Genomic DNA, 144,179 nt, shown 5'->3' with positions numbered 1-144,179 from the left:
TCAGGCACATCCAAAGTGACTTCTAGGGAAGCACAGTTTGGTGCTTTGTTTTATTATGATAATAGGAATGACAGTAAAAATTTCATCTTTTCTCTGCCCAGAACAAGGCCTAGCATATTATAAACTTTTAATATTTCTTGAATAATTGAAAAAATCTTTGGCTAGCCTGGGAAAGTAGGGTTTAAACCTAATATTAATTTCCTGGTGATTTCCACTGGTCTTTCAGGGATGTGTTTTGAAACCCTAATAACCTAATTCCTTGCTATTCAAAGTGTGGCCCATAGACAAGCATCATAATATCACCTGGGAGCTTGTGAGAACTACACAATCTCAGACTAACGAATCAGTCTTCGCATTAAAGTTTGAAAACCTAATTTAAAACAGGCGAAATCATTTTAAAATTAACATCAAAGCCTGCCTTGACAGGAAACACAGGGAAGCAGCTCACAAAGGCTGACAGAACCAGAGGTGAGGTTTGGACGGTCCAAAATGTGACTTGCATGCGTGGTGTGGTGGCTACAGGAAGTCAAATGGCTGTGCCCAAGTGAGCTGGGTAAGTTCCTGAACCTGTCTTAGAATTATTTGTAAAAATGAAAAGTCCAAAACTGAAGTCTTCTAGCCCTACTGTGACCTTCTCTGGTCCTCAAGTGCCTTGGGTTTTCCCCACAAATTAACAGAAGCACATCTTTCCCCTGAGCATTCCAATTTGGCCACCAGTGTGCCTCCTGTCCCCACGCCCCACCCAGGTGCCTGAGACAAATGCCATGTGCTCTCTGAATATATGTCCAGCCCATGAAGTGTAAAAGCAGCATTTATTCCGAAAAGCCCTTGTCATTTAAGATAAATCAGGAAAGAGTTTACTCACGTGTGTTACATGTACCCTCAGTTGATTAATGGGGCACAATAAAGTCTGCCTGATCTGGTAAGATCTCCTCTGCATCACACATTCACTCCTCTTACACTTCATACCGTAAGCCTCGAGGTTATTTTTCTCCCCTGCACAAATTTTTAAGGAAACCTTCCATAAAGATCTGTTTTACATTTTTCAGTTTTATATTTTTACTGTTCTATTAACTTAATAAGACTTTTTCAGTACATTTAAAGAGGATCCCATGGAAAATAATTGCTAACAGAGCTTTAAGGAAAGTTAAAGTTCTTACTTATATCCCTAGACTAGAGGGAGATTGTATATATGACACAGTTTAACCAAAACTTTACTAACAAGCGTAGTGATTATCACGAGTTATGACTTAAGTGCCATTGAACAGCAAGCAGCTGTCACCACCACGTCAAGTCTACCGTCTGTTGGGACCTTCCATTTGCACAGTACAAAGACTCGGAACTGGAAAGCCATGTGTCTCTAAGACAACCTTGCTACGGTAACTCGAAGGTGTCATCAAACTGTCACCACCCCTCCCGTGAAGAGGTGAGGTCTGCTTACTCCCGGCAGATCGGGACGAGCACAGTCTGACAGAGAGAACGCGGCAGAGTGACGGTGTCGCCTTCGGGGCTGGGTCTCCAGAGATCTGCAGACTCTGCTTTTGCCCTCCTGGAATGCTCTCTCTAAGAAGCCAGCCACTGTGTCAAAAGTACAGCTACCCAGCGACCACCGTGCTACAGGAAGCCTGAGCAAACCCCAAGGTGGAGAGTCGGTGTGGAGCAGACCGAAGTGCCATGTGTGAGCAAAGGTCGCTTGGACCTTCCAGTCCAGCCCAACCACCAGGTGAGTGCAAATGAGTGAACAAGACAGCCCATGCCACGAGGGGTAGAAAAACTACCCAACCAAACTCTGCCTCAATTCCTGACCCACAGAATCATGAGCAAATAAAGTTGTTGTTGAAAGCATGAAGTCTGGGGGTCATTTGTCGTAGAACAATCGATAACCAAAGCACTGGGGGACCATTATTTTCTCTTCTATTATGTTGGTCGTTCTCCTCTGGCATCTGTGTTCCTGCTCGCCTGCTCGTTCTGCTCTTGCACCCTTCCTGGGAAATTCCCGAAATCCCCAGACAAAACTCTGGAAGGAGATAGGCTAATCAGCTTAGCAAATTATCTCACCCTTCCTGGGCAGAACCTTTTCTACCAATCAATCTTATAGTTTATTGACATTCTTATGGCTGGGCCTTCGCTGGCCAGGTGCCCACTCTGGTCAAATCAGTGTCCGACTCTGCACAAAGGACGCACAAAGGGTCTGGCGCTGGTTCCCTGATCAGAGCAGCTCACAGGAACACTGGGCACAGCCAGCACCCAACCTGATTGTTCTGAGCAGTTCATGATTAAGTCCTCAGTCCTTTGAATTAACCAATGACCCCATGTAAGAATGCAGACACTCCCAACACAGAGGAAACTACTCAGCAATTGTTTAAACTTCAATACATATGAGAGGTTTCCACTATGATCTCACTGAATCTGAGCTTTAATGCTGGAGAAGGAAGAGAAGGCCTGAGACCTGTGGATGCTTGATAGAGCAGATGTACTAAAAAGAGGTCAGCAAGGACTGAAAGCAACAAATTAGGGACCGTGAAGGATACTTTTCCCTAATTTTGCCTAGAGCTGGCCTCTGGCTTAATGGTAGAGTGTTGATAAAAAATAAAATTTTTCTAGATATGTGGGATTACTTGAAAGATCATGCAGAGACCTAACATGGTGATGAAGTCTAGGCGACAGAAAAGGAAGAGGAAGATGGAACTAGAAGATACATGAGGAATGTAAACCAAAGGTTGGAGCCTAAAAAAAGAGGAAGAGAGTAGAAATTTGGGGAAGTATAGAAAGCATAGCCCCCTAAAGAGGTTGTTCACTGTTGATCCTTCTCTAGTAAAGGCTAATACTTAAAATCAATTTGCACGATAGACGTATGTACATAGCAATTGTTGACTTCTACAATTTGATGGTCTGTAGGCTTCCAGAGGCTCTGAGAGTTTTTGAAATGGTATTCTTCTTACAATTTTTTGAGGATTTCCCAGTTTGAGATGCACATCATCTCAAATATCAGAGCTGTTGGTATACCCCGCAGATGATCCAGCACGTTGCATGCAGAAAATTGCCCAATGGCAGAAGTCAAGTGAAGTAGCCTCTTGCATCAATGAATTTCAAAATCTAGATAAAGCAGATGCATTTCTCATGCAAGAGAAAATCCCATTTTTTCCCTCAAGCTTATATAAGGTAAGAGATTTTAAAGAATAATCTTTCCAATATTAATTGGACTGAACTTCATTTTAATCAAAGACTATACAATTGGGAAATTAAAGACTAATTTTTAATGTTCTCTTTACAATATTTATTTTTATCCACTTTGCAGAACTATAATCAGTAGTGTATCATAGCACTGAAAACTATAAAAACAAATTTAAGGGAATGTCTTTCAAATATGTCTCGCACTCATTAAGACAAGGACACAATAATCTCATTTCTGTGTGAGAAACCACCAGGAAAAAGTCTGGGCATACCAGGAAAGAATCCGCACACCAGAATTTGGCCAAACATGCATTTTATTGAGAGCACTACAGAAAAGATCTTAAATCACTTGAAAATGTCCCCCAGTTACTTAAACTCTTTAATAGCTTTCCATTGCAATTAGGACAAATTCTACGTGCCTTCCCTAGGCCTCAACTCAGCTTGCTTTCTGACCTCATCTCTTGATACTTCCCTAACCACAGGCCAGGCCTACCGGCTCTTTCTGTTCTTGAATCTGTAAACCTCTGCTCTGCCTCGGGGTCTCGGCTTTTCTCTGTCTAGAAAGTTTTCTCCCCAGATCTTTGTATGACTGTTTCTTTCTCCTCATTCAGGTCTTATCTTAGTTCAAATGGAAACTCCTCAGAGAGGCATTTTCTTTCCCAACCATCTGTGGTAGGCAGACTTCTAAGACTGGACCTGGGGCACACGCATGTCTTCTCTCAGTTACTCAGTCAAACACTAATCTGGCTCTCTCTGTGAAGGGATTTTGGAGGTGGAATCAAGGTCTTTACAACAGGGAGATGAACGGAGTGGGCCTTACCTAATCATATGAGCTTCTTAAAAATAGATAATTTTCTCTGGCTGCTGACATGAGTCACAGATTCAAGTCAAGAAGGCTTTCTCGTGCCATTGCTGACTTGAAGATGGAGGAAGTCAAAGACTGCGGGCAAACTGAGGGAGGTGGGTGTAGCCGCCTGCAGATAGGCTGCTGGGAAGCAGGGACGTCAGTCCTACGGCTTCGAGGAACTGAGTTCTGCCGACGACGGCCATGAGTGTGGACACGTATTTTTCCACAGAGCCTCCAGTCGAGAGAGAGCCCAGCCAACACCTAGGTTTCGTCCTGTGAGACCCCGAGCAGAGCCCTAGTCACACAGTGCCAGACTCCTCCCCACAGAGCCCCAGACCATTAACGGTGATGCTGAAACTGATAAGTCAGGGTGACTCATTGCACAGCAATGGAAAACTAATTCACTATCCTCGTCTGAAAAAAGTCACCGTCCAGTCATCGTTATATGCTAGCCCATTCTTCCTCCTTCATAATGTTTAAAACTCTATGAAATTAATACTATTTATTTTCTTGCTTACCTGCTAAACCTCTCTCTCCTAATATTAGACGGTAAGCCCAATGGGGGATATAAAAGGTGCTCAAACTTATTATTTGTTGAATAAATAGATAAATACCTAAAATTAAACGAAAGTTTTCATCAAAACTTTTTTTGTCAGATCTTCTTTAATCAAAAAGTTTTATCAAAATTGTTTAATCAAATTTTTTATCAAATGTTTTTACGAAAACAACATCCTGCAAAACCACATTAAATTACGTCTGCCACTTGTCGGGACCACTGTGGCTGTCCCTTAAAGACCAAAGGATACTTCCACTTCAGGGATTTCTGTATGCTGGTCTTGACTGATGTGGAATGTCCCAACAAGTTGGCTAACAGATTATTCCACAAGCCAACAATACAAATCACCAAGAAAAATACCCTCTTACTTAGGGTCAATCTTTTTATGTTAATTTTTTTTATTATAACAGCCTAAGCCAGACATCTCTGTTGGCCCATCCAGATCCACTCTCCCTCCTTCTCCATCCCACTTTCTGTCCTAGGAGGCAGGTCTGTGACTGACTGCATCACAGGCTCCTTGTCCTCGAAGCTCTGGGGGGTTATCCCAGTGCTTTCCAGGAGAAATGATTTGATGTATGATACAACATGATAATGTATAAATGTATTTGTAAATTTTAATAATTTTCTAAACATTTTAGGTTTTCTGGTAGCACATTTTAAAAATTAAAAAGAAACAAGTGAAATTAGTATTAAGAATACATCTTTATTATTTATACATAACACTATATATAAATTTATATTTAATAATATATGTTAGTATTTAACAATATATTCATTGAATATGTATGTCCAAAATATCATCTTTCTTATTTTTGTCAGTGTAAAATTATTAACGTGCTATTTTACATTCTTTTCTATAGTAAGTTTTAAAAACTTGGTGTGTGTTTTCCAGGTACAAATACATTTACAGTGCTCAGTAGCCATCTGTGACCAGGCGACCATAGTAAGCAGTACAGTCGAGCCCATGAGAAGCCCTTGCAATGGATCACAGAGAGGGCAAACAGGAAGTTTGGGATATTTTTTCCTGACTCCTTCCCTGTGGGGTCCCCTTGCACTGGCTTTGCCCTTCATCCCAAAGTCACAGCTCCTCTCAAGGAGTCTTCCTCTGCGCACGGCTCCCTGGGAGCCATTCCTTCACCTGGTTTTTCAAGCTGAAAGAAGACAACAGTGCTCTCCTTTGTGATGTCCATAAACCTTCTCCAAATGTCTGTAACTTCTCTTTGTTAAACACTTCTCAAATCCTCCTTCTGTTTCCTGCTGGGACCCTTTCTGACTCACAGCTCTTTCATTAGGATTTTTCTAAAAAGTTAAGGACTATGTTCCTGGAAGCATTATTTCAGGAATGATAATTCTGAGCATGTACCTATCAAATGATAGGGTGGTATACCTAAGAAGTAGACTAATAAGCATAAGAATTCATTGGAATTTCATAAACTAAAAATCCCTTCATGTAATTACAAAGGGGCCTAACAGGGGCATGCCTTCTGTATCCAATAACTATTGTTCAATAAAAAATTAGCATCATAGAAAAGTTGCTAGGTGTTTAAAAGTTGAAACAATCTAAAAACTTTAAATGTCAATATTTTCCCATGTTCTAGGACTTATGCGAAAGAATTCTAGCAAGAATAAAAATTCTGAAAGTCCTGACAGGTCTTACGTTTTATGGATCAAAATATCCTCTTTCAAAAAAGAATGTGACAAACAAATAAAATAAAAAGATCCACTTACGTAACATAGATATTGACTTTGTTAGCTTTATATTATTGATTTCTAAGGTTTATCTTGGCTGAGAAGGACTGTTAAGCAGTTCCAAGAAGGAAATTATACACACATATCTTTCCAAGAGGTAACAATATACAGAGATGGAGAAAAAATCCTTAGCACATGTTTTTAATAAGAAAACTTACTCTGTACCCCTTTACGGAACAAGTCTGTTCAATCGTGCAGCGCAGTCTCTCACTTAAGGTGTTTGGGGACGGTTTCTGGACAATCCTTGGAAACGGATGTCTCTTTTATCACAAACCATGATCACAACTTCAGAAAATTCAATTATTTATTCTTTCTAAAGAAATCCATACATTTTAATAAAATATTTGCTTTTGTAGATGTTCTTCTTGGCCAAACAAGTTGTTCATGAGACGGACAGAAAAATCTAAGTTGAAATGAAAAGTACTTGGAGTTCATAAATTGACCTTAACCTAATGCAGTGAGAACATTTCCTTCTCTAAAAAGTAAAGTGTTTGTCTTTTTTTCAGAGATCAATAGGTAGTAACCACACTATTGTAAAATGCATTTGAATCAGATTCCAGGAAGCATAGTAGAAATGAAAGCACTTAAAAATGAGTTTTGGAAGCTAAACCCCACTTGCTCACTGCTGCCAGCCCACACCCTGCGTGTTCTGGAATAGTTGGCAGGGGTCCCTGGAGCCATAACATCATGGGAGCAGCGGATGTTCTTGTGGCTACACTTACACTTAGCTATTGGTTAGAACAGAATGAGGGATGGGGAGGTTACTCTTAAGCTGTGGTCTTCACTGATGCATATGTGGATTCATCTGAAGAATCTGAGATTTTCAGGACAATCACTTGTAAAACCACAAGAGGGTTACCCCAAACCTCGGCCACTTAGACGTGGCCACAGAAGCCTGGTTTTGAATAACAAACTTTGTCAAACAGCAAATTAGGCTTCATGCTCACCATCTTCTGCTCAAAGGGAAACTTTAGAAGGCTAAGAGGTGAACTTGTTGAATACATAGTCTCAAGAAGATATTTTCTTTTCTGGGAATGGGTCCAATGAATAACCCAAAATATTCTCAAACTTGTTAACGCAAATATCTTTTAGTCAATGATTAAGCAAAATTTCACCTACAAAATTCAGTGATCTAGGATTTTAGGTCACTCTTCCTCAGTCAAATATGAGAAGTAGAAAGGAAAAAGAACATCTTGTGGCTCAAAAGCATTGTGAGATGGAAGGTAATAAACCAAAATATATGCACAGGTTAGTATCTTAACACAGGGAGACAACAATGGGAAGCCAAGGCAGGCATTATACCATTAGAACTTTCTAAATTTTTCTAATGACAATGAGGTTATGAGATTTCACAACTAGAAGATAGTAATGTGGTGGTAACATTGAATGAGGGAAAAGATGCTACTTAATTTTAAAGTAAAAAATTATATCAATAGCATTTATTTTAAAATAATACAGAAAGCCATTCCAATACAGAAAACCAATACAATACAGAAAAAAGCTGTCTCCTTTTCTCAAAATTATCTTTCCCAAAGGTCTTCAATAAGAAACATAGTACATTGTTGGCATTGTGTTACACAATTATTCCTCATAGTGGTGTGGTGTGGCACTATGAGGATCTTTCTGTAAACACTTAATTTTCAATTTTTGCTTTGCAATAAAAAGTAGATAATAGTATTTTACCCAAATCCCGATACATAGCAGGTTGTCCAGAAATTTGATATTGTCAATTGGTTGTTACGTTTTAAATTTATATTTATACCAAATAAGACTTCAGGCTCTAGAAATCTGTTTATACACAGTAATTCTTGAGTCTCTTGGGGAGAAGGTTTTATACTCAGTAATAATGTTAATATAACAGTGTAAAGTTCATTCTTTCCCCTGGAATGAAAACACCTAAGGAGAATGTTTTAAAATGTTCATTACAGGCAAACTGCTTAACCATTTGAACAACCCACCGAAAAAACTAATGTGTGAAAAGTTTCACCTCTTTATTTCCAAGTTGCATAAATGTGAAGTGTAACTTGTTTCCTCCTTTGAGCGAGAGAGGCATTTAAAGCCATTTGTCTGGGAGAGAAATATGCTTCTCTGCCGCAGCCCAGGCCTGGCTGTGTCCACCACTTCCCGCCGTGAAATGAGCACAGCTACCTTGAGGGGAAATTTGCGTTAAGCCATAACTTTCCTCTTTTTGTATTTTTCTTGCATCTGAGAAAGTAGAATAAATCCTTAGCTGAAAAATAGGCCCTTTTTTCTTCACAGCAAATATTTACTAGAGGTAGAAGACATAATTCAACAAAAATGAAGGAAGGAGTTTAAAAGTCTAGAGTTTGAGGGGTGTTTATACTGAATGAATATGACCTGTGACATTGCGTAAGTTTAAGGCATGCAGTGTGTTACTCTGATGCATTTACATATTGTAATATGATTACAATATTGTAATATGTGACATGCCATTGAGGCGATGTTTATCACATTGCATCATTATAGCACAATATTGTTGTCTATATTCATTATACCGTGCACAGATCTCTATGGCTTATTTACTACTCATTGTACCCTTCAACACCATCACCCTTACCACCTCCCCCATCCATCTGGTAGGCACCATTTTACCCTCTGTTTTTTATCAGTTTGACTTTTTTTAGATTCCACACGTAAGTGATATCATGCAGTACTTGTCTTTCTCTGTCTGACATCCTACTTAGCACAATGTGCTTAAGCTCCATCCATGTTGTTGCAAATGGAAGGATATCCTCCTTTCTCACGGCTGAAAAATATTCCATTGTGTATATATACCACATCATTTTTATCCACTCATCTGGTAATGGGCCTTTGGGTTGTTTCCATATCTTGGGTATCGTGAATAATGCTGCAATAAATATGAGAGTGCATATATCACATCAAAATTCTGTTTTCCTTTCCTTTGGGTATACAACCAGAAGTGGAATTGCTGGATCGTATGGTTGATCTACTTTCATTTTTTGAGGAGCCTCCATATTGTTTTCCATAGTGCTTGGACCAATTTACATTCCCACCAACAGTGTATAAGGGTTCCCGTTTCACCATAGCCTCGACAGCACCTGTTGTCTCTTGTCTTCCTGAGGATAGCCATTCTAACAGATGTGAGGTGATATCTGATTGTGGGTTTGATTTGCATTTCCCTGATGACTAGAGTCTTTCCTTTCCTTTTTCTTATCTGTTTTCTTACCTCTTACTGCTTCAGAAAGTTATGAAAATATCCAAGAAACAAGTACTACGCTTGTCATTCTATCCTTAAATGTATATTTGCTTAAATTTAAAGTTTAGAACTTCTATTTCTTCCATCCAGAACTGAATATTGCAGCAAAAAAATCTATATCTTGCTTTATGTCTTTCTAATACAAATTTCAGATTCTCAGACACTATATAATTCAATCATTATTTATAATCTTAGCATATTTCAAGACCATTTTTAGAACATGCAGATTAAATGTTTCAAGTTCTGTGTATATCTTAGATAGAATTAAACTCAAAATAATTTTAAAAGTAACTGTTTATAAGATCATTACTTATAAACTAACCAAGCAAATTCAAATTTTTCTGTCAAAAATTGTGAATTTAGAAACAATTCTCGTTATTCTGTTACTATTTCTACTTTTAATAGAGCATACACAATTTTTCATGGACAGTGTCGACAGACTTTCTAGACATGAAGCTTCTCAGACCGTTGACATCAAGGCTGTTTGGGACGTTGTTTAAAAACGCAAACTCCTGGACCAAAATCCAGCCCTAGTCCATGAGATGCTCTCAGAGTAGAATCAGAAATTGTCATTTTAAATAAGCTTCCTGGGAAACTCTTATGCATTCTGAAGTTTGACAACCATCGCCAGAGAGGATCCTCTGTACGTATCATGAGAATGAAGGAAAAGTTGGATTTTGCTCAGTTTTTGGTCACCTAATCTTCTACACACACACGCACACAACTGATCATTTGGAAACCCTAATCCATTGTGTTTGATGGATGGGTAGTCAGCGTACAAGCTAAACTGACATGACAGCATGCTTCAGATAAAACAGAGTTTTACTTATTTCTCACCTATGGTCCAAGGTAGGGAGGCAGCCCCAACCCAGGAGGGCATCTAGGGACCCAAGTTACTTCCACCCTATTGCTCTGCCTTCTCTAAAGTGTCGGCCTCATCTGCACAGCCCACAGTCAACACCGACTCATTCCATCATGTCCACAATCCGGCAGTGGGGAAGCAGATAAAGCAATTAAATTCCTTTAAAATGGGATCCACAAGTGGTGTACTTCAGTTTTACCCACGGGCTAAAATTAAAAGAAGATTTAAAAAAGAAAAAGAGTAGTTTATATGATATACCAGAAGACAGCCAGAACACTTCTAACTTCGTTATAAAATTCTCAACATTTCTTCTTAGTCTCAATTAATATATGTATGCATATGTGACATAACCAATGCTAGTAAATAATTCCTAGTCTTGCTATAGATAATTATAGCAACTGTGGGCCTATTCTCTTCCATCTTTTTGTGAAAAATGCTTAAGGTATTCCTATCTTGAAAAAGAAAAAGGAGTTCTACTGCTGTCTTCTCAAGTTTTAATTTGCAACCAGAGAATGAGCCAGAAATTTAGGCATTTCATCTGTGAAATGCTCACTGGCTCTGTAAATGTGTAAAGCATGCATGGATAGAACTCTGTGCAAAGTGAAGGGGATCAAACAGTAGACAGTAAACAGCAGAGAAAGTGAGGGCACACAATATTCTTCTACCTTGTCCGCCGTGATGACCCCTAGCCACAACGACACCTGGTCTTGCTATAAGCACTGGGTACAAACATAAGTACAACCAGTCAGCCAGCTCATTCTTCTTCTTTATTACTTTTTGGGGGTAAAATGGGAAAGGTTTTAGTGGTGTTCCTTCAAGAAGAGTTACTCAGTCAAAACTCGCTCTTCAAAAATCTCAAATCTGGTCACATCCCTCCGCTGATTAAATTCATGCCATGACGTCCTATTGCTCTTGGGTTAAAGACCCTTTCACTTGGGAGGAAACAAACCCAACATTAACTAGATTGCCCCCAAAAAAGTGGGAAGTGGGGGGATTGACTCACTTAATGAAAAATTTCAAGGACAGATTATCTCTAAGTTGAGCTAGATGAAGCAGTGCAAACGACGTCACCAGGACTAGGTCGCGCACTCAGTGTCTCTGTTCTCACTTTGTCTGTTTCAGCTCCATGGTCAGGCAGCCTCCTTGTTTATGACAGGTGCTAGAAACCCCAGGCTTCTATTCTGCGTTTGCAGCAATCCCGGCAGAAAGGACACACCCCTTCCCCAGCCCCAGAACTCTCTCCTTGCTTTTGACCAAACTGGCCTAGAAGTGACAATGTGGTTCAGATGTCCAGAATCAATCAGTAAGGTCAGGTTCACAGTGTTCTGACAGGTGGGTCTGGTCGACTTCGGCCTTCTGAAGCTGAAAGTGAAGTCAGATGCACCCAGTTACATGTAGTGAAAGAGGAGGGGAGTGTGGTCCCCCTGGGAAAATCAGGGAGTGGACCTGGGAGAAATGGACTCTGGATCAGCCAAAGCACAGATGTTCATCACAGCTCAACTCTTGGCTGCACAACATCCACATATCTTTTTCGTATATCTAAAAATTCAAAATTCCCCATGTCTACGTTAAGCAATAATATCATATTGAATCAAAAATATATGTACCAGCTGAGGCTGGCCTGTTGGTGTAGCGGTTAAGTTTGCACGCTCCGCTTTGGTGGCCCAGGGGTTCACGGGTTTTGATCCTGGGTGTAGACCTACGCACCACTCATCAAGCCATGCTGTGGTGGCATCCCACATACAAAATAGAGGAAGATGGGCACAGATGTTAGTTCAGGGCTAATCTTCCTCAAAAAAGAAAAAAAATATATATATATATATACATGTACCAGCACCACGCAAGTTCTGTCCAGTTACTGCACCCAGCCTGAGTCCAGATTCTCTTGTTAATGTGTATTCCTCATGATTCAGAAACCAGTGCAAAATGATACATTTAACTATTTTCAACAAATGTAATATACATTTATGAAGAGGAAACAAAGTAACTACCATAAAAACTTCTACTTGAAAAAGGGGAAATGGGAGTCAGGGAGGCACGTGATACGCTGTCAGCGTTTACATTATTATCCTGCTGGACAGGAGGACAGGGACCCCTTGTCTTGGCTTTGGAGTGGAATTCTGGGGGAGCCCTCCGTCTGCCCTTGGACTGTCGTAGGGATGGTTTCTCTTGTAACTTGTCCTCTGTGGCTACGGCTGAGAAAGGCACTGGGGAGTCTTACTTTCCGGTTTTCGTACCCGACTAATAGTGCTGTTTCTGTTAGTGTGGGTTCAGGATCCTGAGTATTGGCTTGGTGTTGAGCAATCATAGCCCTGAGTTTATGGGTGTTTGACTTTCTCTGGAAACCCAAGTTCCTTAAAAGGTTAGTAAGCTTACAATCTATTTGTTTCCAGTGAATTAGCAACAAAAGCCTGAGTTAGTATTGAGGCCTAATCCTTGATTCTAGATTCTAATGCGTTGTTTCTGTTTTCGAGAAATTGGCATTGATGGTCTGTCAACAGGGAGGGGTCCGGCTCTTGGTTTCAATCTTATTTTCCAATTTCATTGTACCCTCCACACCTTTGCTAGCATTAAATTTACATGGGAGCAGAGGATGACTTTTGGAACTCCAGCTAAAATGCTTCTGACTCTTGGCTGTTTCAGATTTCGGGATCAGATCTAAAGAGCTTTTCTGAGTGTTTTCACTGCTTCCAGACAAAGCAGCTTTAACTGCAGTTTGTCCTTTTCATAAAGGACCTCACCAAACCTCGCAAGAAGGGACCGATACCTTCCTGGTCTTTTCAAACACATCCTGTAATCTCCAGTCTCAGACGGCTCATGCTCTGAGTCCCAGGACACCGCAGATGGCTAGTCAACCAACGATCGCGTGAATTTCTCAGATAAAGAAAGAGAGGTTCTCGTCACTCCGTCCTGCCTGGATTCGGCTAATTCCACATTTCAGAGTCTGTTACTTTCCACATTTCAATTCTTTACTACTTTTTAAAAAATAAATCAGGACTCTTCCAGGTCTAAGTGACTAGAATGTGTCTCATACAGGCTTGCTTGGTGAGAGGAGCTGACCTGTTCACGGTGGACCTGCCCCAGAATCAGCCGGCCGATTCCTCCCCTCGCAGCTCCACTGCCCTCCAGCCGACTTCCTGTGAGAGAATCGAGCTTTCCTTTCTGGTTGCCGTGGCTTTGGGTCCACATCCCACAGCCTGTCAGTCCGAGCACGAGCAAAGGCCCGGAGTCTGGTTCTGACTGGCCCGGCTGGGCTGTTTCCCTCTCGACAGTCGCTGTGGGGAGAAGAGGTTATTCTCTGGTTGTCAAGGCTGGTTTAACACGTGCCCACCTTGAAGCTGGAGGCGGTCTAGCTCTCCCTGAGCCTCAGGGTTTGAAGGCTGGATCTCCAAGGATAAATCAGAGTGTCATTACCTGACAAAGGAGGATGGGACCCGAGCGGTGCAATCAATGGATAATGACAGAAAAAGACTCACTCCTTACTGTGACCTACAGGCCTGCCCGCCTCACCAGCCCACCTGACCGCATTCTCCCAGTTGCTCCTTGGGCCTCAGCCTCACTGGCCTTCAGCCATGTCCCTTTTTGCTTTCAGATCTTCCCATGTGCAACTCCCTCTGCCTGAAGAGCCTCCTCTCCTCATGCGTCATTTGACTGATGCACTTCCACCTGTTTTCCAAAGGTCAGCTCCATTCCCACTGCCTCCAGGAAAGCTGAAGTCGACTTCTGAACTGGGTTCATCCTTCTTTTATCTCACCCCACAGCCCCCAAACCCCTCCTGTGACGTGCTTGTCATAATCGCAGTTCAGTATTTAATTGTATGATTACTTATAGTAATTTTAGTCTGTAAATTTTAAAATATTATTCGTTGACTGGGTAAATGAAGTGCAGGAACAAACAGGTGAGCTGAGGGAATATGTGATGCTGGAGAGAATGAGGTTTTTCCCCCAGGAAGCTCTCTATTTCTGGATCTGGTTCTCGTCCAACCCCCTCTCCTTTGTACTCCAATGCCACTCTTCCCCTCTGCTGGTCGTACTACAGTCTAACAGAGGAGATATTTAGATGTCTAACAACACACGATGATGGGGGACATTTGGAGCCGAAGTGATTTTCAGTTAGATGTATCTGAAGGATCCGCCATGGTACTCAGTGTGAGTAGCCCTGAAACAGACAAACCTGGGTTCTAGTGTTAGTTCAGCATTTACCAGCTCTTTGATGGTAGAAATTTACTTATTCACTGAGTCTTTACTTATCTGTAAACTAAAAATAGGAATACCTACCTTGCAGGATTCTGGTAAGATAATAAAAATAATACACTTTGTGCCTAGCACTCAGCAGGCAATCAACATTTGGTGTGTATTCTTTTTTTTTTAAAGATTGGCCCTGAGCTAACATCTATCACCAATCTTCTTTTTTTCTTCTTCTTCTCCCCAACGCCCCCCAGTATGTAGTTGTAGGTCTTTCTAGTTGTGGCCTGTGGAACCCTGCCTCAGTGTGGCCTAATGAGCGGTGCCGTGTCCACACCCAGGATCTGAACCAGCAAAGCCCTGGGCCACTGAAGCAGAGTGTGTGAACTTAACCACTCAGCCACGGGGCCGGCCTCTGGTATGTATGCTTATGCTTACCCTTGGATCACAGAACCATCACTATAGTAAAAAGCAGGGATTAGAAACCACGGCCGTCACGGCACAACACCCAGAAGGAGACTCTCCTGCGTGCAGGATACCTGCATCTGTTCGCTACCTCGAGCATTTTATAACACACCCTTGGGCTTTCAAGGAAGCTCTGACTTTTGGAATTTTCTGTTACAGTCACCACCTCAGCCTTGTCCAAAACATCAGCATTTAATTCATAATATGTTTCACAGACCCATTCCTCTCTCTCTAAGGCAATGGTAACCCTTGTGAGAAAAGTCTACAGGGCCCATTCGAGGAGAGAGATGGAGGGAGGGCACAATGAGATGAACTCCCAGCCTGTGTCAGTGACCGTGGGCTTCCCCCACGTGAGCCACAGGGACTGTGAAGAAAACTCGACTCGAACAAGTTGGCCCGCTCCTCCGCAAGGCCCACCCTCTGCCTCAGCTGGTCAGCAGAATCATCCTTAAAGCACCCACCATTCAGGGCCCTTCTTCTATAGGTTTTCTTTTCTTTCCTGTATCTTTACCCACCACCTCAGTTGGCTCTCTCCTGTTGGAAAACATGCTCACGTCTGCCTCAGTCCCGCATCCCGCTGTGCTACTTGGCTATCTCCTTCCTCCTCTCTTTGGCAAACCTTCCTCACGTCGCCCTCTGCACTCCCATCTCCACAGCCTCACTTCCTGGTGATCCTTCAGCCTCAGGCAGTCTGGCCTCTGTCACCACTGCGCCTTGGCTGGAGTTCACTGTGCCAAAGGCTGGAGCGAATGCGCCTGCGTTGCAGCCGAGGGGCCCCCTCATGACCCGTCTCAGGGGACAGCCAGGTAGCATGCGGCACTGCTAACAGGTCAGCCCTCCTTCGTGAAGCTCGTCCTCACCGGGGCTCCCACGACACCACACACCCCTGCGTTCCTCCTTCTGGGGCTGCTCTCCGTCCTCTCAAACCTTGAGGTGGGGCTCCTGTTTCTGTCCTGGAGCTCCACTTTTCTTCTCGCTCGGAGCGTAAGGCCATCGTCCTCAACCGCCATCTTTATGCAGATGATTCACCATTTGTAACTCCAGTCTGAGTCTTTTTCCAGGTTTCAGGCTCAGATACTCAACTGCCTGTTGCACATCTCCTCACGGATGTCCCTCAGAGGCCTCAAACTTAACTTTTTCATCCCTGACATCTTTTCTCCCACAGCTCCCACCACTCCTGTTCCAGGTCCTCTTCTCTTCCTGTTATTTGTGTCCCCAGTGAAGGTCGCGGCCAGTCCCCTTGTTGGCCAGGTCAGAAACCCGGGGACACCCTGGAGCCTTGCCTCTGCCCCACCCTTGCTTCAGAGCAGTTGCTGCTCCCCGCTCCTTCTTGCTTGAGGACATCTGGGAGTCTCTCCATTTCCCTGCTCCCCGGTACCTAATCTCTCATCCGGACCACTGGGGTCCCAGCCTCCGCTGCTGAGCTCTCTCAATGCGTGCTCCCCGCTGCCCTACAGAGATCTCTCCGCTGTCCGCATCTGATCATTACCTTCTCTTCCAAGACCATTCTTCAGTTCCCATTGCACTGAGGCCATACTCCAAACCCCCACCACGACTTACACTCCCCCTCGGGATGTGGTCCCCACACCCCACTGCAGCCTGAGAGGCCCACTCTCCCTCTTCACTTCCATGCACATCATCTGGAATGTGCTTTGTTCCTTCAAACACGTCACGCTCCCTCAAGCCCCGTCCTTCATATCCTCGTTTATCTGCACCAAGCACCCCTCTCTGACTTCCTACTTGGGTTGAAGGATTCTCTTTCATCCTGAAGATCTCAGCTTAAATGTGACTCTCACGGGAGTTTCCTCTGAGCCTGCGCCCTTCCTGCTGCACAGGCACACTGTCTCCACACGACTTGCAGCGTTCCATCATCGCCCACCCACATGCCTGTTTTCCCACTTGACCGTAGGCTCTGTGAGGTCAGGGGCCACCTCTTGTCCACTGCTACATCACCGAATGAGAGAAGAAATGAGGAGAATATTGAAGTGAGAATACTGCAGTGAGCCATGACCACGGACGTTTCGTTTTAAGCTCAGAACAGGGCTGGAAAAGCAGAGCTGTGAGATGCCACCACTAACGTGAGACACGAGTGACCAGATCCATCATGGTTATCATGCCTCTGCAGGGATGTTCCATGGTGGTATTTCTTTCCACTTCTGACCCTTCTGAGTTTTGAGGATTTCCCGAGCAGACCCCCACAACGACACAGTCCGACTTGCTTTGGTTATGGTCACGCACTGATTAAACTGCCTCTCAAGAATGTGAAAATGGAAACACAAATGACACATCGGTCTCTCGAGCACCACCATAAACTATGATAGATTAGAAACTTCAGACAAACCGTTTTGCGATGGAAAATGAGACTAACAGTCCTTCATTTCTAAAGTTTTTTTGAAAACATTTCTGAGAAGGTGAACTGACTAGGTTAGTTTTCAATCATCTCAAATCCTTTGGTAAGTTTCTCCCCAACCTCTGAATTCATAGCACAACCCTTTGATAAGCAAAGCAATTCAAAAGGTCCCAACCAAAAAGTGAGACCTCTAATTATTTCTTTTGCCACTCAAAGCTATTCTTTTGAATTTTATGCATTACTCCCAAAATCAACACCCTCCAGAAAGACTGCCATGCATGAAATCTAAAAATTTAAAAGTAAAAATGAGTGGTTAAGTTTGGCATGCTGCACTTTGGTGGCCCAGGTTCACAGGTTCGGATCCAGGCATGGACCTACACCATGCATTACCCATGATGAGGCAGCAACCCACATACAAAACAGAGGAAGACTGGCACAGATGTTAGCTCAGGGACAATCTTCCTCAAGCCAAATAAAAAGGAGGATTGACAACAGGTGTTAGCTCAGGGTGACTCTTTCTCAGCATAAAAAAAAAAAAGTAAAAATTTATGCTACCAAGTAAAATAATTATTGTCACCAAGAATTAACAATTCAATAATAAATGTATTCTACATTAGCTCTTTTCCTAAAAATATAGGACACGTGATAAAGCGTTATTACTTGGTAGGCAGCCTTGCTGGATAGCATTGTCATTTACTAGAATTGTATGAAACTTCTCTTTTCATGAAAAAGTTTAGAGCAAAACATTTCACTCATTTCAGATTGTCTGTAAGGAGTTTCATTCTGAGTTTTGGTTTCATTCGAAAATCTGTGAGTTTGAAACTCTGACTTAATCTAAATCCACCAAACCCCACCCTCTCCAGCCCTACTCAGTAAAAGGGGCATTGCACCAATTAATATCAGATAGTTTTAAAAATTATCTGCTTTTCATGGAAATGTAAGTGTATGTCTTCTTATCCAACAATTTTGCTTCATTAAATGCACAAACGCACGCTCACTCATACCCAGACATCTTTCTCTGTGGCTTGAGAAGAGAGAGGGCGAGGAAGGGTGCCAATATTTTACCTTTCATACCTTTGAGTAACTTGTTGTTTTGTTCCCTTAGAAATGTTTTTAGGGAATAGGCTCACTTTAACCTCACATTTGGAATAAACAGAATTCCTACCACAGTGGATGGCCCATATTTAAAAAAAAAAAAAAATACGCTAAGCACACTTTTCCTAAATGCTTGTGTTACTGTAGCATTCTCCACTGTCTGTGCGAGCACAGGCAAGGAAGGAAAATGGATCAGCCCAAGATACAATGTCACAAGTTGATCAGAGCGTGTTTTCTGCCCCCAAGAAGGAATTGAAGTCAGTTTATTTGTTTCCTTTTGGTGTGTGGAAATAATATTAAAGAAGACTTAGGTCTGAGAATTTATCACCTGCTGTGTGACCCTGGACAAGTTACTTAATCTCTCTGACATGTCCCGTCATATGTTAAACACATGTTCCTCAGTGTTAAAAAAATAAAATGGTATTCATAAGTCTTACCTATTTTCAAGATTATTGTAAATACTAAATGACATCTGGAATATTAAAATTTTTGGTAGGTTTTCAGTAGCAGAGTCTAGACTACAATCCTGGACCAGCTCATTTACTTATATGAGACTGAGGTTAACACTTCCAGTAAGTATGCTTTTACTAGTTTCTCTTTCTAAATTTTTCTGGACATCTATTTTGTGAGTTCATACTACTCTAGCTTTACCAGCAGGCCTCACCCCTCAAATTTATGACTTTATTCTTTCTTGGGTTTTAAAGTTAGAGAGAGAGAGACTTTTCTAGTTTTTGTCCACGAGTAGACAGTGGCTATTGACATTTTACCATTTAAGGAGATTCAGGAAAGTTTCCTTCATCAAAATATACCCCTATCACCACCAGGATTATACCCACCTCACACACACACCTGCTAAACACACCCTCTTCCAACAGTCTCACTTCCTCACCTGTCCTACCAGTCTAACTAGGAGCAGTGATCATAAGACTTCAGAGAAATAAAAATTAGGACTCCCAAAGAAATGCTCCTTTAGGATTTGTTTTTGATATTCTGAGTTGTGCGTGTGTGTGGGTTGGTTTCTTTTCACCTTCTACTCCAACCTTTTTTTCAGGAACCCCTATTTTGTGGTCACTGCTTGGATGTAATTTATTCTCTTGGGGATAAAAGTCATTGTGAAATGCAGAACAATTGCTTGGCAATCAACCCATGTCCGACTTAGAGGCATGCCTAATTACTGACAGGTCGAGGAGGTTTTCTGCCAAATAGTGAGAATCGTGTACTCTAAGATATAAAATGGGAAAACAATTACACACGGGTTGGTAGTGCAAAGCCTGCAGGAAACGACTGTGCCCCTGACGCTCCCACAGGCGCTGAGTCGGCTCTGAGTCAGATCTCATTAGGTTTCCTCGCGCATCTCTAGAAAGCATGAAAACACACTTTAGAATATTTGAAGAAATTGGATGTTAGATAATGGCTACCCTACTTCTTTTTTATTTTTTCTTTCTTTTCCATATGGAATATCTATCAGAAAGGGAATAATTTAACTCACAGGGGGCTAAAATTAGGTTAATCTCTACAGCTCTTTCTTCCAGGAAGAGTTGCACTAATCATTCGCAGGATGCTATAAAATACACTCATAAACTATTGCATGGCCATTATTTTGGGAAAAGAAACAAATCAGAATCAGTTTGTCTAATTGCCTGGATTAAAGAATGGTTTAAATATTTTTGGAAAAATGTGACAAAACTCAACCAATAGAATTTTCCCATGAGAACAAAAATCCCAAAATATTCTTCACAAATTGAACTCAGGCAACTTCCATCACGTCTTTCTCCCCACTGCATGGTATCAGCACTACTGCTCACATTTTCTCCAGCTCCTTCCTTTTCTCTACTGATAATCTGGGTTGTTCTTGGCTGTAATTATTTATCTCTTCCTCAGTGGAGATTTATTGTTTACCTCTCACAAGAGAACTCAGAAGGATGTAACCAACCTGAAATACAGAAAGCAAGTCACAGGCCGCTTTGCTGGATCTTTGCAAAGGTGTGACGGCTCCACCAGACTCTAGGGAGATGCACGCCATTCACTCTTGCTCACAGGGCGCCCCATGAATGAAAACATTGTGTGCCTATTAACTATCAATACTAGATGTAAACATTAATTTTTATTGTATTTTTACACATAAGCTATACCAATAATTTTTAAGCAGAGTTGTACATCTGATTGTCCATGAATGTTTTGAACAATATTGCTACTCCAGCCCCAGCCCATACTTCACTAATCAGAATCTCCAAGAGGCTGGTGGGGGTAGAGCAGTGGAACCCAGTGGAAAAATAACCTAGTTATTTTTCAAAAGTTCCATAGGGGATTCGCATTCGTTTTCCCAATGGAAAGATTTGGTGCTGTCCATTCTGATCCCTTTTTATCCTCAAAGACCCACGTCCTATTTACGGTTTCAGTAGGTGGCGCTCTTTCTGCCTGCCAGCTTCCTTGTTTGGAGGGAATAAACTCTAAGTCATTCAAGGAAGTCAGAAGTGGGTCAAGGCTGCAATTCCCTCTCACCACACAAATACCGAAAACAGAGACCAGAATTTATCCTTCTAAACAATTTGTTAGTGGGGTAAGACATATGTTAAAGCGGTGGAGGTGGGCAGGGATGTGGTATCAATTTGTTTACTACACAAATGTATCATTGTCCCAAAGAGTTCAAGTATGCCAAAGTCTGAGCATAAAGTTTGAAACTAAAGAAACAGAGTAGAAAGCAAATGATAAGAAAAATCAAGTAGAAATTTAGACAGAAGAGTTTTATATATATATATGTATGTATACATATATATATGAGGAAGAGATGGGGAACACTGATGTTATTGCTAAAACAAACAAACAACAAATAAAAACCCTACTAACTGTATGAAAAACTTAACCCGGCATAAAGATAGATCTCTACATGCATTAACTGGGGAGACGGCACAGTATTGCTTGCACAGCCATGAGCTTTAGAATCAGATAAACATAGATTTAGACCTTGGTTCCAGCTCTTTCATCCCAACCAAGTTACTCAACCCTTAATCCTCAGTCAGATATGACCTACCTTGTTTGGTTGTAATGGGCATTAAATTAAAAGATAATACATGCAAAATAACTATCCCAACACTTGGTCCACAGCCAGCATTTAACACATAGTATTACCTTTGGAGTATTAAGAATAAGTAAATGTAGTTGCTGATATTTTTTTCAAATTAACAGAGAATAATGGAAAATCATTGTAAGTTTTGAAGGGAAAATTCCTATATCAATCAGTATTAATACATTTAGAGGAGGATGAGCAGGAAAAGCTATGAGGGTCGTTTTGGTGTAATGACAAGGCCTGATCTTGGGTTCACAAGACTCAGGTCTGAGAGGGGCCCCTCTACTCACAGGCTGCATGGGCTTGGGAGAACCATCTCGCCTCACTTTTCATATTGATAAGACAGGAATTAAATTAATGCCATTTTGGGTATGGCATATGACTTTGAATATTAAACAGAATATGTACACTTCACCATATAAAACATAATAGTGTACAAAAATGCATTAAAAACTATAAAATCCTATATGAATGTAAAGTGGTGCTGAGGTAATTACTTCTAGTTAAAATTTATTCATGATTGAAGTTCATCATTAAAGTTGAAAAAATATTCTCTCAAAAGAAAGTGGGATATTAAGTGAGTTACCAAATTTGGATGAGAATAAGAAGAGTCTTACTGGATTTATGAGAAGAAAAGAGATGGATACTAGCAACATATTTGCAATACTTCTGGAGGCATTTCCATGACGTTTGTCCCACTAATGATCCTAATGTTTTTTTTTTTTTTATAATGCTTTTGGCAATATTTTAACAGGATTAGACTCTTGAGTTTCATCTGACATTTCATTTTGCCCCCATGAAATTAGTACACACATTGGATAGCTCATGATTTGAGTAAATTAGGATTGTATCATTTGTATCTATGTCTTTAAAATTTCCAAATTATAGAAAGAGAAATCAACCATATGAAATAAGGTCAGAAAAAAAGTACATAGAAATCATACTAATAAAAGAGAATCTATCAAGACCCAGATGCTATTGTGACCCCTGGCTTTAGATAATAATTTTTTTATTAGTCATAATAATTTATATCAATAAGTTAAAGTGTTAGAGCTGAACGGTTCATCTATTGGAGATTTTTAAAGTTAGCATTCTACCTATGTTAAATATGTGCCTTCGTGTGGTGTGCAGTAATGTCACCAGACAAAAGGAAACAGTCCAGCCCCCTCACAGCCATGACGGCTGTGCTGTTTGAAGGTCAACTGTCTTCTGAGTATGCAGAGAATCTTCATCATGTCATACTTCAGAAATATGTTTGCAGAGATGGGAAACAACAGGCTATGATTTAATGTTTTTGTTAAACCACTATAATTCTTTCAAAGCAAAATGCGTCACAACTGTTTCTCTCTGTTAAAGAGAAAATCAAGTCCTTAAAGAAAATTTCCTATGCTGCAGGTGGGGAGGAAGTTAAGAATCACCTATTATTTTTTTTGTTAGTACAATACAAGAAATTTGCATTGTAAAGCAAGCTGCTGTTGCCAGCTCTTCAATGGGCAGAGCAGACAGGAAGCTGCCTCCACCCTAAGAGGCTTAGAGACCCAGCAACTGAGTTAGACAGCAGGTGCCCGGGCTGATCAAGCCAGTTTTCTAACCCAGAACAGCGTGTTGTGGAACTCATTCTCTTCATCTCTTTTCTCTGTTAAGGAAGCAAGAATTTCTCTGTGTGGAAGCTGTGCAGCTATTTCTAGTTTGAGAGAAAACATCAAGGAATTTGATAACAATTGACTGTTAAAACAGCAAATTATTTTTAAAAAATAGATTATCCACACCTATAGGAGGAGGAATCTCAAGAATGCACACAATTAATAAAAGCTGGCTCTGCACTCACACAAACGTGCACTAATGTCCAGTAAACAACTCATGATGTGCACTGTTTCTTTTCTTTCCCAGAAATAGCAACCAAGAAAGATGTCTTTTAAATCAAGAATACTCACTAAAATATCTCTAAATATCTTACTAAAAAATTTACACTAAAATATTTTACACTTGGAGACCCTCAGAATTTTATTTCCTTTTGCTGTTGAAAAGTCACAATAGCCAAGAGGAGTAATGTATTTTCTTTTAAATTAACAAATGTCTTGGTGGTTAAGGCTGGGGTGGGGGTGCAGAGAAAGAAGTTGGCAAGAAAAGGTTCAGGCCCTGTTGCAAAACCAACTGTGAGCCAAGTATGACTCCAGACAGACAAGAACCACCTGCTACAACAGAGAGAGGGGTGTAAAAGATGAAATGAGGAGGAGGTGACCTTAAAGATCCTTTTCCCAACTATCGCATAAATAACTAAGGGACATGCAGATGTTTATATCAAACGCATGTGAACACAATATTTGCCACATGTTACTCAATGTAAGAAGACATATAATTACTTCTATATTTCTAGTCAATCAAGAAAAACTCCTGGAAGCAGATGGCTTATGGTTGGTAATAGTAATGACCACCTGGGCATTTACCTGTGTCGTCTTTAATCCTCACAGCAACCTTGTTGTTTTAGGGGGTGTTTAACAGATAAGGCAACTGGTGCACAGAGTTGGGAGGGTGCACCAGGTCACACGGGATGGAGTCAAGATGCTCTCGGGCCTGTTGGGCTCCAAAGCCGCTGCTTTCCGCAGTTCCGCGGCACCGGGCGCGACATAGATGTATGTCACAGCCTCAGATTCCTTTCAGACTTGAAAAACAAATTACAAAGAACCTCCCAAACAGATTCAAGCCCGTTCGCAATTGCCAAGACTTCGATGACACATTAGTGTACAGAATAAATGTACACTGCACATTAGAAAAGACAGAAATTCATTCTCACATGAAATTCTTAGGGAAAAACGAACGATTTTCCTTAGCCTACGCACAGTCGGACATCTGAGTCAACTTTGTTTCAGCATGGAATAAACAATGTTTCATTAAAAGATACTGTAAGCGTTCTTAGTAACAACGTGACACATAGAAGGAGTTCCCTTTTTTAACCTTTTTCAAAGAGGAAATATTCCGATTTCATAAAACTAGGGAAGACTTCACTTCTAAAGAAAATACAGACACAAAAAAAGTGGGCTACACGAAATAACTCGCGATGGCTTCAGTGTATTGTGGTCGCCCTGAGTGCTGCGTAAGAGCTGTGCTCAAGGTATCTATTGAAAGCGTGAGCGTCAGCAAGGGAGAACTTCTGACACAGAAAAGGTGAATCCCAAAACTACTATTTGATATAGTGATTCATACGGGCTTTGTTCTTCTCATCTTCAAATAAAAAATGTGTGATTAGAAAAAGGGGCATTAAAAAGAGCAGTAAAACTCCTGGGCGGTGGAAAAACTGTCAATGAAAGGGCGCAGTGACAGACCCCGAGCGTCCGGGAAAATCGAGTGTCCGTCACTCCGAATTTAGTTGTTTGTGGGTCGATTTCTTCATTACTTAATTATAAGAATGGATTTTTTTTTCAAAATAGAGGTTATTACGGAAGAAAACCCAAGCATTTGAAAGCGCAGGTTCATTTCCTACAAGCAAACCCAGGAGAAGCAGCGTCCTGTCGTGGAGGATCGTGAGAATCCTCTCCTGCCCGCCCACGTGGCCAAAGTAAACAGGAGGGGGGCGGGGCGGGGAGAGGCAGGATCCGTCAGCTTCCTAATTTGCGGAGTCTTTAAACTACAGGTCTCTAAGCACTAAGGGCATGCCCTCAGCGAAAGTGGGGACTGCTTCTGCTGACCGAGATTAGAGCGACGTGTGGAGGGGACACCAAGGGTTAGGCGGGGACGGTGGACCTACCAGGAGGTGGGGATGTGGGCCTCTGCGGGCGGGGATGGGAGTGCAGGGGTTCCTGCAGGGGGTGGAAGTAGGGGCTGGTGCAGGGGTGCGCGGGGGTGGGGTGCGGGGGAGGGGCAGTAAGGGCTAGTGGGGTAGGGGGCAGGGGCGGGGAGGGTGAGCGCAGGTGGGGTGGTGCGCAGATATCTCTAAGGAAGCGGTGGAGTGCGGTACCAACGAAATGTTTAAAAGGTTAACTAGGTTATAAAGGTTAAAAAAATCTGGGGTCTCGCATCCTTGTGCCAGGCACCCAGACCACCTCCCCATTCAAGCCTGCCCCACCTCCATCACGGAGCTAGAGACCCGTCCGGGGGTCCCCAGGGTGCCCAAGGGCTGGCCCTTCCCCACGTTCGTACCAGCACACAGCTCCTGCTCCACTCCACAGGAGAGGGCAGCTGGGCCTCAATTTGGAGCCCCCAGGTGCCGCTGGCCTCTGTGCAGGAACCCCGGGCGGGGTGGGGGGGGGGGGCGGCTGATACCCTGGGAGCCAGGGGTGAGGGGCCCAGGAGGGCAGGGTAGGTTGGGCGGAGGAGGAGGCGGGGGGTAGGGGAGGCTGGAGAGGAGGAGGTTAGGTAGAGGAGGAGGAGGCCAGGTGGAGAGGAGGCCAAAGAGGAGCAAGAGGAGGAGGCTTAGGAGGAGCAGGAGGAGAGGGAGGAGGAGGAGCGGGAGGAGGAGCGGGAGGAGGAGCAGGAGCGGGAGGAGGAGGAGCAGGAGGAGCAGGAGGAGGAGGAACAGGAGGAGGAGGAAGAGGAGGAGTGGGAGGAGAAGCAGGAGGAGGAGCGGGAGCAGAGGAGGAGCGGGAGCAGGCAGAGGAGAAGCGGGAGGAGGAGGGGGAGCGGGAGCAGAGGAGGAGGAGAAGCGGGAGGAGGCAGAGGAGGAGCGGGAGGAGCAGCGGGAGCCGGAGGAGGCCGACCCCCGCGCCGCGCCGCGCGCCCGGCCCGCCCGCATGCGAGTCACGTCCGCCCCCTCGCGCGCCGCCCTGGGACGCCGGCCCCGCCAGCGATGAGGACAGACGTCAAAGTGCCTTATGAATATTGATGCGGAGGCTAGGCTGCTGTCGTAGAGGAGCAGAAGGAAGCAAGATGGCTGCCCTTTAGGATTTGTTAGAAGGACCGACCGCGAGCGCCGGATCGCTGCGAGGCTGCGGGACAGACGAGGTCAGAGCGCTCCTCCCGCGCCGCGGGCCCCCTTCCCTGTCCCCCCCGCGGCCCCGGCCCAGGCGCCCCGCGTGTCACCCACGGATGCCCGGGAGAGGGAAGCTCGCGAATTACTGGAGCCTCTTCAACATGGCTGACAAATAGTTTAATTCCCCTTTAAACCTGGAGTTCTGTGTCTCCGCTAATGCTCGTCCCCTCCTTGCCCGGAAAACTTACCTTTGTGACTCCGACCGGCCGGTTTCGCGGCCTTTCACCCTCAGGAAAGTGAATTTTCTTGCCTTTCCTTTCTCCAGTAATGCCGCTTTGGGGGGCACTGCTTTTCCCTTTATTCCCCCCACCCCCTTCCTTGGTGCGGGCGAGAGCCTCTCGTCTCCCCCGACCCCCCGGAAAGAGTGCGGCCCAGGATCTTCCCCCCTTTTAGCTGCTGTGGGGTCTGGGTTTGGGTCTGCGTTGGCGTCCGCCGCTTCCCAGCCCCCTGTCCCCTTTGGGGGTGTCCAAAGCGGGTGTCACGGGGAGTGGGACTGGGGTCCACCGGTGGGGCTATGTTTTCCCTGAAGTCCGCACGTTTTGTTAGGGGTGCGCAGCGCGAGAGGAAAGAGTAGTTACTCCGGTCGCCGAGACAGGACCAGAACCCACTTTTCTCAAGGTACATCAGCCCTACGATGGGCTATGCCCTCCAGCCCGGGGAGTATGTGTAAGAGAATTTGTGGGCAAATCTGTGTCCGGGCTTTGTGCTCGCGACCAGCTTCGTTTGTCCCCGGTAAGTGACAGGCAGACACAAAGGCAGGCACAGGCCGGGGAGGGGGCGGGCGGCGGAGGGGCCTGCGAGCGCAGACTGCAAGGTCAGGGGCGCCCAAGAAGTGAAACCCAATCCCAGCCCAGGACCGAGACGGAGAGAGCGGGTTTCTAACAGTCCCATCCAAATCTCTCTCTCTCGGCTGCTCTCTTTTCTTTGGTCTTTTATCTCTCTGCCTTTCTCTTCACACACACACACTCTCGAATCTTGCCGAAGCTTTTCCCTTGGGCTACTTGTCTACTGTATTTGGCTAACAGAGTTTGTATGGCGAGTTCCCTACGTCGCTACGGTGAAATCAAGTGTGGCCTGGGTAGACTCCGGGGCAGGTCGAGAATGGAGTATGTGTTCTTGGCTGGCTGTCGCGCTCATGACACACTTTTAATTACACTGAGCGATTTCCCGGCCTCTTCATCTAGTGTTTAGGAATTGAAAAAAAGGGTTATTTTCCGGTTGCTTGCTTAAAATTTAGTTAAATATTTTTATATTTGCCTGTCCAGGGAGAAAGATACATCCATAAATTTAAAATTTCAAATCGCGCATTGTGCTTTTCCCTCTCCAAACAGGGGTAAATGGCAAATCCAAATCCAAAAATATTCATCAACAAATGATCCAACTAAGTGTACCTTAGGGGAAGTTGGGATCTACAGAGGAAAGATATTGACTCGGCTTGCTTTGGTTTGGTTAAGACTGTGGGTATTGTTGCTTGGCTAATGAAATCATTATATTTGCATTTTAATGGAAAGTTGAAACACTAGAGGGGAGTTACATTCTTTTACATGTTTGCATGTGTGCTTCATAATAGGTTTGAAGTAGAATATAAATTTCAACACCACAAATATTGATTTTTTTATGTTATTAAGCAGAGAAGTGTTAATGAAGGATTAGAAAGTCAAAGCTAAGTTTAGAAGGCATGTATGTGATTAAAAGATGGTCAGAAGGAATATCATCATAATGGGCACTACTCCATGAATCAGATTTCCAAAACTGTCTGTCCTCAGTAGTTCACTTTGTAACTCTTTCTATTTTGATCTCTGGAAAAGCAGTTAAGTTTACTTTACTCATTGATGCTAGAGGTTATTTCACATGATTACGAGGGAGAAGTATTACTCATCTCTGTGAAATAGAAACAGCTCATTTGGTTACTTTTTATTTGTCCTAAAATAATAAAGAAAATACTTGAGTATAGCGTAAATGCTTGCTATTTGTTATGAAAACTATGCTTAATTATTCCAGCAACTCAGAATTAAAAATAAGCAGTTCCTTTTGCTAACAGACTAGTATCTAACTACTTTGGGGAGACTTTTCAAATGTTGTATTATATACTGTCTTCAAGCTGTTCAACTAACAGTAGATATGTTATTTTCCACTCACATTGATAAATAAGAATACCTACATTGGTTAATGATTTTGAATGTGACCATGAAGTCTTGTTCTTTCCTATCATCATAGGAAAGATTCTTTTATTATTTTATGATTCTTTTGTTATTTTATGCATCCTATTTGTGTGCCAAAAATAGCTGCTAATTAATCTCATATGAGGGGCTTCAATAATTATAAGGAGATATGCATATTATCCACCAATATGAGTAAAAATACCACTTTCTCCTTTATTAGAACAGAGGAATTACTTGAATCAGTAGACAATGAGTAGTTAAAAAAGACATAACCTCAGTTCTTCATTTACCATATTGGTGATAGTCGGTACCTCCTGCGTGCTCCAAAAATTTCCAAGATAGAACTCTCTTGGGTAATTGAATTTTATGGGAGTGATAGTGGACCATAACAAGATAGATAGTTTTTCTTAGACTCCAGTATTGCTTGCTTATTTTCTTATTGAACTAATGGCTAGTAAGAAATTCACTTAGAATGAGAGAAGTCCTTGTTTTGTTTAAATTCACACATTTACCACACTCTTCTTAAGGCTTTAATTACGTCTGGCATTGTGCTGGTCCATGCCAGGAGCCAGGGTGGTTGATATGATTTTGATGCAGTGACATGTGGACCTAGACGTTGGCAAGTCGACATGCCTTCCAGAACAAGTGAAATGCACCTGCTGAGGAGTTGTTATGACAGACTTCCAAAGTCCTGTTTGGGCACTGGACTGGTATTAGGTAACAAAAACTGGAGTTAATGTTTTGGTTTCACTTGCTGAAATTAGAGTCTCTCTATCAATGCCCCCAAGGCTCCACCCATACGCAATGTTGTAAGCCAAATGTCACTATTGAAATGTATTTCCTTGTTTGCTGACCTCATTAAGAAACCCTTCTTATGATTCACAGACACACCTAACAAAAACTCTATTTTCCATCCTGCCCCAAATCCAAGTTAGTAAATTCTTATTACTTCTTATGACATTATCTTGAAATAAAATGTCTTCAAAACCCATGGATGTTTGACATTTTACAATGTCTTATACTTAGAAAATATTAGATCTGCTTTTTTATGGTCTGATTGCTTCTGTTACAAGTTCAGTTGTTGTTGTTTAATAGAATTTAATAGTCTTACCAGGCCATCTCTAATTGCTAGAGGGGGTCTTCTTTGTTTTGTAAACATCCATGTAGACAGTCTAGCTATAATTGTTTCCTGTTATGGGGATGGGTTAAAACTTTGGACCAACTGCCAGTGTTGGTTCATCAAAATAACATTTTTCTCAATGATTATGCCACCATTGCACAGAAATTCTTAAGAGTTGTAATGGCACCAAAGCCAGTAGCAGGAAAATCCCTCACCAGCCAGCTTTACAATTGGAGCCTTAACTGTGGGAGAGTAGGATTGCCAAGTTGAGCTGGTGGTTATCTTGGAAACTGTGCAAAAGAACACAACCACACATGATTTTGCCAAATATACAGTATTTACTTGGTCTAGATCTCCAATTTCTATTTGACTCACTGCCCAAACTCAGTGAACACTGTGACATTATTTAAGGAGGTTATATAGTACATCTGTTGGTTTGATATCTAGTAGGAGAGAAGAGTTCCAGAAGAAGAGAGGGTGACGTGAGAGCATGTGCCTCATTGTGGCTGCAAGCCAAAAAGAACTGTATGGATCTGCTTATTTCCTGGTTGTTCTGATCCTAGATTGCACATTGCAGAAAATCCCTCACTTAAGATAGGTATACGATCTTCTCTCAATAAAACAGATTTTGCTTGCCCATTCCAAAATAGTAGATTCTATCAGCTTTGATTTATGCTTTCTCCACTTGTCATACACAGTTAAATGTGGCAGGCTTCAGGAAGTAGAAATAGATAGTAGGTAGATTTTCAATATTTTGTGTAAAAATAAATTCACTGATAATGTCAAGCTACCTGCAGTTTTAAGAATTTGGAAATCAATATTTTATACATACAAAGGGTGGTTACTCAAACTGACTTAAAATCAAGCTTCACATAGTCTGAGAATTAAATTAAGAGATGAATAAATAGGGATTAACTGGTTTTGAAGGACAATTTAGAATATAAAATGAACTGGTTGCTTCACTAAAAACACTATAAATGTTTCTTTTAAGTTAGATTTATGTCTGCTGGAAAAGAGGCACTGATTTCTATGTCTTTTTATCCCCTGATAGAACCTAGTGGCGTCGTACGCAGTCAGGATCTAATGAGTAGGGGTGTTGGGGGTGAAGGTGGTCAAAGTGTACAAACTTCCAGTTATGAAACGAGTCAGCTCTGGATGGAACGGACAGCATGGCAACTGTACTCACAATGCTGTATTGTATATTTCAAAGTTGCCAAGAGGGCAGATCTTAAAAAAAAATCATAACTATGTGAGGTGATGGATGTGTTAACTAATCTTGTGGTAATAATTTCCCAATATATACATATATCAAATCATTACTTTGTACACCTTAAACTTACACAATGTTATATGTCAGTTACATCTCAATGAATGCAGGGGGAGAAAAAGATCTAATGAATGACATAGAACTAGCAAAACACAATGTTATTTAATTAGAAAATGTGTAATCTATTCTCAATGCATAAGAGAAAAATAATGTAAAAGATCTTGGTGATGGTGATGATTGTAGTAATGACGGCACTTCTTCCTTGAATGTAACTTCTACAGGCTGTGGCAATCACCCCATAAAAGCCATCCATTGGAAGCATACAGTTTCATGGCTTTTAGTAAATTTATACTGGGATCACACACTTTTTGGCTGAAATTTTTATTGACATAATTGTAAATTCATATGCAGTTGTATGAAAATAATAATTTGGCAAGCATTCTGCCAAATTTCCCCCAGTGGTACCATTTTGCAAAACTATAGTATAACATCACAACCAGGGTACTGACATTGCGATAGTCCGCTAATCTTATTCAGGTTTCTCCAGTTTGACTTGCACATTGGGTGTGTGTATATTTAGCTCTATACCATATTATGACATGATCAGGTATTTTAAAACCTTTTTTTCCTGAAAACAGGAAAGTTTAACACAATTCCTATCACAATATTCTCAGAATATTTTTTTTTACTTAAAAGTTTTCTGCATCAAATGGCCTTGTGTTCAAAATATTTTAAGTTGTTTTAATGTTTTATGACCCTGTAAGTTATGCCCTTCTTTCTCATCACTACTCCAGAAAAGGAGGTATTACTATCATCCCGTCTTTGGTGAGGATGCTGAAGCTCAGTGAGGCTAAGTGACTTGTCCATGGTCACACAGCCAGTCCGTGGCTGAGCAAGGGCCTGAATTTAGGCAGTCTGTCTCAAGAGCCTAATCTTGTAGCCACTATGCTCCACTGCCTCATACCATTAATAATAAGTTAATGTAGGCTGTGTAAGGCAAGTCATAAAAGGAGACCTAACTGCATACAATTGTCTGCACAGAAACATGCACCTGAATATTCATAGAAGTATTACTGATAATTGTCAATAATTGTAACAACCCAAATGTCCAGTAACTCATAAATACGTAAATGGTAGTATATTCATAAGTGGAATATTAGCAGAAAAAAGGAATTAAGTTCTGATACATGCTATAACAGAGGTGAACCTTGAAAGAAGTAAATAACAAAAGGTCACATATCCAAATAGTATGATTCCACATATATAAAATGTCCAGAATAGGCAAATCTAAAGAGACAGAAAGTAGAGTAGTCATTGCTAGGGGCTGGGGGACTGACTGCTAATAGATATGGGATTTCTTTGGGGGGTGATGAAAATGTTCTATAATTAGATAGTAATGGTTGCACAACTCTTTTTAAAAAAACACTGAATTGTACACTTTAAAAGGGTGAATTTTGGGGCCAGCCCCATGGCCGAGTGGTGAAGTTCTCACGCTCTGCTTCGGTGGCCCAGGGTTTCACCGGTTCGGATCCTGGAAGCAGACATGGCACTGCTCATCAAGCCATGCTGAGGCGGCGTCCCACATAGCACAGCCAGAGGCAGTCACAACTAGAATATACAACTATGTACTGGGGGGCTTTGGGGAGAAGAAGAAGGAGAAGAAAAGATTGGCAACAGTTGTCAGCTCAAGTGCCAGCTTTAAAAAAAAAGGGTTTAAAAGGGTGAATTTTAATGTATGTGAATTATATCTCAATAAAGTTATAAAATTACATACAATTGACAAGATATTTGGCTTTCCGAAAATATCTCATGTCTCATGCAAAGAAATGTAGGTGTTGTTTGAATTGAATTGTATGGGGCTGAGCATATCTTTCTGGAAATATGACGCCGGTGCATTCTGTGTGGTTGCCTTTCTCTCATAGATGAGGACACTTAATTAGACAAAAGTTCACTTTGGTGTTTAGTGGTGAAAAGAGCCTTCAGGACTTCTACAAGATGATTCATTTGACAGGTGATAGGTCAAGGGACTTGGCGAACAGGGCTCAATGTATAATTGCAAGACGCTTTCTCAAATATATTCAGTTACTCAGCCATTTTCCAATTAATTCAGAAGATATAACCCAAGCGTTAAAAGGAATGTTTATAAAAATTTCCATTCTTGATTAAACTGCTGTCAAATATATAGTTTAATCTAGAAATGAGGACAAATCTCTAGATTCCAATTCAATGACATAAATTGCTAAATTATCCTTTTTATTTATTTTTTTTTTCATTAAAATTTCTTGTCTGTGTGGAAGCAGAAGGACATTGGAGGATATATAGAGTAAGCTTCCAAACTTTGATTTTGTTAATTTTATATCTCCATTGTTGTTATCATGTCTCAGTTTTTAAAATTGAAATGACAAAGCATCTCATTGGGATAAAGCAAAGAATTGTGTCTCTGTGTGCTGATATTGTAGTACATTATAGATGTAAAATAAGGTTGAGAAAGAAATTGGTCTTCAGCAGTCTTTATGATGCCCAGAAAAGTGGGAAAGTTAGGGTCACAATGTTGGTGGCTCTCCTTGTACTACAAGTGGCTGCAGTCTTTACAAACACCAGCAGAATTTTTACAGACTTATTAATGGTAAAATGAGGGCAGATTTTTAGCATTAGTCCCTATGAATTTAGGATTTGTAATTTTGGACACACAGGGTGAATTATTTGGGGTTGGTTTTATTTGAATTTTATTTGAATTTCTAACTTTACATAGTTCTAGACATCAGACATTCTTGTTGAGCAATGGTTCTCTTCCTTTTTATTCTGATGAGAATGTTGGTTGCTGCCAACCAGACCCCATAGCTCGGGACCATGGCTGATCACCAGGTGGAGGAGATTCGGTGATCTGGAAGCATTCAGCTTTAATAATGTACACATGCTATTGGACTCAAGCAATAACTGTAGAAATGACCCAGAATTCTACTTTGTAGGAGTCTGATTACAGCACTTGCTATATGGTATTTGCAAGAGACACAAGTTAGACACTCGTGGTAGAACCTTCACCCCATCCAGCCGTGGACATGTGGTTGTCATAGAAAGCAATAAGATAGAATAAAGGTCTGGTTGTCCTCACAGGAGAATCGAGTAGCTGGCTTGTTTTTACCCTTTCCTGTTTCTCTTAACACTTTGTGAATCACTTCAGCTGATAATAGATTTTTATAGTAGTATCGCCATAATATTTGAAAAGTTGCTCACTAAGTTTGAGTGTAGTACTCCATCTTTGCTTTTTAAATGTATTTCCAAAAATTGTAAATCTTTTCGAACAAATTAGAAATATAGAGAATGGGATATTTTGATTTGTTTGTATTTTCAGCTTTGCTTTTTATAAATAATTACTGTTGAGGATATACTATATTCAAAAGACAAACACTGGGTTGTGAATTTTTGCTGGTGGTCTGTTCTCCAGGGGCAGAATTGCGTGTGGTCAGGCAGACACAGCAGATCTCCTGTTAGGGTACGCCAAACAGAGTGTCAATGTTTTACATTTGCTACTTTTACTATTTTGAAATTTGTCACAGTTTGTTCTGTGGATGCTAATGGTCTAATTGAATGATAGTTTTAATTACTATTGTCATGTCCCATTAGCCATTACAGAAAACCTGCCTTATTGACTCGCTTATGTTCTTGATAGAGAATTAAATCTATGTCTGGATTATACTTTAATGGAAACTATTCACACAACTCTCAAGATGGGTTTTTATTATAGTATTTCTCCTCAAATTGCGGTATTTTTCATCTTGCAATATAGAAGAAAAAAGGCTTAAAGACTGATAGTGAAACCCAGAGGATATGACACGACCTGTTTCTGAGTTATTCCTCCTGTTTTCTTCCCTGTCTGCACTCAGAAACAAGGGCACTCATTAAAAAATATCTTAATTATTAGTTGTGCTGCTTCCAAAATAAGGCACTAGAATCTGAAAATAGTACAATTGGTGCCACACCCAGATTCCACCCCTAACATACTGTCTTCTTCCTATTAATTTATTTTTTAATCTGTTTGTTCTTTCAGCACTTTTCTCATTTTTGTTTGAAGTTTCTTACTTTGAAGTTATAGAATTTTCATATTTGCCATTAGCTATAAAGTCTCTCAGCTCTTTTATAACCTTTCATGATTTTTGCATTAAAAGGATTACTTATAGACACCCTCTAATTACTTTGGGTGATTATTAGCTTTTTGTTTGTTTTACTGCATATATCATAACAGAACAAGAAATCATTTCTGCAAATAAAGTGTCTGATCGATCATAAAATTAGAGTGAACTTCTTAAAAAGTAAATTCAGTTATAAAACATTAATTCATTTACATTCACATTTTAATGTACCAAACATAATTGGTGAAAGAAAAAAATCATATATGGATACTTTCCAAACATGAGGGAAGAGCAAATCTTCCAATCTAAAAATATCATATAAATTACTTGTTTTGGTAAAAAGAGAAGCAGGTACATTTTAGAAGGAAAGCACATATTTTAAACATTGTACTCTAGATTTAATCTACCTTTATTCCAATCCAGCCACTTTAAATGGTTACTTTTTCTCCTACAAAGTTATATATATACATATGTATATATGTGTATATATATATATATATATATAATTGAAATTAAGACAAAGTTGTATTTAATTTTGGAATGTCTACCACATTATAGCTTGGAGAAAAACATATTGGCAGAAAACAAAGCTAGTAGACATTTTGCTAATGGCTTACCTTTTTAGTGGCTATGATTCAATTATATGTGTCTACTGAAAATCAAAATTCAAAAGGTTATTAATAACTTTGGACACTAAATTTTCAATATTTTGAAACTTAACCTGTTTACTCAAATGTGATTCTTATTTCAAGTAGGAAATTTTATAGACTTCAACTAATTTTTAATATATAATTTAAAAACATTTTTATCAAGTGTATAAAAGATATGGCATGTGGCATTTTCAATGACTAAAAAACCATGCATGAGATTTTGTTAGTCAGAGTATTTTTAAAAACACCAGTATAATTTACTACTGACAGTTCTCCTTCAGGTTGGTTTTTTTTTTTTTTTTTTGCTTTGTTATAATTTTTCATACTTTAAATAATCTTAAAAGTTATGGTGTGTCATATTTAGGGGTAAAAAACTTAGTTATTGACATTGTCATTTTTCTCTAATGGTAAGAAGTCAGCCTCCTTAAGGAATGGAGTTTGCTTGATTTCTGTTCACAACCCCATTGTAAAAGATACAGTGAATGTAGGTGAGGATGAGATGTATAATAAGACAGGTAAAATACTAAATTGTTTCTCCTCACCCAAACAAAGCCACGGGATACTTTTTACTAAAAGCTTCATGCTGTAATTCTGTGTGCATGTAAATTGTTACTTTGCAAACCCTTTGCTGCTTGGTGTATCTAGTGATTGCATAATCGCACCTCTCGTAATATTTCAGTTCACACTGAAGTAAATGAGGAAAGAAAAGCAAGAAGTGTCAGGGTGGGAGGAGGTTGAGTGCATTCAGAATGCATGGACGAGATTGCAGGCGTTGCCCTCAATTTAATTAGCGCGGCCGTTCCTTCTGATCCTGTCCTCGGGTCAGGAGCTCTTAGAGGAGGAGAGGAGCGCAGTGGAGCTTGGTCATTTCCTCCAGTCCTACCTTCCACTAATTTTTCTCTTTGTTGTAGGGGTGGGGGGAGGAAAGAAAAAGAAAAGAAGAGAAAAGTAAATCAGCCTTAGAAATAATTCCTTCTCGCCCACATGCTCCATTTTTAGGGCCAAAGAAGTAGTTTTCTGTCCGGAGCTGGTTGCCCTTGTGGCCTCGGTGGTCAGTCAGCAGTGGACACGTGGCGCGGTGCGCATGGCCGCGCTGTTTACAAACACGTGCCGGCTGAGACGTGTAGCCCTGAGAGTGGGCGGAGAGCAGTGCTGTTCCCGAGCCCGAGCCCCAGATCAAGGTGTCTCCGTCAGGATCCGCCCAGTGTGCGCTTTTCCTACCCAAGCCTCAAAGGCTGTGCCTTCCTCAGGAGTAATCCTTGTTCCTCTCCTGCAGCAAACGGCACCAGTTGCACCAAACTTTGCTGTGACTCTGGGCGGTGCAGGCAGGTCGTGCCTCGGGTCTGCTGTGATTGACAGGGCCACTGTGGCTGAAGCGCAGCCTGCCGCCCAGCCTCGCAGCGCCTCTTCTAAAAGAATGCATTTTCATGTTTGTAAGCATCTTCAGATGCAAGGGAATTCATAATCTGACTTGCCGGACTAGACACTCCGGCCGCAGAACACGGAAGAAGATTATTTGATCATCTTCCTCATTCCATCCTGTTCCCACCTCCCTTCCGTCCGTCCCCCAGCCACACTCCCCCCTCACCCCTCCACTATGTCTAATTCCGCGTCAAGACCTGGGGTCAAAGGGAAAATTGGTTTCTATACTTAGGGAATTGTTCTTCCTTTCCAAGATTAGATATTAAGTTTTTCATTTATATTTATCAATAAAAAGAAAACCTTGAGTTTTAAAAAATTAAAGTGCCAAGAATTCAAGTGTCTAATCCTGTGTATCTGGTATCTATTTCCTGGTGCTTTTCATTGTAACTTGTAAGCTGACCAGTTGGAATGTTTAAAATATGAGTAAATTTTGAGTTCTTTTTGTATCACACCTAAGGATCGTTTTAGATGGATGTCATCACCTATTACCCAAAAATAGAAACCTTCTCGCCCAACAGAGAATTGAAATTAGATCATCAAAAAATGAACTTGCAGCTAATTAAAAAGTTGGCCTGTTTGAACTCTTCCTTCATAGAATATATATACTTTTGTAATTACACTACCTTTCTAAAAGAGAGGAAAGATCAGAACCTTTGAAATCTGGTACTATAAATGAAAGGAATTTGTTTAACTTTTAAAAATAAAGGAACTTTTTCCAAGAGATGAACCAAGCACCAAATCTATTTTGGTTTAAGTAATGTTTGGTGTAAGACAAGTTTAGATCTTGAATAATTTTGAGATTATCTGTCCAAACCCATTATTTACTTATGAGACTTAGAAATTAAGTTTAGCTGTTTAACATCTGAATCTACTGGCATTTGGAAGAAATTGTCAGAAGAGTGACTCATTTAACCAACACAATGAAATCTAAGGATGGACGTTTTTCCTCTCTGTTGCTGAGTAAAAGTTCCTTCTGGATTTGAAAAGATATAACTTGTTCAGGGTTTATCAGTTATAAGGTATTGTACATTTCTAATACATTGAATTAAGATGTGGTGAAAGTAGATTATAGGCTTGAAAAGATTCTTTTCGTTTGCTTGCTTTTCATTGTTTTGGCCTGAAGATGATGTGTTTGTCTTAATCACCCTAGACCCGAATAGTGAAATTCTGTGTGAAATTTCTTATGAGTATAGTTTCCTATTAAGAGCAGTGTGATGTCTGAACACTCTTGGGTTTTCACAAGAATCATCTTATCCCATACTAGAAAATTAATATTTTACCCTCTTCTTTTACCTTTATTGGACAGTAAATCATATATGGTTATAAGCTGAAAGTGCTGAGAATTTGATAAAGGCTACAAGTTAATGCATTTCAGCTAAGAGAGGGATTTAAATATAACTTTCATTTGACTGCACTTTAGTTTCACTTGAAGTGGTAAGCATGCAATAAAGATTGATTTCTTCGATGGCTGGGCTGCCTTCTTAGAGATGAGACTGAGTGGCAATTGTGTCTGCATTATAAAATATCAAGATGGTAGATTGAATATGGGAGATATATACCAAGAAGCAATGTGGAAATTTAGGTTGTTTATCCCTTTTCAGTTACTACTGAGTGTGTGTGTGTGTGTGTTTGTGTGCACGTGGGCGTGCTTGCTCACATGTGTTTTGGACTCTTGATATATGAGTTAAGTCCTCATTGGTAGAAATGGTTAATTAAACAAACCATAGCAAAAATCTCTGTCTATGAATATAAAATGAAAAAATACTGATGTCCTGCATCTTTCCAAACATCATGAAGTTGCACAAAATCATCGGGGTCCTTTGTATAAACTGCTTTTAGATGGTCCTTTTAGAAGACAGCTGCCATATCAGATAGGAGTGACACACAAAAACACACAGCCGCTCAGTGATGTGAAGTTTGGCGCCAGCGTGTTCCCTCCTGCGTAGGATCCAGGTCACCCAGATGCCTTCCCATGTGGTCAAGCACACGTGGTTGGAGTGTTTACACACACTGCTCCAGAATCCTGAACACCCATGATGTAACCGTGGGGGGAGAAGGAGCCGTCTGTATCTCATTTTGATGCCCTGGGTCACGGGTCTTGATACGGAATAAGAAAGCACTGATTGTAGTGAAACGTAGCTGGGGGGAACATGGCCGTGCAGGAACGAGGCGGCCCCCAACCCCCGCACTGTTTATTTTAAACTGTCGTTACCACCCAAAAGGAGCTTTCTACTTTGAACTTAAAATAGTAGCTTTTAACCAGGACAAGTGAGTAAGCGCTTTAGTAACCAAGGACTGGCTGACGAAGCTCTTGAGAGTGTCACTGCCTGTCGTAACCAAGCTGACTCAGCTGTTGGGGAAGCTATTATGGCCTTGTAACCATCACAGCAATGTTACTATGTACCTGTGTGGGAACTCTCAGTTGAGGTAGAGCTGCCATTTTCTCTTGTTTTAGAATTGTTTCTCACTCATCATTTCTGTTTCATTTTTTAAAATATGCCATGCCTACTATATATAGAAATGCTTTCCAAAATCTCTAAATATGTTTGTATAGAACTACTTTGCTTAACATTATAATCTGTTTAAGAGCCTATGTTTGCAACAATATGGGAAAAAAAACCCGTCTGCTCTGGTAGACTCATGAGAAAGGAAAAGAAAAGGTAAGAGATAATTTTGGAAAATATGTAATATTGAAGTGGTGGTATTCACTCAAGTAAATACCAGCAACTGTGTTTAACATGGAAAAGAGCCTAAAACAGTGAAAGGAAAACATGTTTAAAAAAAGAAGGAGAATATAAAGAGTTTTCAGTGAATAAATGCCCTATCACAAATTATGAGCATTTTAAAGATCTGTTTCGAACTCTCTTTCCTACTTGTAACAAATTATCAAAGACTTTTTCACCCACTTTCCTTTGAATTTTTGACAGTTTTTTTCTGGACTGTGGGTTTAATTCTGTGTATGTATGTATGTGTTCATGTGTGCGTGTACATGCGGGCATGTGTATGTGTGCGCACATGTACGTGTGTATATGTGTGTGCCTATATGTGTGTGCATGTATGTGTATGCATATATGTGTGTGCTTTTATATTCTAGACCTAGCTGTACAAACTAGAGATGTTTCCAACTGCTTATGAGATACCACCACCTGGATGCCCACCTCCTGTACTCCTGGGTGTTCTCACTTCTATGCTTTTTTTCACATCCTCTTCCATTTATTTCTGCATTTCGCCATATTTTTTCCCCAAAGGAATCTGCGTTGGCTCCTTATATCTAATGGATCAAAGTCCATTCCTAAACAGCTAGATGTCTTTGGACAGTCTGGTCTTTGGAGTCAGAAGGATCTGGTTTTGAATCCTGACTTTGCTTCTTTTACGCTGTGGATGTTCTTCCTCAGTGTAGCAGCTTTAGCCTCTTCATCTCCTTCCCCATCTGTAAAATGGGAGCAGCTAATCATTCTTATCTTGTGTGCTGCTGAGAGGGTCAGATGACTTAACATCAGTAAAACATGTAGCATATTTCTTGGCAAAATTGAAATGACTGGGTGAGTATTTATTCACTCCTCAACCAGATGTTGAGCATCTATGTCTTAGGAAAGAAGAGAGCCATTGTCCTTGCCCTTGTGGAGTGTAGAGGCTCATAGGAAAGCATCAAGGAAATCCTAAGGAGATGGAAATTGTAGGATTCACAGACTGGTCACGTGAGGAATTTCCCAGGGTGCTTCCAGCCCTCTGCCCAAAGGTGGGATTCCTCAATTGCCTGCATGACCCTAGCGCCGGAGTTGGCATAGCGTTCTCAAGGCGGGCCTGACAGAGACTACACGGGACTGGCAGCATAGTCTCTGAAGAATGCCTCCAGGGAGAAGAGATGAAAGATTTTTTCCATCCCTTTTATTGTGTCAACGAGGATATAAATTATGAGCCCATAGTGTCATCTCTTCATAATCATGTTTTGCTATCTTTATTAAGTACACTGAAAGGATACAAGCTTGTCCATGGAAATACAAAATGATAGCATGTATGATTTAAAAACTACTACTGATTGTAGATGTTACTTATTCTTACTCTGTTTCATATCCCATTTTTAGGAACAGGAACAGATACTTAAAGATAGATGATAGTCTTGTGGTACTAATCCCGGGAGCTTCCCATGAGAATGAAAATTCCTTACATGGTGGTGTCATGGGTTTAGGGCCCATGTGAAAGAGGGTTTGGAGTGTCTCCCACTTAGTTGACAGTTTAAAATATTATCAGCTATGTATGTATCAGTAACTTTCATTCATCAAGATTGAAGTTTCTTTGAGAGCCAGGATCACATCTTATGTGTCTGTTTAATACCCCACAATAATTAGCATGCAACCCAGTGAGTAGGAGACCCTCAGCATACATACATACTTGCTTCCTGATAGGCTGGTTGCCATATATAGGTTGGAATTATTCTTGAGTACCATCCTAAGTCTGAACCATCATTTCTGGGAAATAAGAAACGCAAAAGGGAGATGTTTGATTGGTTAGTTTCTACAGGGACTTTTCAAAAACTACAGGTACATGGTAACAACGGAAAAAAAATGATTTAAAATAATACAATCAGAGGTATGTCTTTATTTTTCTCTCCTTCAATAACACATTCAATTTTCAAAATTATCCATGTCAGACCATACCTTCCTGAGTCCCCACCATGTAAGATGCGAAAATTAGTGTTCCTCATTTCCATCTACTTTTTCTCCCCTGCCTTCTGCCAACTTCTGTATTCCATACCATTATTCTGTATTGCTCAGTTTATAATATTTATATTCTGTTCTGTATCTAGAGCTATTTCTCCTGTGTTTGTTGCTCAAGGCTAATTGAAAACACAAAGCAGCATTTACAATGTTGTGGTTATAATAAATAGAATCAACTATGATACCAAGTGGTACGGTTGAACATACAGAGGAGGAAAAAATGATCCCATAGCACTGAAACTTGGTTTGTTCCAAGGATAATATTTTAAGCATCAAGGTAAAATGGATTCTGTTTTCTTAAATTCCTTTAATTCTTCAAAATTGTGCCATATTTTAGCTTCTTTCACATTTGGATTTAGACTTTCCTGTGAACTTTTAATTTTTCTTGACAATTCTAATCTCTTTTGTTCTTCTTGGTAGAAGAAACATATGTTTTCATCATTTCACGGTGATTTTTCAAATTTGTCAGTTATGCCCTTTGGCGAATGAAATGTACCTTCTTCTTAAAGTCGCTCTTCTCTGTGCTCTCTGATTCTTTTCTTCTTTTCATTATTCTCCTGATTAGGCCCACTATTACCGTAGCCCCATGTCTTTCTCTGTATTTAAATCTTTTTACTGGCAAACATCCCAAGGTCTTTTTGTTTGTTTGTTTGTTTTAGAAATGGTGTGTAGGAGGCAAACTGAGTCCTTGCATGTCCAAAATGCCTTAAATTTTTTCTCAGAGTTAATTGTAAATTATTGTGTACATAATCCTGGGGTCAAAGTAATTTTCCCTCAAAACTTGGGAGACATTAATATATTGCTATCTTTCATCTAGTGTTGTTTATGAGATATCCGATACAAATTTGATTCCATCTTTTTTAGATAACTTTTTTCTTATTTAAATGTTTATTAGGATCTTTTTTCAGCTCTGAAATCCCACCAGAAAATTAAAAGCTTACAGGAAACTCTCAGTCCAGCGTGTCTAGACAAGGCTGGTTCTAAATGCACCTTCTCGCACTGAGTGAGCCCGAAGGAGCTGGAAACAAGCGCCGTATTCCACTGTAGGGACCGTCCTTCTATTCTGACCACGACTATTTCTTCTCCTCCATTTTTTAATTTTCTCTCTTTATGGAACTCATGTTAATTGTACAGTTGACCTCTTCAATTTATTTTTCTTGTGTATTAAATTCCCTCATATTTTCCATCTGTTTTCTCTCTGTATTTTGTTCTCCCCACTCTCATGATTTTTTTGTGTTAACAATTGAATTTTAATTTCCAAAATGTCTTATGTCCCCTGATTGATTCTTTTTAATGGCAACATGTTTTGCAGCTCAAATCCTATGGAATTTATTAACTTTTGTAGGAAAATTAGAGAAACAAAGAAAAAGTCAAGTTTTATCTTAACTGTCTGTAAGAAATAAGGCAACCAACCTTAAAAAAATGTGTGTGTGTGTACACCATGTATGTTATATGTACATAGATAATGTATACATGGAGTTATACTGGTAAATTTATACTGGTATTTCACTGGTACTTTATTTGTACTCCTTTAAAAAATACTGGCAGTAGAGCTGGAGTCCATTACTGACCAGTTTTCAAAGCTTGGTGTGTGTGGCTGTTTGCCCAGCCCTCAGTATCCCCCTCTCAGCATCAGTCCTACAGTCCACAGCATCATCACTGACTGTGGTTGTCAGACCCAAGGGCAGAGGTGCATCCTGTCAGAGCCAGGGTTGACTGACTGTCTGATTTCTGGACTTTTGAAGATACTTTGTTCATCTTCCTATCTTTTACCTATTTTGCTGCTCAGTAACAGGTACTAGAAAGTAAGAAAATGAGGTAAAACTTAAAGTTCATCATTTTGCATTGCCCAGCAATCTAAAAATAAAAGCAGAATCCATAAGCATGTAATCTTTTTCTGAGAGCCCCACGTCTCTAACTTCAGGGAGTGGAGGGAGCAGTAGAAATAGCAGATAGACAAGAATATTCCATCTCTGCAAAAAGTATATTCACTCTGCCTTTGAAATATGTCCACAATGGCACCGCTTCCCAGCACCCCACAGGTCCACACTCTTCCACGCCACCCTCGTGTCCCCCTTGAATTTGCGATACGCTCCTAGGGGGTCTCCGGCTTCTGGCTTTGCTTTACCTCCCTCACCTCACCATGGTCTTCTTACCCAGAAATTCAAGTGGTCATTTACAAATTAAGTCAGATCACGCCCCTCCTCTGCTTAAAACCATCTATGGATCCCCGTTTAACTTGGACTAAAAGCCAAAGTTCTTTCCATGGTCTACAGGGTCTCAGGTGATCTGGCCACTGTTCCCACTTCTGATTCCACTCTCGCTGATCCCCACGGCTTTCTTGCTGTCCTGGCACCAAGATGAGCATCCCCTCTCCTCCAGGGTCTGCAGTTGCTGCTTCGTCTTCCGGGAATGCTCTTCCTGCAGACATCCTCCTGTGTTGTTTCTTCCCTTCCTCTGCTCTCTCTGGGAGGTTTGCTCTTTCAGGAGTGTGTCCCTAACTGCTCTACCTCATGGAGCTGCCACTCTTTACCTCGCCTTGTTTTCTTCCATAAGGTTTATCATCACCTGGTAGAGTATTTACTTGGGTTTTTTTTTTTTTTTTTTGCTGCTTTTTAAAAAGATTTGTTTATTGTCTGTTCCCCCAGTCGATGTGAGTTCTCTGAGAAGGGGATGTTGCTTGGTCACTGACGTGTGGCTCAGCACATGGAACGGCAGCTGCACATGGTAGCCCTCAGTAAATATCTGGCAAACGTATGAGCAAATGAAAATGGGGAAAAAAAGAAAAAAGGGAGGCAATGATATAATTTTACTTTTACTGCTTTTCTCTGTAAGGCTACCAGTGTTTCTCTCCTTATTTCTCCCCATCAGAAATATCAGAAATGTTGATTGATATTCATTGAGCACACAGAGGTGAATAATGCTTTCAGATCCACATGGTGTAGCTGAGACGACCTCCCAGGAGTTTCTGGGGCCGAGGAAACATTTGTAGCCAAAATACCATGCATATTGGCAACTGTACTCTTTTCTGATGTTATTATAATAGGATAGTATTTCAGTTGTGTTGTGTGTTTAAAAGACTTGTGGCTACTTCAGAATGTAAACATGATTTGCAAAATTACTTTGAGTTTTAAACAACTGCTTTATAAATATGCTTTTGGAGCTCGGGTCTCCTGAAAGATGGACACGCCTGTGCTCTTCCTTCTGCTTCCTCTCTTCAGTTGTGTGGCTTCCGACTTCCTCCTGGGCAGGAGAAAGAGCAGTGTTTCCAGTATCTCTTAGTATCTACGATCATGATGAGATAATATCATTCGACTAGTTCCTTAGTTCTGAGTTCGAATGTCCTTGGCATTTATTTCATAGTGAAAAACAGTAGATGATTCTTCATACGCAAGTTTTCCACTGGTTTTGAAATACCTTCTTTATTCAGTTTAAAACTGGGTAAAATAACTCCATAGTATTTTGAGTGCATTTTTATTGCTGCTCCTATTGTTTTTATTGTTAAAGTCTCAAAATCCAGCAGAATTTGGGTTTGATTTGTAAGCTCCATGATGGGAGCTCTATTTCTGTTTTGTTCAAAGTGTAATCTCCAATGTCTAGCCCAGTGCCTGGGACACTGTAAACCCACAATCCGTATTTGTTGAATGGTGACCAACACTTTCAGAAAATTCTCATTCCAAAGATTCAGTAGCATAAAAAACCCATGATGATGAATACTCTACTCGATACCGGTGAAATGGAGTACATTGATAAAGTAGTTCTTTCTTTACTTTTCTTCCAAATATAGAGAACTTTCTGAAATCTGAGAAGAATTGACTTATGAGTTTTAATATCTTTTATTGACCTAATAATATGTAACCATTATAACCAAGTAACAGAAGCCAGTAGTCCTTTATTCTTTAAAAATGGCAGGACTATGAGAATAATAATAATAATAAATCTTCTTCAAATAAACAGTATAACTTACCGAGGCATCTTCTGATATCCTTATATTCTATGCTGGTGCTACCAAGGTGAACTCTTCCGCTGCCTTGTTTCTTGATAAACGATGCTCATCTTTGCTGCCAGTGTTATGTCTGCCCATTTACAGTGGAAAAGACAGTGTGCTACCTGGGATGTTGAAAAAGGTAAGGCAGCATTCATACCCGGGGAGAGACCTACAGAAATAGATTAGGCTCTTTCTTCCAGATTGTGTTATTCATTTTCATATGCTTGTCTTTCCCTGTTTCAGAAGTCTGTTTTCTAATCTTCTTCCAAGTCTTATCATTTCCTTCATATGACCGTAGCATGCATTTCTCAGACAGGCCAAACAGGATTAGAGCATATTTGCAAAAGGGCATTATTGACTTTAAACGAGATCTGTGACTTTTTCATGTGATGCTGGGCAGGAGGCTTACTATTTCCTCATCTGCAAAATGAAAGACTTGGACAAGATAACATTTTCTGAAATTTCACTGAACTTCAAATTCAGCATAGTATATATATATATATATTATATATTACTATTTGTAGCATATCACAGATGTTAAATAAATATTTGTTTCATTGCATTTTGTAAGTAAACTTGTTATTTCCTTTTAAGGAAAAATAATAGTATTACATCCAAATGCCTGTGTGTTTGTGAGAAACATTTCAGAACTATGAAGACTGAATTCAGGGTTTCTTACAGATTGTCTTTACACTTTCTCCAATATTTCTCATAATGTGAGAATATTAGTGGTCTTAAGATGTGAAACTGATTGACATTGCAAAACTTGAAAATCTTTCAGTGAGGGAAGGTGTATTCATCAGAAGTGTTCTAGTAGGGGCTGGCCTGGTGGCGCGGCGGTTAAGTTCGCATGTTCCACTGTTCGGCAGCCCAGGGTTCACCGGTTCGGATCCCGGGTGTGGACATGGCACAGCTTGGCAAAAGCCATGCTGTAGTAAGCGTCCCACATATAAAGTAGAGGAAGATGGGCATAGATGTTAGCTCAGCAGTCTTCCTCAGCAAAAAGAGGAGGATAGGCAGTAGTTAGCTCAGGGCTAATCTTCCTCAAAAAAAAAAAAAAAGGTGTTCTAGTAGATGATACATTTTTGGTAATGAAATTGATAGGGGCAATTAACACTTTTTTCTAAGTTGGCTATGCTGCTGTTATCTTGTTATGCAATAATATTGCTTATCTGACAGAGCAGAGAGCAAAGTTACTTTGTTCTTATTTCCATAAACCAAACTTTAAATATCCCTTCAGAGAATAGGCGATGTGAAAAAGAATCCTGCTTCTCAGACCACTTAAGAATATAGATTTTATTCTTAAGAGGAAGTTCACTCCTGTGTGCCAATACAAAGGATGAAAAGTCTACCTATCTTTAATCCCTAAAGGAAATGTGCATAAAATTGCTATTTACTGTGTACAATTTACTAAAGTCATAAGTTCCTGGAATAATCTTGTATGAAAAGTTCATGCTTATTGAAAAACTTGAGATAATAATGAGTCATTTTACTAAGTAAAGGAAATAAAGTCTAGTTTTGAAAATGACGGATCCGCTACAAGACAAGTTGATGAGACTAGGAAATTCAAAAGACTCACTGATTTATTTTCTCTACTCTTTAGTGAATGTAAAAGCCCATTTATTCAGATAATAATTACGTGTTAAATTAAAACATCTTTGAAATCAGGCTCATATCCTTAGGAGAACTCTTCTTAACAGACTGAAGTATAAACAGGATTATAATTCAACAGATATTAATACTGGTGAGGAAAAACCTTGAGACTTCTTCAGCATTTCAGTTTAACAAAATATTGACTGAGGGTAGATGTATACATGGAAATATAAAACTTTTTACTCACACCTATAAAAATAGTGTATATCGTTTCTTAATAGTAGGTAGCAATGACTTCAAAAGATCATACATCTCCTTGTCAACATACACATTGACAAAATTATTATAAACATGAGCTTTACATGCTAATTCTGTTTTCACCCAGGACCTGAATTTGTTCTATAACTTTAGAACATATATGAATAACCGTATTGGTTCACTGGTGAATTCTACCAAACATTTAAGGAAGAAATTATACCAGTTCTCTACAATCTCTCTCAGAGAAGAGAAGGGGAGGGAATACTCTCTAACTCACTCTACAAGGCCAGCATTTCCCTAAGACCAAAACGAGACAAAGACATTACAAGAAAAGAAAACTGTAAACCAATCTCTCTCATGAACATAGATGCAGAACTCCTCAACAAAGTATTAGCAAATCGAATCCCACAATGCATAAAGAATTATACACTACGACCAAGTGGGATTTATACAGTGAATGCACACTTACACCTACAGCTAACATCATGCTTAATGGTAAGAAACCTGAAGTTTTCCCCCCAAGATCGGGATCAAGGCAAGGATGTCTCCTCTCACCACTGCTTTTCAACACAGAACTGGAAGTCCCAGCTACTGCGGTAAGGCAATAAAAGGTATACAGATTAGGAGGAAGAAATAAAACTGTCTTTTCTCTCAGGTGACATGATGTTCTATGTACAAAATCTGAAACAATCCACAAAAAAACTCCTACAACTAAGAAGCAGTTATAGCAAGGTTGCAGGATACAAGGTTAATATATGAGTCAATCACTTTCCTATATACCAGCAATGAACAAGTGGAATTTGAGATCGAAAACACATTGCCATTTACATTAGTGTCTACCAAAATAAGATACTTAGGTATAGATCTAACAAAATATGTACAAGGTCTATAGGAGGAAAACTACAAAACTCTGATGTAAGATATCAAAAAAGAACTAAAAAATGAAAGATAGCCCATGTTCATGGATAGGAGGACTCAATATTGTGAAGATGTCAGTTCTTCCCAAATTGATCTATAAATCCAACACAATTTCAATCAAAATCCCAGCAAGTTATCTTGTGAATATTGACAGATGGATTCTAAAGTTTATATGGAGGGGCAGAAAACCCGATATCCAAACACAATATTCAAAGAGAAGAACAAAGTTGGAGGACTGACACAACCCAACTTCACATCTTAGTGTAAAGCTGCAACAGTCAACATAGTGTGGTATTGGTGAAGGGATAGACAAATCAGTGGAACAGAATAGAGAGCCCAGAACTAGACCCACAAAATATCATGAACTGACCTTTGACAAAGGCTGAAGGCAATACAATGGAGCAAAGACAATCTTTTCAACAAATAGTGCTGAGACAATTAGACATCCATATGCAACAAAATGGATCTGGACACAGACCTTATGCTCTTTACAAAAATTAACTCAAAATGGATCATAGAACTAAATGTAAAATGCAAAACTATAAAACTCCTAGAAGACAATGTAGGAGAAAACCCAAGTGACCTTGGGTATGAAGATGACTCTTTAGGTACAACACTAAAGACATGATCCTTGAAAGCAATAATGAAAATTAAAAACCTCTGCTCTGCTAAAGTCAATGTCAATAGAATGAAAATATAAGCCACAGACTGGGAGAAAATATTTGCAAAAGACACATCTGATAAAGGGCTGTTGTCCAAAATATGCCAAGAACTCTTCAAACTCATAAAAGAATAAAAAAATGAAAAACCTGATTTAAAAAATGGGCAAAAGACTTAAACAGATACCTCACCAAAAAAGATATTCAGATGGCAATTAAGCATATGAAAAGATATTCAATATCATATGTCATTAGGGAATTGCAAATTAAAGCAACAGTGAGTTTCCACTACACACCCATTAGAATGGCCAAAAGCTAAAACACTGGCACACCAAATGTTAGTGAGCATGTGGGGCAGCAGAAACTCTTCATTCGTTACTGGTGGGAATGCAAAATGGTACAATCACTTTGGAAGAAAGTTTGGCAGTTTCTCACAAAAGTAAACTGACTCTTACCATACAATCCAGCAATCACACTCCTTGTATTTACCCAAAGGAGCCGAAGACTTATGTCCACACGAAAACCTGCACAGGGATGTTTTATAGCAGCTTTCTTCATAATTGCCAAAACTTGGCAGCCACCAAGATACCTTTCAGTAGGTGAATGGATGGATAAACTACGGTATTCAGACAATGGAATATTATTCAGCACTAAAAAGAAATAAACTATGAAAAGACATGGTGGAACCTTAAATGCATATTACTAAGTGAAATAAGCCATTCTGTAAAAGCTACACACTGTTTTATTCCAATTGTATGACATTCTGGAAAAGGCAAAACTCTGGAGAAAGCAAAAAAGATCAGTGGCTTCCAGGGATTACAGGGTAGGAAGGGATGAATAGGCAGCATACAGAGGATTTTTAGGGCAGTGAAACGAATCTGTAATATACTACAATGATGGATCCACTTCCTACATCTGTCAAATTCATAGGATGTGCAGCCCCCAGAGTGAGCCCTAATATAAACTCCGCACTCTGGGTGATGATGTGGATGCAGGTTCATCAGTGGAAAGAAATGCACATGCTGGTGGGGATAATGGAAGATAATGGAAGAGGTTGTGCATGTGTGTGGACGGAAGTGTATGACAAATCCCTGTACTTTCCCCTAAAATTTAGAGTGAACCTAAATCTGCTATAAAATATAAAGTTTATTCATTAAAAAACATGTAAGGAGACCTGAAAAAAACCCTTACATTTATACAAAGAAAATAAACTAGGTATTAAAAGCCTGTCTTCTCTTTCTGATGGGCAGCAGCTATAGTGCTCTCGATTCAAGTCCTCTTTGACGCCTGGTTTTCCAACCTGAGGTTAAGGAAAAATAACCCAATCTCTTCCTTAATTGACCCACAACCTTATTTGCGGTGAACACTTAGCACTGGTTCTTCATAAAAAGATGAGTGGAGGAGGGCATAGGAGATGTCCAGAGGGCAGTCAATGGGCACAATTTAATTGACTTGTGCCCATGGGATGTCAAAAGCTACAAGCCGAATTCATGTACCTGCAGACTCCATGCCTCTTCTCAGAGTTCAGGATGAAAAAGTCTTGCTTGGTTTATGCAAGATGTCTCCCCTCATCACTCCTCAAAAATGAAGGTGTATGTCCTCTTCATTTAGGAAATGTCTGCTTATAATAGAAACTTATTTTCAGTCAGCTGTTCCACTTAGGTGATTTACGTCACCTCTGACCTGCTTTCTGATAAAGCATGACTTCATTCATGGCTCCGGGGATGACCTGTGTACACTGACCTGGCGTAAACCTAGAGTGTTGAGTCATTCGAGTGGCACTTGTTCGAGGAAGATTGACGTCCCACTTTAAGACTGTCTACGGTGTCAAGCAGCTGCATTCCTAGTGAGGACTAAGTTTATCCCACTATTAGGTTCTTCTGTGTTACTCATCTCTCCCAAAAGGAAAGATTTTTCTGCCATGCAGAGTATCTGGCTTTTAACGGCTACTGAGCTGAAATAACTTGCGTGTATGAACGGTTGTGCATTTGTTCGCTTCCTGCCTCCTCTGTTACTGGTTCATCCTTGGAGGTCAGAGTGGTTATGCCTCTCTGGTCAGCTGACAGTTGACCTTTCTTAGAAATGACACTTCCACATCTCTGAGTGTAAGAGTTAGTTTCCACTTAGCTTCTCGTCCCCTCAGTCAGTGAAGAATCAGGATGCTCGGCGTTGATTTCCATGGCCCGTGAACCCTACTCAGCTTGGCATGAAGGGTTTTCCCCCAGACATCCTTCTCATAAGGCAGAATCAGTGGCTCCTTTTCTTCCTCAAACTTCATTTTGCTCAATGATGACCTGGAAAAGGTGATTTTAGTCTTTCGCTGTCTTAAGATACTGCACCACATTCCAAAACGTCAGTCGTTAATGCGTAGAGGAAATGCATATTTTCACATACCTGTTTTTTCTACTGATACTTGCACATGTATAAAATGTATGCACACATGTTCTATAATTATTGAGCTCTTTTGTTTTAAAATATATAGTTTCTTTGTTTTATTAGGGAGCTAAGTTATGTGTGTTTATTTCAGAGCTTATTCTTTGCACTCCGGAATATCGTGACATAGAAAAAAGTCCTTTACCTTTCTGAAATATCAATATTTGCTACCACTTACTTCTCTCTATCCCACTGTCACAAAGTGTTTTACATTCTAATTGATGTTTCCCTTTTATCATTCTTTATAACTCAATTCCTCATATTTACGCCTCCATATTGAAACTGCTTTCTTAACTACCTCCTGTCCTACTTTAATTTTCATTCCTCGTTTGCCTCTACAAAAGTAAGTTTAAAAATAAAGCCTCTGGTTCTGTAAGTCATCGTTATTATGCTTATTTGTATTTCTGCCTACGATGTTTTAAAACCCTTAACAAAGCTTCCATTATTCAGCCCCTCTCCAAGCTACGATCTGCATACTCTTTGCCAAGACTTTTGTTATTTTCTTTTTTGGAGTGTGTATGTTTTCTGTCTCTGTCTGTCTTTCTGTGTGGCTGTGTTTGTAAACTCTTGATTTAGTCACAATATATATGCTTTTAGAGAAGTTTCTTTTTCTTGGGAATTTCTTGATGGTTTTTGCTGGGTCATGTGATGAACGCTGTGTGTCAAGCGCCACAGCACAAATAGTGTTTTCCATTTGCTTGAATTCTTCCGTTTTAGGAGGACTGGTGGAGATGATCAGCTCTTTTATTTTGGTCTCTACAACACAGGGGTTGCTAGGTGACTTTAATCTCTTTCAACAAGAGGACAGTCAACAACAACAGCGAAGTCCTGCTCTCTGTAGATTTGTATGTTCCGCCTAGAAGATCTAGCACATAGAAAACGACTGAAAACATTTTTTAATGTGCGGTTCTGTGTAGACCACCTCCTACATCTCTGTAACATGCCAGCAAATATTTTTAAATTATGCTGCCATTTTTTCAATGTTATGATTTGCTTGTTCATAAGAAATCAGCTTCTAAGTAGCAATACTTGTACACCATCTCCAGGAAATTTATCATATGAAAGTCTAGTTTAATATGAAAATGATAATTTTATGAAAAATGTGTCAAAATTTTGTTATTACAATATCTTTTGGATTTCTCATTTATTTATGACTCTCTGGTCTTGAGTGTGATTGAATTTACAGCTTTTTATACTTAATGTCTTTTTTATTTAGGGAGAAATAGATTTAAATTTTTCATTCTTGAGTTCACTTGAAGGTTTAGCCTCATATTTTAATTTTTAAATAATTTTAATAATATAAAAAATTTTAATACAATTTTCATGTATAATTTTGAAAATTTAAAAGAATCTTTCCTACTTACATTTTTATTTCTTCCATCAAATTTCACCCATGATGTTGCTTTCCAGCTACTGCCAATGTTAATAGTTACATTTTCTCCAATAGCAAGTGACAGATTTGCAAAGACGTTTAGCAATTACTCAATGCCTTTATTTAGCCCTTATTCAGGAATCACACGAACAGCCAGAGCTGAGGCGTGGCAGGTGTGGGTGAGTGTGGCCATGCTGATGCTTACTAAAATGTTTCCAAGGGGCCAGAGAATTCTGCTGCCCTAAGCCAAGGCTACCTGCCCAAGACACACTGGACCTCCCTGCAATCCTGCAGCTGAAACAACAGAGCCTGGCCTGGCGGTGGCCTCCGGGACCCCCCTCCAGCACCAGGACCCGTGCTTTCTCTTGCCAGCTGTTAAGTATTTTGCTTATCACTTGTGTGTACGGCAAGAGGACCATCAATATTTTGTCTTGATATTTACTAACCTGTTTTTAAGAATATCTCATGATAGAAGTATTTTATGTCACGTTAATGACACTTCCAATTTTACAAAATAGATAATTTTTCTTTAACAATCCAGGTAAATATAACTGGAGTTTTCCTATATCTTCTGAAATATTTTCAGTGTAATATTCCATTTTAAGGAACAAGATAAAATTAGGATTTTGGGAAAACTTGTGGAGTTTTCCACTCTCTTTCCTTTGCCTTTTTATTGGAAATAAGATTTGATGAAATTTTCTTATTTAGATTTTTAGAATGAAAAATGTAGACAGTATTATAACTGAAGTAATGTTGCTTTTTAAAAATAGTGATAGATCAAGTGTTAGCAGTTTTATAGTATAGGATAAGATTTCATTTTATCGGCAGTTTGCCATCTCATCAAGCATCAGAACTTTTCTCATTGATCCTTTGGTGTTTGTACTGATGTTATTAATTTAATGGCTTTAAACCTCAGCTCACATACCTCATGTGACTTACAGCATCCTCGCGTGAAGATGTTCTTAGGGCTATGAATAATTTATATCATAATTAATGATTAAAAATGCATTCTTTTTACCTTCCATCTGTCTTAAAGAAATGGCAAGGTGGGCTTAATATATACCTAATAATTTTCCTAAAAAGTAGGAAAAAATGACTCATTTTTAAAATATCTAGGTTAATCTTGAGATCTGAAGCAGTTTTTTAAAAAGCACTTACAGTCTACCAGGTTATTGATCCTCAACCTATGGCTGTCACAAATGGATGTAATTAGCAATTCAGTCTAAATGAACCATGGAGGAGCCTCATTACTCTGAAAAATCCATTACACTACTTTATAAGAGGAAATTCCAAATCTAAAGGAGTAGAATATATGCTGTAAAAATTTCTTTGGAATCAATAGTGAGCATTGTGACTATCAGTTACAGTTACGTATTGCAATTGAAGGATTACTCATCATAAAGTTTTATCATCATGTAAGTGTATTTAAATTGGGATAATTCTACCAATACGTTTTTGCTCATGTTTTACACCTTGTTCATTTGTACAATACTTCTTTTTCCTATGTATGTATTTGTTCCATCTGTATCAAATTGAACGGTATCTAAGTCATAGGATCATAAAGGCTTAAGCCTCATTTGGAACAGAGATGGCACAGCCCCACATTTGGTAGACTGCTGCAGTCCTCAGAACCCTTCGTGAGCAGCTCCACATCACACTGTTATGGAGGGTTAGCGTCAGAATTAGAGCCTGAGGTGGGCTTGTAGCTTGGTTATCTTCTCTACCTGCCTGCTTCCTTAGTTTGCTCATGGGTTTATGAGAGTTATGGGAGAGCAGTTTCTTCTGAGGTTCAACTCAAAACCTAGCTCCCAGTAGAATTTCTGTCCTGCAGTCAACCTTATAAATGTAATCGTCCATACCTACAATTCCTTGTGTGGAGAAAAAGGAAAAAGCAGATGTACCATTAATGTCAGTGCATGTACTCTTCTTCAGCCTGTCCTCTCCTCTACTAGGTGGAGTTTCTAGAAGGGATCCCCAAAGTGTCTGGGCATTAGGAATGGCGATTCTGTTGTAGAGAATTTTGTTTCCTGTTTTCATGGATGAAAATAAACCATATCGTCTGCTGGCTGTTTGGAGTTGAGTGTTGGGCACACCTCCTTTGCTTTGTAACAGCCCAGCCTCTGAGCAAAGAGGTCAAGTGCTCACAGCCTCGGAGAGTCAGAGAAATGCCTTGTGTTTCAGATGCAGGAGCTTATATATGGTTTTTCTGCTTTATTTTTACTCAATGTTTTTTCTAATGTGGGTTTTCTGTCTTGGTTTTTAAAAATATTCCCTCATAATTTTTTGTTTGTTTGTTTCTGGAAGGTATGTAATTTGGTTTGATAATCCACACACAATGCCCAGTGAATTTATACCTGCACCTCCTCATTCCTGTGTGTAGTTCTTAAATAATTTCTTTGTGCAGTGGGCATACTCTGCCAAATGGCTTGTAACTGCTGCCTGGTACTTCAGCTTTGCTTGGCAGCTCTCGTTCTATAAAGATTGTTGATTAGAAACAACCTGGTTTGGCGTATATTTGTTTTTCTCTTAGTGGAATTTGTTCTGTACACACTTACTGAATTTTCTTTGGAGTCTCCACTTGGTCTGTGTCAGGAAAAGCAGGGAGTAAATACACAGGGGACGTCCTTTAGTTTTCTTCTTAGAGCTTTAACTCCTGTGTACAGACTTTTTTGAGTACTAGTAGGACGGCCGTTGCTGCCAGGTAGCTGACGTTCTGAAACAGCACTTGCCTTCGGGCACCGGGCAGCTGGGAGCATTTACTTGCAGAAACAGGTCTTGTGTGTGTACGTGAGAGAGAGAGAGAGGGACAGAGAGAAGTGGGAGGAGAGCTAATTTGTGGGCATGTCTCGCTGAGGTCAGGAACCTGCTGTTGTGTGAACTGCAGCCTGACCCCATTTGGACCTGGAGGAGGAGCACACGAAGCAGGGAGGCAGCCGAGGCTGCAGCCGGGCTGCCAGGAGGCACCTCCTGCTGGGGAGCTGTGGAGAGGGGCTCAGGGAGGGTGGGCCAGCCGCACGGAGGGGGAGGAAGGACCAGATCCCGCAGGAGGAACATGGTCCCGTTTGGGCCAGAAGTATTCAGTGACTTCTGATCAGTGATGGATCCATCCACTGAGAGCAGAATTTATTTAAGGCCCCAAAGAAAGATTTCTATGTACGATACACAGCCTGGATTTATGAACACATGCTTATAGGAGGAGTGACTGGCTGTAGAGAGAAGTTTTGTCTTTGAGAGAAAGTGTCATCTTCTAGGGTTTGAAATATAGAATAATCTACCTTCACTAAAGTGGGATTTTTTTCTTCACTGAGTCTCCCGTGGACCAGTGGAGCCCTGATGTATGTTGGAGGAACCATGGGCTCAGGCAGCCCTGTGCCCACAAGGTGTGCCAAGGTCATGACTGGTAGTGTTTGAAGATAGAATGGCCAAGAAAGCATTTAATAAATCTTAGCCATTTTTGTTGTTAGTGTTATTTTTTCATCTACAATCTGGAAAATATTGCAGAATGTGGATACTATCCTATTAAAGCACAATGAATAGTTGAAGAAGATAAAATATTACCAGAAAAGGCTTCAATTTAGGGAAACAAAGAAAAATCTATGTTGGCATCACATTATCCTCAGAAAGATTGCAGCTTTGACCGTGAGGTTTATTTCATTCAGTTAAAAATGTAGATGTATGTGCGAGTGAGAATATTTAAATGTGCTCCTAAGCTTTCATTCTAGTTCCTAGTATCATTAAGCTTCTCTTCCAAAGCAGGTAGCAAGCACATGAGTTATCGTTGTACTGATTCCTGAATGTTATCAGATTGAGGATTTTCCCAAACTGAACAAAGCCAGGGTCACTGACCACTGAGGAGCTGTGTTCTAACAGGAGACGGCGGTCTCTTGCGGGTGTACAAGTTATTGGCTGGGGATGGCTTCTTCTCGTTGCGGGGCTGCTTGAGTGATAGAAAACTGGAAGTTTGTCTTTCTCCTGAGTAGTCTGCCAGCTTGGTTCCCAGCCGACCAGATATCTGCCTGAGGTGACACCGTTTCCTCCGGACTCCCCGTCCTGGGCCAGCTTCCAGGGCAGTCCCTCTAAGCCTGCTCAGACCACAGTGAGGCATCGGCACCACTCTCCTGGTCGTCCCAAAGTCTAAAGATCTGCTACCAATCAAGGGCCTTACAGCCAACATTCTCTTAAAACTCTGAGTGGAAAGAATATGTTTTCACTATTCAAGTTTTGTTTTACTGTTTTGGAGGGAAGACAGGAAGGTGAGTGTACAGTTCTGCTGGTCTGCCTTCCTCAGTGTGTCCCTAAGATGCTAACCCAGGCTTAGGACTCCAAGTGTATCCGGACACTGACCCTCTTCTAGTCTTACCAATGCTTCTAAACACACGAGATCTTTCATTGTCTCCAACCCCGACCTCCTGAACTTTGCCTGCCTGATAACTATTCATTTGGAATACATAGATTCCTCAAATACATCATGTCAAGAATTTATTTTGTCATTTCAGATTCCTTCCTAGAATTGTCTATTTCTCTGATTAATAACTATCATTCTTCCAGGCAACCAGATGCAAAGCTTTATTACTATAATTGAGTCTTTCTTTTCTCTCTACATCGAGAGGGTTATTAGTATCTCCCATTTCTCAATCGGTGATATTTCCCTGCCTGATCATTTTACTTCATTTCCTCTGCCACCCTCCTGTTCAGACTCTTCTCACTTTCCTTCTGAACTACTGCAATAAGCCAATAACTTGCAAGTCATAATTTGTCACACCAAAACTTCTGTTACTTCATACTTCTTATGATGGCTGTACAATAAAAAACAGACAATAACAAGTGTTGTCGAGGATGTGGAAAAATTGGAACCCTCATATATTACTGATGGAAATGTAAAAGAGCATAGCCACTTTGCACAACAGTTTTGGCAGTTTCTCAAAAGATTAAACAGAATTACCATTTGACTCAGCAATTCACCTCCTAGGAATTCCATTCCCAGGAGAATTGAAAACATATGTCCACACAAAAACTTATACATAATGAACACTCATGTTCAAAACAGCTTTATTCACAATAGCCTAAAGGTAGAAGCAACCCACGTGTCCATCAATCAATGAACGGATAAACAAAGTGTGGTGTATACATACAATGGAATACTACTCAGCCTTGAAAAGGAAGGAAATTGTGACACATGTTTCAACATGGATGAAGCTGGAAGACATATGCTGAGTGAAATAAGACAGACACAAAAGGACAAATATTATATGATTCTGTTTATATGAGTTAGCTAGAATAGTCAAATTCGTAGAGACAAAAAGTAGAAGAGTGTTTGCCGGAGACCTGGGGGAGGGGAGAATGGGGAGTTACTGTTTAATGGGCACAGAGTTTCAGTCTGAAAAGATGAAAAAGTTTTAGAGATGGGTGGTGGTGATGGTTACACAGCAGTATGGATGTGCTTAATGCCACAGAACTGTACACTTAAAATATGGTTAAAATGGTAAATTTTATGTTACATATATTTCACCACAATGTAAAAAGACTTATAAATGAATGTTCATAGCAGCATTATTTATAATAGCCAAAAAGTAAAAATAACCCAAATATCCATCACAATAGATGACGAAAGTTTTATGTATCTATACAGTGGAATATTACTCAGCTGTAAAAAGAGGAACGGACTACTGATACACACGAAAACATAGATGAAGCTTGACAACATGCTAAATGAAAGAAAGCAGACAAGAAAAGCCAAATTTTGCATGGTTTCATTTATTTGAAATATCCAGACTAGGCAAATCCATAGAGGTAGAAAGGAATTCTCTGAAAGAAAGATGCATGAGGCACTGACTCCTAATGGGTACTGGATTTATTTTGGGAGTGATGAAATTGCTCTGAAATTTGATAGTGGCAATAATAGCACAAGTTTAATATACAGAGACCCACAGAATTGTATACTTTGAAAGAATGGATTTTATGATGTGTGAATTATATCTTAATTTTTAAAAACCCCGAATCTTCAGACATGACTTTTAGGATGCCATGCTCATGAAACAGCATGCCCTAGGCTCAGCTTACTATTTCTAGCTCTGTAACTTTGAGAAAATTAAGTGACCCCCCTTCCAACTCTGCAAAATGTGAATAATAATAATCATCTCACCAGATGTTTGTATTAAATGAGGTAGCATACATAGAGCGTGTGGCGCAGTGTCTGGCATTTACTAAGAAACCAGTAGATTTACTGAGACCCCTCGGGACGTGAGTCCTCAACAGCTTCCAACACTATTCCAGATACTATTTCCAGATATTCCCGAAAACGGCCCAACTCATTTGCATTTGACCAATGCTCTGCTCTTTACATTCTGGCTCAAATCTGCCTCTTCTCCTCATGCTCCTTTATAGAAATCCTTCAGTCAGAAAGGGCTTGTTAGCCTCCCTCTGTTTGCCGTGATGCTCCTGCAGCTGTCTTTGCCTGAAAAGAGTGCTCCCTCCCCTTCCCCTCCCTCTGAATTTCACCTTGCCCTTAGAGCTCAGTCTTCTGAGCTCCTCATGCATGAAACTTTCTCCCTTATTTCAGTGCATGGTCATCTCTACTTTTTGTAGCCTCCAAGATTTTCACTGCATCTTTGGTGAAGCCTTACTTTGGTTATTTATTATAAAGTATGTATCTCCTAGATCTTTTTAAGGGATGTGTCCAGTCTCGCCAGCTAAATGAAAGCCCCAACACAGCCCCACATGTTATGAGGCTTTACCTTTTCCATAGCACTTGGCAATCGCCTTGATACAATATGTTCTAAGGAAACCTTCACTATCTATGAGTCATTAGTGCTACACGTCAACAAACGCAAGGGCTTAAGCTAATTATTCTCAATCCTGGCCACACCTTAGAGTCCCCTGGGGAATAAGGTTTCATTTCAGCCCACAAATCAGAATCTCTGAGCACGAGGCCTCCACTTCACACCCCGGCCGTCCTGATACAACCAAGTTTGAGGACCGTCGGGTGCAGCAGGTGGAGTAGTATAAGCCGGCAGGTCCCAGCTGATTGACCACCACGGTTGAGACATGAGGACCTGATGCAGGCAGAGATGCCCGGGCATGGCCAAGAGCTCCACAAATATCAGACAGTGTTGTTATGCTGCATTTGGGACTTTCATTGCTTTGAGAAAGATCCTCTACCCCTGAATTTTTTAACAGGTGTAGTGGAAATATCCAATTATGGGCATCAAAACTCTTTTAAACTCTACATAATAGCTTTCGTAACAGATGTAGGTGCCTTGTTCTTTTTGCTAACTTAAAAATGTTCGAACTCTGTGTCTCTTACAGGCCGACCAACATTCAACAGCAGACCCTCTCAAGATTGTCCATTGCCCTTGCTCCTGTCAGGTGACCACGCTTGGAAGCAGGAGATGGGCCCAGCAGCAGCCAGCAGGTCATGATCCAGCAGGAGCAGTGAGGGACAGAGCCGCTGGTAAGACCGTGGGACACCGGGTGCTCACTGTGCCAGTTAAGTGCTTGGTCCCGGTTTACCAGCCAGTCTCTCTTCCCGACTTTAGCTCTCAGTTACTCCCTACCCTCTCAAATACTTTTAGCATCTATGCTCAGAACACGTGGGCTAGAGTGTAAGACGTATGAATCCCCTAAGTCGTGTGCCGACTATTTGTGTATGCATCTCTGCCTGGAGAGAAGGAAGATTTTCATCAGATTCTTGATGTCTGTGCATTAAAAAACAGAGAGAGATAAGAACCATTCAAATATGACTATAAGCATAGAGAATGTGCTCGCCGTAACCCCTGGTCACGGTGTTTCTCTCCTCCATTTTTACCTCACTTATGGCCGCTTCGTCTCCATCTTGCTGAGGACCAAAAAGGTGATACTTGTGGTTATTTGCTGATCTGAAAAGTGAGTACCTTCTGAGTCTAGGCATGGGTGCCATCACTGTTTGGCCCCATAAAACTAGCAGAGAACTAAAGTTTAAATGAAGGATCTCGGGAAAGCCATTTTTCCCATGATTTTTCTGAAAATACAAATAGAGGTCTTGACAGGCAGATACCAAATACTTTGCATCATGTTCTTATAGTTGATCTCAATAAAGATCAATTTGTTCTGAATGCTACTCACCTGCTAGTGACTGTCCCAGCCTAGGGCTCATTTATCGTATCATTGTCATTTATATGGATCTATAGAAGTAGGAACTGAGGTATTTTGTTTCCAAAATATTGCAAGTGAGCACTGGAATGAACTCTTCTGCATATACCTTTGCCTGTGCTATAAACCAGTCAAAGTTATGGGTGTAATAACTTTCTTATCATAGGAAAGAAATGGCGATTAGGTAGAGGAAAGGAAGAATGAGCCTTTTTTTCCTTTTAGCAGGTAATTCAGCTTCAGTTTCACTGAGTCTTGTTCATGCATTCAGCATAACATGTTTCCTAAAAATCCCGTGCAGAGTGGACACTTGCATCCGCTGCAGACGCCCAGGGTGTAAGTGTCTGCTCTGCCACTCGATACCTCTCAGAGCCTGGCTGTTGCTGAGAAGTCCTTCCCGGCACGTCCTCGGGTAAACTCCCAGGACTCCTGGGTGTTGCCGTTTCGCAGATCCGGGGCGAGTGCATCTGTCTAGATTACGGCCCTGCCCTGGGTGTTTTAGGTCACCCGGTAAGGGAAAGCGCTCAGCACAGCAGTGACTCTCAGAATGAAAATTTTCCCCTTGCATGCTAATGTTTTTAGAGTAATCATTGTCACTGAAAATAGACTTCCTCTTTCCCCTCTCTTGCTGGAAAATCTTAGGTAATTATGAATGAAGCATTCTGTGCTCTCCCCCCTCCCTCCCTGGATGCTTCGCCCTCACTGTGGGGACAGGCTACTCATTCTGTTCCTGGCCTGACCAGGAGGATTGAGGCGTGTTTTTAAGATGGGATTTTTATCTCTTCAGTAAAGTCATAACGCTAGTCAAAAGATTTTCTCTTCTTGGAGGTGAGGGGTGGGTAAGGAAGTACAAGTTGAGGGAAAAGTGTAAGATAAATTACTAAGAAGAGAGGACAGGAAATTAAAATATTAGCTGTTAGTTAAAAAAAACGTTACAAGTAAGTCTCAGAGGAGTTCTTCCCATGTTCATGTCCAAAATGAATCTTATTTTGCATTTAGTTTTTTACGGTTGGATAAGCTCAGCCTAGATGTATTTTCAGAGAAAAATAAGCCTAGGACTTATTTTTAGTAATATTTATTTGTTGTGTGTTCTTGAGAAAAATTTTAAACCTCTTTAAGGCTCATTTTATCTGGCAAGAAGGAAAATAGGTCATAGTCAATAGTAATGGGATCATATAGTATTATATGGATAATATGTGCAGGGCCTGGCACATAGCATGTTCTCAATTTTATATTAGCATTTGTTTATTATTATTCATCACCATTATTAATATTGCCTTCTGTTTTTAATGGTGAATTCATTCAAATTGTATTTTTTGAGCACTTATCAAATACCAGGTTCTGTGTAGGAGCTGGAGGCCCTCTCCTTGTTCAGCTTAGGATCTAGAGTGTGAGACTGACATAAACAAGATAAATAATAAAAATGTCTAGTGTGTTGAATGCCATGAAGTGCTGAGCATGAAAATGTAAAGCAGACAAAGGAAATTGGGGGCATGATGAGGTGGTAATTGAAGGTGAAGTAGTCAGGAAGGGCCTCATGAGAAGATTATATTTTGAGTGAAAATGTGAAAAAGGAATCCCAGCATACCCTGAAGTTACAGGGGGCGGGGTGGGATGTTCCAGGCGGAGGAGAAAAGCCGCCAGCAGGGCAGGAGGAGGCTATCCAGAGTGGTTCAGAGAGAACCCGAACCTCTTAGGCAGCTGGTCACGTGCCACCAGTGATGATTTACACACAAACCCGAGAAGGGATGCAGGTAAGAACCGCGCAAGTTCAAGGAATGGTGAGGTCCACCCAGACTAAAAGGAAACTGCAGAGATAGGCGGCAGGCTGTGGCCTGGGTCCTGACGGAGAGGAAGAATTTGGATAGTTGGTAAAAGGGTACAAACTTTAAGTTATAAGATGAATGAAGTCTGAGGATCTAATGTGTAACATGGTGACATAGTTGATAACGTATTGTAAAATTGAAATTTGCTTAAAGAATAGAACTTAAGTATTCTGAAAAAAATAAATAAATAAAACTAAATATTTGAGGTGATGGATGTGTTAGTTAACTTGATGGGAGAAATTCTTTCACAATGTGTATGTATAACGAATCATCATATTGTATGCTTTACATATCCTACAGTTTTATTTGTCGTTTATACCTCAATGAAGCTGAAAAAAAAGACCTCCAAAGAAAAAGCTCTAATTAAAGTTAGTTTTATATGCATCACAGTTGCATAGCCCACACACTGTCAGCCATAAAACAAACAAACAAACAGAATACAAGGAATGGCATCCCAGTGGAGAGAAGTGGAGGAGAAAGAGCATGAGATGGAGTGAAATGAGGATGTTGGCTTTGAGGGCTGGGGTGCTGGGCAAAGGAGTGGGGGGGGGGGGGGGGGGAGAGGCAGAGGAAGGTGACCCTGTGTGGAGTGGCAGGTATGGGGGAGAAGATGGAAAATCAGGTGACACCAAGTTCTGTAAAACCGTAAGGCTAAGCTAAAGATTATTACATGCCATCCTACAAATATTGAGGAACAATTGAAGCAGGCAAGTAACCAGCTGAATTCAAGTCTTCAGCAATATTATTATTCTGACAAGTTTAGAAGAGTCAGGAGATGAAGGAAGTGGTTGGAGTGGTTTAGGAGTGAAGTCGAGAATATGGGTTATGATCATAGAGATAAGAAAAAGGAAGATAGATTTCATATCTTTTAAGGAAAAATCATGAGAGTTGACTCGCTAACTGCACATAGAACATAAAGTTTTCTCTTCCACTTTGAAAATGACCAGTTAAGTGTTGGTGTTAAAGGACAGAGGGAGTCAGGGTGCCCGAGATGCTGTGCGACCTCCCTAAGGTCCCATCATCAGCCTGGCCTGGCCCCAGTCTCCATGTTGAGAACCGCCCCCCCCCAACCCATGCTGTCTTTGAGAAGTGTTGGTGATGAGTGTTATGCCAGCTGCTTGTGGAGAGCAGAGTTAGAAGGTTTGGATTCACCTGTTAGCATTGGCTTGTAGCTATTTAATTAATGGGGACATTTTCACCCTCTCTCATGAAACAGTTCTACTTGGTTTAGAAAGGGTCACAGAAGCCTTGGCAAGATGAGAAGAGGGTCCTTGTCTGAATATGCTTAGATTCTCCCACCTCTGGTCATGGTTGATGTTTCCTGAGCTAAAATAAGTCATCTATCTCTTCAATAGTTTGAGATGGAATAGTTATTTCTATCATTGTACTTTTTTTCTGTTTATCTTTTAGAAGAAAAATGACTTTTGTTATCTCAAATTTAAATCACCACTTAGACTTTAAAATTAAGGCTTCAAGTGTCCCCTCCGTACAGACCAACCTTATAAACTGAAATCCATCATCATTGTCCCAACAAGCCTGGTCCGTTTATCCTTGGAGTCATAAGACTTCAAACAGAGACTCTGGAGCTCTTCCAATGTGGTCTCCTCAGACTATTCTTCTGTAGCCCATCTGTTTGTTATTAAATGTTTCTTATATTTAATAAAATATATTTATCTTGCAAGTGAGTAGAAATCTATTTAAAAGAGAAAGTGTTTATTTTACTATTTACAAGAGTGCTACAATTCTTTCTTTATGTATTTTTCTACTCTCCCCATTACACATGCCCACCATGATACAAGTCATGACTGAACTGTGTGAAAGTAAAACCTTTGGTATATGTGGTGTCTGGTGTACATTTTAAGGCCCACATTGGTCTCATAGCCTCTATGTCCCAAGAGAATGAATTGTGGAGGACTTGAGGTTCTCATGGGACTCTGCTGCAAACGTTGGCAATTCATAAATTCACACATAGCACTGTGGTATTTTGGGCACGAATGCCTATGCGCGTATGACACGTACTTTGAGTTTAGAACCAGTGAGCCACGCTAAAACAGACTGCACTCTATGAAAGTTATCTTCGTCATTCGTGTTTCGGTTTCCCCATCAAAAGATGAAGTGTCAGTTGCCTCCATTGATCTCACAGGATATTTTAAGCAGAAATGAAAGAGTCTTGATGAAAACACTTCGTATTCTGAAAGAAAGGTGCATGCAAATAAGGGCACTATAAATGTGTACCCACCTTTGCAGATGTTGACCTGACCAAACCTTTTCCTCAAGATGTGAAATTACTGTGTTATCTTGGCCTTTTTTATGTTGAAAGATTGACAGAACAAGTGATGGGTTTCTGGAGAGTCTGCAGTCATGTAGTTGACATTGCATATGTGTATAACACTTCTGTAATCCTCAACCAAGGGCACGGACAGTCCTTAAATCTTGGTGGGAATCTTGGAAGGGCTTTCAAAAAAAAACCTTGGCTATGTTCTCAAGATTTTGAATCCCTCTCCACACTCACACATGTGCATACACATGTGCACACGCACAAACACATGCAAACAACATCCTTCCTAAAATCCTCCCAACCAACTTGCTCCTGCTTTGTTGAGAACATTGAACTTGCTAGGCAAGAACTTCAACCACTTTCTTTTCCACCTACACCCCCAAATCCAGCTTATCCCCACCTCTGCCTATTCTTAGCACTCTTCAGAATTTCCTTTCTCCATGAGGTAATCATTTCCTAATTCTTCCCTCTGCTTCAGTTCTGTGTTTTTCTGTGGTCATTTTAAAGTGCCGCAGCGTGCTTGTTCTTAAATGCACATCTGACCAAGTGCACCCCTTCTTGATACCTTCGATGGATACCCATTGCCAAACTTTGTTAAGGCAGTAGAAGACACCCCCACCCCCACTGTGCAAAGTTTTTGCCATTAAAATGGAGCTCATCTGGTCAGTGCAGAGATGGGTGCAACATGGGGGCTCTTAGGGCCCCTCACCTACCCGCCTCTTCAGCCAGCGTGACCCTGAGCAGCTCCTCGAACCTTTGGTATCGGAAGAACTTAGTGTGGAAAGCCATTGGCCTACAGGAAGTAGATCAAACTCTGTGCTTGCTGTTCCTCATCTGGCTCCTGACTACTCTTCCACCTCCTGGTCACCATAGTGTCCCCCAGACTCTCTGATGTAATTATTCCCAGCTCTTTATAGGTATTGAACATAGCATCATAGTTCACACATCCAAGCCTTTGTGCGTGCTGTCCTCTCCCAGTTAACTGCCCTGTTGCCGTCAAGACTCAGCTCAGGTTTCTCATCAGCAAGGCCTCGTGTCTGTGGCTCGGTTGTTCCTCAAACATCGCACCTCCTGTAGTCCTTTGTGCCTGTATTCTCGACAAACTCTAGAGTCCCTAGGTCAAAGGCTGTGTCTCATCTTGTTCCTAACATCTTGCACAGTGTCTGGTCACATAGTAGGCACTTATTCATACTCTTCAAAAGAACAAATTCACTCTGTGATCCTTTTCATATCTTTATTTTTCTTTGTCACTTCTGGCTCCTTCTTAAAATAGATACAGCACCTACCCCTTAAGGGATGGAGGTGAGGGGCTGTGGAGGGTAGGTGGTTAGAACTTCAAGGGTCTAGGCATGGTGATCTCATGTCCAAAGTTACGTTATTTCAGAGCTGGAACCTCAGAGATACTCAACTGGAACCAACACTTGGATAAGTTACATTTGATACTTGTGATTTTCTTTTCCTAAAGTGTCCTACTCAAATTAGATTTATTAAAGTTGGGATTTGTGCTTTTGCTGGCTATTTGGGGAGACCTCAGGGATGCATTCAGGAGTATTGATGAGCATAAATGTTTCATGATAGGAAGAGAAGTTTGAAAGCTATGGTGGATGATAGTTGATGTCTATTGGTGATAATTTTGATGACTAAACACCCCCAATACCTGTGTAGTGAGATGTGAACGTAGGAAATGTTTTGCAAATTCCAGAAAGTTTAGTTGATGGTAGGGTTTCTTTTCCAGCAGTACCTCCTCAGGTGGAAGGAGGGGGGCGGTCGGGTGCTCTGGAATGCAGGCGCTGGCCAGTGTTTGGGGTTGCTGTCCTGGGGCTCCGTGATGTTACGAGGACACAGGGCTAAATCAGCAGGCGGGACCTCTAGAGGGCATTTAGGAAGACTTCTGAGCTCCAGGCTCCCTAACCAAACAGTAGCGTGATTATTAAAATCCATAGCTTTAGAAGAGAGTCAATAAACATCCCACATCAAATGCAGAATTGAATACTCAGGCATTTTAAATGTATTTCATTTAGAACAAAAATTTATAGCCTTCTGTCATATATTTATTGAAAGTATAAAAGCAGATGGTCTCAAAAAAGATTTTTTTCTCTTATTAAGTTTCATACTTTCCTTTTAAGGTAAGAGAGAGTAGTTTTGTTTGTATAATTTGTATTTTATTTGTCCTTTTTCAAAAAGTTCTACCTTCTTAGAGTGAATTACTTTCCAGACATTTTAGAAATTGAAATTACTATGATGCTTATGCTGTTAGTAAGTCCTCCTAGAGTAGAAAGGTAGAAAAGCTTGTCTGAATGTGCACGGCATGTATTCAGTGTTGAATCAGTGGTTTTTGATTGGGTGATGGGGTTATCATCCTATAGGAAAGAAGATGAGTTCAGATCAAAATGTCTTTATTAATGATGTAGCAGAGACTCGTGTCTCTTCATTAACATGGGTTGTACAACTGGAATACATCATAAAATGCCTGCTTCAAACCTCTGTTGGCGCCAGTCAGAGAACGCAGAAAGGGGAGAGATGGGGAGAGAAGTGGCCAGGAGATAACAAAGGACAGTTTCCTAAATTTGTGAGACTCAAAATGTTTATGAAATTGCTACTGCTATCAGCTGAGAGAAAATTTATATATTTTATTTTGTTATTTTTACTTTTTGTTTTTATGTTTTTTAAAATTGGCCCTAAGCTAACATCTGTTGCCAATCTTCTTTTTTTTTCTTTTTTCCTTCTTCTTCTCCCCAAAGCCCCCCAGTACATAGTTGTATATTCTAGTTGTGAGTGCCTCTGGTTGTGGCATGTGAGACGCCCCCTCAACACAGCTTGATGAGTGGTGCCAGGTCCATACCCAAGATCCAAACCAGCGAAACCTTGGGCCACTGAAGCAGAGCCCACGAACTTAACCACTCTGCCATGGGGTCGGCCCCAATTTATATATTTTAAAGCTTAAAGAAAATGGTATTCCTTTCCCATGCCATGCAGGAATCTTCTTTCCTGCCTTCCTACAAATGGCTAATCTCCCACCTGACTGGACTCTTCAGTAATGGGAGATGCACTGCGTTAGTACATGTTTACAAAGTTCTTATTGTTCAGTATCATGCTGCGCTAGAATCTGCGTATATTGAAGAATGTTGAATCCCTTTATTACGTAAAGGTCCCTTAAATATCTGTTTGGTATTCGGTATTTCAGAAACGATCAGACCATCATAGGGCTCCCCTACCCCGGTCCTCCAGACGTCACACGTTTGTTGACACGGTCCGCGGGCGCGCTCAGCTCTGCGCCCCGAGAACGCACGGCTCCATCACGGGCGGTCTGTTGACACGGTCCGCGGGCACGCTCAGCTCTGCGCCCCGAGAACGCACGGCTCCATCACGGGCGGTCTATTGACACGGTCCGCGGGCGCGCTCAGCTCTGCGCCCCCAGAACGCACGGCTCCATCACGGGCGGTCTATTGACACGGTCCGCGGGCCGCTCAGCTCTGCGCCCCCAGAACGCACGGCTCCATCACGGGCGGTCTATTGACACGGTCCGCGGGCCGCTCAGCTCTGCGCCCCCAGAACGCACGGCTCCATCACGGGCGGTCTGTTGACACGGTCCGCGGGCGCGCTCAGCTCTGCGCCCCCAGAACGCACGGCTCCATCACGGGCGCTTTGGTAACACGGTCCGCGGGCCGCTCAGCTCTGCGCCCCCAGAACGCACGGCTCCATCACGGGCGGTCTATTGACACGGTCCGCGGGCCGCTCAGCTCTGCGCCCCCAGAACGCACGGCTCCATCACGGGCGGTCTGTTGACACGGTCCGCGGGCGCGCTCAGCTCTGCGCCCCCAGAACGCACGGCTCCATCACGGGCGCTTTGGTAACACGGTCCGCGGGCCGCTCAGCTCTGCGCCCCCAGAACGCGCGGCTCCATCACGGGCGGTTTGGTAACACGGTCCGCGGGCGCGCTCAGCTCTGCGCCCCGAGAACGCGCGGCTCCATCACGGGCGGTTTGCACACGCACTTTGTCTTCTTTTCACACAAGCAGCTGATAAACCAAAGCTCTTCCATTCTTGCTTTGTGACTGCGATTCTTTAAAGAAGCGCTGAGGATTTAACATGTAATTTGTTAAAATCCACCTTGCTACTCTGGACCCTCCTCTAAGCCTAGGCAAATTTGTAAAAATCTTTCTCCAGTTCATGAATTGTTATATACACAGGCTGTCTCTTTATTCCCTCTCATTCTCATTTCCTCTATAAATTTTATAATCATGACTTCTGTTTTCTTTGATATTACTGATTAAAATGTCTATATAATTTCTCTTTAAAAGTAATCATTGAGAGAACAATTCATACTTTTTTTTTAAATTAAAATCTTACCTAAAACTTAGAACAGCTCTCACTCCTGACGTCCTTCATCTTCTCTATTTTTAACTCTCTCCTCTGCAAAGTAGAGGGCTTGTCCCTCTTACTTCACAGGAGAAAAGGATCGACTTTCATGATGTAACACCATACTTTTCAAACCTTAAGAGTCAGCTTTGTATTTGCAGCTGGCAGCGTAATCAGATGCATGCCACAGACGGGAGGTTCCGCATCAGGGCAGGAGCTGAGGAAGGTTAAGAGGCACTCCCCCCACAAGCCCACCCAAAGGGGCAACCCTGAAACGGCCTGGCCTCACTGGAAGTACTTTAGGGCGTTTGTTCAGCGAGTTGGGCACAATGAGGAATTGAGAACTTAAGGACGTATTAGAAGGTTGCCTTGAGCACGCAGCAGCAGTGGTCTCGCTTCTGAGTTTGTGGCGACTTTTGCCTTTACTCAGGGAGAAAGAGTGCTGTCTCATTGGTTCTGCAGATAATGCATTTCTCATCTCTGACCCTTTGACAGACTTATTTTCCATATAACCAGTTCCTCAGGAATGGCAGCTATACACTTGATCATAGATTATGGAAATCTGAGACTGGTCTAAGTCACACTAGAATCTGAGGGTCAGAATGATACAATAAGCACAGCTGACACTGACAGGAAGAGCTGGGAATTTATTTTTAGAGAATGTTAGAGGAAAAAAATGTTAATAATCTTTAAACTTCCCTAAGTTTTCTGTTTCCCTAAGCCCTGTTCATCAATTATTTCTATTTGGGAAATTCCTTCAAGAATTTTGTTTTGTGAACATAGGAAAAGGCATATTTATGAAAAATTTCTGCTGCATCCCTCCTCTTTATATGTTCACTCCACCACGACCTAATTACCTTTTCACTGAGTTCTCCTTTACTCCCTTCCACCCTTGAACTGTGCTCATTTTCTTCCCTTTCCAGGAACACTGCTTCCTGCTGCTCAGCACATCAGCAGCCGCGTGTCTGATAGGAGTGCATACACAGTTTCAGTACCCACATCATACATCTAATCAAAATGAGAAAGAAGGTTGACTTCACTGGGGTGCTATGTTTTGCTTTTCTCATGTTCAAGCTCCAAGTTCTATGTTCATAAGATAGTTATGTCCAGAGACACTTGATAATACTATAATTGAAATCCCCACTGTTGAACCCTTCCACCCTTGAAAGACTAGGAAGAATTCTCTTTAAATTCAGTTATTTAGCTGAACGTTTAAATACTTGCAAATCAAGAGTTTAATTTAGAAACATTACATTTGGTATATTTTTAAAAGTTGGATGAATTGCTCTTTATAACAAAATCATCTCTTCTTCAAAAAAGTTGCCATTTTTTCCCAATTACATAATTGAGAAGAAATCTTTTCCTGTTGAAGTGGTTCATATTTATACATCTTATTTGCCCTGTTATTTAATGCAAGGTATTTCCTAAAAGTTTTACAGAAAGTGTAAGTCTCTCTTTTCATGCGTTGATAGTAAATAACACAATAGATGTGAGGCAAAAAAAGAAAAGATTTAAAAAATGATAACTTGTGAGTATATTGGTGATATGCTTATTTTTGTTCCATTGCAGTGTTCAATAGATTTTAGTAAATAAAATTATCAATTGATAACATGTAAGCCAGACACTTTAGTAAATGGAGATATTGCTTATTTGTGAGGGTTTTTTAAAAATTTAATTTTACCTAGAGGGTTTCAGGACTACTTACTACAGATTTTAGGAAGCAAAGTATAGAGCAACAGAAGGTCACCTCCCAGTTGGGGCTGGGGTTGAATTCCTGCCCGTGTAGTCCAATGTGGTTTTGTTAACAGAGCATCTTCATCCAGATCTCTGCCTGACTAACTCCTGCCCTCCAGGTTCGAGTGGCCATGGAAATTACTGCATATTTGTGAGATAGCACCCGTCCCCAGCATCTTCATTCCTTGACACAGTATGAACACAGGTATATATCCAATGAACCGGTTCCATGAGTTACGAATATATATAAATACGTCCCTACATAGCTACCTCTTCAAATGTTATTACTACAGAAAGCTTGTAAAAACTGTGGATAAATAACATACACTAACCTTACTTAATGGACAGCTGATGCTGAAAACAAGATGAGAATCAAATGAATTCTGTTTTTCCCAGCCCTTATCTTTGGGAAGACTGAGTCCTCTGTGAGGTGAGGTGACTCAGGGTGCAGCGTGATTTCTGGGTGGTGCTGAGTCCGCCTCTCCAGTTCTCTGTATTTCTCATCCCACCGCTCTGTATGGCCGCTAAAGAATCTGTAATTCAGTTTTTCTTTTTAATCTTTCTCATAAACTACTACATTATTATTAAAGGAATACAGGAAAGATTTTCCTAATTACTCATTGTTCTCAGACACATTAGTGCTTGTTTTTCTTCTCTGAAGTTCTGTTTTCCTCAAAGGCAGTAGCTTTTTGGCCTCTTCTAAATGACATTTAGTATTTTTAATAACATCATAACTTTAATCAATGGCTACATTAAGCCCTTATTTTGAAACATATTTCTACTTACTTTTTGTAACGAGGCTTGGGTTTTCATTATTATTATTATTATTTATAATTTATTGAAGAGGAAGTGCCAGCCTGTAGGTCCCATAGTTTTGTAGTAAGATTACCTTCGACAAAGTAGTGGACTCTGTTAACACACCATGAAGATTTGATTGTGAAGACATGGAATGACTGTTAACTAGAGCAGGCAAAATGGAGATAGGAAATACAAACATTTTCTGAAACCAAGCAGAACGTGAGTAAATAAAGGTACCAAATGTAACTGGATACCTGGCCACCTGATATTTATGAATGTCATAAGAAATGTCACTGGAAACATTTGAATTGCTTGGTCATCTATGTAAACTGAAAATGATAATGATTATCATTGATTTACTGGACAAAGAAGAGAGTTGGGAAAGTGCTATCAATATCAAGTCAGTTACTTTGAAACGTTTTATATAAGACGTGAGAGAAAAAATAGTGCTGTATGATTATAAGGCAAGAACTACTTCCATTCTTACGTAGACCAAATAAATTTGTATTTGGCCCATATAATTTCTCCAGAATACACAAAGCACCCAATTAGTTTAGAAGATGATTGGAAAATGATGTGGTAGGAGAGGGTTTTAAGCTATGGATTTACTGGAAAATAATCATATTTCCAACTTTTAAAATATCTTAAGCAATACTGTGAGCAGCTGGGAAGTGAATGTGCTTTGTATCCGAGAAAGATCTTTATGTGTCTATCAGGGTATTTCATCACGTGGACACGGTGCCTGGCCTGGGAAGCACCCTCCCTCAACTCTCACTTGCAGGACTGATGCTGCGCAGCAGTAGGCGATACCAAGGAGAAGCAGAGCCGTGGTGAGGGATGTTGAGGAAGTGTCTTGGGCAACATCTGAGTAGGTTTTAATTACAATGAGGAACACACAACCTCTGTGAAGTCATCCCCGACACACTTAGGCCAGTTTAGCGCCTTTCTTTTCTATGTCTCCAAAGCGTGTTATATATAATCTATTAGAAAACTAATCACACTGTTTCTTCAGGATGTTTACAGTGTCTCTCCTCCTAAGGGACAAGAAGAATGTTGAATCCTTAGTACATACCAGGCACTATGTAAGATACTCAAATGAATCATGGGCTGCTACTGTTGCCTAAAAGTGTAGACCCCATGTAATGTCAGGCATGTGGTCAATAGAAAAATTGCTCTCAGTTATTCAGAATAATTTACGAATGGACGGATCCCTTTTTCTGTGCTTTGTAAAGTTTAAATAATCTAAAAGTTACATGTTTCTTGGAAAATTGAAAGTGAGGGAACACTTAAGCTCTGAGTCTCATTGCAGGATAACAATTTGAAGAGTTTAAAGATAGTATTCCAAAGGAATAAACTTATTTAGGCTTTACAACTCCTTTGAGCTGATTTTAGTAATATATATTTCCCCGTAACACCATTCACTCTATCTAGGTTTTCTAGTTTATTGGTCTAAAGTACATGGCATTTTATTATTCTCTTCATGTTCCCTGTGCCTGTGGATACAGCACCTCTGTCCACGCTACTTTATGTGAGCTTTCTTCATTGCCTTAGTTAGTGATTTTTCTATCCACTGTATTCCTTTTCAGAGCATTTACTCTTGGATTTATTTATTAAGCCTACTATGTAGGTTTTTGTTAGTAATTAATTCTCTCATTATTATTAATTAATTCATTATTATTAATTTTCCCTTCTTTGCTGAAGTTTGTTTTATTTTGTTTCCCTATATTATTGGGTTAGAATGCTTGTGTCATTTATTTTTATTCTGTTGTCAATAAAAGGATTTTAAGGGTCTGGTTATAATTTGGCTGCAGTCATGCATTTTGAGATGTGCTGTATTCATTACCATTTTTTCAAAATTTCTTATATTTAAAGTTTTCATTTCTTCTTTCAGCAAAAAGTTGTTTAGAGAAAGAAAGAAACAAAAATCTCTTCAGCTTATTCTCCACTTGACTAGTATTATTATTTGCAGCATTAAAGCTTTTTTCCACTTGACTACTGTTATTAATTCTGTTGTTTTGCCTCTTTTCATTCGGTCTTATATTTTGCTATGGAATTATGTTCCCTGGCATTATTTTCCTTTACTTCTTAGTTTCAGTCTATTTCCTAACTTAATCATCAATCTGTTGTCTTGAAGAGTTGAGAACTTTACTTGCCAGGACAAGGCACATGAGGTCTAAGATTTATTTCTTGCACACGAAGCAAATCACTTCTGAAGGCATGCTGTTCTCTGTTCAGTCATATGTTTCTTCTTCTTTTGGTTGAAGTTCTTTTTTTCATAGGTACAGTGGATACCATCTGGTGCCATTATAGGTACCAGTCTATTCGCACATCCTCAAGGCGGGCTGAGTCACCCAGTACCACAAAGCGTGATAGGATCTCTGTTCCAAACATTCTTTCAGTGGGACATTTAGAACATTATCACTGCAAAGCTTGTTTCTGTTTGTTGAAAATATTGCTCAAGAGACCCACCCCCCCCCCCCCCCCCCCCCCGGGTCTCTCCCTGACTTGCCCTGGCCTCTAGTCCAGGTCGTAATTTGGTTGTGTCTGATTTTCCTTTTTGGTTGAGGAAGAGCTCTGTCCCGGGCGCCCCCCTCCCCCTACCGGCTCAGGGACTGGAGCACTTGTCCAGTGAGCCGCTCGGAGTGAGAGGCCAGACCGGAGACACACCTGCCGCCCACAGGTGCTGTTCGCTGAGATTGTGCATCTTTCCTTCCCCGGGGCTGCTGCCTTTGGCTGCTTGCTGGTTAAATGAGACGTAAATACCTGTTTCTCCAGAGCTCCCTCGCCCTCTCTCTTGCTGCTGGACAGGAGCAGGGCGCCTTGGGGTGGGGAGACAGCCTCCCACGTCAGGGTGAGCCTCCTGCACCAGCACACGGCGCGCAGAGTTGGGTTTCCGTGATGTTTCCAGTTCCCCCTCCGCTGCGGCTCGGGGGCGGAGGGCTCGGGGGCCACGTCTCCCTCCCTCCTGTTGGTGCTTCCACCCCAGCCCTGCCCTCCCAGTGAGGGCGCCGAGGCAGTGGGCTTGGGTTTGTTCAGTCGTTTTCTGCAGCGTTCCATGACCAGCTTCGCAAGGGGGCCGTGCTTGGACTCTCAGTGACGTCCTCTGACATGGATTTGCCTGCATTTTATCCAGAAAGTCCTCAAACTCTCTACCTCCCAGCTGGCACTATTCCCTGGTATCTTGCTGCTGATGCAGGATATCTTCCAATTTTTGTTTTTCTCTGATTATTTCAGTTGTTTACTGGGAAGAGGGCTTGGATGTCTGCTCTGACGTCACTGCTTCTCTACAAGTTCTCCAGCCTAATTTTGTTCATGAACACAATGAAAATTAGCTCCTTAAATGGATTTAATATTGGATGCCACTGTCAAGGAAATTCCAAGTAAAAAGCAAGCTTTCCAGAAGAGAGAATCAATTGTCAGCCAGTCTTACAAAGACAAAAATAAGCCAAATCTTACAGAACAGATTCTGGAGTAAACTTTTTTTACATTTCTAATTCAATTTGAACTCTTCAAATGAAACTGAAGAGCTAAAACCTTCAACTAATAAGGATTCTAAGCATTAATTTATGGGAATCTATAAGCTCACTGGAAATTTTACATAAATTTTGGTAGAAGAGGGAACCAGCTGTTTTCATAAGGTTCTCAACAGGATCTCAAAGCTGCAGGACTGATGCTGTAAACGTGTAAGAAAACTTAGGCAAGAATTCATCATCTTATGAGTTTCTAGTTTGGATGATGAACTTGATTCCACAAGAGGTGGCTTTAGCACAAACATGAGGACTTTAAGCATGGAAACTCTCCTTTTACTGAAACTGGATTTGCAGTAATTCCAAGTGTATCCAGAATAACCCACAGATTTTAACCAGGACCCTGTATTGCATAGTTCTCTGGTGTGCTCGAGAGGAAGGAGGAGGGAGTTTTAAAAGACGAGTGGAGAGCACATTCAGCTTGTCTTGGCTGTGGCTTCAGTTTCGGTGATGTATTAAGGGAACATGGGAGGACCAGAAAGGATTGGCCATGGTGGCCACTCCATACTTTGATGGTTTCAAAGGGGACACTTCCCTCTTAACACAGCCTTTTGTGCTGTCGAAGACGCTATAAATATTTCATTATGCAGCTAGGCATTAGCGGAATAAATAAGGCTTGCTCTTCTGACGTAGCCGAATTTTCTCATAAGCTTTTTTGTTTGGTGGGAACTGATAGAACAATTTCCTACAAAAATTGAACAGATTGTTCAGTTTGTGAACAATCCAACTGGCCAGCGTTGAGCAGGACTGCCCTACATATTCCTCCAAATTACATTTTGAGACCTCTCGGGAGTCACTTTCCTCAACTGGGAAACTCTGGTTTTCTCATTTATTTTTATCATCTAATTATTTCACTTGCCATTAAGTATAAGGGACACAGAGAGACTTGATTTATTTTTATGTGCAACAAGCTAAAAAATGTAATTAGGGCATCTTTGTTTTACCACTTAACCCTTTCATATTTTTTGACTCTTTTCCAATCACAGAAAATGTGCTGAATGTGCCCAGCTTGGCTTCCTAGCTTATAGGATGAAGAGGAAGAATAGTAGTGTGAGTAAGTGGTGTTTCCCATTAATCTTGAAGTTTGGGATTAATTTAGCATTAATTCTATTTTTTGGTGTCTTCCTGTTTTTTTGACATGGTGACCTGCCATAACAAAGAGGAAACAGCAGGAAACTTGGTACCAATTAAAACCAGTCTCCTTCCACCAAGAACTGAAGTGTCAGCAAATGGAATCTCAAATTCAAGTAGTGATAAGTGTTTTAGAGTGAAACAGGAATAAAGGGACAGAGATATTAAATTTTAACATCTGCTGGAAAATGATTAAAACTCATGCCAGTTTAGTTAAGTTTGGTATTTAGTAAGTTACAACTTGCAGAGCAGAAATACAAATCTACGCCTAATGCATGGTGTATATGTTTGGATGGCAGCCGCTTCCAACAAAACTCAGTACACTGGGATGAATGTTGTTTATACGCTCACCTTTGCTTTCATTCCAGTTCTGAGTTATTCAGCCAGGGTGATTACGTTTGTACCAGTATAACTCCAAAATAAGTTTACATATGATTAGCAATATTTGAAGTTTGAAGTTTGAATTTTTTCTCTGATGAGTCAAGTGTAATAACAGGTTTCTGGAGCAAAACACGTCTTCAACCTTATCTGGAAAGAAATTTGAAGTATCTGTTCTTCCCTGAGCTGCTCTGGATGATCCTGGACACAGAACACGCTGACTGTGGATCTCCCCATTAGACAGACAGCTGAGCTGACGTCCACGGTTGGAGGTCTAAGTGCTCTGTGCCAGTGACTCAGGTCCACGGCCAATATGATGTGCTTTCAGTGACTTTCTTTTAACTAAAATAGTACGTATGCCAGGTTGGTTTGTCACAGTGGGAACAGAACAGAACAGAAATCTGACAGCAGATTTTTTCCATATTTGTTTGTGTTTCTTAATGGAATTAAATAGTAGTTTTACTTTTCCACAGTGAAGATAGTTTGTTAATAAAAGATGTCTTTAAGAAAATTCAGAAGTGTTAACCTTGTAGCTAGCTGTGATGTAGCTATTTTAAACAGAAACAGATAAGTCAGAATTTATTTCTAACCATTGGGGACACCAAAATGCTAAGATTCCCCCCATGTGATTGGCAGAAAATATTTAGCTACAAATATTTAGTTATAGACACATCAGGTTTGTTTGTTTACAGTGGAGCCTATCAAGAATAAGCATATCTATTCTCTTTTCATTCACTCCACAGGCACATACCTGTGTGAGGCTTTAAGATGGGGAGGGAAGGTAGATAAGACATGGAATTTGCCCATAGGGAGTTCAGAAATAACTGAGTCAAAGAAGGACAAACTTTGTTGATAAGCAGAGGGGGTCACCAAGGCAACCTAGGGCTCCAAATCTCTATGAGAGGTCCTTCACTTTTATCTATGTGCTAAAAAATAAACAAATCATTTTTGTTGTAGTCAAAGTAGTTTTTGAGGATTTATTTTTTGTGTGCTGGGACCTGGGTTAAAAATAAACATGTACAGGAAGAGACTTTAAACTTATTTTCCTCAATTGCTAGTTCAATGACTAGGTAGTTTTTTATCTGTACCTCATAGTACTTTTTCTCTTTATGGAAGTGTTGTGTGATCCATTTCTTAATGCACTTAGTCACTAAAATAAATTTCTATGTTAAAAGGCATAATTTTTAAATGTACATCTTAAAATTCCTATAAACCAGTAGGAGAGAGGATATGTATACAAAGTCATTCATTCATTCAACAAATATTGAGTGTCTACTTTCTGCCAGGTACTGAGTTAAGTGGTAAGGTTGTGACTAAGAAGCCAATAGACACAGCTCGTACTCTGTGAGAACTGAAGCCCAGACAGATAAGGAAAGGCAGCTACAGGACACTGTGTTAAGTGCTATGATGCGGAAGAATATCCAGTGTTCTTAGAACATCCCGGGGAGCATCTAACACCCTCTTGGGAAGTCGTTCAAGGTTTCCTAGAGGAAGTATTGTCTATACTAAGACCTGAATAGAATTAGCGAGAGTTAATTTGCTCAGAGTGGGAAGGGTGAAAGGGAGAGAGATAGGGAAGATGTGTTGCAGTGAGAAGGACCACATGGCAAAGGCACAGAGGCAAGAGAGAATGTGGTGTGCTGAAACTATAAATTACAAATATATCAACAAGAGGCTGGGGCAAATGGGCATGAGAGAAAAGGTGGCAGAGAGGGCCAGGGCTAGATCCTGATAGCGTTATGGTCATGTTAAAGGGTATGGAAGGCTAAGAGAATCTACTGAAGGGTGGGAGGTACGTAGAGAATGATGGTATTCAGCATTGGGCTTTAGTATGGACAATAGGTAGAAGATGAGCAAGACTAGAGGCAAGAAGTCCGTTTAATGGACTGTTGTGGTAATCCAGGAACAAGATGGGGGCGGCAGGAGCTCTGGTAGTAAGGGTGAGGATGTGGACGAGTTATGGATTCCAGAGACAAGGAGAAGGTAGAACCAATAATACTTGGTATTTGATGGGATGTTTGCAAGATGGAAGAAAGAATCAAACATCCAGGGTTTCTTCCTAAGTAACCGGGTAGATGACATTACCGCTCACTCTGATAGGGAATATCCAAGAGAGGGTAAGTTTGGAGTGAAAGACACTGAGTTCTGTTTTGGATATACAGATGACTAGGGGATAATTGCAAATTCAAATTGAGGACTCTAGTGAGGACTCGAAGGAGATCGGGGATTGATCTCCAACTTGAGCTCATGGGAGTTAAATAGGTCAGCCAGCAAATCATCCCCACTGTCTTTGTGGCCATCTCTTGAGTCACCTTGCTGACTTTTCTTTCTCTTTGCATTCTCTAAATTCTGGAGTTTTCTTGGCCCCAGTCTCAGGCCGTCTTCTCTCTTCTCTCTCTGGGAGTGAGCTCATCCATTCCGATGGCTTTAAACACCGTTGGTAGGCTGGCGCAGCTCAAAGGTGTCTCCTGCCTAGAGCTCTTAGTTCTTGACATTTATACTCAACCGCCTGCCTGATACACCCAGTTGAATGATAATGTGCATTTCAAGCTTAGCTTTTTCCAGAAGGAACTCATAATTTTCCCATCAATCTTGTTACTCCCATTCACCTCTGCCTCAGTGAGTGGCAGGCACCATCACCAACCTTGTGTCTTAAGCCAAAACTCAACATATCATCCTGGTGTCTTCCCTTTCGTTTACTCCCTCACATCCAATCCATTACCAGGTTGCTTTGTTTCTGCCTCCAAAATATATCCTAAATCCCCCACTTCTCTGTATTTCCATTGCTGTCACCCTAGTCCAGGATGTCGTATCCTTTCTCTGGGTTATTGCAGTCTCCCAACTTGACGCATCTACTCAATGCCTTTAATTCATTCTTCACAAACTGCCAGAGTGATCTTTGAAGACTCCAGATCAGATCATGCAACTATTCTACATGTAATGCTCTGATGGCTTCCCATAGGATTTCAGTAGCAATGGAAGCACTGTATCCCTACCTGGCCCTTACATACCTGTAACCTCATCTTGAAACCTCTCATTCTCTCTCTTGCTCACTGAGAACCAACCAGACCAATTTCTCTGTTCCTCAGATCTGCCAAGATCATTTATGCTTCGGTGGCTTTGTACTTTCCTTTCCTTCTGACTGGACCATTCTCCCCCGAGCTCATCTACCACTGGCTTTGTCATTCACCTCAGATAGATGTCAGCAACTCAGAGTCTTCTAACTTCTCTATCTTAGCAGTCCCATTGCAGTCCCTCTCTATCCTACTGTTTAGATTTCTTTCCTTCACAGCACTTATCAATCTGCGGTTGTCTTATTTACTTGTTTATCTAAATAAACTTCACTAATGTGGGACCCCATTGTATGTGCATATATTGCAAAATGATCACACAATAAGATTGCTTAATGTCTATCACCTCATATAGTTACAGTTTCTCTGTGTGTGTGATAACTTTTAAGATGTACTCTTAGCAACTTTCAATTATACAATATGGTATTGTTAAATATAGTCATCATGCAGTACATTATATTCTATCTTTTGACCACGTTCACTCATTTTGCCACCTCGCCACCCGCCACCCCCACCTCTAGTGACCACCAACCTGTGCTGTGTATCTGTGAGTTCAGGTGTGTTTGTTTGTTTTAGATTCCATGTAAGTGAGAGCATATGGTATTTGTCTTTCTCTGACTTATTTCACTTAGCATAGTGCCCTCAGGGTCCATCCATGTTGTTGCAAATGGCAGGATTTCCTTATTTTTTATGGCTGAATAATATTCCAGTACACACACACACATCACATTTTCTTTATCTGTTCATCCATTGATGGACACTTAGGTCGTTTCCATATCTTGGCTACTGTGAATAATACTCCCATGAGCATGGAGGTGCAGACATCTCTTCAACATAGTGTTTTTGTTTCCTTCAGATATAAAACCAGAAGTAGAATTGCTGGATCTTATGGTAGTTCTATTTTAAATTTTTTGAAGAACCTCCATACTGTTTTCCAAAGTGGCTGCACCAGTTTACATACCAACAGTGTGCAAGTGTGGCCTTTTCTCCACATCTTCGCCAGCATTTGTTATCTCTGTCTTTCAGATGATAACCATTCTAACAGGCAGTGAGGTGATATCTCATAGTGATTTGGTTTGCATTTCCCTATTGATTAGTGATGTTGAACACCTTCTGATGTACCTGTTGGCCATTTGTATATCTTCTTCAGAAAAATATCTATTCTGATCCCTTGTCCATTTTTTAATTGGATTATTTGTTTTTCTTTACTATAGAGTTATATAAATTCTTTATATATTTTGGATATTAACCTCTGATCAGATGTATGATTTTCAAATATTGTTTCCCATTCTGCAGGTTGTTTTACATTTTGTTGATTGTTTCTTTTGTTGTTCAGAAGCTTTTTAGTTTGATATAGTCCCACTTGGCCATTTTTGATTTTGTTGTTTGTGCTTTAGGTGTCATATCCAAAATATCATTGCCAAGACCTGTGTTAAGGAGCTATGTTTTCCTCTAGGAGTTTTATGGCTTCAGGTCTTATGTTCAAGTCTTTAATCCATTTTGAATTAGTTTTTGTGGATGGTGTAAGATAGGGGTCTATTTTGGTTCTTTTGCGTGTGAATACCCAGTTTTCCCAGCACCATTTATTGAACACTGTCTTGTTCTCCATTGAGTGTTCTTGGCTCCCTTGTAAAATTAATTGACCATATATGCATAGGTTTATTTCTGGACTCTCGATTCTGTTCCATTTATCTGCATGTCTGTTTTTATGCCAGTATCATACTGTTTTGATTAATACACATTTATAGGATAGCTTGAAGTCAGGAAGTGTGATACCTCTAGCTTTGTTCTTCTTTCTCGGGATTGCTTTGGCTGTTTGAGGTCTTTTGTGGTTGCTTATAAATTTTAGGATGGTTTTTTCTTCTTCTGTAAAAAACTTCCATTGGAATCGATAGGGATTGCATTGCACCTATAGACGGATTTGGGTAGTGTGGAAAGTTTAACATTATTAATTTCTCCAGTCCGTGAACTTTCCATTTATTTGCATCTTCTTTGATTTCTTTCATTAACGTTTTATAGCTTTCACTGTGGAGATCTTTCACCTCCTTGATTAAATTTATTCCTAAATATTTTATTGTTTTTGATGCAATTGCAAGTGGGATTATTTTATTTGTTTCTTTTTCACCTAATTCGTTGTTCGTATATAGAAATGCTACTTATTTTTGTCCGTTAGTTTTGTGTCCTGCAGTTTTACTGAATTCGTTGATTAGATCTAATAGTTTTTTGGTGGAGTCTTTAGGATTTTTCTATATATTAAATCATGTCATCTGCAAATAGAGACAATTTTACCTCTTCCTTACCAATTCCGATGCCTTTTATTTCTTTTTTGCCTGATTTCTCTGGGTAGAACTTCCAACACTATGCTGAATAAAAGCGACGAGAGTGGGCATCCTTGTCTTGTTCCTGATCTTAGAGGAAAAGCTTCAACCTTTCACCATTGAGTATGATGTCAGCCTTGGGCTTGTCAGACATGGCCTTTATTAGGTTGAGGTACATTCCTTCTATACTCAGTTTGTTGAGTTTTTTATCATGAACAGATGTGGAATTTTGTCAGATACTTTTTCTGCATCTACTGAGATGGTCGTATGATTTTTATCTTTCATTTTATTAATGTGATGTATCACATTTATTGATTTGGGTATGTTGACCCATCTTCGCATCTCAGAGATGAATCCCTCTTGATCGTGGTGTATGATCCTTTTAATGTGCTGCTGAATTTGGTTTGCTATTATTTTCTTCAGAGTTTTCACATGTATATTCATTAGGGTTATTGGCCTGTAGTTTTCTTTTTTTGTAGTATCTTCATCTAGCTTTGGTGTCAGGGTAATGCTGGCCTCATTTGGGGAATGTTCCTTCCTTTTCAATTCTCTGGAAGAGTTTGAGAAGAATTGACATTAATTCTTCTTTAAATGTTTAGTAAAATACACCAGCGAAACCATCTGGTCCAGGCCTTTCTTTGTTGAGAAGTTTTTGGTTACTGATTCAATCTCCTTAATCATTATTGGTCTGTTCAAATTTTCTATTTCTTCATGATTCAGTCTTGGTAGTTTGCATGTTTCTAGGAATTTATCCATTTCTTCTAGGGTGTCCAGTTTGTTGGTGTATAGTTGTTCATAGTATGTATTTCTGTGGTATCAATTGTAATGTCTCTTCTTTCATTTGTAATTTTATTTATTTAATAAAATTTTAGTCCTCTCTCTTTTTTCTTGGTTAACCTAGCCAAAATTTGTCAATTTTTTTAGCTTTTCAAAGAACCAACTCTTAGTTTTTTAAATCTTTTCTGTTTTTTTCTTTTTGGTTCTCTATTTCGTTTATTTCTTCTCTAATCTTATTATTTCCTTCCTTCTGCTTTGAGTTTCGTTTGCACAGCTATACTTTAAACTAGAGTGAAATTATCCATTTGTGTACCCTAAATCAAAGTAGGGGTCCCAAAATTTTAGAAATTGAAATTGTGAAGGCTGTCTATATTTTCTAGTGTTCTTTCCAGCTTAGATAAAAATGGAATTAATGTTATTAGTCCCAATTTTCTAACTTTCCATTATTAAAAGGAAATGCATTCATTCTCCTCTCCTCCCACCCCCCAGCCCCCACCAAAAGACTCCATGGAATTCGTGTTTTACAAATGCATGTGCTCATCTATTATTTTTTTAAAGGTGCACTTTTTTGGGCTGAGGAAGATTGGCCCTGAGCTCACATCTATTGCCAATCTTCCTCTTTTTTTTTTTCTCCCCAAAGCCCCAGCACATAGTTGTATATCCTAGTTACAGATCATTCTAGTTCTTCTATGTGGGATGCCACCACAGCATGGCTTGATTAGTGGTGCTAGGTCAGCATGCAGGATCCAAACCAGACAACCCTGGGCCACCAAAGCAGAGAACACAAACTTAACCACTCAGCCGTGGGTCCAGCCTGTATTTTCTTTTTAATTACATCAAATCTGAGTTTAAATCTTGACTCAACTCAGCCCTCCTTCTGACATGGAATTGTCCAGCTGCCATGTGAAGCAGTCCACAGTGACTGTTCTTAGGTCTGGAACTCCATGTCTGTAAGAATACTGACATAACCTGCTGAAATTCAACAGTATGTTTACTTGGTTATCATAAGGTTGTAAATGTCGAATTTAGGAAGATTCTCAGCTTTTCAAATATATTCAGAAGAAGTAAAATCTGTAACAAGCATACTAAATTTTTTTAAGCCAGTTTTAATCAATTTGAGTGATTATGCAGCAAAGCTTGTAGAGGCAATCACAAATAGCCTTACTCAGAATGATGCCCTTGTTCCTGTCACACCTGCACTGTGTCACGGTAAGGTTTAGACATGTTCCTATGTTGACCAAGTGCACTTCCTGTTATTTTAAGATGTCTGTTTTGTCTTCTGTCTATAAATTTTCAAAGAATTTCTCTTTGTCTAGGATGCTCTTCTTTTGCTGCAGCTGAAGAAATCCTAAAAATTCTTAAGGCCCTCTACCAAAATCATCTCCATTTTGAAGTGTGTCCCCATCATTCCAGGGTGTGTGAGCTGGTGGCACTTATCTTCTTATAACTCCACAATCTACCTCTGAATTCAGGAGAAGCTCCTGGAGAGCACCGTGGCCACCGAGCACAGAACTCAGCTCCCAGCACAATAAACAATGAGCCGAACTACAGATTTGAAAATATGCGTCAGAAAGCATACCATAGAAGTTTGCCATGTATAGTAGTAAAGATTTAATGCCTACTTTCACAGAAAATGCCATGAGACCTTTTTATGAAATCTAATTTTCTTCAACTAAGTAGCATTTAAACTGAGAAGAATGGGTTATTTCAGTGTCTCTCTATAGTAACATCTTGTGATCACTTGCCAGATCATGAAATATATGTTCAAGAAAATTACTGAAAGAGCTTTTTAAACTTTGTGACATTTGACTTATATTTATTACCCAAAAGCCTGAATTCTTATTCAGCACATGATCATTTCAATTATTCAAAACTTAAACTGGCTAGGAGGTGCTCTAAATCTTTATGCGATTGGTAGCTCTGCAGCAGCCTTCCAAAGCCGGAAATGCCACAGTCGCTTCTAAGGAAAGACTTGAGTTTTGAAAGCATTTTGAATAGACACAGAAAGGGACATGGCGTTTCCCCAGCATTGCTTACGTGATGCCACATGAAGCATCTTCTCAAAGCGTGAACTGCAATTCAGATGAGGTCAGCCAGTTTTCTTGGCTGCAGTGGTTCTGCCATCTCTTCATGCTGCATCTTGCCTCAAAGAGAACATTTAAACATGGGAAAGCATTTGCCCTGGGTTGTAGGAAACTGAAAGGGGACCACATGCCAGCTCAGTTCTGGGATTCTGCCCTGTCTCATCTGTCAGCTGAGCACTGTTGCATTTTCCTGCAATAGCATAAATGGGTGGCCTCAGTAACACTTTAACTGCAAGTCGATACCTTTGAATAGAAAAGTCTGATAATTCCTAGTTCTGTTTTCTCCATGTGTGACTAAAGCAACCGAGACTAACCACCATTTCCTTCTACCAATGTTCTCCCCTCAAACAAAATGAATTTAGCTTCAGAGCATTTTATGTCCTTTGCTAAGCGTGGGTTTAGACGACAGTGTAAAGCATCCCCACACTGAATATCAGAGTGAGTAGACTTGGAATTTGGTTGGAATTTCTGCGGGAGTTGGAAGAGGATAAGTAAAGTAGAAATTAATATTTTTAAAGCCAGAGACTAACACAAATGAATGTTTCAAATGTGTTTATTTCTTCGTAATTCTTTGCAACAGGTGAGGGGGAGGAGAATTCAAAGGAAATATTGTTTTGAATTTTAACAAAGTCCTTTCATGGAAACGTTGTCACTTCTGGTTACTACAGTTCTGTAACTTGTTGAGTTAATCTGAGAGGTTCTTTTTCTTCATCCTAATTCAGTGCTATTTTGACTGGTGGACTGAAATTATGGTGCCATATTTATAAGATGGCAATTAAAATCATAGTTCTTATACCCACTGAAAGATGGAAAAGAAAGAGGAGGAACCAGGGAAAGCTACAGCTTTTAGGGGATTGGTGACATTTTAGTGCACATTGCTTCAGATTTACATTGTTTATACTATGTTCAAATATACTTAAAGTATAAAAGTAATGATTTGACGCAAGACAGAAAATTTATATGCTATTTTCTATTGTTTTTTTCTCTAGAAAATTCTACTTTGATTCTATGACAAATGCCATAAGCTTGGCTCATTCGCTGATCTATTAATTTGGAGCTATTTTCAAACAAAAAGCTCATTCATCTCTTAGCAGATTTAGTTACAGTCATGATAACAGATGCATAGCTATGTGTGTTGGGCAAACCATTGGCCACATCAGTCTTAAATGCATTGTCCATCATCCATGGAGACGCGTGGATTTGCAATACCCCCTAAATAGTGCTATGGTTATATGGAAATTACTTTGTAGGTAATTAGTGTTATTTTGAATTCAAATGGTATTTTTAATACAGACATATGTAGAAGTATATTTTTAGTTTTTCTCAATGCTTAGATTTATTGAGTTTAGAATCCTTTTCTTTTTTTAATATTCTTTTTCTCTTCTTGTCCTTCCCGGCCAGCCCTAAGCAGACATAGATCAGTACGATGTTGTGTTAAGGGCACAGCCACCCAGACTATACCCTGAGAGCAGACCATTCTCTTAACTTTAAAGACATCACTTAAATGGCCTGTTCAACTCATACAAAAAAAATTTAATGATTTTCTGTGTATTTGGGCCAAGTTAAGAATTACACAGGAGTGTTTAGTATAAATAAAATTTATTCTGGCAATATGACTTTCCCTATTTCTCTTTGTTTCATTTTTAAAATCATGCTTCAGGCTTGTTTTATATTGCATTAAACCCTAGTACTAAAGACTGATCTATCTAATACATGGCATATTTGGAAGGATTTGGAGAAAACAGAGCTTTTGTGGTCATATTATCAAAAGTTTAATTGTTAATTCAAGGCTGAAGAAGTCTTTGATAGGAAAATTATTTCTTTTTAATATACGAACACACTGGCATTTCTGATATTTAGAAAATAATTATAAAAAGCTAAGTTTTCTGTCCCTGTTTATTCAATATCACCCTTAATTGGATTCTTTATATTACTGTAGTTTCTCAACTCTAATCTGATTTTATTTCTATTACTTATACTTAGTATATGAAAGCTTACCTTATGTCAGTCCTCGTGCTTCCATTACATTTTTCCGTGACCTGATATTGAACACTTAGGTGTGGCTTTCTTGATGTGGCAGGTGGGAATGTAGAGATCACAAAGACTGTGTTTACAAGATTTAATCTTAAAACTAAGCACTCATTTGTCTCTTAAAATATGTATAAGTGAGGAAAATCCCTTTTGGCGTTACTTAAATGACTGCTACTCTTAAAGTTATCATAAAAAGTTTGTTACTATTAATTACAGAGTTATGAGTTACTGTTTCAAAACTCGTATTTCAGTGTGAGATTTTGTAACTATTTCTGAATATTTTCACCAGGACAGAAGAGATTCTGAGCTAGAGGCAAGAGCCTTTTGTAAGGAAGAGTTTGGATAGTTAGAATGGTAATATAATTGGGAGAAATAAGACGAGGACAATAGTTCACTTGCTACGTGATCAGTTGGAGGTTAAAGCATGACTCGCGTATGTGCATGTCCCTGGTCTTGGAGGTGGACTCAGGGCTCTTTACAGGGTTAGGGGTGGTGATGGGAATTCATATTCTCCTAGGCCACAAGTTCTCATCACTGCCATGCTAACACTGCACAAATTCGCATGCCACCTGAATTCAGGTTTTCCAGCGTGCGGTAGTCCATGGGATACTGGTTTTGGAGGATCCTCTGTAAACAGTGATTCTGCACCCGAGCTACACCTGGGAAATGCTACACATCACAGCCCCATTTTAGAGACCCCATGATGACATTGAAGACTTTGAGGCCTTTCATTAAAGCTTTAAATTTATTTTTAACCAAGTTTCCCTTACTTATTCTCCCTCAGCCCTGCCCTTCCTTTTAAAAAGTACACATTAATATCCAGTAGATATTACTACTAGTGTAGTAATATCTGGTGTTTGAAGCCTCACATGAGATGTGGCTGTTCCGATAGTGTGGTGCATATTTGTGTTCATGCACCTGTGCATACAAACTCATCCCAAGCTTATTAGCAACGCACTTGTAAAAAGACTTGATAGAGGTGTCAAGATGATAGTAGTGTGGGGGGATACCCTCTCTAGGATGTGTCCTTTAATTGGAAAATCCGGAAACCCAATGTTGTCTTCCCTCAGAGTTGACTGGGTTGAGGGAAAGTGATTTGTTTTACTCAAACTCACGTGAAGTTGGTGTTTAAATAAATGTATACATTTATCAATTCATAACCAGAAACTCACATTTCCAGTGATCAAAATATGATTTATGTCTCTTGTCCAAAGTACTTGCATTAAGGAAACCCAATGTTTTTGGAGGTGGAGGATTTTAAGGGGTGTTTATTTGCTTATTTTTGTGAGGAAGATTCACCCAGAGCTAACATCTATTGCCAATCTTCCTCTTTTTTTTTTTTTTTTTTTTTTTTGCTTGAGGAAGATTACCCCTGAGCTGATGTCTGTGCCAGTCTTCCTCCACTTTGTATGTGGGAGGTCTCCACAGCATGGCTGATGAGTGGAGTAGGTCCACGCCTGGGATCCAAACCCACAAACAAGGGCCGCTGAAGCAGAGTTCACAGAACTTTAACCACTGGGCCCCAGGGCTGGCCCCAGGGGTATTTATTATCTAGACCTCAGTGAAGAAAGCTTCATAGTCATCCCTGTCTGTAGAATTTGCTTGCCTAATGACTGTACTCATATCGGCCAATCCAGAGTTTCTCTTCCCAGGACAGTGTAAGGAGCGCTTCTCTGTGGATGAGGAGCGACACAAGGAGCGCCAGGTCTGCTACTGGGCTCTGAACCGACCGCTCCCCATCTGTCTACATTTTGGCTCAGAAGTTGGGCAGGCCTGCATTTCACATCTGCCTCTGCCTTGTCTCAGCAATGCCAGGCTACTCTTTTAGCTTCTATTTACTTATATGTAAAATCAGATGAAAATTATACTTTCCAGACCAAAAATAGTCTTTGTGATGACTTGTTTCAAGGAGACTCCTGTAGATATTTATCATTGCCAATTTTTGAGAATCCTAGCATCTTAGAACTCAAAAAGACTTTAGACGTCATATTGTTCATTTCCCTCACATACAATTTAGATTTTTTTTTTAATTGTTATTTGTGGAGGTTGTGACTTGGTCAAAAATCCATATCCAGAACTAGAAACCAGCTTTCTTGTTCTGAATAGCTGTTCTTGTATGTATATGTCTTGTCTTGCCAGTTAAATACTTAAAAATCCTTAAAGATAGAGACCATATTTGATAGTACTTCTGGATCCCATAGATTGTGGTTCCAGAGGTAAGAAACTTTTTGAGGAAAAAAAATTTTATAGTCCTTCTGTTTCTATTTTGACACCATTTAAAATGTGCACTACAATTTTGGGTAATCTAAGGTGTTCATCAGATCTTTTAACAAAACACAGATGATGAGAGAAGATGAGAGTAATCTTCATAATATATGGGAGCTTGTTTCTGATGAATACGTGGTTATATGATCTTCTTTTAAAACATCTACATAGTTGATATTTCTCATTTTCCCAATGCCCTACCCATTAGAAAATTTCTTTCTTTTTTTTCTTCTGGATGGACTAAAATTATTTTATTTATATTATGAAATAATGTTGGCAGTTTTCTTTAGGGCTGACACATATTGAAGCATCTTACGTTGATAGCCATTGATAGGTAATGGGTTTAACAGCATCTCCATTATTAATCTTTGAGTAGGATATCCATTTTACCCTCAAGAAGAACTTTGTAACACCCTACAAGTTGACTGAAACACAATAACCATTAATTGCTCCAAAAAAGGAGGAAGAAGAATGATTGGGTTGTCATAGTAACTGAAGCAGATTAGGACTAGACCGGTACGAAGACGGAGCTGTTCAAGGTTGTACAAAACTTCTCAGAAACGCAGATGGTGTGCCTTTTGAGGCAATCAGAGGGAACAAAACACCTTTGAGAAGGATCAGATTCCATGAATACAGTACAGGGCATAATTGCCAAAATGCTTGTCCCACAAGGATCCCTAGAATGGAATATTTCAATAAAATGTTCAGTATGTTATTGGTTTGTTTCACATTAATATTTTAGAGTCCCCTGGGGATGTGACAGTTTAGTTGACTCTAATATAATTATCTTCTACATCTTGATAGTTTTGTTCCCTTTTCCATTCTTGATTTTAGGGCTGAGACGTGGACAATGTATCCAATAATACAGAATTAACACATTGATTAATCAGGATCATGTGGTGAATTGGGTGATTATTATATAATTTGGCTCTTTGTTTGGATCTCACTATCTCAATGAGACCTCTTCTGACTGTGGTGTTTAGTACTGCAACCTGAAGCCCTTCCCTGGTTCCCCAGATCCCCCATCCCTGGTATCTCTGTATTTTTCTAGCACTCGGCATCATCCTACTATACCGTACAATGTCTCCCTTGTTATGTTTACTGCTTCTCTCCCCACAAGAATATCAGGTCCCGTCGGGCAGGGAGTATGTCTCATTTGTTCAATGATATATGCTGTTGGCTACACCTGTGCCCAGCACATAAGATATGTTCAGTAAACATTTGTTGAATGAAAGAATGAATGCATAGACAGGTTATTTTTATGGTGCTACCGCTGTCATTATGTGAAAACATTGAATGACTATGAACCCTGCCAGAAATTACGTAAAGTTCTTATGTATTACTAGAAACCATTTTATTGTATTCATGTAACAGTTTTATTAGAAAAATCATACCTCAAGGTATAAAAATGAAAGCATTTATTCCTTATAATTGCGCCTCAAATATACTATGATAGTCTCCCCCGAACCCCACTGTGTTTACGGTATCTTCTTGACTAGATTCCATAATTTTTGCAGCATCTTTTGGTTTTTAGAACTATTTCACTCCAGTCTTTGAAACTCAGTCCTATTCTCCCTTAAAACTCCCAAGTCGAGCGTGATTAAATCCTCTTCTTCCCCCAGCACAGGCTTGCCCTCTGGCTCCAGCACTTGGAGTTGAGAGTCGGAGGGTCTCACGCTGAGTGTCTCCTCCCAGCCCGTGTCTTTTAAGCACCAGCCACTAGGAACTTGGGCAGGGCTAAGGAAGGATGGAAAAAGCTTAGGGCTCCTTATTCGCCTGAACAAGGCTGCAAGACTTTGGATGTTGCTATTTTGGTGGCTGACCTTGACGGGCCATTGGATGCCCTGTATGGGGCAGGCATCAAAATACTGGCTGCCTCTCGGCCACATGGGGTGTTCCAAATGGCCTGCAGGGCTCTTCCTGCCCAGCTCCCTGGTGGGCATCTGTCTCCTCTTCCTCCCCTCCACCACCACACCCACTTCAGCTTTGCCCAGAGTCCACCCTGCAGTCTCTTTCTGCTGGGGTCAGCTTGCCCTCTGGACAGACTCTCAGATAGGGTATCAGCAAGATCAGACCCAAACGACTATAGTTTCTGCAGTACATTTTTTGAGTTGAAAATTTCAAGCATTGGATAGAGTGTGTCCTAATAGGCGTATCCCAGGGAGAACAACCAGCTCACAACTAGCCATTCTGATGATGGGAGTGGACTGAAACAGAAAAATCCGAATCGTGTTTATGCCTTATGAGAAACAAACAGTGCTTGTGACAGATTGCGTTTCTAGTTGTGTTTGATGATCTCTTCCCTCAGCACTTGTTAGTTTGGTGAGAGTTCGAGAGAGACCTAGACTGAGCCCAAATTCAAGAAACAGTCCCGGGATAAACAGACATGTGGATAGCTGAGAACCCACAAACGACCATTCCCGTCTTACCGGCTGGGAAAGTGGTTGACTAGAGTCGCAGACTTGTTTCTGAACTGCCGGTGTCTCCACGTTGTACACGCAGACTTCTGTGTGTAAACCTCGCCTCTAATCCTCAGCGACATTCCTTCTCACTCTCCTCCCTCTGATAATCCATGTTATTAAATTGCGTCTATACTGTTACTCTAAGATAAGAAACAAATTTTAAAACTTCAAACATTGGAATTAGATGGTATCTCCTGAGGGTCACGCAGCATTTGACAAGGCCTCCCCCTAAGGATGTGACACTCCGTGGGAGCAGCCGAGTGTGCATCCTGCGTGTGCAGCTCCCCGTAAGGATGTGACACTCTGTGAGAGCAGCCGAGTGTGCGTCCCGCGTGTGCAGCTCCTCGCAAGCTAATGCTCTTCTGGAAATGCAGGGACTTCCTCTGAGATTTTGACATGTTTGTGTGTTCACTGGTCCTTTCTCAAGAGCTGTGAGGCACATCTTCACAGATTTCTTAATATTAAGATGAAAAGTTCTTACAATGTGAGAAATATAAACGTCAGTTTTGCTATAAACTGCTAATTTATCTCATATTCCCCATACTGAATGCATCGACGGAGCATTATATTCCTGGCTTAACATGTAGCTTGGATACATTAGTTTTGCTGTTGAAAATATATGTTCTGGATTGCCTGTTTTCCTTCAAAATTTTAGCTTTAATATTAATGAAGAATAGTTTTTAATTTCATAAGTAATGCCCTATAAAAAAACACGTGGCTTACTACCAGAGTGGGGCTTAAATAACAACCATGCTAATCTTATACGTTAATTAAGAAAGAAATCAATGTGAACGGAGGGAATTTGATGGATATAGAAGATAGGGATTAAAACCGATGTTTTGGTCAAGATCTTAGACCACTGTCCACAGGGACATTCAATAGAGAATACTGAGGCCCACATCATACATGTATCTTGAAATAAATGTATAATTGACACAAATTTTGTCCCATTTTGGTAGGAAGAATCTAAAATAGTTTTGGAGAATAGTGCCATCTACACAGGAGGTGTGGTCAAATGTGTCATCTTGACTCACTGTTTCCATGTCAAGAAGTAATTAATTCCTAACCCCTGAAATGCCAGTGGGGCCAATCCTGTCGGGAGAGGTGACAGAGATGTTGCAGTCATCTCCCAAGGCTGATGGTGAGACTCATGGACTTGAGGAGATGCCATCCCTGCAAGGGATCATCTTAAGAATTTACCCCCAATAATTTGCATATATCAATAAACAGGACTCATCCGATGATGGAGAGTATTTTATATACTTTTAATACTAGAGCATGAAGTCAAAGGTTTTTTATAGAAAAAAAATGTGTTGCCTTATAGCATGACAACTATACAGATCTGTAAATTGACTCTTTTGTCTCCTTGAAAAAGCTGACGTGAGATTTAAATGATGTGTATTTTTTTCCTCTTAGTGCAATAAAAGACACACCACCAATAGAATCAATAAACCAACAAATAAAAGCAAAAACAGAAAGCCCTCTTCACAAATTTTGAGCGTCACCTACAGCTTTCTGCGGTGAGAGATACAGCCACCATTTCTGAGTGATTCAAAGAGTCAAATGGTGTTGAGCTAAATTACAACCCTAAATGCATCCTGGTGAAATGAGATGCAGATCCATTTGCACACTAATGTGCTATTTTTGAGTCATGCATCATAGCATCTTCAAAGAAGCCTGTCATAATTATGATGGATTAGACTGCAGAGTCAGTCCTGGATGCAGTAATTGTCTCACAGATGCTGCCAGTGTGACTTGAATTCATAATAAATTATTGTCAGAGAGGCGGGAGAAGGAGCTGAATCAAACGCCCAAGGAGAGCCGCTGTGGCTGAAACCTGTTTGGTGGGAGGGAATCTAGATGTCAGCAGCTGGTCGAAAGGCCGATACCTGCACCTGAGATAAACACGCTTCATCGACGTGTGCCTCTGACACACAGGGGGAAGCTTGACGTCCTTGGCATTCTTACTTCAAGTTCTCAATCTCTTTCTCTTTCTTAACGCCTCCCCTCATAGCCTATGAAAAATTGTTCTGGAGCTTAGCTGGAATCATAGAGTGGCCATAACATATTCTTGCACGTTCCTGTTTATATTACTACATTACAAATTTGATATTTAGAATTTCCCCCCCAAGAAATTGTGGTAATTATAGCTGATAGAACTAGTCTTTTTGGTTTCTTAGAAGGCCATACTTTATAGGGAATATTAGTCTAATAGAATAAAGAGATAAATGTAAATAATGTGACTAGTAAGATCTAAATTCTAACATTTTAAATTGTGATTTAATTAGCACCTGTCATTTAGGTGAATAATTTCTTAAACAGCCTCTTTAGGCTTTAAAAAATTGCCAAAGCTGCTTTTAGAATTTGTGTTATATTTTGTCCATTCTTGAAGTGTAAGTCACTTTGTTGCCTTTTTGGTAAACCTATGAAGAAACCTCGTGCTGTATGTAATCAGAAACCCTGTACGTGTGTGTGTACAATTTAAATAATGAACTATTTATTATGTTTTGATTAGTAAAGATAACTCAGAGCAGAGTGGATAAACATACACCGTGTCTTTTTCCAGGTTAAGGGTTCAATAGTCAGAAAAATTTCCCTAAGTCATTTGTTGACTATTACTAGTTTTTAAAGAAATGCACTCCATTGAGTTTTCACATGGTCGCCTCTGTACGTGATGACACTAGTTCTTCTGCCTCAGGGATGGTGATAGATATGTTTGATGAGCATCCACTGCCATCCTTTTAAAACTGTCTTTGACTTAGTGGGGCATATATTTTCTCTCTCACTGAGGCAAGAGGGAATGAAGTTAGATTTCATGGGGGCTGATGGTCTGCAGACCCTGGAGCTCCAGGGTGCCCTTGCCCTCTCCTGTCCTCCCTGGCTCCTGAGCAGTCACAAGGGGGGAAGGTTACCCCCTTACCGTAGCAGTCCAGGGCGCTGCAGGACGCTACAGCTCGGTGTTAGCACCACCCTGCAGCACCTGTGTGGAGTGGGGATTCAGCTAATGCTTGACTGAATACACCAACTCACTGATGAGCATTAGGCTCCAGTTCTCTCAGTGACATTACCAGGGGAGATTGTAAGTTGTCCTCAAATATATTAGAGAAAAATCATCAGCAGCCCAGTGTTGGTGGAAGAGGTAATCTAGAAATGTAGCAAAGAATGGATCAGAACAACTGTGGCAACTTCAAGTTCCACATGCTAAATGATCACATTTTGTTTTTATTCTATCCCATGCACACAAAGAAATGAAGCGTTGATGAAATACATGGAAAATGCCCTTATCACGATAGTACAGGGCTACAGATATGTAACAAGAATGTTTTTTTTTCATCCTAAGCCTGAAAAAAACTCAAATGTTGGCAAAGTGTGAATTTATAACCAAGTGAAACCTAGTCCCTGCATTGTGCACTTTTCTTCATGTAGGTGGCAGGAAGGGCTGCTGGGGGCTGCACTCGCCCTGTGGGAGGGGTTATTTTGATGCCCAACCTTGAGAAAATGGCTCAGTTTGTACGTCTGTCCAATGAAAGAATGGAACGAGAGCCGTTCTTACACTCTGAAATGTTTTACACATTGTTAGGGCCATCATCATCACTTGTTATCCCTCATTTTGAATGTGTCACTTTAAAATTTCTTAACCTTCCAAAAGCTTAAAATGCTGTTCAGTAATTCTCTGAGCAAGAGCTCTTGGTCCAGTCCTATTCTGGAAAAAAGGAAGACTCCCAAAGTAGTATGGCACATATTTGATTCAGGGAACTTTCCTTCTATTCCCCTCCCCCAAAAAATAACATGAGTTGTTAATTTTTGGTACCTGTCACAGTAGTGTGCTTAGAACCAGCTCTTAACAGTTTACAAGAGCAGATTCTGAAATTTTCAGGAATTTCATGAGCTGGAGTTGGATAGCTGGAAATCAGCAGGACCCAAGGAGCCTCTCTTAAGGAATATGTTAAAAGCTCACTATTCATTTTGAAATTGTAGCTAAATGCTGTGCATGACATGTTGATGCCAGGAAAAACATCTCTGAGAAGGCTGAACCAATCACGCTTTCCAGGTTTCTCAAAGGCTCTTCTGCCTGTGCTCTTGTGAACAGCTTTAAGAAAAAAGTGCTGCCTTAATTTCGATTGGCCAATGTCCTCCTAGGTGAGTCATTGTCCCTATTGTAAAACTGAGTCTCGTTCTAAAGTGAAAATTCTCTCTCCTGATTTTTTATAGATTCAGTTTTGCTTGGTATAAATTACCATGCACAAACCTCCAAAAGCTGGCGTTACTTCACAAAGCGTTTGAATATTCAGCTGCGCAAGGGAATAGTGTCCTGAGGGCACTGCACAATGTATTAACTAAATGTTCTCCGGTGCAGGGAAAAATAAAGGATATTCAATCTAGAAGAAATTGATTATAAGAACTCAAAATATTTCTGATATCAGTCACCTATAAGAGCAGATATGAATAAAAAAACTATTTCTGTTCATAATCTCTGAGAAGCAAATTGAATGTCACATAAAAATATCTCAAAAGCAAAAATTTACGATCCTTTGAAAAACACTTAGTTTAACTTTGGAAAAATTTTCCCTTTTTCCCTAAATTTGAAACTAATTTAATGATATACTTTACTTAATATATCCAAAATATTATTATTTCAGCATGTATGAAATATTTTTGAAAATTGAGTTGTTTTATGTTCTTTTTTGTCCCCACTAAGGTCTTTGAACTCCGGTGCGTATTTACACTTACAGCACATCTCATCTGGACCAACCACATTTCAAGGGCTCGGTGTCCACAGATGACTCAAGCCTCTCATATTCTGCCCGTCTCTTAACATTTGGGAGGAAGTGGGTCTAGCAGAAATGAAGACACCCCTTTGCTCCATTGTTTTTCTTTGTCCAAAAGGAATTATGACTTTTAAATTTGTTTTATTTTGTTAGGTAATACACATGCTTAAAAGTTACAAAAACCACAAACAGTTAAAAGCAATCTTGCTCCCATTCTCCAGCCTCCCCATTCCTTTATTACCAGTTTGTGGTAGATTCTCCCAGAGCTAATTTTTATTTCTTCCTTTCTGATTGAGGGGACAGAGGTTTACAGCATTGTGTGAATTTCACGTGTACATCAATGTATTTAGACTCCTGTATAGACTATAGTGCTCACCACCCAAACTCTAGTTTCTGTCGGTTGCCATACAAATGACCCCCTTCACCCCTTTCACCCTCCCCCCCACCTCCCTTCCCCTCTGGTGACCACCAGTCTGCTCTCTGTGTCTGTGCATTTGTTTGTTGTTGTTGTTTTATCTTCTGTATATAAGTGAGATCAGACGGTATCTGTCTTTCGCCGTCTGACTTACTTCACTTAGCATAATGCCCTCAACGTCCATCCATGTTGTCACAAATGGCAAGATTTCATCTTATTTATGGCTTAGTAGTATTCCATTATATATATGTATATATATATATATCACAAGAAGATATACATATCACATCTTTATCCATTTATCTGTTGATGGTCACTTACATTGTTTCCAAGTCTTGACTATTATGATTAACACTGCATTGAACATAGGGGTGCATATATCTTTTCAAATTAGTGTTTTCGTGTTCTTTTGATAAATACCCAGAAGTGGAATAGCTAGATCACATGGTAGTTCTTTTTTTAAGTTTTTGAGGAATCTCCATACTGTTTTCCATAGTGGCTGCACCAGTTTGCATTCCCACCAGCAGTGTATGAGAGTTACCTTTTCTCCACATCTTCCCTAACATCTGTTATTTCTTGCTCGTTGATTATAGCCATTCTGATGGGCATGAGGTGATATCTCATTATGGTTTTGATTTGCATTTCCCTGATAATTAGTCATGTTCAACATCTTTTCATGTGCTTGTTGGCCACCTGTATATCTTCTTTGGAAAAATGTCTGTTCAGATCCTCTGCCTATTTTTTAATAGGGTTGATTTTTTGTTGTTATTGAGTTGTATGAGTTCTTTATATATTTTAGATATAACCCTTTATCAGATGTGTGATTTGCAAATATCTTCTCCCAATTGGTAGCTTGTCTTTTCGTTTTGTTGATGGTTTCATTTGCTGTGCGGAAGCTTTTTAGTCTGATGGTAGTCCCATTTGTTTATTTTTTCTTTTGTTTTCCTTGCCTGGGGAGACATGATATTTAAAAAGATACTAAGACTGATATCAAAGAGTGTACTGCCTATGTTTTCTTCTAGGAGTTCTATGGTTTCAGGTCTTACATTCAAGTTTTCAATGTATTTTGAGCTCATTTTTGTGTATTGTGTAAGATACTGGTCTATTTTCATTCTTTTGCATGTGGCTGTGCAGTTTTCCCAACACCATTTCTATTCCTTTGATCTGTGTGTCTGTTTTTCTGCCAGTACCATGCTATTTTGATTACTATAGCTTTGTAATATAGTTTGAAATCAGGAAGTACACTGCCTCCAGCTTTGTTCTTTTTGTCAGGATTGCTTTAGCTATTCATGGCTTTTTGTTGTTCCATATAAATTTTATGATTCTTTGTTCTCTCTCTGTGAAAAGTGTCATTGGGACTTTGACAGGGATTTCATTAAATCTGCAGATTACTTTAGGTAGTGTGGATATTTTGACTATGTTTATTCTTCCAATCCATGAGCATGGAATATCTTTGCATTTCTTTGTGTCTTCTTTGATTTCTTTCATCAATTTCATCAATGTTTTATAGTTTTCAGTGTACAGGTCTTTCATCTCCTTGGTTAAATTTATTCCTAGGTATTTTATTCTTTTTGTTGTGATTGTAAGAATTGTATTCTTAATTTCTCTTTCTGCTATTTTGTTGTTAGAGTATAGACATGCAACTGATTTTTGTATGCTGATTTTGTACCCTGCAACTTTACTGTATTCGCTTATTATTTCTAATAGTTCTTGAGTGGATTCTTTGGAGTTTTCTATATATATAAAATTGTGTCATCTTCACATAGTGGTAGTTTTACTTCTTCCTTTCCAATTCAATCCCAATTTTATGTTTATTTTTATAAATGCTCAGGTTGTGACATTCTGATGCATACTGTTCTACAGCTTACTTTATTTCATTTAATTACTTGGAAATAATTCTATCTGAAAATATATGTTGTTTCTAACCTTTTACTATTGCAAAAAGTTGTACATACATCATTTAACATAAACATGAGTATATTTGTTAGATAAGTTCTTAAACTGAAGGGTCAAAGAAAGTTTCTGTGAAATTCTGTAGGTATTGCTGAATTGTCCCCCATCATATTTGCACTCATTTTGACTCCCAAGAACCAGGCAAGGGAGTGTCTCTTCCTCACATACTTGCCAACATAGCGTATTTTCAAACTTCTTGATCTTTCCCAATTTGAGAAAAATCTGTTCTGTTCTTGTTGTAGTTTTAATTTGCATTTCTTTTTATGAATGGTACGGGACATCTTTTTCAATATTTCAGAACCATTTGCATTTAATTTTCTGTGAACCATTCATACACTTGGCTCATTTTTCTATTCAGTGGTTGGTCTTTTCCTTGTCAATTTGTGTGAGTCCTATATATCAAGAAAGGCTTTATGTGACTTTTAAGTTTGCTTAGGGGTTTATTTTTGCATGCATAAATTTTTGTGAACTTTCTCATCTTTTATGGCTTCTGGATTTTTTGTCACAAAGAACTTACCCAGTAATTAGATTTGTTTTTTTTTAAGTTTTCTCAGACCTTTTACAATTTTTTTTAAGGTTTTATTTTTCATATTCAAATGTTAAATCCATCCAGAAGGCATTTTGGTTTAAGATGCAAGGGATAGATCCAACTTTATCATTTCTTCAGAAGAACATCCAGTTGTTCCAATATCGTATTTATTCAAGAGGCTGTCATTGCCTCACACCATATTTCTGTGTGTGTTTGGGCCTATTTCTGGACATCCCCTTCTAGTCCATTGGTCTTCTTAACACCCTATTGTCTATTGGCGTGCAATGACAGGCCGTTTTAAGTGTCATAGCTTTTGTTGGTTTTTAGTCTCTTTTAATTTGGCTGCTGCCCTGTCCAGCCTCCTTTACAAAGCTTTGTTAGATTCCTGCTGACTATCCAATTTGCTTATTTTTCCCCATGAACTTTAGAGTCAGCTTCTTTAATTCCTCAAAACATCCCACTGGTATTTTTATTGAGAGCACCTTAAATGACCAGATTAATCAGACAACTATCTGGGAACATATTATGCCCTTCTACTTGCTTTGCTTTTGTGTTTATGTATGCCCCAGTATTGTTTTAAAGTTTTATTCAAATAGGTTTTCCAAGTTTCTTTTTAAATTTATTCCTAGTGTTCTAAAAATATATTTTCTAGTACAGTATTTTATTCCACTAAAGCTTCTGACTGTCTTTTTTTTTTTTTAATGTATGAAGGCTGTTGATTTTTTTCTTCAGCTACTTTACTAAATTCTCATCAACTGTCCCAGTTTGTCATTTGAATCTCTTGGTTGGCCAGTATACAGTCTTATTGTCTGCAGAGGATAACTTCAGTGTTGCTGTCCAATGTCATATCTTATTTCTTCCTCTGCTTCATTTGTCTTGCTTATGTGAGCAATGGCTATTTTAATAGAGCTTTTTTATAGCCTGAAAGGAAACTCATCTTGATTTTTTTCTACTTACATCCTTAAAATAATTGTAATGAGAAAAACTGTGGGAAAATAAAGCACGACTATAGCATGAATGGGGCAGCATTCACTTCATAGAATGGATTATTTACATTGTTAGTGCCCATTTCTTCCTGCTTTCCCTGTCATTTGAACTTGGAAATCTCCATCTGGATTGGTCTCAAAAATGTAAGAATAAATGAGTGAAGAAATGATCATAAGATGAGCAAATTTACATCAATTTAGTGGAACTGATCGGATGCTCGCTCTATACTAAGCACAAAAATGAAAAGAGTAGAGTATTCTTAAGGAGTTCACAGTCCAGTAAGACAATAAATAAAACACAGTGGAGTGCAATAGATCATATGCAAGATATGGAAGCAGCATAGAAATGGGAGTGATTAATTCTCTTGGAAAATCAAAGAAGGAATCCTAGGGGAAGTGACGTCTGAGAGTTTTAAAGGGATGCATACGAGTCACTGGGCAAATAAGGGGCCTGAGAAGGCATCTGGGCAGACAAAGGACAGCAGCGTGGAGGTCCGACACAGGTTACCGTGTTTGGGTGTCTAACAGCCGTTATTATAGTTGGAATATAAACTGAGAGAGGAAGTAGAAGGAAAGAAAAATAGAAACCTGCATATGAAAAATCATTTATATAAAGCAAGAATTCTCAATAGAAGTGGGCAGCCCGACCTGGGAGAGATAAACATAGAATCATCTAGAAAAGGAATTTTTTTTTTTAAAGATTTTATTTTTTTCCTTTTTCTCCCCAAAGCCCCCTGGTACATAGTTGTATATTCTTCATTGTGGGTCCTTCTAGTTGTGGCATGTGGGACGCTGCCTCAGCGTGGTTTGATGAGCAGTGCCATGTCCTCACCCAGGATTCGAACCAACGAAACACTGGGCCGCCTGCAGCAGAGAGCGCGAACTTAACCACTCCGCCACGGGGCCAGCCCCTAGAAAAGGAATTTTTTAAACTACACTTTTCAGCCCTCTGACACTCCTAGGATGTTAATGCTAAAGGGAGCGTGCCTTGTCTTTCAGGTGCGTTTGGGTGAAAGAGTTTGAGAACTACTAACCAGGCAACATGGAGCCAGTAAAGTGTCTCAAGGAGGAATGACACCAGATTTGCATTTTACCACATTCCCTCTGATAACGATTTGAAGGAGCCTTGAGGGCCTGGGGAGGGGACAGGCTGGGCTAGGGAGAAGCCCTTTAAAAGCTACTGTAATGGATAATGATGCAAGATCACATATATCTGGCTACCAAGTAGCAGAGAAGATAATTCAAGGCATATATAAGAAATGGAATTGGTAGAACCTAGCAAGTGATTGGATACGTAAGGTGCTAGAGGAGAAGGACAGGAGGTAGTCTTCCTGTGCTGTTCTTAGCATTTTGACAAAGAATCGTTTGGGAAGGAAGTTGATACTCTCTTTACCGATATGGTATGAACTGCCGCATTAGCTGATCATTTTCATCATCTTTGTTCTCCGTGACCATAAATATTTGAGAGCTGCTGGGAAGACAAGAATAATCATTTTCTGAGTAGCTATTGGTTGTCACTCTGAAACGTGAAAATGAATATCACAGTTTGCTATGTCTGGGAATTCCAATATTATTAATGCCACGATTATTCTCTAAAATGTATGATTAGTGTTAGATGTAAATTAATGCACTTTAATTTTTGTTTCCATGTTCTTTAGAATTCATTCAGAGGGCAGCCTTGTGGATGGCCCCGAAGCAAGCCTGATGGAACAGGACAGAACCAACCATGTTGAGGGCAACAGACTGAGTCCATTCCTGACACCATCTCCGTCTCCCATTGGCCAGACGGAACCTCTGGCTATAAAGCTACAGAATGGGAGCCCATTAACTGAGAGACTGTATCCAGAAGTGAATGGAGATACCAAGTGGCAGTCTTTCGAAAGTTATTATGGAATACCCCATATGAAAGGAAGCAAGAAAAGTCGTGTGAGTCCAGACTTTATACAAGAAGGCAGAGGGTATTCCAAGTGTTTGCAAAATGGAGGAATAAAACGCACAGTTAGTGAGCCTTCTCTCTCTGGGCTCCATCAGAATAAGAAATTGAAACAAGACCAACAGGCTAACGGAGAAAGAAATAACTTCGGGGAAAGCCAAGAAAGAAATCCAGGCCAAGGCAGCAGTCAACCAAATGTCTCCGATTTGAGTGACAAGAGAGAATCTGTGAGCTCTGTAGCCCAAGAAAATGCAGTTAAAGATATCACCGGTTTTTCAACACACAACTGCAGTGGGTCTGAAAATCCAGAGCTTCAGATAACGAATGAGCAGGAGGAGAAACGTGCTAACTCCCGTGACAAGAACATTGTATTACTTCTTAGTAACAACGCAGTGCTAATGCCTAATGGTGCTACAGTTTCTGCCTCTTCCATGGAAAACACACGTGGTGAACTCCTGGAAAAAACACTGTCTCAATATTATCCAGATTGTGTTTCCATTGCGGTGCAGAAAACCACATCTCACATACATGCCATTAACAGTCAGGCTACTAATGAGTCGTCCTGTGAGATCACTCACCCATCGCATACCTCAGGGCAGATCAATTTTCCACAGACCTCGAACTCTGAGCTGCCTCCAGAGCCAGCTGCAGCTGCACCTGAGGCCCGTGATGCTGATAATGCCAGTAAACCAGCTGCGGTGCTAATAGGTACCTGTCCCTTTCAGAAACCAGAACAACAAAAACCGGTTTTTGAGCTATGCCCAGCTCCTGCAGAAAACGATAACATCCAAGGAACCACAAAGCTAGTATCTGGTGAAGAATTCTGTTCAGGTTCTAGCAGCAATTTGCAGGCTCCTGGTGGCAGCTCTGAACGGTATTTACAGCAAAATGAAATGAATGGTGCTTACTTCAAGCAAAGCTCAGTGTTCACCAAGGATTCCTTTTCTGCCACTACCACACCACCACCATCACAACTGCTTCTTCCTCCCCCTCCTCCTCTTCCACAAGTTCCTCAGCTTCCTTCAGAAGGAAAAAGCACTCTGAATGATGGAGTTTTGGAAGAACACCATCGCTACCCCAACCAAAGTAACACAACTCTTTTAAGAGAAGTGAAAATAGAGGGTCAAACCAAGGCACCACCATCCCAGAGTCCAAATCCACCTACACATGTTCCCAGCCCCTCTCTGATGCTTCCAGAAAGGCCTCAGAATAATTGTGTTGACAAGAATGACATATGGACTCCAGGGACAATGACTGTTCCATTGTGTGCTGAGAAAACAAGACAAATATCAGAACATCTCAAACATAACCCGCCAATTCTTGGTAGCAGTGGAGATCCACAGAACCACTGCCAGCAGTTGATGGGACACAAAGAGCAAGAAATTCTGAAGGGTCGAGACAAGGAACAAACACGAGATCTTGTGCTCTCAATACAGCCCTATCTGAAGCCAGGATGGATTGAACTGAAGGCCCCTTACTTTCACAAAGCAGAATCCCATCCAAAATGTAATGAGGCATCACTGCGGTCAATTCTTCAGTATCAGTCCAACCCCTCCCATCAAATAACCTCCAAACAATACACTGGAAATCCCAGCCTGCCTGGGGGGCTCTCAGGGCAAGCGTACATCCAGAAAATAATGCAGCCGGAGCAGAGGCCACAGAGGTACCAAGCTGACATGAATCAAGGGCAGTCTCAAGGTGCAGTGGACCAGCATCTCCTGTTCCAAAAACCCTCACTCCAGGTGCGCTTCTCCAAGACAGACCCTTCACCTGAAGCTCACGTGCAGTCATTGTGCACCCCTAGATTTCACTTTCAACAAAGACCAGCTCCCCAAACTGAGAAACTCATGCCCCTGACATTAAAACAGCACTTGAATTCACAGGCTTCAGAGACTGAGCCGTTCTCAAACTCACACCTTTTGCACCAGAAGCCTCATAAACAGGCAGCACAAACGCAACCATCCCAGAATTCGCTTCTCTCCCAAAACCAGCAGCAGCAGCAGAAATTACAAATGAAGAACAAAGAACAAGGGTCCCAGACTTTTCCTCATCCCCAAGGCAACAATGATCAGCAAAGAGAAGGATCATTCTTTAGCCAGGTTAAAGTGGAAGAATGTTTTCGTGGTGAAAATCAGTATTCAAAATCAAGTGAGTTCCAGACTCATAATACCCAAATGGGATTGGAGCAAGTGCAGAATATGAATAGTAGAAATTCCCCCTATGGTCAGATCTTGAAATCAAATGCAAGCAAAGTGCACATTTCTTGTTCAAACAGTATACACCTAGTTCCAGGGAAAAAAGAACAGTCTATAAATTCTGAACTCTTTGCAGGAAACAAGACCCAAAACTTGCATCACATGCAATATTTTCCAAATAATGTGACCCCAAAGCAAGATATTCCTCACAGGTGCTTTCAAGAACAAGAGCGGAAGCCTCAACAAGCTCCAGTTCTACAGGGATACAAAAGCAGAAGCCAGGATGTGTCTGGTCACCAAGCTGCACAACTTGCTCAGCAAAGGTACCTGATGCAAAACCAAGCAAATGCTTTTCCTGTGCCTGACCAGGGAGGAAGTCACAGTCAGACCCCTCCCCAGAAGGACATTCAGAAGCACGCTGCTCTAAGGTGGCACCTCTTACAGAAGCAAGAGCAGCAGCAAACGCAGCACCCCCAAACTGAATCTTGCCAGAATCAGATGCACAGGCCAATTAAAGTTGAACCCGGATCCAAGCCCCATGCCTGTATGCGCCCCACGTCATCACAGCCAGAAAACAAAACGTGGCAAAAGATAACGAAGCAAGAGATCCCACCTCCAAGCTGCGACAACGTGCAGCCAAGGAGCATCCTCGAGACTATGGAGCAAAACCTGAAGCAGTTTCAGGTCAAATCATTATTTGACCATAAGGCACTTACTCTCAAATCACAGAAGCAAGTAAAAGTTGAAATGTCAGGGCCAGTCACAGTTTTAACTAGACAAACCACTGCGGCGGAACTTGATAGCCACACCCCAGCTGTAGAGCAGCAGGCAGCTCCTTCAGAAAAGACGCCAACCAAGAGAACAGCTGGTTCTGTTCTCAATAATTTCTTAGAGTCACCTTCCAAATTACTAGATACGCCTATAAAAAATTTATTGGATACACCTGTCAAGACTCAGTATGATTTCCCATCATGCAGATGTGTAGGTAAGTGCCAGGAACGTACTGAGACACACAGTGCTTATCCAGAATTAGCAAATTTATCTTCAGATATGGGATTTTTCTTTCTGTTTTTAATCTTGAGTCTGGCAGCAATTTTTAAAGGCTCATAAAAACCTGAAGCTTACATTTCTTGTCTTTAAGTTACAGATGCTTATGCTGCGCAAGAGAGAACTTCACTCACATTCAATTTTTTCCAAAAAATTCAAACAATTGTGCATGCTCATTTTCCCTTCTATTCAAACCCTTTAAACTATCAAGTTATCTGTTATAAGTTAATCAATCTATGTAACTCTTTGTATGTCGTCTTCTGCAGAGAAAGCCAGGCAGTAAAAGCATCTATTGAAACGAGAGAATAACTGCCCTGTGCAAACTAATTATAGGAACTTTAAATATTTTTTAATTCAAGGTTGAATGTGTTAGTGGCTCTACAAGATTGATTTCTAGAGAAGGGGAATTATTTTCTCCAGTCTTGGAGAGCTGGGGCAAATGGTGATGCTCAAGCTCTGAAGACTCATAAGGTTGCCCTTTCTTCATGTATAAACTTGAAATATTGTGACATGTTCATTTGGATTCCATTTTCTCTTTAAAGTTTCATTTTTTTTAAATAGAAATTATGGTATTTCTTTTTTTAGACAAACACTTTTTAGTTAAAATTCAAGGTACGTGATAGATCTGTTGGAATAGGGACACATTTTGCTGATGGATGCAGAGAGAGAGAGATGTATGAAGATCTTAATCATAGCCAGTCAGCTTGGATGCAGTGGAAGACATTTGGAAAAACAGATGTTAAACTAATGTGGCTGATGGTCCACCCGCCCACGTTATTCCTCCTACAACGGACACCCCACATGTTAGAGGAGTGGAGGGAGGAGCTGTACTGCCCTGTATGTGGTTAAAGTTGGGTTCCCCCCCGGGCCAGTGTGTCACCATGTCATGGACAGTGATGGGTGAGCGAGACTCGCCTCCAGTCCTCGTCCCATCACCCTCGCCTTTGTTCCCACTCTTCGTCTCTGACAGTGTGCAGCAGCCTCTTTCTTGCACTGGGCCCTCTCCCTGGCATTTCCTCTCATCATAAATTATTCTAAAGTATGTACAAATATGGGTCTGGATTCAGTATTGTTATTTCAAAACAGTAGTTACATGTTGTGGGGAAACGAGGAGAAAAATGTGTCTTGACACAGAGCAGTGTCCTGCAGGTGAGGTAAGACAGGAAGTTTGACGTTTTTTCTCCTCATCCAGGTAGCAGGCAGGCTTCTACTTGGCTGTAAAAAAAATTTTCAGTTTAAAAAATTGGATTGTAGTTGCTATTACATATAATATATTCTAATTCCCTTACTGCTTTCTTTGTTTAGTTCCACTTACTTGATTTAAAAGAAATAATTTCTTATCCCATATCTGAAATGTAATTTAATATATTTTTATCCAACAGCTAGCATGTACATATACTTAATTATTTGGCACAATTTCTAATACATTAGTCCATCAATTTACTCATTTTAAAGGAAAGAAAATGTTTACAGTCACATTTAGGGCCCTTACTGTGCAGTGGGGGATAAGCTTTGTGGATGTAGCCTTTATATTTAGTAGAATTGAGGTCTAAAATAATAATCTTCTATTATCTCAACAGAGCAAATTATTGAAAAAGATGAAGGTCCTTTTTATACCCATCTAGGAGCAGGTCCTAATGTGGCAGCTATTAGAGAAATCATGGAAGAAAGGTAATTAACGCAAAGGCACAGGGCAGACTAACGTTTATCCTTTTGTATATGTCAGAGTTTCTCCAGCTTTCACATACAACGCAGTAAACACTTGTAAATTGAGTAATTATTGGTAGGCTTAGCTATCCCAGGTTGCCAATACTACACACTGTGCTATTCACCAGGGAGTCACCAGACTTGACAGGACTGATGGTCTGTGAGCTGGCACAGGCTGCCCACTGGGAGGCGAATGCCAGAAAACCCAGGCACCAACAGGAACCAGCCAGCCAGCCTGCCAGGCACGGGGTGTGGCCCAGACTGCAGGGAGAGGCCCCGCCCTGGCTTTCCTGCTTGATGGGAGGGCGTCAAAGAGGAAACGGGGGGGCTGTGGTGTAAGAAGGGAGCCACTGAGTCAGGTTCACCCAGGGTCGTAAGTGAGCAGTCAACTTTAAGAAGTTGTCCCTGAGTATGAGCAGGGGCAAGTGCCATATACTGAACAGAAATAGAGACAGATTCTATTTATAGCTGCAATTTTTTTTTTTTTTTTTTTTTTTTTTTTACTGTTAAGCACACACACGCAAGTATTTACCTGAATCCACACAGTTACTCCTGCGTGTAGAAGACTGTTACGAGCGAGATAATCAGTGCAGAGAGACACTCTCAGATAGCTGTTTGCAGCCCTGAGCTGTTGCCGTGCTGGCTGCCTTTTCTCTAAGAGGCAGGCAGTGGTAGGCAGCAAGGACATATTCTGTATCATTCTTGCCCCATGTCCAATAAGTATGTAGAAATTCACTAAATAATCATCTAGTAGCCTGGCAGAAATCACGAATTCCCTAAGTGACTTTTTTTTATTAGCAAGTGGTGAGTAGTGCATTAATCATAAGGTAAAATACATTCTAATGCTATCCTATATTTTCAAGATTGCTAGATACTAGTTATTTGCCAGCTTCCTTTTAAAAGTATGACAGATTCTTTGAGGAACCGTTCTAACGAAAATCTGGTATGAGTCCCCAAGTTTTAAAACAGCTAAATTACAAAAGGACAAAAATCAAATAGTAATATATCTTAGAAGACTGAATTTAGCAAATTTAAAAAACTTTGTGCTTTGTGGAATGATGGATAAAAATAGTTTCCCATTACTCACACCCAGCATATAATTTCAACATAGTTCATCGCAATTATCAGTATCTTTTGATACTGAAAAAATACAAGGCTTAAAGTCTATCACCCACTTTGCTTAGCTTAGTCCTGTTTCCGAAAAAATAAACTAAACCATTCATTTCTCAGGATGTGGTCATAGAATAAAATTATGCTCAAATGTTCAATATCTTGGTTGCCTCTTATATTCACTTGCTAATTTTGTGTGTGTGTGTTTCTGTGGATTTCTTTAAGGTTTGGACAAAAGGGTAAAGCTATTAGGATTGAGAGAGTCGTCTATACTGGGAAAGAAGGGAAAAGTTCTCAGGGATGTCCGATTGCTAAATGGGTAAGTGTGACCTGACAGGGCCTTTGGGCTTCACTCTGGGGCATTTTGATACTTTAACCCTGAGAACTGGGTTTCCCACATCAAAGGGTCATTTATGTCAGTTGAAAGAAACATTGCTTATATTTATTTTATCATGTGTTCTCTGTTAAAAAGGCAGATTAGCTTTGAAAATCACGTGCAAACTGTATTTAACTGAGAGAATGTAATGGTGAGGAGAAGGTCCATTCAGTGCCTGCTAAAAGTGTAATTCTCCCTGGAATGGGAAGAAGTGGTCCATCATCCTTCAACGACCTTCAGTTAATCTTTATCTTGTCATTTACGGAAACCTTGAACTTTATGAGAGGCCCGCATGTCTTCCATCCGGCTCTGCTTTAACGCAGGGGCATTGCCCCCACTGGCTGGGTGTGGTCTGGTCCCCTCTCCGGGCTCTGACCCCTGGGTATGCCCCCACGTGATGGATGGGCGGCCAAAGGCAAGTTGCGGGTGCTGGCAGATGTCGCGCTAATCGTGACCCAGACGTGAAAAGTGCATAGTCAGTGCTCTCATCTGCTGCAAGTGACCGTGTTTTGTTTTGGTTGGGGTGGGGGGTGTTGGGGTGGAATGGTGACCCGCACAGGTGGTCCGCAGAAGCTGCAGTGAGGAGAAGCTGCTGTGTCTGGTGCGGGAGCGAGCCGGCCACACCTGTGAGGCTGCCGTGATTGTGATCCTGATCCTGGTGTGGGAAGGGATCCCGCTGTCCCTGGCCGACAGGCTGTACTCGGAGCTCACGGAGACGCTGCGCAAGTACGGCGCGCTCACCAATCGCCGCTGCGCCCACAACGAAGAGTAAGTGAAGCGCGCGGGCCCTCGCCGCTCCCGCCGGAGAGCGGGGCGTGGGTGTCAGGGAGGAGAGTGGAACGCGCGTTTCTGCAGTTGTAAAATGGGGGTCAAATGCCTGCTTCACAGTCCCGCAATGGGAAGTCGGATTTGCTGATGTGGATAATTTGAGGTGATTTCTTTAATATTTTGTACCTTCAGACAGTATAGCCATTAGTTGGGAGCAGCTCGCTGGAAGTCTGAGCGTCTGTACCCACAGGCACTTAATCTTGAAAGTATCTGTGTACCCACTTGCTACAGGTGACAGCTCTTTGTGTGCTTGGCCACCACGTTAGTAAGTATTGACACCGTGTCTGTGTTGCAGTATCTGAAACAGAAAGTGAGTTTGATGAGAACCCTTTAAGCGTAGGATTCCCAGGTCAAAGACCTTCGTATATGTGTAGCAAATGTGGAACACAGGGTTTGTAAATGTTCTGTAGAAACAAACTGATCTTGACTTCAGTCCAATCCAGTTCATTATTTCCATAATAGTCACAGTGACGATAGTCATCAAACTTGCTTCCGTTTTTACTAATCCCAGATAATGGAGAAATGAGTGGTTATGAATATGCATTATTTTCCAGGAATATAAAAATTTGGAATAGGAGAGCAGTGGTGTGAGGATAAACAGATTTAGTGCGTCAGTGCTAGTATGATTTTGTTTGTGTTTTTTACTTCTTTAACGTCATTCACTTGCAGGAAGTTTAAATCTTCGCTTGGAGAAAGCTTCATATTTATTCTTCCCCCGATGTGTTATTCCTGTACAATATTAAAAGAGTACAGGAAAATTCACAGTGCTACACTGAAAGCCTATGGTAGTTGTTTTGCTCACAGTATTTTTAATTCTGCACTTCCTCCTTTAATCTGCTTTCCTCTCCGTCCTCCAGTCTACACGGTAGTTTACTGCACTTGTGGAAATACTGTACTGCTCGTTGCAACAGGCTACTGCTAACCAACTTTGGTTTTTGCTGACTGCTACTCTAACTGGCATGGTTTCACCAGCTGTATGTTAACATAGGTTCACTCCCTGGGTCATGAGGGGTACAAGTCAACCATAACCTACTGGGAAAGTCACTTTTCCTATATGAAAGTGTGAGTTGGCTTTCTACCATAATTATGACCCAAAAATGTCACGGTGTGTACGTCACTGCCATAAGCCCACTTTTACGAATATGTTGGAAGGTAGAAGTTGCTGATTCATAACACATGACTCATAATCTTACGATGGACTGCTCTAGGTATAAAATACTATTTGGTTTACCCTAAGTTCCCTTGTTCCTTCTTAGAAAAAGGCATTCGGTGTCTCTAATCAGAAAGAAAATGAAAGTTAAGGCACATTGAGCTGATGTTGGTGATAGCATTTTTCTCAGGAACTCAGTAAGACTGCCTTGTTTTTAAAGCTGACTTCCTCTTAGATTTGATGGCTTGAACTTCTAAACCACTGAAGAATTTCTTGTGAAAATGACAGTTGCTGCTTTAAATTTCTTGAAGTTTATATTTTACATTCTTATAATTGATTTAATTCTAATATTATACATCTCTGGTACTTTTCCCCTGAAAGCTTTTCTTTAATTCCTATTACGCCATTGCCTGGAATGGAATCTGACATATAGGAAGAAATTCTATGTAAAGAACTTTCCTAAATTGTATCATTTTGCATTTGAAAACCATAATTTGAACAATAATTGGGCTAGGATCTAAGAAAAGTTATATTTTGTTTAACTGGTCTAAATAGAAGGCAAGTACAAAACTATTAAAAGACGTTCTTCAAATATTAAGACATTTTAAAGGCCAACCTGCACACTTTTGCTTATATTTGTCTAGAATTTCAAGGCAAAGATGAGTAGTTATTTACAGGAAGTTTTAGGTTTGTGCTACTCATACTTGGAAAAAGTCCCCCAAAACAAAAACTATACTTGAGATACCTGATAACATAGACACTTAACCAATGGCAACAGAGACTTCATTCCAAGACAGCTTTTGAAGTTTCTTCTACCCCTTAAAATAAGTTTTATTTTACGTCTGGCAGAAATTAAAACTATGACTTTTTGCCAAGAACAGGATAATCTCAAATTGGGGCCAGTGACTCACTTTAATGTTCAAAGCTGTGTGAACCTCATCACGGAGTCCTTGAAATCCCGGTGCCCACGTGCCCCATAACCACTCCCTGGGAGGCCAGGAAAGACCTCTGAGAGCATCTTTCTGTGGGAAAGTCAAAAATGAAATTTTACATTTCCTTTGAGCCAAACCAGCTGTTTTTCCTTTAAAGATTTCCCTTTGAGATTTCTATTTTATGTCTAAGCCTAACCAGTATTTTTTTGGCAAGCAAGAGTTGTGGGAGTGTATCTGTCAGGATAGGAAAGTCAAAGCCAGAAATGCCTTCTGCCATGCTGGGTGATGCAAAACTTTTAAAGAAACTTTATATTATAAAAATTTTCAAACATTCATAAATGGAGGAGTGCAGTATAATGAATCCCCAAGGACCCATCACACAGCTTCAATGTTTATCCACCTTTTATCAACACTGTCCTGTAGATTCTCCCCATACTTCCTACCCCCACCCCCACTATTGTTTTAAAGAAAAACTCAGAGACTTTTATCATCTTACCCGGTAACACTTGAATTTGTCTCTCTTAACAGATAAGGATTTTTACAAAACCTAGTCACGGTGTCATTATCATTCATCTCAAAATTGACAGTGATTCTTTAATATCATTTAGTGTTCACACCATGGTAAAATTCCCTAATTGGACCCTGTTTCCAAAAGAAAGAATCAAAAGTAAAAATGTACTGAGAAAAAGCCAGCCCACACCGTGCTTTCGATTCAGGCATTGAGCAGAAAGGTCCCATTCGTGCCACTGTCCAGCATAAAGAGTGTAGAACTTCCTTTCCCTCACACCTGTTCCAGTCTGGAAGGTAAATGACATGATTCACAGTCCTCTTTTTACCTATAACAGTTCCCCCTCTCTTCTCTATGACTTTATTTGTTAAAGGGACTGTAGGATTTGCTCTGTACAATTCCCACATTCTGGATTGGCTGACTGCATCCTTGTTGTTTTGTTTAGCTTGTTCCTCTCTCCCCAGTGTCTCCTGCACACTGGTTGTTAGAGCCTTGAATAAGTGGTGTATGTGTATGTGTATGAATATACTGGCTAAAATGCTCCGTAAGTGGTCATGAAATAAGCTTAGTTCTTCCTGTCCCTCAGGAGGGACATGATACCTGCTCGGCCCTATTTATAGTGGTGCTCAGAGCGCTCAGTGAGTCAGACATTGTCAGCTTGGTCCATCGTTCTGAAGTTTCCAGAAAACTTTCACCTAATGGTTTAGTGCATCCATTGATGATCATTGCCTCCATTGATGATCAATGTTTCAGTCATTTTGTTGTAGTTTGCAAATTGATAATTTTCTCATTTTTTGATGTATGAATTTGTTATATTCATTTAAATTAATTTTGCTAGTTTTTCTATACTTGCGTAAATTTGAATATCTGATCTTTTAGTTTAATTTTTTTTTACAGTTAGATGTCCAAATGGTAACTTAAAGGTTGAGACTATTTTTTAAATCCGTTCTATAGATGAATGTTTTTTGTAGTTGTTCCACTGATTCATCATTTAAACATGAGCAAAATTCTGAGTCATGTTAAAATGAGGCTGCCGTGTGCTAATACTCTACCAATATTTGAAAGGCCCATATAGAAATAAAAACGCCTTTTCATAGCCACTTCATATAGGAAATCACCTTGAAGTCACTCCACCTTGTGATGTAGGGATTTTTTTTAAGCATAATTCACATACCGTAAAATTCACCCTTTTAAACTCTATAACTCAGTGGTTTAGTCTATTCACAAAGTTGTGCAACACTTTTATCACTCCCGAAAGGAACCCCCAGCCCCTTAAGCAGCCACCGCCCATTCTCCTCTCCCCTAAATGGCAACCCCTAATCAACTTGCTGTCTCTGTAGATCTGCCTGTTCTGGGCGTTTCGTATGAGTGGAGTCATACAACATCCGGCCTGTCTGGCCTCTTTCACTTAGTATAATGTTTTAAAGGTTCATCCGCATCATAACATTAATCAGTACTTTATCCCTTTTGTGGCTGAATAATATTCCATTGTGTATATATACCACCTTTTCTTTATCCATCCTTCAGTTAATGGACTTTTGGGTGGTTTTCACTTTTTGGCTATTATAAATAATGGGGCCATGAAAATCTGTGTGCAAGTTTTTGGGTGGACGTATGCTTTCCTGGATGTATACCTAGGAGTGACATTGTTGGTCACATGGTCATTCTATGTTTCACTTTTTGAGGAACTGCCAAATAGCTTTCCAGCCGCACCATTTTTCATTCCTACCAGTGTATATGGAGCTTCCAGTGTCTCCACATCCTCCCCAAAAGAGTCATTGTCTGTCTTTTTTATTATCGCCCCCCCCAGTGAGTGTGAGGTGGAGCTCATGTTTTGATTTGCATTTCCCTAATGACTGATAATGTTAGGCATTATTTCATGTGCTATTGACCATCCATGTATCTTATTTGTAGAAATGCCTCCTTCTTAAGTGGAAATACTTAAATCTTTGTTCACTTTTAAATTGTGTTAATTGTTTTTTGAGTTGTAAGAGTACTTTATATATTCTGCATGCTAGAACTTTATCAGATACACGGTTTGCAGATATTTTCTTCATTCTGTAAGTTGTCTCCTCATGCTCTGGATAACGAACGTCCTTGAAGCACAAAGGTTTTCAATTCTAATCAAATTGAATTTATCTGTTTTTAGTTGCTTGTACTTTTAGCAACATATCTAAGAAACCATTGCCTAATCCAAGGACTTGAAGATTTATACCTATGTCTTCTTCCCAGAGTATTATTTTTTAGCTCTTACATTTAGGTCTTTGATCACTGTCGAGTTAATTTTATGACGTGAGATCAGAGTCCGACTTCATTCTTTTTCTTGAGCTTATCCACTTGAGGAGACTATGTTTTCTCCATTGCATGGTCTTGTCACCCTTGTTGAAAATTAATTGACAGAAATGTATGGGTTATTTTGGGACTCTTACTTCTGTCCTATTAATCTACATATCTATCCTTGGGCCAACACTACATGGCGTTGATAACCATGGTTTTATAGTAAGTTTTGAAATCAGGACATGTAAGTCCTCCAGCTTTTCTTTTCACAAGACTGTTTTGTCACTCTGGGTCCTTTTCATGTCCCTATGAATTTTAGGACCAAGTTATTTCCCCACCTGGGGTTTTGAATCAGTAGAATAATTTGGGGAGTTTTGACGTCTTAACAACGTTAAGTTTTCCAATTTATTAACACAGGACATCTTTGCATTTATTTAGGACTTTAATTTCTTTCGGTGATGTTTTATGGTTTTCAGTGTACAAGCTCTACACTTCTTTTGTTAAATCTCTAAGTATTTTATTCTTTTTGTTGCTATTTTAAATGGAATTATTTTGATTTCATTTTTGGATTGTTTGTTGCTAGTATACATTCATACAATTGATTTTTATATATTAACGTTGTATATGCAAACTTACTGAACCAGTTTATTAGTGCGAATTTTTTTTTAAAGATTCCTTAGGATTTACTATACACAAGATCATGTCACTTACAAATAGAGATAGTTTGATCCCTTTCCTTCCAATCTGGGTGCCTTTATTTCTTTTTCTTGCCTAGTTTCCCTGGCTAGAACTTAACAGTAGATATTGAACAGAGTTGGCAACAGAAAATGTCTTTGTCTTGTTCCTCATCTTAGGGAGAAAACTTTCATTTTTTCACCATTAAGTATGTTGCTGGCTGTAGGTTTTTGGTAGATACTCTTTATCAGGTTGAGGAAGTTTTTTTTCTATTCCTAGTGTGTGGAGTATTTTTATCATGAAAGGGTATGGGACTTTTCTCAAATGTTTTTTCTGCATCTAAGAAGATGATGATGTGGTTTTTTTCTTTCATTTTGTTAATGTGGTATATTATATTGATTGATTTTTGGACATTGGACCAACATTGCATTCTGGGATAAATCTCACTTGGCCACAGTGTATAATTTTTTTGTATGTTGCTGAATTCCATTTGCTGATATTTTATTGAGGATTTTTGCATCTATGTTGATAAGGGATATTGGTCTATAGTGGGGTTTTTTTGTGGCATCTTTGTTTTTAGTATTGGGTAATATTGGCTTCATAGAATGAATTGAGAAGTGCTTCCTCTTTTTTGTGAAACAATTTGTAAAGGATTGGGGCTAATTCTTTAAATGTTAGGTGCAAGTCACCAGCAAAGTACTCCTGGGCTTGTCTTTGTGGGAAGTGTTTTGATTACTCATTCAATCTTTTTATTTGTTGTAGATTTATTCAGATTTTCTGTTTCTTCTTGAGTTAGTTTCAATAGTTTGTGTCCTTCTAGGAATTTGTCCATTTTATCCAGGTTATCTAATTTGTTGATATATCATTTTTATAGTTTTCCCTTATAATGCTTTTTATAAGGTTAGTAGTAATGTCCTCATTTTCATTCCTAATTTTAGTAATTTGAGTCTGCTCTCTTTTCCTTAGTCAGTTTAGCTAGTTCTGCCAATTTTGTTCATCTCAAAGAACTAACATCTGATTTCTTTGATTTTCTATATTGCTTTTCTATCTCTGTTTAATTAATTTCTACTCTAATCTTTAGTATTTCCTTCATTCTGCTTGTTTTGGATTTAGCTTATTCTTTTTCTGGTTTTTTAAGATGGAAGGTTTATTGATTTGAGAACTTTTTTTTAACATAGGTATATAAAGTTATAAATTTCCCTCTAAGCCTGCTTTAGCTGCATGCCATAAAGTTTTGGTGTGTTGATTTTTCATTTTCATTTATCAAAAAGTACTTTCTAATTTCCCTTATGATTTGTTATTTGATTTACTGATTATTTGGGAGTGTGTTATTTCCACATGTTTATTAATTACCCAACTTTGCTTCTCATTCATTTATGATTTCAGAGCACATACTTTGCATGATTTTGATTATTTTAAATTTAATTAGACTTGTTTTATGATCTGACACACAGTCCCTCCTGGAGAATACTCCATGTGCACTCAAGAGTGTGTGTTCTGCTGTAATTTGGTGGCGTGTTCTCTAGGTGTCTGTCAGCTCTGGTTGATTTTCAGTGTTTTTCATGTCTTCTGTTTCCTCTTTAATTTTCTGTCTAGTTGTTCTATCCATTATTGAAACTGTAGTATTGAATTATCTATTTTTCCTTTTAATTCGTTCATTTTTTACTTCATGTATTTTTGTGCTCTGTTCTTAGGTTCATATGTGTTTATAATTTTTACATCTTCTTAATGGATTGGCACTTTTGTTATTATAAAATGTACTTGTTTGTCTCTGGTAATAATATTGTCTTAATTTCTATTTTGTCTGATATTAGTGTAGCCACTCCAGTTCTCTTTTGATCACTGTTTGCATGTAATACTAATTTAATTACAATAGTGTACAGAAACCTTTTTCTTATATAGCTCCATTCCCTCCTTTTCCTTTCTGTTATTGTCATAGAAGTTACATTTTATGCATTGTATGTGCATTAACATAGATTTATAAGTATTGCTTTATGCAGTTACCTTTAAATCAGATAGGAGAAAAAGAAGTTAAAAACAAAAACTTCATATGTAAGGTCTTTTCTATTTACCTATATATTTACTTTTACTGGTGTTCTTTATGTTTTCATGTGGATTCAGGCTCCTGTCTAGTGTCCTTTCCTTTCGGCCTGAAGGACTCCATTTAGTATTTCCTGTAGGGCAGGCCTAATAGCAGTAAACACTCTCAGTTTATTTATCAGGGAATAGTTTAACTTAGGACTCGTTTCTGAAGGGTAGTTTTACTAGGTAGTACAGACTGTCTCAGTTGGCAGCCTTTCTTGTAGCACTTTAATACATCACCCCAGCGCCTAGTGGCCTCCGTTGTTTCTGGTGAGTCATCAGTTGATCTTACTGAAAATCTCCTGTAAATGATGGGTTACTTTTCTTTCTTGCTGCTTTCAAGACTCTCTTTTTCTCTTTGGATTTCAAGTTTGATTATGATATTTCTAGATATAGGGCACTTTGAGTTTATGCTAGTTGGAGTCAGTTGAGCTTCTTGAATGTGTAGATTAATGTTCACCAAATTTGGGGAGTTTTGGGCCATTAATTTTTCAAGTAGTCTTTCTGCTTCACACTCTCTTACTCTTCCTCCTCTACTTTGGGGACTCCCATTATGCATATGTTGGTATGCTTGATAGTATCCCACAGGTCTCTGAGATTTCATCTTTCTTCATTCTTTTTTCTTTTTGTTTCTCAGACTGGATAATCCCAATTGACCTATCTTCAACTTCTCTTCCCCCCTTTTTTCCTCCCTCCTGCTCACATCTACTGTTGAACTCTTCTAATGAATTTTTTATTTCAGTTCTTGTACTTTTCCATTCCAGAATTGTCCCTTGTTTCCTATCATAGTTTCTATCTCTTTTATTGCAACTATTGGATAAGACATTATCTTCTTGCTCTTAGTTCTTTAAGCCTAGTTTCCTTTAGTTCTTTGAACATACTTGAAGTAGTAACTCAAAGTCTTTGTCTAGTGGTCTGACGTCTGGACTTACTCAGTTATAGCTTCTATTGATGGCTTTTCTTTCTCTATGTTGACCATACTTTCTTGTTTCTTTTGTATATTTCATAATTGAAAATTTGAGCTATTTAACTCAAATCATGGGTTCATACTGTTATTTCCTATTTGTAGTTAGGATTACAGGATATTTACTTATCTTTTACACTGAAATTCTTGTTTTTTGACATTAACAATGATTTATTCATGTCACAATATACATAAGTATAAAATAATATCATTACTGCTAATAAGACTCCTGATGTTCAATGAGGTCAGAAGAGCAATGCATGAACAAAATGAGCATTTCAACAAAGAGATAGAAAATATTAAAAAGTACCACAGAAATAAGAGCTGAAGAATATGTAATTAAACTGAAAAATTCACTGGAGAGGGTCAACAGCAAACTACACCAAGTGGGAAAAAGGATTAGTGAATTCCACGGCAGGGGAATTCATCCAATCAAAGGAGCAAAAAGAAAAAATAATGAAAAGGAGTGAAGATAGCTTAAGGGATTTATAGGGTACCATAAAAAGACCAATATACACTTTATAGGGGTCCTAGGAGGAGAGAGGAGAAAGGGGCAGAAAGCTTATTCAAGGAAAAATATGTTGAGAAAAACATACCAAAACTTATAGGATGCAACAAAAGCAATTCTAAGAGGAAACTTCATAGTGATAAACACCAAAGTAAGAAAAAATAAAGATCTCAAATAAACAACCTAACTTTATACCTCAAGGAACCTGATAAGGAAGAACAAACTAAGCCCAAACTTAGCAGAAGGAAGGAAATGACAAGCATCAGAGGATAAATAAGTGAAATAGAGACTAAAAAGACAATGGAAAAGATGACTGAAACTGAGCCTTTTTTTTGAAAATATAAACAAAATAGGCAAACCTTTAACTCCACTTACCAAGAAAAAGAGAGAGGACTCAAAGAAATAGAATTATAGGTGAAAGAGAAGACATTTCAATTGATACTACATAAGTACAAAGGATCATAAGAGAATACTATGAACAACTGTACAGCAGCAAATTGAACAGCCAGGAAGAAGGATAAATTTTTAGAAACATATGACTTAAGCAAGACTGAATCATGAAGATTAGAAAATCTGAACAAATTACTGGTAAGAGGATTGAATCAGTAATCAAAATCCTCCCAAGAAACAAAAGTCCAGGACCAGATGGCTTCAATGGTGAATTCTACGAAACATTCGAAGATGAATTAATAGCAAGCCTTCTTAAACTCTTCCAAAAAATTGAAAAGAAGTAATCACTTCCACACTCATTTTAGGAGACCAGCACTTCCCTGATATCAAAACCAGACAAGGACGGTACAAGAAATGAAAATTACTGGCCAATATCCCTGATAAACATAGATGTAAAAATTCTCAACAAAATATTAGCAAATCAAATTCAACAGTACATTAAAAAGATCATACACCATGATCAAGTGGGATTTATTCCAGGGATACAAGGATGGTTCAACATACACAATCAATCATTGTAATACTTCACTTTAACAAAATAAAGGATAAAAATCATAGGATTGTCTCAGTACGTGCAGAAAAAACATTTGACAAAGTTCAACATCCTTTCATGATGAAACTTCTCAAAAAACTGAGTATGGAAGAATGTACCTCAACATAATAACAGCCATATATGAGAAGGCCAAAACTGACATCATACTCAACAATCAAAAGCTGAAAGCTTTTCCTCTAAGATCAGGAACAAGACGAGGATGCCCACTCACCACTTTTATGCAACATTCTACTGGAAATCCCAGCCAGAGCAATGAGGCAAGAAAAAAAAAGAAGCAGCATCCAAATTGGAAAGAGAGAAGTAAAACCACCACTATTTGCAGATGACATGGTGTTAAATATAGAAAACCCTAAAGACTTCACCAAAAATCTGTTAGAACCAATAAACAAATTCAGTAAAGTTGCAGGATACGACATTAATATACAAAAATCAGTTGCATTTCTGTACACTAACAATGAACTAACAGAAATTAAGAAAACAATCCTATTCACAATAGCATCAAAAAGAATAAAACCTCTAGGAATAAATTTAACTAAGGAGGTAAAAGATCTGTATGTGGAAAACTGTAAGACATTGATGAAAAGATATTGAAGAAGACGCAAATAAATGGAAAGATATTACATGTACATAGCCTGGGAGAATTAATATTGTTAAAAATATCCACATTACCCAAAGCAATCTACAGATTAATGCAATCCCTATCAAATTTCCAATGGCATTTTTCACAGTAATAGAAAAACAATCCTAAAATTCATATGGAAACACAAAAGACCCCAAATAGTCAAAGCAATCTCAAGAATGAAGAACAAAGCTAGAGTCATCACAATTTCTGATTGCAAACTATATTGCAAAGCTGTAGTAATCAAAACAGTATGGTACTGATGTCAGAACAGACACATAGATCAATGGAACAAAATACAGAGCCCGGAAATAAACCCATGCAAATATGTTCAATTAATTTTTCACAAAGGAGCCAATACTATACAATGGGGGAAGGACCACCTCTTCAACAAATGGTGATAGGAAATCTGCATATCACATGCAGAAGAATGAAACTGGCACACTCTTACACCACACACAAAAATCAGCTCAAAATAGGTTAACGTCTTGAACATAAGGCCCAAAACTATAAAACTCCTAGAAGAAAACATAGGAGGTAAGCTTCTTGATGTTGGTCTTGACAATGATTTTTTGAATTTGACACCAAAAGCAAAGGCAACAAAAGCGAAATAAACAAATGTGACTGCATCAAATTGAAAAATTTCTGCGCAGCAAAGGAAACCATCAACAAAATGAAAAGACAACCTATGGAATGGGAGAAAATATTTGCAAACCACGTATCCAATAAGAGGTTAGTATCCAAAATATACAAGGAACTCATACAACTGAATAGCAAGAAAGCAAATAACCCAATTAAATTGGGCAAAGGACTTGAATAGACATTTTTACAAAGAGCAAACAGGTACGTGAAGGGTGCTCAGCGTCACTGATCATCAGGGAAATGCAAATCAAAACCACAATGAGGTATCATCTCACACCTGTTAGGTCGTCTGCTATCAAAAAGACAAGAGGTAACAAATGCCGGCGAGAATGTGGAGAAAAGGGAACCCTTGTGCACTGTTGGTGAGAACGTAAACTGACACAGCTGTTAAGGAAAACAGTATGGCAGTTCTTCAAAAAATTTAAAATATGACTACCATATGATCCAGCAATTCCACTTCAGGGTATATAACCAAAGGAATTGAAATCAGGATCTCGAAGAGATATCTGCACTCCAGTTTCATTGCAGCGTTATTCACAATAACCAAGGTGTGGAGACAACCAAAGTGTCCATCAACAGATGAAGAGTAAAGATGATGTGCTATGTGTATACTCACACACACACCCAAGAATATTATTCAACCTCACACAAAGGAGATCCTCCCATTTGCAACAACACAAGATGAACCTGGAGGGTATTACGTGAAATAAGTGACTTATTAAGTGAAATAAGTAAGACAGAGAAAGACAAATACTGCACGGAGTCACTTATATGTGGAATCGAAAACAAACAAAAGTTGAGCACTTAGAATAGAAAAGTGGTTGTGAGAGGCGGGGGGCGGGGTGTCGGGGAAATGAAAAGAGGTTGGTGGAAGGGTACACTCTTTCAGTTACAAGATGAATAAGATCTGAGGATCTAGTGTATAACATGGTGACTCTAGTTCCTAACATTGTATCGTACAATAGAAATTTGCTAAAAGAGTGGAACTTAAATGTTCTTTCCCAAAAAAAGATACCTATGTGAGGTGATGGCTGTGTTCATTAACTGCCTGGGGGCATCCTTTCACAATGGATGCATGTATCACATCATCGCGTTGTACACTTTAAATATCTTACCATTTTATTTGTCAGTTGTACCTCAATAAAGCTGAAAAAATACCTACTGAATATTGTTTTCCTAGTAGGTTGTTTTATCGTGTTTTGTTTTTTGGTTTCTTTGTTACTTTGTTTATTGCCCTTAGGATATATCTGACTTGAGCTGTAAAGTCTCAATACTGTATTTTAGCCAAAAACTAGAAAGCACTGAAAGGCCCATCAGTGGGAGAAGGGTTAATTTCTGGCATATTCGTATGATGGAAAACTGTACTTGATGAATAACGTACAGCTACACGCAACCATATGAGTGGGTGTCCCAAACAGTGTTGAAGAAAAACAGCAAGACCCAAATAAGCTTATATGGTATGATTCCAAATACATGTATGAGTGTGTTTAGTATAGTGTGTGTGTGTGCATTCTATTATATATAGTATCAAAGTAGGCAAATCTATCTGTCTATATAAATATACAAAACTCATCTCCTCTGGTAGAAGTGACTGTTGGGGGGAAATGCCTGGGAGGAGGTACAAGAGGAGATTTGGGCACAGACATGTGTTTTGTTTCTTAGTTTGGATGCTACTTACTCAGGCATGCTTCATATATCAGCATTTGCAAGCTGTACAATTATGTGCACTTTTCTATGTATGTATTATACTATAATGAAAAGTTTGTTTAAATTGTGATTTAAAGTCAGTTGAACTAGTTCCTTTCTGATGTGGTTACGGCACAGCTTGATATAGAGTTAGAGTAGACTTCTTTTAAAACTAATTTGTGCTCATTTTTACATGCGGATGCCAGAGTTTGCGATTGGTAGCCTAGATAATGCCAGCCATAGCCATGAATTCGGTCCTTTGATTTCTCAGGAGAACCTGTGCCTGTCAAGGGCTGGACCCAGACACGTGTGGTGCCTCCTTCTCCTTTGGTTGTTCTTGGAGCATGTACTACAATGGATGTAAGTTTGCCAGAAGCAAGATCCCAAGAAAATTTAAGCTGCTTGTGGATGACCCAAAAGAGGTTTGTTTACTTCCTGATGTATAATCTCTTTATTTTTCATGGAGAATTAATGAGCATAGATGAAGTGAACAATATGACGTACTCCGTCACACTTTCATTAACAAGATTACAGATGAGTCAACAAAATTTTGCCTAAACTGGAGTCACATTATAATATTTTATAAAGTTAACATAATAATCATGTGATAACAAAGTAATAGATAAAGTTTGAACAACATAAGTTCTTCATACCTATGGCCTTTCATATTTATTCATTTTTATGTTAATTCCAGAGTTTTAAACAGCTGTCACTTCAGTATTAAAACTAAATGTTAACGCTTATGTGTTAAAATTATCATCTTTTGAACTTGAATTATAGAAGTCATGTTCATTACTGCAATGATCAGAAAAGACCATTTCTAGTCACATTTTCATACCATGAGATTTGATAGTTTAAAGTTACCGTAATGAACACATTCAAGTAATCAAAATATATTTAGATTTTAACATAAAAGTGTAATGGAAATAAATGAACATTGATTTCTCATTGAATTCACTGGTTTTTTGTCTTTTCTCTAGAATACATATTTCTCAAAATATAACTTACAGATTGGTATCAAATTTAAAACTTTTAGGTAGCATGTGTTCTAGAGTGTACTAATTGAATAATCAGAAAACCTCAGTATATTCAGCATTTAGATATGACCAAATTTTTAGTGACTATGCATCTTATAATTATCTTTCAAATTTTAAATGCAATTGAAATATACAGTTATACTGTGGATATTATAATATTGATATGTCCCTCTAAATAAAACTTGTTAGCTTTGTTGTTTGTGACTATAATAGTAACTAGCAGTTTAATAAAGTGCAAAAACTCTTGAAATCACAATATAAATTTTTTTCATAGGATTACAGTATTGTTAATAAACTATATTACTTAAACATGCTAGATGTCCTCTTTTCATCGGGAAAAAACACAAATATTTAGTAAACCTAATGAAGACTAGCACCTTTGCATGCTGTCAGCCACTTTAATTTTCCACACTGGAGAGCTTTCTCACTGCTATTTCATAAATGTTTACCATTCCAACCATGTTTCATGTAAACCAGATCCGGGGGATGGCTAGTGCCGTCTCCCCTCAGGTGGGCAGGAGGACTGCACTCAGAAACCTTACCTCCTAAACTACGAACCAGTACATCTCTGCCGGCGATTCTGTCTCCTAAGATTTTTAGAGAAATAGTAATATGAAATGAGAGCTTCTAAGTATGAACAGCAACTGGGTATTATCACCTACCATTTTAAAAAGCAATATTACTTGGAAAATCTGTTCCTTATGGGAAGAAGGCAGTGCAACTGAACATTTTTCCTTTCAAGTAAGCCTTACAAAGTTCTTTGTATATACCACATTCTAGGTCTGAGAATTTTATCTATATTTGAAGCATCTAGTAAGTGGAGAGATCATTTCAAATTTTGAAGTACTATTTTTATAAACATTTAAAAATATAAAGATTGCAAATAGACCAATTAAGCCAAATGAATCCTTTCAATAGCTCATCTTCCTTGGAAGCTCATTGGAGAGGGAGTGGAGAATGTGACCTCTTTAAGACCAGATGGCTTCATTCTCCTAACCCTGCTATTAGCATGGGCTTATATTCATAAACTGTCAAATATTTGCATGCAAAGTAGAAAATTGATTAATCTGATGAAATACCAAAGAGCTAGATATTTAATAGCACATACAAATATAGGTGATATATGGTCTATAATTTTCACTTAGAAATAGTCATGTTAAGATGCTTTAGTTATTTAATAAGAAAGACACTATACATTATGTTTTGGATCCAAGATGTAGGGGGAAAATGTCTAACTGACAGCCTCTCTCACATACAGAGATAATTGATTTAGAATTTAATATGTAGAATTATTCGTTTTATACAGGAAGAGAAACTGGAGTCTCATTTACAAAACTTATCCACTCTTATGGCACCAACGTACAAGAAACTTGCCCCTGATGCATATAATAATCAGGTAAGTTTAAATAATTATTGACAATGATCGAAACAGTTCACTTGCTCATTATTGATGACCGACCTACCTACTTCCAAAACTATTTTTGAAGAAATGCTCCTCCTTTATTTGTCTAACTTTGTCTCTCCCGAATTGTCGAAGCCACTGCAGTGTTCTGTTTCTGGGATATGAAAGTTACACCATCCAAAAGAGCATAGTTTTGGTCTTTTAAATCTGTAAAGATAATGAGCTTTTAAGGCTCACAAGCTGTTTCTATCTATTAATCTTGTTCTCCTATAGATAATTTTGTCTCTATAAGCAGAATCCAGGAATTAATTAAAATTATGTGGCCCAAACTATAGGTTCTAATTATCTACAACTGTTTCCACAGAAAGTCTATACGTATACAGCTATGGGTGTACTAATTTGTTAAGTGCACATACCTGAGTCCAGATATGACCGATCTGGCTGGATCCTTTTCTCTATTCTTGGCCTTGGCTCCATGAACTAAGCAAAACTATTTCTTCCCTGTTTTAACAGTGTGTTCTAGACTGTGCCTGTCTAGAAGGCTGAGTAGCTGGTTCAGAAGTGCTCAGGAAGCAGGCAAAAGAGCGTAGAGTCTCCTCTGCTTCAGTAGTGTCAACATAACAGCATTACATGAAAACCTGATCTGAACCAGATGCTGTGTTTAATCTCTGCGGACATAAAGAGGAACAGTGTAGCCTCTCTGTCTTCAGGAATTCCTTCTGTAGAGGAGACACGGATATGTAAAATACCATTACAGAAGAACACAGTAACAGCTACGGTAGAGGTGTGCACACATCTCTGAGGGAAGAGAAAGATTCTTCCTGAGTGTAGAGTATAAATGTAAGGTCAGAGATGGCCTTGGAGGCCATGCAAAGAGCTGTGGACTTTCTCCTGTAGGTGAGAGCACTGCCACGGGGGGCTTTTAGTGTATGTTGGGGGTGGGGGAGGGTGAAGTGATTTAATTTAAAAGGTCACTCAACAAGCCAAATAAATGAAACATAGCTTAGATTAGTGTAAGATTAAATTAAAGAAGAAGTAAGCTATTGTAGTCTTTGGGCAAGAGATATAAAGTCCTAAATTAAAGAAATGTCAGTAGTGATGGAGAAAAGGAAATAAGAATGTGAAATATTTGAGGTGGAACTTACAGAACTCAGTGTTGGATTTAAGGATGAGCGAAAGACAGAATTTGAGGATCCACCAAATTTCTGGTTTGGACAGGTGGTTCTGTTAACTGGTGACAGGAATCAGTAAGGGAAAGTAAGTTTGGGGGAGAGAAGGGGAAGATGATAAATTTCATTTTGGATATGCTGGTTTGACCTATTTCTAGGATAATTAGATGGAAAGTCAGGAGAAAAATCCAGACTAGCGCTGTAGATTTGGGAGTTATCAAAATGCAGGAAGTAGTTGAAGTTGAATACATAGAAGTGAATGCAGTTTTTCAGAGTGGAGATTCTAAAGAGGAGGAGGGCTAAATGATGCACTCTGGATCACAGCCACATTTTGGGGGTGCGTATAGGAAGAGAAACCAGTGAAGCAAGTGCTGGGTAGAAGCGGTTAAAGATTTAAGGGAAGAGGGAAACTGACAGGTGGGGGAAAGCTGGAGGCGACGAGAAGTCATGCAGGGCAGAGTGCACAGCAGCAGGGCACATGGACTTGTGAAGGGCACTGCATTTGCAGACATTGTCGCTGGCTTAATAACATGGAAGACTCCAGTGGGATTAGATCAGTGTACGTGACAGAGACGGACAGGGGACCAATCCTAATCAATGATTTAGCTCCTCTTGTTTCCATTGTGAGCTTCAATACTTTCCCCACCCAAACCTCAATATATATATTTTTATTGGGAGCAAAGGAGCCAAATTTAATAATGATGGTCTGTTTATAAGTTGTTTTATGTCACAACTTAGGGTTTTAGAAATATATGTGAATGTCTATAAAAGTTATTTTAAATGCTGTTAATAATAGTGGGATTAATAGCTATTTTACAACCTTACCTATTTTACTATCACAGAAAAGTATAAAGAATGCTTTGGTACTGTTGTAAAATAATTCTAGGTGAGAAACACAATAAATCAAGCGATGAAGATAAGAAAATGAATTGAAGATATTAAATGTCACTAGATTTCAACTTTGGCCATTTTCTGTTGACTGAATTTTTTTATAGGTATATTAATCAAATGGGCTTAGCTGGGGAAAGGGACAGAACAACAAAGCATTGATCTTCTTTTTAATCCTGTTATTCTTATTATAGACTGTCTCATACACACCTGGTTTTCTAAGCATTTATATTCTACTTAGTAGATTTTGTTTGGAGTGTTTCATGCATTTCCCAAATCTGAAATGCCCAAAATTTCTAAGTTATAACAGGATGATTAGGTATAATTTCTTAGGTGTGTTTCAGTGTTTATACGAGCATAAATGTGTAGGTGTACTAATCAATGGGCGCAAAGTTTCGGCTAAGCAAAGTGAACAAGCTCTGGAGATCTGCTGCACAGCGTCTGTACCTGTAGTCGACAATAACGTATCAGACACTTAAAAACTTGTTAAAAGGGTAGGTCTCAAGTTAAGTGTTCTTACCACAATAAATTAAATATATACATACATTCATACATTAAAAATAGGTGTAATGGGGCCGGCCTGGTGGTGCAGTGGTTAAGTTCACACGTTCTGCTTCAGCATCCCAAGGTTCACTGGTTCAGATCCCGGATGCGGACATGGCACTGCTTGGCAAGTCATGCTGTGGTAGGAATCCCACACATAAAGTAGAGGAAGATGAGCATGAATGTTAGCTCAGGGCCCGTCTTCCTCAGCAAAAACAGGAGGATTGGCCTCAGATGTTAGCTCAGGGCTGATCTTCCTCAAAAAAAAAATAATTTAAAAAATAAAATAGGTGTAATGTCTATATAAATTAAATCAACTAATGGCTATGAATGGATGTGGTGTTTTTTATATTGCATGGTAGGTACTATTGGTAATGTTCATCCATATGTCTTGATAGAGTTTAAAAATCCAAAAAACAGCCATGTGATCTTTCCACACAATATATGGGAAGACCTTTTGAGGTTATAGGTGCTGTCAAAACCTACCATTTGATCTTTGCCTCCTTCCCTCAACTGAATAAAATATCTTTATGTCTCATATCTGAATGTTCTTCCTTGCTTTACTTCTTGATTTCATAGTCAAAGTCTTATTGCTAAAGTTAAGCTTCATTGGGTCTTCATAGTATATCTTCTGTCAACCCCGTGGACTTAGAACATAGGTTTTCTCAATTTAAACGTTTTTTTCTTTATATCTATCCAGTAGACTCATTTTTGCTCTGCTTTTTCTATTATCATCTTACCATTAAACTTTAGGGCTGAATTAGCAGGTTCAGATCTCAAAATCATGTGCTTGCATCAGATGTGGAGATGACATTTTTAGACCAATGCTGTCCAAGAAAACTTCCTATGACAGTGGAAATATTCTCTGTCTACACTGTGCAGCACAACAGCTGCCAGCCACACGTGGTTATCGAGTGCTCGATATGTGGCCAGTGTAATCAAGTTAATGAATTTTTATTTTAATTTAATAGATTTAATTAGCCACATGTGGCTAGTGGCTACCATATTGAACAGCACAGCTTTACACCCTCAGAAAGCCATGCACTTAGATTGTCTTCCAGACATGGAGATGTCTCTCCAGTAATCCATTCACAAACCCCTTCATGGTGTTTCTTGTGAGATAGCCTAAGTCTGTCTAATGATCAACTAGATTTTGTACACATTTTTATTCAAGGAACAGAATGAAGTGATCTAGAACACGGCATGGACTAAACAGTCACAAACCACACAGCTATGTGGTCATACAGTGGTCAACACCATCACTTTCTTTTGACCAGAGTCTTATAAGTTTCAGTATATAAATATGCTATGTGAACCTGATGGTAAATAATATTCAAGTCATCAAAAACTTTATCAAGTTGTGAGTTCAGCTTCTAGCCATGACAGATTAACAGGGACTGGATTTACTTTCACATATTAAAAAAAAACAACAACAGAATATATGAAACAATGGCTTTTAGACATAGGACAATAAGAACCACAAGATAGTAACACTGTCTTGGAGGAAGGAAATGAAAAAGGTGAACCTATGATTACCTGAGCTTACTTCCAAAAAATGAAGAGCACGATAGGCTCAGGGCAGGGAGGGGGAACCCAAACAGACCCCAGGGTTATCTCCGTGTGAAGGAGACTAAGTTCAGAATTTGGGGAAGCCAAGGTGCTAGAATTCACCATTCAGAGTACCAGAGAGGAGAGCGCTTCATTGAGAAGAGCTTCAGAGATCTGTAGAGGGTTCTGCTTGCGTCGTCAGCTGAGTACTGAACAGTGCGTGCATGTGAAGAGATCACCAAGGCTGTGGAAGGAGCCATCAAAAGGAATAGGCAGGGGCTGGCCCCGTGGCCAAGTGGTTAAGTTCACACGCTCTGCTTCAGCAGCCTGAGATTCTCCAGTCTGGATCCTGGGCACGGACCAACACACCACTCATCAAGCCATGCCATGGCAGCATCCCCCATAGAACTAGAACCACTTACAACTAGGATATACAACTACATGCTGGGGCTTTGAGGAGGAAAAAAAAGAGAAAGATTGGCAACAGATGTTAGCTCAGGGCCACTCTTCTTCACCAAAAAACATACCTTAAAAAAAAAAAAGAAAAAAAAAGAGGAACAGGAGGAACAACCCCTTGATTCCATACACAACTGGACTAGTTCTTGTTAATAACATGCAGAAGGAAAAGACCTCCTAGCAGACAAGATATCAAGTAGGGTATTCAGAATTTTACGGCCTTGGTACAGAAGTAGATTAGGCTGTTCTGGTCCAAACTAGAAATGGTTACAGTCAAGACTTGAAAGGATCAAGCTGATTCCAATAACTTAACAGCATCCCAAAACAAAATTTTTTTTAAAATCCCACAGACAACAAGGTAAAATTTACAATGTCTAGCATCCCATCAAAACTCACCAAGCATACAAAGAAATAAGAAACTGTGACCCATCATGAAGAAGGAGGAAAAAAACAACCAATAGAAATAGTTCCAGAAATGACATGTGATAAGAATATGGAGACAAGGACATTAAAATAGTTCTCATACATATATTCCATTTATTCAGGACAACAGAGGAAGTATGAGCATGATAAAGAAAGCTAAGAAGATATCAAGAAGACCCACATTGAATTTATAGAGATGAAAAATATATGTCTGGATAAAAAATATGCTAGTTGGAATTAATTCCAGAAGATTAGTGGACTTGAATACATAGCAGTAGAAATGTTCCAATGTGCAATAAAGAGAAAAGGCAAAATGAAAAAAATGAATAGATCAAAGGCCTCTGAGACAATATTATTACACTAATATATGTGTAATTGGAGTCCCAGAAGGAGGTAGGGTACTGAAAAGTATTTAAAGAAATGGTCACAATTTTTTCAAATTTGTTCAAAACTGTCAACCCATTGATCCCAGAAACTCATCAAGCCCCAACCAGGGGGGTAGGGGAAGACTTGAAGAAAACCAGATAAAGGCACATTGAAATCAGTTTGCTTAAAGTCAGTGATAAAGAGAAAATGCAAAAAGCAGATGGAGAAAAAAATGGCATAGTACATATAGTGAAGAAAACGATAATAAACACAAGAGACTTCATGTCAGAGGAAAATACAAGAAAGAGGATAGAGGAGAAACATATTTAAAGTATTGAAAGATTTATTTTCACATATACAAAAGCTGAAATAATTTACCACCAGCGACTAACACTTCAAACATGTTAAAGAAAGCGCTCCAGTAGAAAGAAAATGACATCAGATAGAAATCTGGATTGACTAAAAGGAAGGAAAACATCATAAATACTAGGTATGTGAGTAAAAAGACTTTCTTTATCTAAAAATTTCTTTAAAAGATAATTTGCTATTTTAAAAAATATATTAACAATGTACTTTGAGGTTTCTAATGTAATAGTAATGTAATAATGCTATTTTAAAAAATATATTAGCAATGTACTTTGAGGTTTCTAATGTAATAGTAATGTAATAATGAAATAGCACAGAGGCTGGGGGATTGGAAGAATACTGTTGTAAGGTTCTTGCGCAGAGAGTGGTGGAATACTACTTGGATGTGTAGACTGTGAAAAGTTAAAGAGTACGCTGTAGATCTTAAAGCAAGCAGCCACTAAAAAACAGTGTATAGCTAATGCACCAGTAAAAAGATGAAAATGGAATCAACCAAAAAAATTTTTAAAAATATGGAACCATAAAAAAGATAAGACAAATATAAAACAAATAGCAAGATGGTATATTTAATCCCAACCATATCAAAAACCCCATTAAATGGAAATGGTTTTTAACACTCCCAATTAAAAGGGAGAGCTTGTGATACTGAATAATCACATCGATACTGAACAATTGTGATGTTGAAAAAAGCAAGAACCAAGAAATATCATGCTAATATAAATCAAAAGAAAGCTGGAATGATTATATTAACAACAGACAAAGTAGATTTCATAGCAAAGAATATTATAAAGTATAAAGAGGATCCTTTAATATGATAATAAAGATAAAAGGGTCAATTCAAGAGAACATGATAATCCTAACTATGCATGCATCTAACTATGCAGAGCTTCAAATTTTATTAAACAAAAACTGATAGAACCAAACAAATTAATGCATCCACAATTATAGTCAGAGATTTCAATACATCTCTCTCAATAACTGTTGGAACAAGCAGACAAAAAAGCAGTAAGGAGAGAGGAGATTTGAACAACACTTTTATCCAACTTGACCTTATTGGCATGTCCAGAACTCGCCACCCAACAGAATTAACATTTTCAAGGGTACAAGGATGAATTACCAAGATAGATTATATTCTGGGTCATTAAACTAGTATCAATAAATGTAAAAGCTTTAAAGTATGTTCTGTGACCACAATGAAATCAAATTAAATCAAAAATCTGTACCAGAAGGATACCTACAAAATCCTTAAATATCTGGAAACTGATCAACGTATTTCTAATGACCTATTGGCCAAAGAATAAATCACAAGGGAAATTAGAAGGTATTTCACACTGAATGAAAATGAAGACATAACATTGAAATTAGTGGGATGGAGCTATAAAGCCTTGCTTAGAGAGACACTTAAAGCATTGAACACTTATAGTAGAAAAATATAAAGGCTCAAATCAATGATCTATGCTTCTAACCTAAGGAACTTGGGAAAGGAGAGCAATTTTAGCCCTGAAAGGCAGAAGGAAGATAAATAAAAATAAGCAAATAAACCAATGAAATAGAATACAGAAAACAAGAGAATAAATCAATGAAACCAAAATCTGGTACTTTGAGTCAATTCCAACAGGAAAAAAGAGAAGACAAATCACCAATGTCAAGAATTAGAGATGAGACATCACTACAGATCCTACAGACATTAAAAGAAAAATAAAGACATATTATTAAAACCTTATGCCAGTAAATTCAACAACTTAGATGAAATGGGCAGAGTCCTTGAAAAAACACAAATTACCACAGTTTTCTAAAGAAAAAGATAAATAACATGAATAGTCCTATACTATTAAAGAAATTGATTTGTAGTTAAAAGCTTTACCAAAAAGAAAATTCCAAGCCAGATGATTTTCCTGCCAAATTTGACCCATTATTTAAGGAAGAAATAATAACAATTCAATGGAAACTCTTCTAGAAAATAGAAAATGAGTAAACACTTACCAACCCATTCTTTGAGGCTGGAAATATCCTGATACTAGAACCAGACAAAGGCATTAAAGAAAAAGAAAACTATAGTCCAATGGTCTTCATAAATATTAATGTGAAACTTCTTAACAAAATTTTAGCAAATTAGATGGGACAGTGTGTAAAATGGATAATATATCATGACCAGATGGAATTTATTTCAGGAATGCTTGGTTCATTTAACATCAAAAATCAATCACCATATTAACCAGCATAACGGGGAAAATATTTGATTATCTCAATAGATAGAGAAAAGCATTTGACAAAATTCAACATCCATAGAAGGGAACTTTCTCAGCCTGATAAAGAGCATAGATGAAAAACCTAAAGCTACCATCATACTTAATGGTGAAAGACTGAATACTTTACTCCTAAGATTAGGAACAAGACAAGGATGTCCATTCTCACCACTGCTATTTAACATCTAACTGGAAATTTTAGTGCAGTAGGCAAGAAAAAGAGATGAAAAGCATACAGAGTGGATAGGAAGAAATAAAACTTAGTTGCAGACAACATGCTTGTCTACATAGAAAGTCCCAAAAAATATACAAAAATCTCTTTGAACTAATAAATGGTTTAGCAAAGTTGCAAAATACAAAAATCAATTGTATTTCTATATACTAACAGTAAACAATTAAAATTGAAATGAAAATGAAGAGCAATTAAAATAGCATCAGAAATATGGAATTCTTAGGCATACGTTTGACAAGAATGTACAAGACCTGTGCACTGAAAACTGCAAAACATTGCTGAGAGAAATTCTAGAAGACCTAAATATCTGGAGAGCTATACCACGTTCATGGATCAAAAGACTATATATTGCTAAGATGTCAGTATTCCCCAAATTAATCAATGGATTCAATAATGACATATCAGAATCTTACCAGATGTTTTAAAGGAATTAACAAGGCAATTCTAAAATATATAGAAAGAAATGCAAAGGACCTGGAATAGTCAAACAGTTTTTTTAAAAAAAGAGCAGAATTTGATGATTTATACTCCCTGATTTTAAGATTTACTAAAAATCTGTATTTACTCGTAATCAAGACAGCTGGTATTGGCATATATATACATACATACAGGCGCACACCAACACACCATAATATACCAAAAGATCAAAATAGAGAGTCCAGAAATAGATCCAGTATGTATGGTCAATTGATTTTCAACAAAGACAATTCAATGAGGAAAGAATAATCTTTTTACCCCATAGTGTTTGAACTGCTGGATAGCCATATGGAAAAAAATTAACTGTGACTCCTAACCTCACACCACACGTAAGAATTAACTCAAAATGGATCCATTTATATAAAATTCTAGAAAATGCAAAGTAATCGGTAGCGACAGAAAGCAGATCAGTAGTTGCCTGGGAACAAAGGAGAGGCATGAATTATAAAGGAGTATGGGAAAACTTCTGGGAGTGATGGATATATACATTATTTTGATTGTGGCAATGGTTTGATGTATACATATGTCAAAATGCATTAAATGGTATGTATTTAATGTAAGTCAGTTAGACCTCAATAACACTCTAAAATGAAAACTCTACCATGTCAAGGTACATGTTCTATTTTGTGTCACTCTGCTGTATTTCTGGATAGAAAATATACAGGTTTTTTTTTTTTTTTTTTGAGGAAGATTAGCCCTGAGCTAACTGCTGCCAATCCTCCTCTTTTTGCTGAGGAAGACTGGCCCTGAGCTAACATCCGTGCCCATCTTCCTCTACTTTATATGTGGGACGCCTACCACAGCATGGCGTGCCAAGTGGTGCCATGTCCACACCTGGGATCAGAGACAGCGAACCCCAGGCTTCCGAAGTGGAACGTGCGAACTTAACTGCTGTGCCACTCGACCACCCCCTGCAGTGTTTTTTAAAGTCCTAATAGCCTAAATACTAAGGAGTCTTTTTGACCTTCAACGCACAGGCCTTATACTTCTTTGAGAATCTCAAATGCCTAAGTTCTTACCACTAGCGCACACTTTTATTTTTCAGATCGAATATGAACACAGAGCACCAGAGTGCCGTCTGGGTCTGAAGGAGGGCCGTCCATTCTCAGGGGTCACTGCCTGTCTGGACTTCTGTGCCCACGCCCACAGAGACCTGCACAACATGCAGAACGGCAGCACCTTGGTAAGTGGGCCGAGGGCAGATTGGCAGCACGTGTTGTTGAAGAGTGGCGGGCTGCAAGTTACAGCATCTGGTTGGAGCAGCATGTTCTCTGCAGGTGTCGTGCCCGACGGTGTTTTCATGAATGAAGTGCTGTTGCAACGTGACCTTGTTTGGCAGAACTAGTATTCTCATAAAAGGTTGGCACGTTAGTGGAAAACTGTGTTGACAAGCACATGAAAATCATGGAAATTCCTGGTGCTAGTCTAAACCAGTGACTATGCATTGCCAGCGACAATTAGCTGCCCAAAAAACCCTTCAAAATTCAGTATCAGATATCTGGTAGGTTATAGTCAGTTAAGCACAAGGCCATATACAAGCCAAGATGCCAACTCACCTTCCAGAGACAAGTATAAATGAAAAATGCATCGTCATTGTCAGAGTCACCACTGTAAAATGTTCCAAGTGCGAAAAAGCCCATTGTGACAGCATATGACAGTGGGTGAAATGGACTGGGCCTTAGAATTGGAGGCTGGTAAAGGGAGAAAAGGGATCTGGTCCCAGGGTGGAGCAACATCCCACACTGACGGATCCTAGGGTGAGGCTTTGTGTACAGAGGGATGCTCCAAAGGGAGATAAAGAATCAAAAAGTTCACTTGAGGAAACTATAAGTTAATAACCTAATGAGTCATCAACATGGATGTAGGTGAGTTGAGGAAGATGATCAATAAGACTTAAGATGAAGGCTAGAAGACAGACACTAAAGTGATGTTCTAGGGCAGAAAACAATTTGAGGAGGCAGTAGACAGTAGTGGAAGTGATTTGAAGCTGCTGTGAAGTGTTTGTTGAGAATCAGAAGGTATTGGTTTAATGGTCTAGACCAGGGCCGGAAAAGTTCTCTATTAAAGGCAAGATAGTAAATATTTTAGGCTTTGCAGTCTGCGTAGGGTCTCTGTCACATTGTTTGGGGTTTTTTAATAAGAAATTCTTTAAAAATGGAAAAGCCATTTTTAGTTCTCAGCCATACAAAACCAGGCTGTGAGGCAGGTTGGCCTCGCGTCTTAGCTTGCTGACTTCTGATCCAGGGTTGTCATCCGCAAGATCTAAAACTGTCACTCATCGTGGATGGAGCCCTGCTCATCATTAGGAGGGCTCTGCTAGATTCTGGGAAGTAGAAGGTAGCTGGCGCTCTTGCAGGTCCTGAGGATGACCACGTTTCACTCCAGCAAGGTGATGGAGAGAGGGCAGAGGGTGAGAAGGATGACTCGAACGGAGGGGAGTTTGCCCCGATGGGTCACGGGTGCTGTGAGGTGACAGGGAGAGCAGCGCTGGATGAGGACGACCGCGTAGGGGTGAATTGGCGTGGGAAGAGGTAACGTGCTCAGAGACGAGGATTTGGAAGACTCTTATGTGTAAGAAGTGAAAACTCGTTTTAATGCCATCTCATGTTAAACTTATTTATAAAGGTAAGTCTGTTATAATCACAAACACATTCCTTTCAAGAGTATCTTCCAGTGATTTTATATTACCTTAGGTTTTAAATAACCATGGTCACATTTTCTCCGTTAATCAAAAATACTAAATACTAAAGGCTAGTATTTTAAAACCAACAAATAATCTTTCATCAAAACCAATATGATTTTGGCTAACAAGAGAAAAAAGTGCCCTTAAATTATCAAAGCAACAGAAGGAGCTTTCTTCCCTTTTCAGGATACTGCCTCGTAAGGAGGGATATTTCAGAGGAGAAATGAGAGAGAAGAGACACAAGTCAGCTAGATCTAACAGAGCACGGAGAAGGAGGGGGAGGGGAGAAACAGGGTCAGGTTACATGTGACCTGTGCCAGCTGAGTCTTCAATGTCCCGTTATTGAGATTTCACTTTGGGATCTTGTGGAAGTTTCCTAAGCACACTGAATGAGAGTTAGGCACGAGGAAAGGTGTGAAATTTCTCTGTGTACAAAAGTACAAGACCAGGTGAGCGTGATGTTACCAAACAGAGGCAGCCATTTGGTGGAAGAAACTCTTGGCCTCATGTTGAAGAGCTTCGCAGGTGCGTTTGAAGTGTAAGGAGGGGGAGACTCCTTCCCTCAGGGTCAGAAATGTCTGTGAAGAAGAGAGTCACCGCAGGTCACAGTTCCTGACAGACTCAGAAACGTCAACATGAACTCGTCTATCCCCCAGTACCGTGTTGACACAACCTTCGTTAACCATGGGCAGGAGTGGTTTTATGGTGACAGGCACGTCACTAATCTGGTCCAGTTGCCACCACTACAAATCTAAATCCTGAGAGGGAGAAAGACACACACACACACACACACAGAGGAACACACCCACTCTTCCTCTGGACAGAAACTGAGGCTGTCCTGTCTCCCTTCCCTACCAGGTGTGCACCCTCACTAGGGAAGACAATCGAGAAATTGGAGGCAAGCCCGAGGACGAGCAGCTCCACGTTCTGCCTCTCTACAAAGTCTCTGATGTGGATGAGTTTGGGAGTGTGGAGGCGCAGGAGGAGAAAAAACGGAATGGTGCCATCCAGGTACTGAGTTCTTTTCGGCGGAAAGTCAGGATGTTACCGGAGCCAGTCAAGACGTGCCGACAAAGGAAACTAGAAGCCAAGAAAGCTGCAGCTGAGAAGCTTTCCTCTCTGGAGAGCAGCGCAAACAAGAACGAGAAGGAAAAGCCAGCCTTACCTCGTACTAAGCAGACTGAAAATGGAAGCCAGACTAAACAGTTGGCAGGTAAACTTAACGGGACGCGTTGTGGAGACGCGTGCCATATGACACTTATGTTAAAAACGAAAGGCATTAATTTTGGAAGGTTACATTCAATCACGGTCTTAGTTCTGTACCAGAACATTCTCTCCAGTAGCAGGGGCCAGGCTTTGCTCTTGGAGGTGACAATGAGACATTGCACCATCGACCCCAGCTTGATGGAGAAGTTTTGATTTTATTCTGTAATGAATGGCAAAGTTTTGTGATAGGTGGTGAGTGATATGGTGGAACTAGTGTTAATCTAGCAGTAGTGGTTAAGCCAGATTAGAGCTAGAGGAGATGCAGAAGAGACACAGCTGCGATACACTGAGAGTGAGGTCACGAGAGCTTGAAGGAGGTGGTAGCAATGAAGAGTTAGCAAAAAAGGTAGAAGAGAATTCTTCCAAAATAAATATCAATACATTGGTGACAAAACTTTGGAATGAAGGAGAATAAAAATTTAAGGATGACAACAAAGTTTTAAGCCTAGATAATCAAAACAGTACTATTTATTGAAATAAGAAGTTTGAAATAGGATTTATGGGGGCAGAGGCGAGAACACGATTTCTTTCCTCATTGATACTGAGTCTCAGGTTTAGCAAGGGGATCCACATGTAGTTATCTCACAAGCTTGTAGCCATCAAAATAGATCACATCTACAGCAGGAGCAGGAGGGCATTATTTATCAATACTAAGTTGATGTTTTCTTTGCAAATCCCTTGCTTTATGTCTGCAGTTAATACTGTAAAAAAATCATACAATGTAATGTCTGTATCCAAATTTTAGAGCTGGTATTGGCCAGGTCATTATCAAAAGAAAAATGTATATCTTTTAAGTTTAGTGCACCAATTTGCTTACAACCAACCATCTTTGCTTCACAAAGTCAAATTCCCCTACTGATTTTTCAAAGCTCAGAGAAACTAATTTAGAATAATATGCTAAAGATGGTTAATCAATATTTGTTGACTGGTTGACTCACACTAAGAGAGGTAAACCCTGTTCTCTCCCCGGCAGCTCCTTTGAGCGGGCCGTAAAGTGAAATCGGATGGAACTTTGCCTCTGGCCCCATCTAACTGGTGTCCGCAATAACCGTTCCGATTCTCAGGACTGCCAAGGCAGCTCCATTTATTCTTATCTCATATTACTTTTTTTTTTAAGTGAGGTCATGAAACAGAAGTATGACTTTTAACAGTTTCACTTACAAAGCTGAAATTTTCTTTCAAGTTTTATTGGCAACTGTATAAACTTCCTTTCAGGTAAGTGTGCTAATGAAATAGGGCTTGCCAATTATCTAAGATGCTTTGGGTGTTTAAATGAATGTCATTCTTTTTCTCATAGCATTGCTGAATCTTCCATAACAAATTTCATCCTGCTTTATTTTAACTATTTAACAAACTTTATGGCATGCCAGGCAATGGAGAAATGAGGTGAAACAAGCCATGGTTCCTTCCCTCAGGAACTACTTTGCAGTGGGCTGAGGAGGGGACAAAAATGGATACTTACAGTACATTATGACTGTCACTTATCCGACTTAGGTTTGCAGTGGGTATCACAACGCACTGGAAGACAAGGTCAGGAAGGGACCACTGTGCCCAGGCAGGGCAGGGGATGGGGTGGAGGGAGGAGGGCCCTTCAGGCAGGCAGTGGAGCACACTCAAAGCACAGAAGCTCCAGAGGATGTGATGCTCACGATGAAATGGCTTCTGGATGTTCTTACATGTTTCTTCACTTACCAGATTGTACTACTATAAGCTCCGTCATTTTATTTCTAATGCTGTAGGCACAAAAAATTTTGCCAGACAGCAATCAGAACCCTGACTTTGCTCTTGTCCTTTTCTGATGGGTTGTGTAATCCTGGTGGTGGTCCTCATGTACATTTAAGCATCTCACCAGCTTTCATAAAATGCTCATCAGGCGTGTTTGTCCCTGCTCTCTCTTGTCCTGTCCACAGAACTTTTGCGACTTTCAGGACCAGTCATGCAGCAGCCCCAGCAGCCCCAGCAGCCCCCGCCCCACTCCCAACCCCAGCAACTACAGAAGCAGCCCCCGCAGCCGCAGCCCCCACAGCCGCAGCGACCCCAGCAGCCCCTGCAGCCACTGCATCACCCCTTGACCACTGACCCTCAGTCAGAGCCTGTCAACTCTTACTCTTCTGGATCCTCCAATCTGTACATAAGACGGTCCCATCCAGTTAGTCCTTATCCAAGCTCGTCGCACACTTCAGATCTTTATGGAGGCACCAACCCTCTCAACCTCTATTCCACCTCCTCCCAAGCTGCAGCTTCATATTTGAATTCCTCTAGTCCCATGAACCCTTATCCTGGGCTTTTGAATCAGAATAACCAGCATCCATCATATCAATGCAATGGAAACGTATCAATGGACACCTGCTCCCTGTATCTGGGTTCCTATTCTTCCCAGTCTCAGCCCATGGATCTGTATAGGTATCCAAACCAAGACCCTCTCTCTAAGCTGAATCTACCACCCATCCATACACTTTACCAGCCGAGGTTGGGAAGTAGCCAGAGTTTTACTTCTAAGTACTTAGGTAATGGAAACCAAAGCGTGCAGGGAGGCGCCTTCAGCAATTGTACGATTAGAGCGAACACACACCATGCGGGGACGTTCCCTCCTTATTCCACTCCTGAGATGGATGGCCACTGCATGGGAGCTGCTGCCAGATTGCCGCCCAATCTGAGCAATCCAAGCATAGACTATACAAACGATGAACACAACCCATCTTCTCACATCATCCATAACTACAGTGCAGCTCCGAGCTTGTTCAACACCTCTCTTCATGCCCTGCATCTCCAGAACCAGGAGAACCACATGCTTGCCCACACAGCTCTTGGGTTATCTAAGATGCTTCCAGCTCTTAACCATGATAGGACTGCCTCTGTCCAAGAAGGCTTACACAAATTACCAGATGACAGCAGTCAAGAAAAGCAGCCTTCTGCCGCCGAGGACAATGACGAGGTCTGGTCAGACAGCGAGCAGAGCTTTTTGGATCCTGACATCGGGGGAGTGGCAGTGGCTCCAACTCACGGGTCAATTCTCATCGAGTGTGCGAAGCGAGAGCTTCATGCCACGACCCCTTTAAAGAACCCCAACAGGAACCACCCCACCAGGATCTCACTTGTCTTTTACCAGCACAAGAGCATGAATGAGCCAAAGCATGGCTTGGCGCTCTGGGAAGCCAAAATGGCCGAAAAAGCCCGCGAGAAAGAGGAAGAGTGTGAGAAGTATGGCCCAGACTACGTGCCTCAGAAAACCCATGGCAAAAAAGTGAAACGGGAGCCCTCTGAGCCGCATGAATCTTCCGAGCCCACTTACCTGCGCTTCATCAAGTCCCTCACGGAGAGGACCATGTCCGTGACCACAGACTCCACCGTAACCACATCTCCATATGCCTTCACTCGGGTCACAGGGCCGTACAACAGATACATATGACGTCGCCCCTTGTGTTGGTTACCTCATGTGAAAAGACCACAACCAGCCTGTCCATAGTGTACTTCTCATGACATGGGCAGTGGGGGAAGGACACGGTGTTCACGACAAATGTGGTGGGAAGAACCTCAGCTCACCAGCAAAAACAGAGGTCATCTTACCATAGCACTTATTTCCACTGAGTCCTGAGTGGCCACAGGTGGCATCTGGGTAAAAGACCAAAGCATTCTATGCCAGAAGAAGGTGGGGAAGAAAGTGTTGCACAATTTACACTTCTAAACACTGGTTCTATTATCCGACAAGGTGATGTGTGAAGGTGACTTTCTTCCCCCTACAGCTCCACACATCTGTGACCACTTTTAATAATACAAGTTTGCATAGTCATGGAACACAAATCAAACAAGTACTGTAGTATTACAGTGGCAGGAATTTTAACATACCATCTGGTGCTGAACATATGATGTATTGAAATACTGGAATTATGGCTTTTTAACATGCAGTTTTTACTGTAATCTTAATATTAACTTTTATTTATCAAAATAGCTACAGGAAGCATAAATGAATAGACAGCAAAACACTGAATTTGTTTGGATGTTCTAAGAAATGGTGCTAAGAAAATGGTGTCTTTAACAGTTGAAAATTTAATGCCTTTATATCATCAAGATGCTATCAGTGTACTGCAATGCCCTTGATAATAGGGTATCTTTTCATCCAAGTTTTTATCATAATTACCTATTCTTACACAAGCTTAGTTTTTAAAATGTGGACATTGCAAAGGCCTCTGGATTTTGCTCATCCAGTGCAGTCCTCGTAGGACATTAAACATATCTATGTACATATCTACACACACATATGTATATGTGCACACACGTGTATGTATAGATATCTTAAATGGTGTTTTAGAAGCACTTTGTCTACCTAAGCTTGGACAACTTGAACAATGCTAAGGTACTGAGACGTTTAAAAGAAAAGTTTACTTTCATTTTAGAATGCAAAGTTGATTTTTTTTAAGGAAACAAGGAAAGCTTTTAAAATATTTTTGCTTTTAGCCATGCATCTGCTGATGAGCAATATGTCCATTTTTAATACAGCCAGTTACATCCAAAACGGGGCTTACTGGATTCAAGGGAATACATTAGTCCACAAAACACACGTTCTCTGGTGCTCATCTCACATGCTATACTGTAAAATGGTTTTATACAAAATTGTATGACAAGTTCATTGCTCAAATACGTAGAGGTTCAAGAATTTTCTGTTAACTGCAGGTAATAATCAACCGCATGCTACAGACTCAGCAAAGCTAGTTCACTTCAGCTGATGCTATTTTTTGGATCTGTATGCTCGTCAGCGAACCGAGTGGCAGTCTGCCTTTGTGTTGGTAATTGTACATTGTGATGTTGTCATTTCTTAGCTTAAGTGTCCTCTTTACCAGGAAGATTGAGCAGACGGATGCCCGCATAAGAGGAATAAACAGGGTTAGTTCCATGTGAATCTGTTAATTAAAAAAAAGGCAGCTGGTTTGCTGTGGTGGTTTTAAATCATTAATTTGTATAAAGAAGTGAAAGAGATGTATAGTAAGTAAATTAAATTGTAAACAAAACTTTTTTAACGCAATGTTTTAGTATTTTAGTACTGTAAAAAATTTAAATATATATATAAATATATATATATATGGATTTGAAACAGAATTCACATCATGATGGTGCTACTCAGCCTGCGACAAATATATCATAATGTGAGCTAAGAATTCGTAAAGGTTTGAGTGATGCTCCTACTTGTCATATACCTCAACACTAGTGTGGCAATAGGATATTGAACTGAGGTTGGAAGCTTATAGCATTGTGTACCATCATTTTTTCCAAGTCTTTTTTATTATTTTTAAAAAAGCATACCTTTTTTCAATACTTGATTCTTAGCAAGTATAACTTGAACTTCAACCTTTTTGTTCTAAAAATTCAGGGATATTTCAGCTCATGTTCTCCTTATGCCAACATGTCACCTGTGTTTATGTAAAATTGTTGTAGGTTAATAAATATATTCTTTTTCAGGGATTTAACCCTTTTATTTTGAATCCCTCCTATTTCACTTGTATATGTCCTGATGTAACTAAAACTAATTTTGTAAATGTGTTGGCTCTTTTTATTGTAAAGAAAAGCATTTTAAAAGTTTGGGGAATCTTTTGACTGTTTCAAGCAGGAAAAAAATTACATGAAAATAGAATGCACTGAGTTGATAAAGGGAAAATTGTAAGGCAGGAGTTTGGCAAGTGGCTGTTGGCTAGAGTCTTTCAGCTCTCTAAATAAAGATGTTTTCGTACTGTAATCAGATCCTTGAGGACATCCCTGCACAAGCAAAAGACGTAGTGGTAAGGT

At 39.8% G+C, this 144,179-nt stretch overlaps 1 protein-coding gene across 5 annotated transcripts; it reads left to right on the top strand.

Moving 5' to 3' along the window:
• The first annotated feature begins 26,137 nt into the window (after positions 1–26,137).
• On the top strand, positions 26,138–142,967 carry TET2 (tet methylcytosine dioxygenase 2). 5 transcript variants are annotated; one of them, XM_023636791.2, is made up of 11 exons: positions 26,138–26,525; positions 60,549–60,693; positions 102,716–106,170; positions 107,813–107,903; positions 109,275–109,368; positions 109,985–110,193; positions 123,571–123,721; positions 125,643–125,732; positions 135,498–135,635; positions 137,994–138,348; positions 140,312–142,967. In XM_023636791.2, the coding sequence occupies exons 3-11, from the start codon at positions 102,762–102,764 to the stop codon at positions 141,808–141,810; spliced, it is 6,036 nt and encodes a 2,011-aa protein (XP_023492559.1). In that variant the 5' UTR covers positions 26,138–26,525; positions 60,549–60,693; positions 102,716–102,761; the 3' UTR covers positions 141,811–142,967. The 5 variants fall into 5 exon arrangements, 3 of the variants coding, with proteins under 3 accessions (XP_023492559.1, XP_023492563.1, XP_070115924.1); XR_011436316.1 differs by lacking the exon at positions 107,813–107,903 and having other exon boundaries at positions 140,312–141,686; XR_011436315.1 differs by lacking the exon at positions 140,312–142,967 and having other exon boundaries at positions 109,996–110,193.
• Positions 142,968–144,179: the final 1,212 nt, after the last annotated feature.

Source organism: Equus caballus, chromosome 2 (assembly GCF_041296265.1).
Source record: "Equus caballus isolate H_3958 breed thoroughbred chromosome 2, TB-T2T, whole genome shotgun sequence".
NCBI lineage: Eukaryota > Metazoa > Chordata > Mammalia > Perissodactyla > Equidae > Equus > Equus caballus.
The sequence above is the reverse complement of the archived record's forward strand: the minus strand, read 5'-3'. Positions and strand labels throughout refer to the sequence as shown.

What these genes read in the sequence shown, in the direction of transcription:
- TET2 (XM_023636791.2), top strand. Translation starts at nt 102,762, where the DNA reads ATGGAACAGGACAGAACCAACCATGTTGAGGGCAACAGACTGAGTCCA. An exon ending in CCCATCATGCAGATGTGTAG is followed by an intron (nt 106,171 to 107,812) that starts GTAAGTGCCAGG and finishes TTATCTCAACAG; the next exon opens with AGCAAATTATTGAAAAAGAT. An exon ending in AGAGAAATCATGGAAGAAAG is followed by an intron (nt 107,904 to 109,274) that starts GTAATTAACGCA and finishes GATTTCTTTAAG; the next exon opens with GTTTGGACAAAAGGGTAAAG.